Genomic DNA, 141,575 nt, shown 5'->3' with positions numbered 1-141,575 from the left:
CGCCCGATGTTGTTCTTGATGTGAATCCTCTGGTATGGGCCATCATGGCCACGGGTTACATCGGGGCATACCAATCTCTTCCCTAGTGTCAGAGCTTTAACTCAGGCCCATACGCTTGGACCTAGAGTGGTTGGTGATGGTATGGGTCTCCATTGGGCGAGGCGGAACCTGTGGCCTTAGGGTTAGGCGAGGCAGAGTCCTCACCCAGTGGCCGGGCGAGACGGAGCACAAACCCAAGGGTCGAGCGAGGCGAAGCGTTGGGTCGGGCGAGGCGGAGTCCTCCCCTAGAGGTCGGGCAAGGCAGAGCATAAACCCAAGGGTCAGGCAAAGTGGAGCCCATGGCCTCAAGGTCAAGCGAGGCAGAGCCCACAGCCTTGGGGTCGGGCGAGGTGGAGAGCAGACCCAAGGGTCGGGCGAGGCAGAGCGTAGACCCAAGGGTCGGGCAAGGCGGAGCGTAAACCCAAGGGTCGAGCGAGACAGAGCCCGTGGCCTCATGGTCGGGCGAGGCGGAGTCCTCCCCTAGAGGTTGGGCGAGGCGAAGTGCAGACCCAAGGGTCGAGCAAGGCGAAGCGCAGACCCAAGGGTTGGGTGAGGTAGAGCGAAGGCCTAAGGGTTGGGTGAGGCGGAGCGCAGACCCAAGGGTCAGGCGAGGCGGAACGCAGACCCAAAGGTCAAAAGAAGCAAAACTTGCACACGGGGAGGGGGGTCGGTTGGAGCTGTAGTCGTGCTCTTGACTACTCAGATGAGTCAATGTTGATGGTCATTAGCTCCTCCTCTTTGGGTACCCGAGTATTGGTCCCCGACAGTAGCCCCGAGCCTACGAAGGAGTAGAAAATTCCTTCGGAGGTTTTTTCTGAGTGGGAGGACTTTGATGGCCTTGGCCTTCTTTTGTCACCCACGATGTGACCTGAGGACGATGATTCTCTTTCGTCGAGATCGGACCCCTTGGGGGTATAGCCGTGAGGTTTGGAGGGTCGGAAAAGGTCCTTCCCTGATTTTGACCCTTTCAGGGGTCTGTCATTCTACGACCGTGTGTTCGGTCTCCTTGCAAGCCTAACTTTCCTCAAGCCCCCGCGCATAGCGAGGGTCTAGTCGAGGGTTGGGTCATCTTTGTGATCATCGCCCCATGTGCGGTTTCTGCAATCGGAGGGGTTGAGCTAACGTCACTTGCCTTGATGGTTCGAGTGACGCGCTCGGCAAGCTCGCTAACGGGCATGTTCGAGTAGAATCTGGGTCCGTCGTTCATGACGGGGCCGGCATAGCCCTCATGTGGCATTCCATTGCTCCTTAACCCGCCTCCTGGTAGATGCTCGGGTCATTCCAGAGAGCGACTCAGGTGGCCCGCTGGCCTCTCCTTGATGGAGATTCTATGGGCTTGGCTCGAGGTCAAGATCAAACGTGAAGGTTGAGATGACCCTCTCTGCTTCTAAGCGGATCGGGCAAAGGCCACTAGGGCTCATCTGTATTTTCTCCCCTGGCTTTGGTCGACGCGAGGCGGCCTTAAGCCCTTCATGGGTCGGCCTTCAAACCCTAGTCAGTTGGATTCTCGAGTTAGGGTCAGGCGGCTCAAGCCCTCGAGACTCGTTGGGCTTGGTAGGGGTCGATTGAGTTTCATGCATCACCCCATCCATGGTTTTCACAACCGGAGGGGTTGAGCTAATGACACTTGCCTCGATGGCTCGAGTGTTGTGCTCGATGAGCTCGCTAACAGGCATGTCCGAGTGGAATCTGGGTCCGTCGTTCGCTAACGGGGTTGGCATAGCCCTCATGTGGCATTCCACTGCTCCTTAACCCATCTCCCAGCAGATGCCCATTTCGCTCTGGAGAGCGACTCAGGTGGCCCACTGGCCTCTCCTCGATGGAGATTCTATGGGCTTGGCTTGAGGTTAGGATCGAACGAGAAAGGTTAAGATGTCCCTGTCCGTTTTTGAGCGGGGTCAGGCAAGGGCTGCTAGGGCTCATCTCCATTTTTATCCCCTAGCTCTATTTGATGCGAGGCAGCCTCGAGCCCTTCGTGGGCCAGCCTTCAAACCTCGGTCGGTCGCCGCTCATGTCAAATGAGACGACTACCGCTTTGTGATGCGACGTGAAGCGTTGTGATGCAATAATTGCATATGCAATACTTGGATGTATGAGATGAATGTATGGATGAATGTATGAATGAATGTATGAATGCATGCATGAGAATGGATGAATGAATGCTCATGTATTGGAAAAGTAAAGTGGGGGTTGGTAAAGTTACCTCGATGGCTCGAGTGATGGCTTTGGGGAGCTCTTACCAGATATGTCCGTGTGGGGTCCGAGTCCGTCATTCATGATAGAGTTGGTGTGACCTACATGGGACACCCCGCTGCTCCCTACCCGTCTCTCAGCAATGGCTAGAGCCGTCCAATCGACTTTGGGAGACCTACTGGATAAAGCTCAGGGTGCGGGGACAAAAACTCTGATCACGCTGGTGAGCAAAAGCGTCGTAGCCGCTGGGGCATAGATTTCTTGTGGTCTGACCAGTTTTACTCAGAGTTTGTTTCCACACACCTTGCTTCTAGTTTTTAACATGAGAAGGGGTCGGGCATAAAGAATTTCTAGCGAATAGATACTCTTGCCAGCCCTCGAGTGAGGCCTGACCCCTTGCTATTGCTAGGGTCGAGGGCTCGATAGCAAAATTGATAAGAGAAAACATGCGCAAATTAAGGGTGACCTGTTGGCATAGGACCTACCTTGATGGCATGAGTGACGGGTTCGGGGAGCTCTTACCACACATGTTTGAGGGGAATTCGGGTCCGTCATTCGTGACGGGGTCGGCATAACCCACATGCGGCATCCTACTACTCCCTACCCATCTCTCATCCGATCAACTTGTGTTACCCGCTAGGATAGGACTTACCTATAGAGATAGGGGATGAGAACATCCTGCCCAAAAACTTAGTTAGGCAGATAAGCCAGGCGACGAACTTATAATAAATGGACAAGCTCTTAGATTTTGTTATGACCAAACAATTTTTTATCCCTTCTCCCCCTTTTGTATAAAAAGGTTGGTGCGTTTTTACCCTTTCTGTCATTAAGGCCATAAAGCTCGGGGTATGGGTGAACAAATTCTGATCACATTGATGAGCAAAGACACCGTAGCCGTCGCGTCGGGGCATAGGTTTCTCATAGTCCGATCAGTTTTACTCAGAGTTTGTGTCCGTATCCCTAGCTTCTAGGTCTCAACGTGAGAGGAGGTTGGGCATAGAGAATGTTTACCGGATAGGTACGCTCTTATTAGCCCATGAGTGAAGCCCGACCCCTTGCCATTTGAAAGCTCTAGTTTGGTTTTGGTGAATTGATGAAACCCTGAGTGCTAACCTAGTTTATCAAAGTGATCATGAGATAGGCAGCACATTCCAAGTGGTGAAGCAAATGAAGATCATGACATGATGATGGTGATGCCATGGTGATGATCAAGTGCTTGGACTTGAAAAAGAAGAAAGAGAAAAACAAAAGGCTTAAGGCAAAGGTATAAGTGGTAGGAGCCATTTTGTTTTGGTGATCAAGACACTTAGCGAGTGTGATCACATTTAGGTTCGATAGCCATACTATTAAGAGGGGTGAAACTTGTATCCAAATATGGTTATCAAAGTGCCACTAGATGCTCTAACTCATTGCATATGCATTTAGGATCTAGTGGAGTGCTAACACCCTTAAAATGTTTGTAAAAATATGCTAACACACATGCACAAAGGTGATACACATTGTGTTTAGCACTTGGAGCAAGGGTTCAAAACTTCACCGGCGGACAGTCCGACGGTGCCACCAGCGCCCTGTACTGAAAAGACATGGTTTCACATAGTGCACTAGACGCTGGTCACATGGTGACTAGACTCTAGGGAGCAGCGTCTGGTAAATTATAAAAGAAGATGGTACTCTTAGCCTATGACCGAACACAGGCGACCGAACTCTAGCTAAACACTGTTCAGCGTCTGGTCATGCTGATGTGGTGGCACATAGAGAAGAGGTGAAGGACCGGACGCTGATGTTGTGTTCGATCGTGACCGACCGAACATGTTTGGTCATAGTTGAGTAGCTCTAGGAGCTCTCTGGAAGTGACCGGACGCTGAGGTCCTGCGTCCGGTCATGATCAAACTAACATGTCCGATCGTGAATGGAACCTCTCTAGAAACGACTAGACTCAGCAGAGGAGCATCCGGTCGTGGCACTGTGCTGCGTCTGGTCATCACTTAACCGTTGAGATTGGGCGCTCAACATTTGAAGCGAGGGATGACATGGCAGCCATCCGTTGACCGGACGCTGGTAGGGTGCGTCCGGTCGATCTAACCGGTGCGTCCGGTCGCCCTGACTTTTCAGGGACAAGAGAGCCAACGGCGTTATTCATGGGGGCTCTCTATTTAAGCCTCATGGCCGGCTCAAGCTCACTCTCTTAGCCATTTACATTGACATAGCAACCTTGTGAGCTTAGCCAAAGCCCTCCCACTCATCTCCATCATTGATTCATCATCTTTGTGAGATTGAGAGTGAATCCAAGTGCACTGCTTGAGTGTTTGCATCTAGAGGCACTTGGTGTTCGTGTTTCGCTGTGGGATTCACTTGTTACTCTTGGTGGTTGCTACCACCTAGATGGCTTGGAGCAGCAAGGATCATCGAGCGGAGGTTGGTGATTGTCTCTAGCTCCGATCGTGGTGATTGTGAGGGGTTCTTGACCTTTCCCCGGTGGAGAGCCAAAAGGAACTCTAGTGGATTGCTCATGGCTTGTGTGATTCTCATCTTGTGTTGGTTGTGCGGCACCCTATTGAGGGTTTGGCATATGATACCAATTAGCGCGTGAACCTCCAAGTGAGTGAATTGCCACAACGAGGACTAGCTTGCCGACAAGCAAGTGAACCTCGGTAAAAAATCATTGTGTCATCATTTGATTCTAAGGTGATTGGTCTTCATTGGTTCATTCCTCGACCCGTGGTATAACCATCTTGCTCTCTCTCTCTCTCTCTCTCTCTACATTACCACAAACTAGTTGTCAAGGTCTTTAGTGTAGCTAGTTGTGAGAGCTTGTTAGTTTAGTTAGTGTGGCTCTTTAGTTAGCCTTTGAGAGCACATTAACTTAGTGTAGTGACATAGCCATTGTGTGAATAGAGATTATACAAACTAGAATTGTGGTAGGTGGCTTGCATTTTTAGTAGGCTAATGCAACACTCGCTTCGCCTCATATTTGTCTAATCGAGTTGCTAAGTGTTGTTGTAGAAATTTTTAATAGGCTATTCACCCCCTCTAGCCATTAGGACCTTTCAAGTGGTATTAGAGACGAGGTCACCGTGATTTGAGGCTTAACAACCTTCGGTGTCAAAATGGCTCAAATCAACAACACCAAGAAGCCACCTCAATTTGATGACACAAATTATCCATATTGGAAGTCAAAGATGACCACACATATCAAGTCAATCAATAGAAGGGTGTGGAAAGTGGTAGAAATCAAAATTGAGATTGTCGATCCAGAGAATACCATCATGGTCGAAGAAGTGCTTCTCCAAAACAATGATATTGCTCTAAGTGCCATTCATTATGCAATTAATGAGAGAACATTTGAGCAAATCAAGAACATTGAGATGACTCATGATGCTTGGAAGAAGTTAGAAGAATCATTCGAGGGCACCAAGGCAATGAAGGGTGCAAAGGCATACATTCTCAAGGAGAAATTTGCTAGCTTCAAGATAAAGGAAGTTGAGAGTGTGCCGGACATGTTCCATCGGATGGAAGTGCTTGTCAATGATCTCAAAGAACTTGGTGAAAAGGTGGAGGACAAGGACTTCTCTCATAAGTTCTTGAATTGCTTACCCACAAGATTTGGCATGTTGGTCACCTTGCTAGTGAGGACCGGTTTGGACACAATGACACCAAACCAAATCTTTAGAGACATCATGACCGATGATGCTTATAGAGATGATGATGAGAAGGAAGAAAAGAGGGAGAAGAAGGATGACAAGAAGAAGAATGTGGCATTCAAGGCCACATCATCCAAGGGCAAGGCAAAGCAAGAATCATCAAGTGAAGATGAAGACTTGAGCTTTGATGAGATGGATGATGAGAAGATGGCTCTCTTTGTCAGGAGATTTGGCAAGTTCATGATTATGAAGGGCTACCATGCTAGAAGAAAGAAGTCTTCATCCAAGAATAAGGAAGAGTCAAGAAGGTGCTTCAATTGTGGAAGCAAAGATCATCTTGTTGCTCAATGCCCATACAATAGTGACAAAGATGATGACAAGAAGAACAAGAAGAAGGACAAGAAGGAAAAGAAAGAGAAGAAGGACAAGATGACCTTTAAGAAGAAGAAGAAGGGTGGTTCATATGTGGTCACTTGGGATAGTGATGCTTCCTCAAGTGATGATGATAATAGTGATGATGACAAGATCACCAAGAAGAAGGCACTTGCAAGTATTGCTATCAATGAGAAGCCTTCTCTCATGCTTCATGGCTAAGGCCACTAAGGTACAAACTTGTGATGATGGAAGTGATGAGGAACATGATAATGAAAATGAAAATAAAAGTAATAGTGATGATGATGAACCAACTAAGGATGAACTACTTGACATGCTAGATGATGCTAAAGAACACTTTGACATTAAGAGAAGGGAATACAAAAGCTTGCATAAGGAAGTAAAAGCCCTTGAGCAAGCCCTTGATGAGCTCAAAGCAACTCATGAGAGGCTAGAGGAAGCCCATGAGAAGCTTGGCAAGGCTCACAAGAAGCTTGAAAAAACTCATTCCACTTTGCTTAATGAACAAAATGAGAAGAAGCATGTTGAGACATGTGATGTAGGCTTAATTTATGATATTATTGATGAATCATTATATAAGCCTATCATTATTGCTCCCACTAACCCTTCTTGTAGCACTTCTACTTCCACCTCATCTAGTAGTGATGGTTTCACTTGTGATGCCTCACTAATGGTTGAGAATGAGACCCTCAATGAGGTTAATAAGCTCACTCACACCTTGGCTAAGGCCTATGGTGGTGAGGACCGCTTGCTTATGTGCTTGTGTAGCCAAAGAGCTTCTCTCTACAAAGAGGAATTGGGCTATACCCCAAAAAATGGCAAGGCGGCCTTTGCTCCTCACAAGACTAGTTTTGTGAAGAACAATGGTCGGTTTTGCACTAGTTGCAAGCAAGTTGGTCATAAAGAGCATGAATACAAGAACAAGAGCAAAAATGCTAATGTATCCTCAATTAAGATTTATTCTTTCTATGTGCTTACTAAGAACAAATGGTGTGAAAGCTAAGTTCATCGATACACCATGGATGAGCTCAAAGAAGAAAACCATTTGGGTGCCAAATAGCTTGGTCACTAACCTTCAAGGACCCAAGCAAGGTTGGGTACCTAAAAAGAATCGATCTTCTTTTGTAGGTCAATTACAAAGCTGGAGGAAGGCATTGTGTTCTTGATAGTGGGTGCACTCAATACATGACTGGTGATGCAAGAATGTTCAACTCAATCAATACCAATGGCAATGATTGTTATGATAGTGTCCCATTTGGAGATAATGGCAAAGGCAAGGTCAAGGGGCTTGGTAATATTGCAATATCCAATGACATGAGCATTTCCAATGTGTTGCTAGTATAAAGCTTGAACTTCAACTTGCTATCCGTGGCTCAATTGTGTGATCTTGGATTCAAATGCATATTTGAGGTAGATGATGTAGAGATCATAAGTGTAGATGGCTCTAACTTGATCTTCAAAGGTTTTAGATATGAGAATCTATACTTGGTTGATTTCAATGCTAGTGAATCTAAATTATCTACATGTTTGTTCACTAAGTCTAGCATGGGTCGGTTATGGCATAGAAGGCTTGGTCATGTTGGAATGAAACAAATTGAGTAGATTGATTAAGCATGACTTGGTTAGAGGCTTGAAAGATGATGTTTGAGAAGGATAAGCTTTGTAGCTCTTGTCAAGCTGGCAAATAAGTTGGAAACACCCATCCTAAGAAAAGCATGATGAGCACTAGTAAAGCATTTAAGTTATTGCACATGGATTTATTTGGACCAACACAATACACTAGCATTGGTGGAAACAAATATGACTTTGTGATAGTGGATGATTATACTAGATACACTTGGGTATTCTTTCTAGTGGACAAAAGTGATGTTTTTGCAACATTCAAATCATTTGTCAAGGGCATTCACAATGAGTTTGAAACAACCGTCAAGAGAGTTAGAAGTGACAATGGTAGTGAGTCCAAGAACACTAGAATTGATGAGTTATGTGATGAATTTGAAATTAGACATCAATTCTCGGCCAAGTACACTCCATAATCAAATGGCCTTATTGAGAGGAAGAATAGAACACTCATTGATATGGCAAGGTCTATGCTTAGTGAGTATAATATGAGTCATTCTTTTTGGGCCGAAGCTATCAACACAGCTTGCTATTGTAGCAACCGCCTTTATTGTCACCCATTGAAAGAGAAGACACCATATGAGCTCTTGAATGGTTGAAAGCCCAACATTGCATATTTTTGGGTCTTTGGTTGCAAATGCTATATCTTGAAGAAAGGCAATAGATTGGGCAAGTTTGATAAGAAATGTGATGAAGGATTCATACTTGGATACTCAACTACTAGCAAAACATATAGAGTTTGGAATTTGGATAGTGGTACTCTTGAGGAAGTTTATGATGTTGAATTTGATGAAACCAAGGGTTCACAAGAAGAGAATGAGAACTTGGAATATGTTAGAGGCATTCAACTTTCAAATGCCATGAAGAACATGGATGTTGGTGAATTGAGGCCTAGGCAAGTAAACGATAATGAAGATGATCAAGTGCAAGTGCTCTCTAACTCAAATGTGCAAGATGATACAAATCAAGCTAGTACAAGTGGCTCTCATGACAATGAACAAAATCAAGTGGCTAGTACATCATCTCAATCTAATGATCAAGCAAGTGTAAGCAATCAAGTTCCAATACTCTAGCCAACCAATATTGCAAGGGATCATCCATTGGACACTATAATTGAAGATATTTCTAAAGGTGTACAAACAAGATCAAGATTGGCTTCATTTTGTGAGCATTTCTCATTTGTGTCATCCATTGAACCAAAGAATATATATGAAGCATTGAAGGATGTTGATTGGTTGAGTGCTATGCATGAAGAATTGAATAACTTCACAAGAAATCAAGTATGGGAATTGGTTGAGAGACCAAAGGGACACAATGTGATTGGAACCAAATGGGTCTTTAGAAATAAGTAAGATCAAGATAGGATAGTAGTAAGGAACAAAGCAAGATTGGTAGCACAAGGATATACACAAGTTGAAGGTCTTGACTTTGGAGAAACATATGCCCCTGTTACTAGATTGGAAGCAATTAGAATCTTGCTAGCCTATGCTTGTGCCCACAACATCAAACTCTATCAAATAGATGTCAAGAGTGCATTTCTCAATGGTAACATCAATGAAGAAGTATATGTTGAGCAACCTCCTGGTTTTGAAGATGACAAGAAGCCTGACCATGTGTACAAGTTGAAGAAGATATTGTATGGATTGAAACAAACACCTAGAGCATGGTATGAGAGATTGACGGACTTCCTACTCTCTAAAGGGTTCATGATGGGCAAGGTTGACACCACTTATTTCACCAAGAAGATTGGCAAAGACTTATTTGTGTTGCAAATCTATGTTGATGACATCATATTTGGATCAACCAATCAAGACTTTTATAAAGAGTTTGGAAAGATGATGGCTAATGAGTTTGAAATGTCCATGATTGGAGAGTTAAGTTACTTCCTTGGTCTTTAAATCAAGCAATTGGAGGATGGTATATTTGTAAGTCAAGGCAAGTATATCAAGTACATGATCAAGAAGTTTGGCATGAGTGATAGCAAAGCCATTAGCACACCAATAGGAACAAATGGCAACTTAGATAGTGATGCAAGTGGCAATATAGTGAATCAAAATTGTATCGGTCTATGATTGGAAGCCTACTCTATGTGACTATATCAAGGCTGGATGCCATGTTTAGTGTATGCATGTGTGCAAGATTTCAAGCCTCACCAAGAGAAAGTCATTTGAAGGCTACAAAGAGAATATTGAGGTACTTGAAGCATACACAAAATATTGGTTTATGGTATCCCAAAGGAACAAAGTTTGAGCTAGTTGGTTACTCTGACTTGGATTATGTGGGATGCAAGGTTGAAAGGAAGAGCACCTCGGTCACATGTCAATTGCTAGGAATATCACTTGTTTCATGGCCATGAAAGAAGCAAAATAGTGTTGCATATCTATCGGCGAAGCCAAATATATATCCATCGGTAGTTGTTGTGCACAAATTCTTTGGATGAAGGCCACCTTGAATGACTTTAAAATCAAGTTCAAGAAAGTGCCATTGCTATGTGACAATGAGAGTGCAATCAAGCTCACCCACAATCTAGTTCAAAATGCAAGAACAAAGCACATTGATGTCCGCCATCATTTCATTGGAAATCATTAACAAAAAGGGGACATTTGCATTGAGAGTGTGGGCACCGAAGATCAACTAGCCTACATATTCACCAAGCCACTAGATGAGAAAAGGTTTTGCAAGCTAAGGAATGAGTTGAACATATTGGATTTCTCAAATATGTGTTGATGCACCCCCCACTTATATGACATGTCTCTCCTTCGAGCAATCCAAGGTAAAAGTTGATTGGCATGGCATACATCCTTGCTAAGGACATGTTTAGTGCATCTAGACATCTTTCACATTTACTAGACTCATTCAAGAAAATCAAATGAATTTGATGATTGTATGGTACCACTATTGCTTCTACGCTTGATTTGGTCTAGTGGTATCATATGACCTATTTGTGGGCTTGTAAACCTAGTGTTTGATCTAGAAAATGAGCTATAAATGTTTAACTCAATATGGTATAAGATAACCCTTATTTGGAGGAGTGAAGAAGCTTGTCCTTGGATCAAACCGGGTTAAATATCTTTGTCAAGTATTCTAGATTGGACCAAATTTTGGGAAATGATAGTCACCCCATTGATTGACATTGATAATCTCAACCTATCTATATTTTGAACCTTTGTGGTCATTGATGACAAAGGGGGAGAAATAGTGTACAAAGATAGTGAAAAGACAACAAAGGGGGAGAGAAATAAAGATATAAGTGATAGGGGGAGAATTTGAGGGGAGAGATATGACAAAGGAAAGGGATCAATTAAAATTTTGAGCACACAAGTAGGGGGAGCAAGCTCATAAACTTGTATGGTGCATTTGAATGTGCATTTCATATATTTGCTTGCATAACACAAGTTTTAAATTTTAATATTCATGCTTGTGTGGTGTATGCTAGTTGTAGGTTTGGATGATGAAATAAAAAACTAGCATGTATAGGTTAAAGTAACAAGACTCATGCTCACATTATAAAAACTAGATCCTTACTTCTAATGTTGATCTCATGGGGTATTCTAGTTTTTGTGTATGTCTAGTTACTAATGGTGCTAAGGATGGTATATTGCTGCACTCCGATTGGTATCACACTTCAAAGGTCCATCTTTTATATCCATCTTTTATACCTTAGCATCATTTGGTAGACATTGTCTCCTATATTTCCTATCTAAGCATATGTGCAAGCTACAATCTAAACTCTTAGCACATATGTAGGGGGAGCAATTGCTACCATACGGGGTTCATGAAACTTGTCCATATCCTTTGACACATGGTAAATATGCTTGGGCAAGCAACATGGATTCAATAAAATTTCAATTCATATCTTTGTAAAAGGGTTGTCATCAATTACCAAAAAGAGGGAGATTGAAAGCTCTAGTTTGGTTTTGGTGAATTGATGAAACCCTAAATGCTAACCTAGTTTATCAAAGTGATCATGAGATAGGTAGAACATTCCAAGTGGTGAAGCAAATGAAGATCATGACATGATGATGGTGATGCCATGGTGATGATCAAGTGCTTGGACTTAAAAAGAAGAAAGAGAAAAACAAAAGGCTCAAGGCAAAGGTATAAGTGGTAGGAGCCATTTCGTTTCGGTGATCAAGACACTTAGCGAGTGTGATCACATTTAGGTTTGATAGTTGTACTATTAAGAGGGGTGAAACTCATATCAAAATATAGTTATCAAAGTGCCACTAGATGCTCTAACTCATTGCATATACATTTAGGATCTAGTAGAGTGCTAACACCCTTGAAAATGTTTGTAAAAATATGCTAACACACATGCACAAAGGTGATACACATTGTGTTTAGCACTTGAGAGCAAGGGTTCGAAATTTCATCGGCGGACAGTCCAATGGAGCCACCGGCGCCCTATACTGAAAAGACAGGGTTTCACAGAGTGCACCAGATGCTGCTCATGTGGTGATCAGACTCTAGGGAGCAACGCCCGATCAATTATAAAAGAAGACGGCACTCTCGGCCTATGACCAGACATAGGCAATCAGACTCTGGCTAAACACTATTTAGCGTCCGATCATGCTGATGTGGCGGCGCGCAAAGAAGAGGTGAGGGACCAGACGTTGATGCTGCGTCCGATCATGACCGACCGTACACGTTTGGTCTTAGTTGAGCAGCTCTAGGATCTCTCTGGAAGTGATCGAACACAGGGGTCCTATGTCCGGTCGTGATCAAACTGATGCGTCCGGTCGTGAATGGAACCTCTCTGGAAATGACTAGACTCGACAGAGGTGCGTCCGGTCATGGCACTGTGATGCGTCTGGTCATTACTTAACTGTTGAGATTGGGCACTCAGCATTTGAAGCGAGGGATGACATAGTAGCCATCCGTTGACCAGATGCTGGCAGGGTGCGTCAGGTCGATCTGACTGGTGTGTCCGGTCGCCCTAACTTTTCAGGGAACAGAGAGCCAATGGCTCTATTCATGGGGGCTCTCTATTTAAGCCCCATGGTAGGCTCAAGCTCACTCTCTTGGCCATTTACATTGACATAGCAACCTTATGAGCTTAGCCAAAGCCCTCCCACTCATCTCCATCATTGATTCATCATCTTTGTGAGATTGGGAGTGAATTCAAGTGCACTGCTTGAGTGTTTGCATCTAGAGACACTTGGTGTTCGTGTTTCGCTATAGGATTCACTTGTTACTCTTGGTGGTTGCCACCACCTAGATGGCTTAGAGCGGTGAGGATTGTCGAGCGGAGGTTGGTGATTATCTCCGGCTCTGATCGTGGTGATTGTGAGGAGTTCTTGACCTTTCCCCGGTGGAGAGCTAAAAAGGTACTCTAGTGGATTGCTCATGGCTTGTGTGATCCTCATCTTGTGTTGGTTGTGTGGCACCCTATTGAGGGTTTGGCGCGTGATGCCAATTAACGCATGAACCTCCAAGTGAGTGAATCGCCACAACGAGGACTAGCTTACCGGCAAGCAAGTGAACCTCGGTAAAAAAATCATTGTGTCATCATTTGATTCTAAGGTGATTGGTCTTCATTGGTAATCATTCTTATGATTGGTTTTTTTTTCATTCCTCAACCCAGCGGTATAACCATCTTGCTCTCTCTCTTTACATTACCGCAAACTAGTTGTCAAGCTCTTTAGTGTAGCTAGTCATGAGAGCTTATTAGTTCGGTTATTGTGGCTCTTTAGTTAGCCTTTGAGAGGACACTAACTTAGTGTAGTGATATAGCCATTGTGTGAATAGAGATTATACAAACTAGAATTGTGGTAGGTGGCTTGCATTTTTAGTAGGCTAACGCAACACTCGCTTCGCCTCATATTTATCTAACCGAGTTGCTAAGTGTTGTTGTAGAAATTTTTAATAGGCAATTCACCCCCCTCTAGCCATTAGGACCTTTCACCATTGCTGGGGTCAGGTGTCACTAAAGATCGGGGAGGCGATAGCGAAACTGATAAGAGAAAGTGTGCGTTTATTAAGGGTAAAAGTGACATAGCTGCTCGATGTTCCATGCATTGAAGAAGACCTCACTGTCGATGGCCTTAAGCTTGTAGGTGCCTAGCCGGAGCACCTCCATGACGACGTACGGTCCCTCCTATGGTGGAGAGAGATTATGGCGGTCCTTGTTGCTCTAGACGAGGTGGAGCACCAGGTCTCTAACATTGAAGGCCCGACCCCGCACTCAACGGCTGTGGTACTAGCGCAATGCTTGCTGGTACTTGGCTGAACGAAGGAGGGCGACATTGCGCGCTTCATCCAGCTAGTCCATGGCATCCTCGAGGGATGCCTCGGCTCCCTGTTCGTCGTATGCCCTAACCCTTGGTGCTCAATAGTCGAGGTCGGTCAGAAGGATAGCCTTGGAACCATAGACCATGAAAAATGGTGTATAGCCGGTGGCCCAGCTAGGGGTCGTCCTTAGGCTCTAGAGCACCGTGGGAAGCTCCACGACCCATCGTCCACCAAACTTGTTCAATCGGTTGAAGATCCTAGACTTGAGGCCTTGCAGGACCATGCCGTTTGCGTGCTCGACCTGCCCGTTTGTGCGGGGGTGCGCCACGGCGGCCCAATCGACGTGGATGTGCTATTCATCATAGAATCGAAGGAACTTCTTTCCAGTGAACTACGTGCCATTGTCCATGATGATGGAGTTTGGGAGTCCAAAGCGATGGATGATGTCAAGGAAGAACAACACGTATTGCTCGGACTTGATCGCGGAGATCGGTTGAGCCTCTACCCACTTTGTAAACTTGTCTACGGTGACCAGCAAGTGTGTATAGACCCCAAGTACCCTCTTAAGAGGTCCAACCAGATCGAGCCCCTAGACCGCGAACGACCACGTGATGGGGATCTTCTAGAGCGCTTGGGCCAGTAGGTGGGTCTACCGAGCGTAGTATTGGCACCCTTCGTAGGTGCGCACAATCTGTTCGGCGTCGGCTACTGTGGTCAGCTAGTAGAAGCCTTGTCGAAATACATTTCTGACTAGAGTTCTAGGCGCGACATGGTGACCACAGACCCCACCGTAGATATCGCTCAGCAACTGCTTCCCCTATTCGACCAAGATACAGCGTTGCAGGATCCTGGTATGGCTTCACTTGTAGAGTTCACCCTCAATAAGGATAAAGGACTTGACGCAACACGCGAGCCACTGAGCCTCCATTTTGCCCTTCGGCAGCGCCTCATGGAGGACGTAGTCGAGGTAAGGCATCCTCTAGTCGGTCAGAGGGTCGGGCTCTATCGCTGGATTCTCGTCTAGCTCATGACCTCGGGGTTAGATGGAGCCGATGGCTGGTTAGCCCCCGAGCCTAGTGTAGGTGTCCCACCACTGGCTTGTTCCGGCTTCTCATAGTGGACCGAGGGTTTGTGTTGATTGCTAGCGAAGATGCCCGTTGGCACCGGCTCTCGGTCGGAAGCCGCTTTCGACAGTGCATCGGCCGCCTTGTTGAGATGTCTCAGTATGTGATTGAGCTTGAGACCATTGAACTTGTCCTCTAGCTAGTGGACTTCTCGGCAATATGCTGCCATCTTGGCGTTGTGGTAGCTCGACTCCTTAATGACATGGTCAATGACTAGCTGGCAGTCACCTCGGACGTCAAGCCATCGAATACCCAACTCGATGATGATGCGCAGGCCATTGATGAGCGCCTCATATTTGGCCATATTGTTGGAGGAGGGGAAATGGATGCGAACCATGTCCCTCATGCATACCCTGAGGGGCAAAATGAAGACTAGCCCTGTGCCGATGTCTTTCTTCATCAGCGATCCATCGAAGTACATCATCTAGTACTTTTGGTCAATGACTGCTGGCGGCATTTGGACCTCGGTCCGTTCTGTAATGAAATCAGCCAGCACTTAGGACTTGATGGTTGTTTGGAAGGCATACGAAATGCCTTGACCCATCAGCTCGAGTGCCCACTTCGCGATTCACCCCATGGCATCTTGGTTTTGAATGACCTCACTAAGGGGGAAGGATGTCATGACCATCACCGGATGTGACTCAAAGTAGTGACGCGGCTTCCTCTTGGCAATGAGCGTATAGAAACTTCTGGATTTGGGGGTAGCGGGTCTTGGAATTGGATAGGACCTCGCTAATGAAGAACATGGGATGCTACACTTTGAGGGCGTGTCCCTCTTCTTCTTGCTCTACCACCATGGCGGTGTTGACCACTTGCGTGGTGGCCGTGATGTAGAGCAGAAGCTGTTCCCCATCGGTCGGAGGGACCAAGATCGGGGCCTTCGTCATAAGCCGCTTGACCGTGTCAAGCGCCTCCTGGGCCTCAGGCGTCCATTCGAAATGGCCAGCCTTCTTTAGAAGCCGATAGAGGGGGAGGCCCCGTTCACCAAGGCACGAGATGAAGCGGCTGAGCATAGTGAGGCACCCTATAACTCATTGTACCCCCTTTATATTCTGAATCGGGCCCATCTTTGCCACGCTCAAAGATGATAAAGCCCATCAGCATACCCCTCGGGACCCCAAAAACACATTTCTTAGGGTTGAACTTAATGTCGTTTGCTCAGAGTTTTACGAAGGTCTGCTCAAGGTCGGCTATGACCTGGTCAGCCTGTTTGGACTTGATCACGATGTCATCTATGTAGGCCTCAATGGTTCGCCCGATGAGGTCTCCAAAACACTTGAGCATACAATGCTGGTACATAGCCCCTGCATTCTTTAGATCGAATGTCATTATGACGTAGCAGAACGATCCAAACAGGGTGATGAAAGATGTCGTGAGCTTATCGGACTCTTTCAACATGATTTGATGGTACCCAGAGTATGCATCAAGGAAGCAAATGGTTTCACACCCTAAGGTAGAGTCGACTACTTGGTCTATGCGTGGCAAAGGAAACAGATCCTTTAGACACGCCTTGTTGAGACCCGTGTAGTCAACACACATTCTCCATTTCCCACTCTTCTTTCAAACAAGGACATGATTGGCTAACCACTCTAGGTGGTATACTTCCCTAATGAACCCTACCGCCAACATCTTCACGATCTCCTCACCGATGGCCCTATGTTTCCCCTCGTTGAAGCGACGCAGGTGCTGTTTCACCGACTTGGAGCCTGGCTTGATCTTCAAGGCATGCTTGGTGACTTCTCTCGGAATGCCTGACATGTCCGAGGGTTTCCACGCAAAGATATCTCTATTGGCGCGGTGGAAGCCGACGAGCACGCTTTCCTATTCTGAGGAAAGCGTGGTGCCAATGCACACACTTCACCCTTAGAGCCGCTAGGGTCTATGAGGACCTCCTTGGCGCCCTCCACTGGCTTGAAAGACCCGGTTGACCGCTTGGAGTCGGGTGCTTCTTCGGCGACCTCCATCCCGATGTCCGCAAGCTCCTTGGAGGCGACGATTACCGTGGCATGTTCGTAGCACTCGACCTCGCATTCGTAGGCAAGCTGGAAGGAGGTGCCGATGGCATGACCCCGCACTATCCCGGCATCTTTAGCTTTAGATAGGTGTAGTTAGAGATGGCCATGAACTTCGCATAGTATGGACATCCTAGGATGGCTGGAACCTAACCACCTCGAAGGTGAGGGTCTCCATCCTATAATTGGATGGATCCCCAAAGGTGACGGGCAGATCAATCTGCCCAAGTGACATGGCCTACTTTCTAGGCATGATGCTATGGAAAGGCGATCCAATCGGTCGGACGCGCGATCGATCGATGCCCATGGCATCAAGCGTTTTGGCATACATGATGTTGAGATCGCTGCCTCCATCCATCAGTACCTTAGTGAGCTGCTTCATGCCGATGATCGGGTCGACCATGAGCGGATATCTCCCTGGTTGTGGGACGCCCTCTGGGTGGTCGATCCGATCAAAGGTTATGGTGGACTTCGACCATTGGAGGAAGGTAGGCATGGCTGGCTCAGCCGTATAGACCTTGCGGCACGCGAGCTTCTGGTGGTGCTTGGAGTCGTAGGCCGCTGACCCTCTGAGGATCATTAGGCAACCATCCAGCGTCGAAAAGCCGCCATCCCTACCATCGGCGTCATCCGTGGTCGGCTCAGGGTCCTTCCCATGCCCTCCCTTGTTGAAGCCTCTGGACAAGAACCACTTCATGAGGCCACAGTCCTTGTATAGATGCTTCACGGGGAAAGCATGGGTTGGGCATGACCCTCCGAGCAGCTTCTTAAAGTGGTTCAGGGTACCCTTAGTGGGCTTTTGACCCCCCTTGCTGTTGGCGGCGGCCATGAGCAAGCCCTCGCACCACTGCTTGTTCTTCTTCTTGCCGGAACGGTTGGAGGCGCCTTCGTTGGTGTCCTCGTCCTGCTTTGTCTTACCCTTGAGACGTCGAAGATCGCTCCGATCGCCTTCTCGCCCGAGGCATGGCTGGTGGCGATGTTGAGGAGCTCCTTGGTGGTTCGTGGACCCTTACATCCTAGCTTGTGAACTAGGGACTCATAGGTGGTCCCAGACATGAAGGCTCCTATGACGTCGGCGTCGGTGACGTTGGGAAGCTCGTTGCACTGCAAGGAGAAGCGTTGTATGTATCCACGAAGGGTTTCTCTGACCTTTTGTCTGTAGTTTTTGAGATCTCATGGGTTCCCAGGATGCTTGTACATGCCCTTGAAGTTTTCCACGAAGATCTCTTTCAGGTCCGCCCAATTTTGGATTATGTTGGGCGGAAGGTGTTTCAACCATGTTCGCGCCGAATCGGTCAGGAACAATGGAAGGTTGCGGATAATGAAATTGTCATTATCTGCTCCACCGACTTGGCAAGCAAGCCGATAATCCCTGAGCCACAATCCGGGGTTCATTTTCTAGGAGTATTTCAGGATGTTGGTTGGTGGTCGGTACCCTGGCGGGAAGGTGACGTTGAGGATGTGTCGGCCGAAGGCCTAAGGTCTCGGTAGGTGAAAGGTCCTTGTGTGATTTTGGTAATTGAGTGACAACCTAGGTGGACTAATTGTGTTTATATGAGATACATAGGTGATTAGTCCACAGGTACATATGTGTGAGCAACATATGCCATGAATGTGAAAATGGCTTAGAGATGTTGCAAAGCTCACACATGTGATGATGAAGGAGCTTAAATGCACGTGAGACATGACATTGAGTCATGTGATCAAGGTGGAGAAGATCAAGACAAGACTTGGCTTGATGGACCGGTTGCAAGTGTGAAGGGCAAATCGAAGGCTTTGGAGTGATGGACCGTGTGGCGGTGAAGCTTGAGCAAGACTTGGCGCCGATGGACGATGGCAATGGTGAAGAGCAAGTAAAGTCAAGATCGATGAACCAATATGATCATGTGATGATATGAAGTGGATCATATCATTGTTGATCGTGTTGGTGCATGTGTTGCATCGACATTGGAGGAGATGGAATGAAATGCGCAAGGCAAAGGTATAACCTAGGGCATTTCATTTCACCGGTCAAAGGTGTGTAGAGAAGTTTATGACCGGGTTTAGGATAGATGGCCGTACTATCAAGAGGGGCAAACTTGTTTGCATATCGGTCATCTAGTGCCACTCGAGTGATCTAACTTTGCATCGTCACTAGGATCGAGTGGCGTGGCAAGTTAAGTAGCTAATCCTTTGAAAAATGATTATGAAAATGCTAACACACATACACATGATGGTGTACACTTGGTGGTGTTGGCACATTTGTAAAGGAGAAGAAGTTGTTGATGAAAACGAGTAAGTCGTGCTGGTTATAGAGTGACCGGACGCGTCCGGTATGGTGACCGGACACGTCCAGTATTTGGCGGCATACTCAGCGATCGGACGCGTCCAGTCGCCACACTGGACGCGTCCGGTGTGAGTCAGAGAAAGCAGTGATCGGCAGTGCAGTCGATCGGACGCTGGCAGCGTCCGATCCAGTGTGACCGAACGCGTCTAGTCATCGGTGGGTGCTTACTGGACTCGATCGGACGCTGAGGCTCAGCGTACAGTCAGTTTCTAACTGACGCGTCCGGTCGGCCCTGGAGGCTTACTGGACTCGACCGAACACAACAGTCGAGCGTCCGGTCGTTTCGTGCTGAGCGTCCGGTCGTCTTGTCAGAGAGCCGTTGGAGGCAATAGTGGGACACGTGGCAGTCAGACAGCTACCAGACACGTCCGGTATAGCGACCGGACACGTCCGGTATTCGCGATCGGTGCGTCCGGTGCAGCGTCCGGTCGACCCAAAAAACGCCCAGTGAAGGGGTAACGGCTCTATTCTATTTGTTCGTGGGGTTATAAATAGAAGCCATGGTCGGCCTTGGGCCGGTAAGGAGAGCACACTAGAGCCTTGGTGGCTTGTGTAGTAGTGCTTGGGAGCCCTCCATCTCACACATACTTGATAGCGATCATCCGATTGTGTGAGTGAGCGATTCTAGTGCGATTGCATCGTGAGGTTGCATCGAGTGGCACTAGGTGATCGAGTTGCAAGCCGGTGATGCTTGTTACTCTTGGAGGTTGTCACCTCCTAGATGGCTTGGTGGTGGTCTCCGTCGAAGCTCGCAAGAAGCTTGTGCGGTGCTCCGAAGAAGTGCTTTGTGAGGAGCATTGTGCTCGCCCAGCGGGAGCCGCGAAGAGCAACTTTAGTAAAGCGTGTCATTGAGCTACCCTCACTTCCAGGGTAGGTTCTTGCGGCGCCCGACGTGCAGGCTTGGTGAGTGATGCTAATTAGCCGCTGAACCACCAAGTGAGCGGTCGACACAACGGGGACTAGCGTGTTGGCAAACACGTGAACCTCGGGAGAGAAATCATCGTGTCAACCTTGTTCTTCCCGTTGGTTTGCATCCCCGTTACACAAGCTTGCGATTACTTTCATATACATTGTGCTTGTGTAGTTGCTCTTGTAATTAGTTAGCTTGTGTAGCTTGCTAGTTACCTTCTTGCTTGTGTGGCATAGAAGTAGCTCCCTTGCGTGGCTAATTTGGTTTGTGTAACCTTGTTAGTCACATTGCTTAGTTTGTGTAGCTAAGTAATTGCGCTCTCTAATTTGGCATTGGTTGCCTTGTTATTGAGCATTGCTAGTGAGCTTAGGTGGCTTTGTGCTTTTGCTTACTAGCATGTGTAGGAGCTCTCTTGTTGCTTAAAGTACTAGTGGCATAGGTTTGTGTGACCTTGCTCCTAGAATTGGTTAGGAGAGCTCTAGCTAGCCTGGCACCTTTGTTGCTTAATTAGTATCTTTGGACGGTGCTAGAGAATATAGATAGAGGGGTGTAGTCTTGGCTAGACCGATAGTTTTAATTCCGCACTTGTTTCGGTTAGCCAACATCATTAAGTTTTAAAAAGGACTATTCACCCCCCTCTAGTCGCCATCTCGACCATTTCAGTAGGCCAGGGCTTGGGCTTCAGTCCTCGTCGTTGTCGTAGCGTCCGCCATGACGAGGGTGGTAGCCACGGCTAGCTCCCTCCCTCAGATCATCGTGGGCACGCCTGCGGGCATCGAGGGTGTCACGCGTGTCACGGTTGCTGCCGAGACGCTCATGTACCGGGACCATGGTGCACAGCCTGCCACCTTGTGCCGCCTGGTGGACTGACGCGTCCTTGTCGGGTCGCTCTGAGGGTGTACGATGGCTGGCGTCGAGTTCATGTCGCCGAGACAGTGAGCTCTTGGCCTGCTGTGCCGCCACACGCTTGAGTAGCGTGTAAATCTCGTGATGGGCCCAATGGTCTTTGGGAGTTGCGGGCCCTGGAAGCCCCTAGAGCAAGGCCGCCACAACGGTGATGTTCTGGCTGGCCCGGGCGAAGTGCAGGAGTGCTTCATCGTCATCGATGATCCTTCGGTTCACATCGCGGGCCATGGTGCTTGCACGCCCACCGTCTCTGTGGCACTCGATCTCTCGATCGAGCTCCGCGCGTTCCTGCTTGAGTTGGAGTCACGCTTCCTCGAGCTCTTGGTGTCGGGCCTTCAGCTGCTCCACCCGCAGGTGAGGCGGGGCCCTTGCATCCCCCTCGACCTCATCGTCGAGGTCGTTCGTTGGGGTAGACTCTTCCTCGTGGATTCTTTGGACACGTCCCTCAGAGGTACCCGCCATGAAACACTCACGAGAGGGGTGATGGCTCTCCCTGCTGGAGTCAGAGCTGGAGGGCGACTCCAGTTCTCCTATGAGGAGGTCGTGGAAAGACTCCGCGACATATTCGGCCATCCCCATGAACTCATCGTTCGCGGGGGATGGAGGCGTGCGTTGCGCCACAGGGTGGTCAACGGAATCTGTGGTGTTGCAGAGACCAAACGGGAGTGCAGTCGTGACGCTCCAGGGTAGGTATTTTGGGGAGAGGGGTTGTCTCCTGGCAAACTATGCCATGACATTGGTGAACGAGAAGGTGAGGTGGCGCAGGTCCTCCTGGGACGGTCGGGGTCCCAGGAAGGCGCTGAGATGGCGCTCTAACCTTCCGTAATCAAAGCCGAGGAGCTGGTCGCTCCCGGGGGCGCGGGCCTTCGGTGCGTGCAGCTGCAGCTCCTCCAGCGCCTCAACGATCGTGCCGAGGCCGGCTGAGTGGAGAGGTTGGACAGTGGCGGGAGCCTGCGCCAACTCTCCTTCCGTTGTGACGATGAAGTCCAGGTCCCCGAAGCGCACGTGCGCGTCCAGGACCCAGCTGATGTTGCGACTAGCCATCCGAGTCCTGGTATGGATGTCGAGACCCACAAAAGGCCCCTACCTGCGCGCGCCAACTGTGGATGTTTCAAGTTGCCACCGACAAGTAAATTTCTAATATTGCGCGTCTGGCTCGGATGGTGTGCTTAGAGGACACGAGGTTTATACTGGTTTGGACAGAATATCCCTACGTCCAGTTCATTGCTGCTGCTTATGTTGCTAACACTAAAAGTTCATAGTAGGGGTTACAAATGGGCGAGAGAGGGACATATCCCAAGTCTCTGGTGAAAGGAGTGAACAGTGCTGAGAGAGCTCGGTTGCTACTCAGACGTGTGTTCGGGGTTCGATGGGTTCATGATGGTTCGATCGGATCTAGCCTGAATCAATGTGATGTGTTGTGATGCCCCTTATGGGACGCCCTACTTTCCCTTTCATAGGTCAAAGGAAACCATGGGCTACAGCAGAGGAAAAAGAAGAATGAGAGAGAGAGAGAAAGCTGAAGGCCTTCAGGATTGTCGGGTCCTTCTCCTTCATGCGGGTCCCGCCAACCCTATAGATGTCAACAGGGACGGCTTCGCGTCGCGGTCCTGTCCGTCACTAGCGTCTTGCGTAGGCGTCATATGCCGGTCATGGCGCTCCACTCTGTCTTGGCGAAGTCGTGGTGAACTGACGCGCCCGTCAGTGTTCGTACGGGGGTTAGGCAGAACAGCACCGGTATGCCCGACGTTGTTCTTGATGTGAATCCTCCGGTATGGTCCGTCAAGACGACGAGTTACATCGGGGGCATGCCGGTCTCTTCTCTGGTGTCAGAGCTTTGACTCAGCCCCATACGCTTGGACCCGGAGTGGTTGGCGGCGGTATGGGTCTCTGTCGGGTGAGGCAGAGCCCGCGACCTCAGGGTCGGGCGATGTGGAGTCCTCCCCCAGAGGCCGGGCGAGGCGGTGCGCAAACCCAAGAGTCGGACGAGGCGGAGCGCAGACCCAAGGGTCGGGCGAGGCGGAGCGTAAGCCTGAGGGTCGGGCGAGGCAGAGCCCGCGACCTCAGGGTCGGGCGAGGCGGAGCGCAGACTCAAGAGTCGGGCGAGGCGGAGCGCAGACCTAAGGGTCGGGCGAGGCGGAGCGCATACCCAAGGGTCGGACGAGGCGGAGCCCGTGGCCTCGGGATCGGACGAGGCGAAGTCCTACCCCAGAGGCCGGGCGAGGCGAAGCGCAGGCCCAAGGGTCGGACGGGGCGGAGCGCAGACCCAAGGGTCGGGCGAGGCGGAACGCAGATCCAGAGGCCGGAAGAAGCGGAGCTTGCGCGCTGGGGGGTCAGTTGGAGCTGTAGTCGCGCTCTTGACTGCTCGGATCAGTCAATGTTGATGGTCATTAGCTCCTCCTCCTCAGGTACTCTGGTATTGGTCTCGACAGAAAGCCACATGTTTGAGCGAATGTTTTATTTTCTATGAAATGGCTAGCGAGCCACAGTATTCAAAAGGAAAGGAAACTTCCTAATCCTCCGTTCAAAATGTATTTTCTTTTTTTTTTGCGAACACGCTTGGATCGCGTGTATTTCGTTAAGAGGGAAGCAAACTGCACAGCGTGGCTAACTCAGGACGAGGTGCCCCAAATCAACGACGCGCACAAAGGAGAAAAGGAAAAATAAGCCCAGTACTCCAATTGTATGGTGACCAAGCCCATGTTTCCGCTGAAAGCGGCAGTCTATATATTCTCCAGCAAGTTCATGTACTCCTATGCCATAACAATGCATTTTCCCCCTCCACCAGCATCGTCAAGTGATTATTCTTTGTCAGTTGTCACTCAGCCTGTTCGCTTGTTGGTTTCAGCCAGTCCAAACCAGTCAGTCAATAGTATTTTCCTCTCACAACGAACCAGTACCAGCCAGCCCAAACCAGCCCAGAAACCGACCAGCGAACAGGCCCACTAACATAACATAAAGCGAAGCACTTTGAAGCCGCCGATCCAACCTCCATCCAGTCCACGCCAAGCACGCCCTTTTTTTTCCCCACACCAAACAGCTCAGCCTGTCCGTCCCTTTCGCTACCTCGATCCAGCGATCGAGTTTTAATTAAACCCCTCGAGATCGCGCCTGGCAGTGGCAGGTCAGCAGTAACATACTCGCTTTGCCAATGGCCACTGGCCGCCACACCCACCGCTTCGAAGCCGACAAACCATCAGTGCTAATCCCGCGATCAGCCCAGCACCTTGACCACGCCTACGTGTCCCGGCTCGCCGGCGTATTATAATAGTGGCCCGGAGCGGCGCCGTGCCGTGGCCCGGGGTGGGAGCCCATGTGCGCGGCAGCGGATGGAAGGGATCCTAGTGCCGGTCCTGTGTTTTATAGGGCCTGGAGCGGCGCACGCAATCATCAGGGGCCCATAATACATCCATCTTAATAATAAATAATACTATATGATTATATATTAAAGGTTACAAATAAACATTTGAAATATATAACAATATTTTATGAAATAATTTATTTGTACTTAGAATCATTCGAAATCTTGTTTGATGTTGCATATAAATAGACATGTTTAATTTAGGACAAAAGAAAAATGATTTACTGTTTCTATTTCAAATTATAAGAAAATTTTGTTTTAGATTCATAGCCTTTGCTACGCACCTAGATATATGATATGTTTAGAAAACATCTTATAATTTGAGACGGAGGCAAGCGAACGCTAGACGAGTTGGTCTGGCTGTGCGCTTTGCACCCTGCCGGCCAGAGTTCGAACCCCCTCGGGAGCGGATTTGTTGGCCGAAGGAGACGCAATTTATTTGCGCGTTGAAAAAAAATCCCCTCGTCTGCCCCACGTCAAAGCATAGGTCTAAGGCCAGTCCAGTCTCACGGGAGCTGCGGTACCGTTGTGTATGGGTAGGACAGAGGTTCGAAGGGTTTTCTCGACCTGCGCGAGAAGGTCTTTTTCTAAAGCACGATGCCATGTCTTTTTCTAAAGTACAATGCATGGGGCCTGTCTTACCCCGCGGGTCGAGTTTTTTTAATTTGGGATGAAGGAAGTATAGTTTACATTGCAACCGAGGAAGTACATATTAAATCACCTTAAAATTCCTTTTAATATTTATTTATGCTAAATTAGCATCGATCTAATAATAAACACTTGAACTTTAACATTCATTATTTATGCAAAGTTGATCATCCATTTAGCACAACAGGAGGAATTAGCGATTCAGGATGGCCATTGGATCCAAAAATCTGGAGAAGAGGATGTGCGGGCGTGCAAGATTCCAAGACTGCACCAGCGCGCGTTCTACTTTTTTGAGCAAAGCGTCATCGTTCTACTGGCTGGTTAGCTGCTGCTCAAAGCTCTACTACGTCCAACACACGGCTGCTGGGGCCCTTTGGCATCGAAGGCCTGGAGCGGCCGCCCCGCTCGCCCTGCCCCAGGGCCGGGCCTGGATCCTTAGCTAGCCGACATGGGGCGAAAGCACGCACGCCATTGAAAAGCGGCCCTAATCAGCTAATCTTATCATCATCGGGGTCTAGTCCTAATCCTACTTGTTTACTGTTCGCCCGCCGCATCCTTTGCGCCGACGAGGGAGTTTAGCGGCGAGTGACCACATGGCTTGGGCTTTGCGCCTGGGAGATTTGGGCGCGTGCGTGCGTGGGCGTGGGCTCTTCTGCCACAGTCGGCAGCAGATGGGGAGGAGTTACTTGGCGTACGGTCGAATCAACCTGAATCCAAGCACGTCCGACCAAATGGATCATCGGCAAGCCGCAAGTTTACAACTAGGAGGAGCCTGTATCTAGGAGTTGAAAGATGTGCATAATCTAGTAAGCATTGACGTGACCTGTGATTATGTCTGTGCATAATAATGTTGGTCACCTTCACCTCAGATGTGTTTCTTGCAAAAACAGCACCAGCCCTCGCCCCTCGGACCGCCTCTCGTTGCCAGTTTTCAGTTCCAATCTATCTGGCCCAAGTGATAAGCACATTTCGTGGCCCAGCAGAAGGACAACCCAGTATAGCTGTCAAGTCCGTGAGATCGGCCACGTCGAACATGTTCGGCTGAGGCTGAAAAGGATCGTATACTATCGTGGATTATTACTGCTGATTGATTTAATATGAGAGAAAAATACCGTTCTATCTAGAAATTTATGATCATTTACGACCAAGCGAACATGCCGTTAATAATTACCCAAGGATGGGATGGGAAGAAGTACTTTGCATTTTGAATTACATGTGCCTTTGAATTTTTTTGTGAGTTTATTTAAAATCGGCCCGCCACAACTTCAGCCCGCGCGGGAGCCCAAACCGAGTAGTAGTAATGAAGCCCGCGGCACCGTAACCCTAAAACCCATTCACGTTTTACGGTCTCACACCAGCCGCCGCCGCTCTTCCGCGGTTCCGCTTCTGCTCCGCATTCTCCGCTCTCTGCTTTTCCTCTCCCGGCGGTGCCGCACTCCAGAGCTAGGCCACGGAGGTCCGTCGGTGTCGTCGCGCAAGATGCTAACTCATGCGGCCACGCCCTCGTGCTGCAGGTGCATGTCCCACGTGCCGCAGTATTGTCTTCGCATCTGGTGGTCAGACGGCAGCGGCACACTCCATGGGCGAGGTAGCGCAGGTACGCCGCAGGTAGCGCAGGTGCGCCAGGTCTGTGTCCCCTCCCCCGGACAATCTGATTATTTTTTTTGGCTTATGGGCTCAGAATGTGTTTGTCCCGTCTAACTCGGTTTGACTCGTGTGAGACGGTTTTAGAACTAGCAAGGATCTGTGACGGTTTTAGAGCTAGCAAGGATCTGTGACAGCATTTCAGATATCCGGTGGAGATGTGCAGGTCCTGGAGGTAGTTTATAGTTCTCAAATCTGTTCTGCTCTCTTGCAGTATCTTTCTTCAGATGGATGGAACCAACGCTCACTTGAAATTGTTAGGCAAACGAGTTTTAGGTGATGCTCAAGTAAGAGAAGTTGACTGCAAAACCAGGTTATTGAATCCAGTTCTATTATTCTACTGTGCTAAAATAATTTTCTTCACGTGTTTCTCTATACGGCTATACCTAATTATAATGCTTAGCTATATCACAGTTCCTCTGCTACCTGACAGCTGACACCATCTACCACTAATTCCATATAGCATGGCTGTTGACCTTGTGACCTCGATCATTATAGTGTCAAAGTGTCTTTAGTTCACAGTTCAGGCTGAATCCAGTGAGTTTTTAGTGTTAGTTTCTTTGTCAATATCTTGGTACATAACTATCTAGGTTAATTTTGTACTGCTTATTACATCAATCTGCTTGCTCTTCACTAATTCTTAGCAACTGCATACATTATTACAAACTTCAGGCTGTTCTGCTTTTATTTCTAACTATTTCTAACAAGAGTGCGGCAATCCCTACAGGCACCGAGAGTGAGAAGGGCAACCATGCCCTAGGTACTGCTCTGTTCCTGTTTCTTGCATGTCATTGCTCTGTCTGGTAATAAAAAATGGCTTCACATGTGCTTGTGGCCTTATGCAATCGCAAGATGATTGTTTAATTCATCTCTGCATTTATGTAGGAATCACTTCTCTTTTGTCTATGTGTGTGTGTATGCAAGAGTGGGTGTCGGTGTTTTGGACTGGCGGGCCCTCAACCGGCTAGTTAAAGTGTAGTGCGTGCCCCTAATCCCGGATGGTGATGCAAAGAGACACAAGGTTTATACTGGTTCAGGCAATAGGTGCCCTACGTCCAGTCTGATAGAGCGATCTTGTATTCCTTGCACCGAGGTGCTTGTAGTAGGGGCTTACAAGCTGAGCGAGAGAGGGAGCTAGCCCCAGGTCTCTGCGTGAAGCGGCGGGGGTTGCTTGAGATGTTGATCTCTTGCAGTGAGGAAGAGTGTGTGTTACAGAGCGTTGTGCGTTGCTTGCACGTGTGGTGTCTGTCCCTAGAAGTGGCCCCGGTCACTCCCTTTTATAGTCGAAGGGAGGCACGGGGGCGGTACATGGATTTGCTACGTGGCGTTTTGTGAGCAGAGGCGGCATGTCCGAGCCCTGTAGCTTGTCACTGTGGCGGCATGGTCGGTGGAGCAGTCTTGTCCTTGGTGCACTGGAGCGACGCGCCGGTCACGCCCGATCCTGTGCGACGTGGGAGCTCCTGTGATGGCTTGACGCAGGGCATGGCGCATACTGTGGACGACGTGCCGGTCGCTGTATGTTGGCAATCGTAGAGAGCCGAGGCCCAGTCGGTGTAGAGACTGAACCATCGTGGGGGGCTCGGCGGGTGCGAGTCCCGAGGCTACAGGAGCCCGGAAGCGGATAGCCGGGGCTCGGAGGGAGCAGTTGTCTTGTACGTTGATTCCGAGGCTACAGGGACCCGGACTTGACTCTCCACGCCGCGCTGTCCTTGGAGCATGTGGGGTTAGGCAGCACAGTGCAGCACGGGTGTCAGTCGTGGGCACAGCGCCGAGTACAGCGACCGGTAACCCTCGCCTCGTCCTGTCCCGGACGGCATGGCGTCGATGTAACTCCCATCTCGTCGGCCACTCCGCTGTATCGAGTCGTCGTTCGGCTGACGTCGCGGGAGTGGTTGGACGCGTTGGTTGGATGTGACGTCCTCTTCCGAGACCTCGTGGCGCGGGGCCTCGGGCGAGGCGGAGAATCGGCACCTCGTCTGAGGCCTTACGCGCGGGGCCTCGGGCGAGGCGGAGAATCGGTACCTCGTCCGAGGTCTTACGGGCGGGGCCTCGGGCGAGGCGGAGAATCGGCACCTCGTCCGGGGCCTTACGCGTGGGGCCTCGGGCGAGGCGGAGAATCGGTACCTCGTCCGAGGCCTTACGCGCGGGGCCTCGGGCGAGTCGGAGAATTGGTACCTCGTCAGAGGCCTTACGCGCGGGGCCTCGGGCGAGGCGGAGAATCGGTACCTCGTCCGAGGCCTCATGGTTTCGTTCCGGGCCGAACCCGCTTTGGGTGAGCCCAGATATCGTTCGAGGTGGGCCGGGCGGTCCAGCCGAGCCTCGGATAAGGTGGGGGTTTGCCGGTGGTTGTCTCTTAGTTTCGATTTTTACAAGGTCTAAGCGATTTTTTCGGCTCTTGCTTAGGGGACCTTTTTTTATGGTACCCGACAGTGGGCCTTATCTGTGTGTGTTTATGGTTCATGTCCCTAAGCTCTTAGTACCATACAGAGGTTTACCTAGATCTGAAATATTTGATACTAGGAAAACCTTTGTTTGTAAACATGTCCTGCAATAGTGCTTTTGTTGTTGCATATAGTACCATCAGTGCCAGTATAGCAATAATATTTCTTCTCTTGGTTTTCTAATTTCTATGCCAGTTATTTCTTATAAATATATGGGTAAACTGTGATGCAGTCTTACTGTATTTGCAGTACCAGACTGAAGCAACGATTAGCTTAACAATGCACTCGCTATTTGAAATCTTGTAGTAGCCGGTGTGTGAAACTAGAGAACTGTGATACAAGGAGGGTTGTCTTTAACAAATGGGAAATATTAACATACAAAAACATAAGAATTGTGTGAGATTATGTAGTTCCAATGAGACACCCTGCAAGTGTTTTTTTTCTGATTGAATCAAGCCTGCAAATCATGTGGTCTGCTTATATAGAGTTTATTTGTCAAGTAACTAGACATCGTGTCATCTTTGTAGAAAACATACATGTCTAAAACAATTTGTGGTCTTTTTTTTAGGTTTGGTCTTTGAGAACCAATCTACGCTGGCCACTGCTATAAATTTCTATGGGAAGGTTGTCATCTTCTGTTTACATTTCTTGTCTGGTTTAGACTATGGAAATTTTCATAAAATTCAGCAAGCTGAAGGGTATGATAGTTTTTTAGGGGCAATCTAAGGAGGCATTGCAATGCATTAGAAGCACCATTGACTGAATTTGATGGGGTTATCTGAGGAGCTATGGTGCCAATGATCTGTTTGGGAGCTGCAACCCCTCTCGTTTTGCATTACTACACTCTGGTATAAGAATCTATCACTGTTATTCAAATTCTAGCTCATACACTATTGCCTTGATACTTATTTAATCATGTTATTTTTTCTTCTGAGAAACCATCTCATATTATCTCAGTCATTGCTATCACATGAAAGATCATTCTAGTATAATTTTTTATATGATGTTGTCAAGAACCTTTTTGCTTAGAATACAAGGTCAAAATTGATACGTTACCCTTTCTTTCTCATTGAGCAGGAAGATGAACCTTGAACCTTGAGAAGAGCGCTCAGACTATTGGCAAGATGAACTGAATAAAAAAATTCTGCAATGCCAAAGATCCTGTTTTGATATGTGCTAAGAGTCATCTGTATATTTGTTTAGTTCTATTATGCAGCTCCAACCTTGCAATTACATTGTTGAACAATGAAGCCCTTTTGACTTCATTATTGTACACACTTGAATGTGGATGATCAAAGTTAATAATATCATTGCCCTTTTGTACCATTGGATTTTGTAATTTTGTGAATTCTAGTGTCGCAAATTAGCAAATAAAAATGGATGCAATATAAAATGGTAGCGAATAGATTCCGTTGTAATAAATCTAATGTCGATGCAATAGTTTATTTTGCATCAAACATAATGTTGATGCAATAGTTTATGTTGCAACGAACCTAATGTCGATGTAATAGTTTGTGTTGCAACGAATCTAATGTCGATGCAATAGGTTTTCTTGCACCGAATCTAATGTCGATGCAATATGGTCTATTACACCGAATGTTAGCCGTTGCAATAGAAATTCTTATTGCATCAAATTTATTAGATGTATTACATCTACATAATTTTGATGCAATAACATTTTTGTATATGTCTATCTTGATGCAAGAGACATCCATGGCCGATGTCATAACAACCTTGCATCAAAACGATTTTGATGCAATAACCCTTTTGCATCTCTCTATTTTGATGCAAGAGACAACGGATGGCCAATGCAATAGCAAACTCTCGCATCGGTTACAGCAAACCGATGCCAAAAGACTATTGCATCTAGAGCTTTTGCATCGGCTCGCATCAAACGCGAAATTGATGTGATACCAAGCTATCGCATCAATTTTGGTCCTATTACATTAAAAATTTACCGGTACAACAGGGTCAAAAATTAGTAGTGACAATGTCCTACGATTACAGTAAATACAACTCCACGACACCATAAAAATTTAGAACTCAAGAGTGGTTCTCAGCGACTACCCTAAAGCTGAGCAGTAATCTGGGACTGGCAGAGCAACGCCTGCAAGTCCTCTGTTTTGTGACCACGCCTTCAGTCTTCCAAGCATCAGATAACTTGAACTTTGCCTCTTCAATGGTGCTTCAGATCATTATACCAATTTATACATGATCACAAAGACAAAATGCTGTTGCTCCCATCACTCTGCTACTGACGGCATCTGCAGAAGCTATGGAAGCCGTATACGTACACAGACAGAATCACAGGTTTCGGTCGGGAATAAGAGGAATTTGGGCAGGAGTCTGCTTTCGTCTACTCAACTGCATCCACAGACGCGCCTTCTCCCTCGTCCCTCCTGCCGCCGCCTTGCACCACCAATCAACGTCGACGCCGAGTGCTTCCATGACTTCCTTTTTCGCGACCATGTGTATTTCATTAAGCAGAAACAGACTTCGGGGATACAGAGAAACACCTCAAAGTCCATTCCATGACTTCCTGGATGCCTGCGACTGCGACCGGAGCCTCTGGCTTCTAGAGGTGCGGCGTCGGCTCAACTGTTTTTTCGCCCGCCCGAGTGCGGTTTTGGGGACGTTGGGTCATATGGGACGCGTGTGAATGTGTGATCGACGCGTGTCAGCAGAGCAATCCGGTGTCGCACGTCTTCTATGGTGCGTAGAATTTTCTTTCTAGTGCCACCGCCCACCGCCGCCGCCACGCCTAGACTGCTCGTCCGCTCTAAACTGTGGTTCTGTGGGCTTGCCGTTCACTTCTTCAGCGGCAGCGTGACAACGAGAGCAATCAAAAGCCGAAAGCAATGGCGGCGGCGGGGAAGACCGTGTGCGTGACCGGCGACGGCGGCTTCATCGCGTCGTGGCTGGTGAAGCTCCTGCTCTCCCGAGGCCAATACGCGGTCCGCGGCACCATGCGCGACCCTGGGCATGTTTAGTTGGCGAAATTTTTTAAGGAGATGGTATCGTAGCATTTTCGTTGTTATTTGATAATTAGGTCCCGTTTGGCAGGGCTTTTCCATCGGCTTCAGAAGTCGTTTGGAGCCGTTTTCTACCAAACGGGATAAAGTAAAATAGCTTCACTTGTGAAGCCCCTAAAAACATGATCTCACAGTGATTTGGGGTGGGATGGAGAAAAAAAAAGTGGTTTCTCCCTGCTCCTCCTCCAGGCCCCTAAAAACATGTTCTCACAGGAAAGCCATTTTGTCAAACGGTTTATCAAAACCGCTTCAGCTCCACCGGTGGAACTGTTCGTGGAGCTGAAGCCAACAAAAAAAAATGGCTTCACTAGTGAAGCGAAGCCCTGCCAAACGGGACCTTAGTGTCCAATCATAGTCTAATTAGGCTTAAAATATTCGTCTCGTGAATTTCGTCTAAACTGTGTAATTAATTTTATTTTTTATTTATATTTAATGCTTCATATATGCGTCCAAAGATTCGATGTGACGAAAAATCTTAAAAAATTTTACAAAATTTTAGGAATTAAACATGCACCTGGTAAGGCTCTCGGACCTCCCTCGTGGATCCGTCGCGATCCCTGCTGGTTTCTTAGCTTCGCAGCGGCGATTCTTGTGTACATGAACACATGGGGTTGGGGTATACTTTGTCCGTCCCGAAATAAGCGCTCGTATCCAACGAATTTCAAGTTTAACAAAAAAAAATATACAAAAACGTTTTAACGTTGAGCTCTTTTACGGTGGTTGGTAGAGTACCACGATACTTCTAGGTATTTTCGTTTTTTCTATTTTCTAGTCATTTAATTGAGAAAGATTATTTACAAAATTTGATTTTTTATTATTAAGGATATACTAGTTATTATTTGCAACATCCTCTACCGACCGATTTTGCCGTCGCCCGCGGCATCGCCGCGCTGACGCTGCTAGACGTGTCAAAAAAAAATCGACCCGTGGGGATAAGATAGCTCTCGAACATTGCGTTTAAGAAGAATACCTTCTCATATAGGTTGAGAAAACTCTCGAACCTCTAACTCATCCATACACAGCGACATCACAACTCCCGTAAGACTAGACTAGCCTTAGACCTGTGATTTGACGTGACACAGACGAGAGAATTTTTTTTTAACACGCTGATAAACTACGCCTACTCCAACCAACAAATCCGTCCCAAGGTTCAAACTCTGGTTACAAGCGCACAGGCAGACCAACTGCTCTAGCGCGTTTGCTTCACTAGACGTCAGGGGCGATTCCGGACTGGCTGGGCTCGCTGCCGCAGATCGGTGAACTGACGCGCGCTCTCCAGCAACGAGTTCGCCGGAACAATCCCGGTGCAGCTCATCAACTGCTCAATCTCTTAAAGCTCTCATTCGACAATGGTCAAGAACGGCAAGGTAAAGCTCTCGCTCGATAACGGTCAAGAACAGCAAGGGCCGGGCTGCGGCGGCGGCTGCCTGCGCAGAACGACGGGATCATGGCGAGGTCAAGAATCTAGTGGCCTGCAAGCTCGGCCTAGCGTTCCTTCTGCTCGTGTGTTCCCTTAGCTTCCGTTCAGCTCCCAGCAGTGCTAGTACGGCGTAGTCTACACCGAATTCCGAGAGTGCGAACTCGCCTTGCCTTGCCGGAGTTGAACAAGAGGCACAGCTCTTCCTTACAGACTTGCAGGAGCCAGGAGAGGGGCGTGGCCAGCACAGCATCAGCACCGGTGCCCGCGTGCAGGAACGCCAAGCTTATTGTTGGAGCTGCGCACGAGGCCACCGCTCCTCGGCTGGCCTGTGCCGTGGCCTCCGGGGATGCGTGAGCAGTCCGGCGGAGACAGCCGCAGGTCCACAATGATCCGGATGGCAAATTCCAGTTTTACCCTCAAGGAAGATTCGGAAATGACTTAACAAAATAATAAAAAACTAGATGTGGTCCACCTATTTTAGTACTGGTCCTAGTAATTTTGGTACTGTCCCTAATTATTTAGTACTTCTCAGTACTTGTACATATACCTCCTATTTTTCTACCGTTTGATTTCTCCCGATGGATGGTCTATTTTTTTTTCCAACCATTCTAAAAGTTCTCTTTAAATGATACCAAATCCTGTTATATATTTTCATAGTATAAACCTATATATTTTCACAGTGAACCTTGTTAGAGATATAGATGTCAATATATTATTTTTTTATAAATCTAGTTAAATTTAAAATTGGTTGGCTTCTCGAAATACGAGACGTATATTTATTTTAAAAAAAACCTCGACCTGCGGGGGTTATGACGGCCCCCGGGTTTCCCTTTAAGAAGAAGATCTTCTCACACAGATCGAGAAAACCCCCGAACCCCCGCCTCCATCCTGACGCAGCGGTATCCGTTGCCCTGTGAGAACCGGGCCGGGCCATAACTGTGCTTTGGCACATGGAGACGGGCGAGGGGATTTTTTTAACCTCAGCCTGAAATTCGCTCCCACGGGGAGTCGAACTCAGGACCTGAGGAGTGCCGCTGGGTCACCTAACCGTTTGAGCTATGCGACAGAGGGAATATTTGCGTAGATAGAATTCATTTTTTTCTTGTATTGAACAGAGACAAGGGAATGTGCAATCATCTTGGAATTTAAAAGAAGCACATTAAGATCCAGATTCTTTTCTAACTATATTGTCCTGACTCCTGAGGCGTCCTTAGGAGCTGCAAGGTCTAGCCTAAGCAGGGGCGGATCCAACGGTGGGGCGGGGAGCCCCCTATCCATACCGGAGCCGTGGAACCTCCTGTGGAGCCTCCATGAATTTTTAGACAAAGTTCTATAGTGTAGGGGGCTGAGACTTAAGATTGAGCAGCAGTGTTGTTCAACCCCCCTGAAATATTTTCTGGATCCGCCGCTGAGCCTAAGTACTTCATGTTATTAAAAATATACTTGGATACAGGAGGAACTGGGTGTCATCTTGAAATTAGTAACTATTCGTTACGATCAACATGGAAAGGTACGGCAAAATAACTGATGTAGAAAAAGAAGTTTACTTCTGTTTGGTGAAAATATTGTAAAACAGAAGTCACATTGTTTCTAACCTGAAAATGAGATACAACCTCAAATAAATGCAGGGAGAGTTCAAAAGTTTCTATAGTAATATACATGTTTTATATCAAGTACACACCGGGGATACCTACACTTCGTTCTTTGCATTCAAAAGAAGTTAAAAGTTCAAATAAGGAAGTTGAACAAACAGAAAAAAATAAAGGAAAAGAACACTCACAGCTGACTCAAGAAAATTCATGGCCTGATTAAATAAAAGCTGAATGAGTATCTTTTTTTTTTCTTATGACGGACCAAGAAATTTGTTATATATATGATGAAGATATATCTTGTTTGTGCTCTAGGTGCTAGCAAGAATGCTCATCTCAAGGTGCTGGGAGGAGCTGGGGAAAGGTTGCAGCTTCTCAAGGCTGATTTGTTGGACTACAGCAGTGTTGCATCAGCAATTGCTGGATGTGAGGGTGGCTTCCATGTAGCTAGCCCTGTCCCTTCCGGTCGGTCCTCCAACCCTGAGGTGAATTTGTCAAGGACATCTATTTCATATTTTGTTTCCTAAAGTTTTGAGGTCAAATAAGGAGGTATAGATGGTTTGATGCGGTTATTTCATAGACTGCTACCGATGCTATTGCTGGCAAGGCTTTGCTTGCTAGGCTTTTAATTATAACTTAGACATATGGAATTTTCTTAAGCATTTTCATAAACAGAAAAATTTCAGAATTCTCTCAAATTATCAATATTCTTACGAGACATGCTGGATTCATTGACTATGTAGAAACAGGTGTGAGATGGGTAACATTTTGACCATTCCTTCAGGGTATTTGTGTTTAACTATGACTCAATAAATGGCAATAGACGCCTTGTTCGTTTGGTCTTGTTTGGCTGATAAGCCATGACTAAAAGTACTGTTGGCTGATTTGGTGTGAGAGAAAAATACTGTTCGTTGGCTGAAAAAGTACGGCTTATAAGCCAAACAAGCTCAAACAAACAAGACAAAAAAAAAACCTTTCTGATGCCATGCCCATGTCACCTGTTATATATTGTTCGTTTTTGTTTGTCCAGTGTTACTACTATGTAATTATACAAAGAAATTGTTTTTTTTTTGCGAAGAAGAAATTGGTTAATTTATTAATGAACATGTAATAACATGATAGTTGTCCCTTTGTGCCTTTTACTAAATATTTCTGATTTACAGGTGGAGGTCATGCCTTAATTATTATTATTGTCATGCATCGTCACCATTTCATTTCCACGTCAGTTTAATATGTTATTACAGTTGACTCCAATCTCCATGACGACATCACTCATCAGTTCTTCAGGATTCCAGCAGCCTTGTACGAGTCGATGGTGTCCCTCAGAGTTTCCTCCACCGCCCTGAACTTCCACCCCAGCGCCTGCAGCCACTTGGAGCTGACTCCCTTCTCGTCTTCCATCTGAACAAACCTGCAAATGGTCGTCGGCAAATCGTGAGTTACAGAGGGATTTTAACTTGATGCGAGCCATCAGGTTCTCACTTCCTGGGGTAGTGCAGCTTCAGGTCTGGGTGCAGGCTGCTGACGAGGCCAACCATTTCAGACACCTTCATGGAGTGCGCGCTACAGATGTATCGCCGGCCAGACGCCTCCGGCGTCTCGTACGTCAGGACGAGAGCGTCCGCGACGTCGCGCACGTCCACCATGTTCCTCCTCTTCTCATCGGTGTTTTCTCCTGCGCAGTAGTCCTTAGTGGCTCTGCAGTAGTCCTCGTCCGACCAACAGTCTTCGTCGACGACGGCGCCATCGGGGATGTTGGGGTTCGCGATCACCGCGGCGACCGACGACACCACCACGACGCGGCGGACGTTGGCCGCGTGGCTAACCTCGAGCACGTTCTGCGTCCCGGTCACCGCCGGAGCCAGGACCTCCACCTGCACGCAAGTCACACTTATATATTTATATATGCATGGATTAGACCAGAGCAGATGAAAGAATCTGCGATTATTCTTCTTTGGATATGAGGATTTGAAGTGCTGTTACATCGGGGTTCGTGGGCTCGACGGCCTGAACGGGGCTGGCTACGTGGAAGACGCCGTCGCAGCCAGCAACGGCGGCAGCGACGCTGGCACGGTCCAGCAGATCGGCCTTGAACAGCAGCAGGCGCTCCCCGGCGCCGTCCAGCGCCATCAGGTGCGCGTTCTTGGGATCACCTGCATCACAAATTGTTTGATCTGATCCGATCAATCTCACTGCAGAAAATCGAGATCGATCGGTCGGCAGAGGTTGCGCGCGGCGCCCTGTATCGATCAAGGGGACCAGATCGGTAGAGCAGGAGCTTACTCGGGTCGCGAACAGTGCCGCGCACGAGGTAGTCGCCTCGGGAGAGGAGGAGCTGCACGAGCCACGAGGCGACGAAGCCCCCGGCGCCCGTCACGCACACCGTCTTCATCGTCCTCGTCTTGCCCGCATCGCCGTCGCCGTCCATGGCTGGCCTCTCTCCACTCTCCTCGCCAGCCACCGCGCGCTAGTCCAGCACACGGTGGCTGCACCTGCCGTCACGCGTTGCCGCACGTGGCTTATGAGCACTGACAAGTGTACCGTGGTTCCAGTTCAGAGCCTGACACTCGTGCAGCATGGAGGCCAACGGACCGGCCGAAGTCTGAGCGTCAAAACAAAAATTCTCTGACACGCCCACGCCTCCCAAGCGATTTTTTTTATATTTAACACTTTTTTATAAAATAATTTTAAATTTAACACTGTTTAAATTTTTTTTTCAAAACTAACACTTTTGGCCACGCCCAAAACAAAAATTCTCTGACACGCCCACGACCCCCACACGATTTTTTAAAATCTAACACTATTTAATATTTTTTCTTTAAGACTAACACTTTTGGCCGCGCCTATTGCCATGGCGCGGCGAAACGCCTGTGCCGCGTCATGCATGGTGGCGCGGCGAGAGTGGTGATGTGGCGATGACCGGGGCGCTGACCGGTGACGTGGCAGGGTCTGTCGCGCCACCGATCTTGGCGTGGCTCTGACGCGCCATAGCGCACGGCGCGGCAGTCCTAGGTACATATCGCCTGCGAGCCGCCGCCCTCCCTCTGTATGGCTGCTTGCCCGCCTTGCATGCCCGCCTCGCCGCCGCACGCCGCCTGCCGCACCTGCGGCCGCCCGCCGCGCCCGCACACCGCCCGCCGCGTCGGCCGCGCCACGCACGCCGGCACATCCCTCCCGCCGTGCCGACAGCGCCACGAACGCCGCCCGCCGCGCCCGCACGCCACCACGACGACGCCCGCACGACCACGACGACGACGCACGTCGGCAACGAGTAAGATTGATTAAAGCCCTAATTAAGTGCTAATTTCGGTTTAGGCGTTCCTGTAATTAGGTTAATTAAGATCTTGCCTAAGTATAAGTTCTAACAATTGGTATCCGAGAAGCCGCTTAGCCTAATTCTTGAACCCTAAGACCTAATTAGTGTTTGGTTAAGATCTAAATAGCCTCGGATTTGTCTGATTCAAAGTTCTTTAAGACAAATCAGAATATAGGGTTTCGCTTAAGCACCGAGAAGGAGGGGAGTCGAATCAACTTCAACACTAAGCTCTAGTTTTTTCCCAAATCCGAACCCTAGGAATGCAAATTACCCAAATCCGGTAACAATCCCCAACCCTAAGATCAGTAAGACGCTTTTCACTTATCTTAAGAACTAAGATGGCGCCGTCGGGCTCCTTCATGAGTTGGCGATGGCCACAAAAGGGAGCCACGTCGCCGCCCTGCTATGTGCGTGCGTGGTCTCCGCGCCAGGGACGCCCGCCGCGCCAGGGACACCCGCGGGCATAGAAGACGAGGGCAGCAGGTCCATACATAGAAGTTGCTTATTTTTCTAGTGAAGTTGTTTAATATGTCTGTTAATGTTACTTTGAATATATACATGTGCTTTCATATTGTGTTTGTATTGCATAACAAGTAGTTCAAATTTTGCAATGCTACATAATGTTAATTTGAATACTCTAACCCTTTGTTTATCAATTTATAACAGGATGACCCCTCCCACGCAGCACCCGTTATACCCCTTTTTGAGGTGGAGTACGACGAGCCACACCGAGCACACTTCTTGACTGATACCGGCGCAGAGGTGCTCTTGCCTCCTTTGAGGACTCACACGGAAACTAGGGCGTACTAGTGGGACGAGCGTTACGCGCCGTACATACGGCGTGCCGGCTTCCTCGAGCTTGTCCGTGTTGTCAACTACGGTCTTCCGCCCCTTGATCCAGCACTACTTACTGCAGCTATAGACATATGCGAGTGCCTTTATTGTACGTAAACATTCTTATAACAAATTTGAGGTAACTAATAGTCGTTCTATTCTTATAACAGGTGGAGGTCTGAGACCCACACGTTCCACTTACCTTGCGGCGAGATGACCTTGACCATGCAAGACATGAATGCTATCTTTGGCCTTCGGTTGGGGGGACTTCCAGTGATAGGTATAGTTGACAACGATCACTGGAGGGAGCTGGTGGCTCAGTTCACTGGCTTTCTTCCACCGGACGACGATATTTCCAAGAAAAATAAGTGAGCAATTAAAGCCTATTTAATACTTGCATTGCTTTCCTGCAGCCATCGGGTCTCATTTTCTTTGGTAAATTTCAAGAAAAGTTCCGGTGTTTCATTGTGGTGGATCATAGAGCACTTTGATTACTTGGACCCATAGGCTGATGAGGCTCAGATCGATAGGTTCGCTAGAGTGTGGCTCTTGCACTTCCTTGGTGCTTTCCTATTCCCAGACGCCTCAGGCAACACCATCAGCTAGATCTTTTTTGACATACTACGCCAGCCATGGGATAACATATGGCCTGTTCGCTGGTTGGTTTCTAGGTTGGTTTGGACTGGCTGGTGCTGGTTTGTTGTGAGAGGAAAACACTATTGGCTGGCTGGTTTGGGCTGGCTGAAACCAACAAGCGAACGAGGTGATAGTGGCATACAGCTAGGGTAGAGCAGTCCTGGCATGGACGTATCGATAGCTATGTGTTGCCTACCGTCGCACCTCAGGGTATGAAAACCTTGGGGTTGCTCCTACCTACTCTAGGTTTGGTGTTGGGAACGATGGCCCATTGGAAGGCCCCTTGTTACTGGTTTACCGATAAGTACTTCGATTCACTATATTCTTCGAGGCAGTTACATATGATGGAATTATTAATGGCTAATTCATTATTGTGTTCAATGCAATATTGGAACGGGTAGGATACACTCTCTATAGCTCTGTATATCTGGACGCAAGCAGAGTTAGTTAGAGAGAATGCGAGGTGCAAGTACAAGGAGTACACGGACTATCTCGACGTCCTGACACAGCACCAGGTTACACTCTCTTTACTATCATACATGTGTCTTGTTCGATGTATACTATATCACAACCTAACTCAATTATGAAATGTTCAGGTGCATTGGTGTCCTTGGGATGCTCCGGAGCTCCAGTATTATCTGAGTCCTGTCACTAGGTATGAGTCAGACGAGTATCGCTGCAACGTCCCTCTTATTTTCTTCCACGTGGTCGAGATTCACTTACCCATCAGGGTTTGCAGGCAGTTTGGAAGAATGACAGGCTACCCACCACCGCTTTACTCCACCAACCAAGAATTGCACGGGTGCGTTATCGATTAATAACAAAGCTACAATTCAAAGGTGTGTATGGTACAACTAACAATCGTTTTGTTGCAGGTATGACCGTAGGAAGAGGTACAAGATCAAGGATTGACGCATGACACACAACGCGTACATCCAGTTGTGGTAGACCAGGGACCAACAAACGATTGATGCGGGTCCCCTACACAACCAACACACCTTCGACGAGTACCTACGGTGGCTTCACAGGTCTACGATGACACATATCAAGCCCCCATACACTGAGGAGACGATTAACGAGGACAACGAGGAAGATGTGATCGAAGATGTGTACGATGTTGCCACTACGGACGACACACAACTACAGAGAGCTCCGCTTCAAAGATACGTGGTAAGATACTCGAATGGTACAATTTGTTATCCATTTGGTATTAAGTATGCGTATTAAAACTGTCCAACCGCGTTTATATACCCAGGCGACACAATTGTGAAGGCTGTCCAACGAAGCATCGTTTCGGCTTCACGAGTCTAGAGGGCAAAGGCCAGACATTCTTGAGGCTTTTGTGGAGGTAAACATAAACTTGTCCATTCTGAAAATGTTTCTTTAGTATATATGTGTTTGGGAAATGAACTAACTTTAACGTCTATTTATGCAGAAGGTGAAGAAGAGCTGCAGGAAGCTAGCTCAGAAGCTGAGCTGCATGGACACTCCTTGGGTGGAACCCGATTAACCCGGCGCGGTCGGGTGGCACGTCTTCTGGCTCTTTGAGGACACCAGCCGACTCTTCTCAGGCGGTGACAGGTGCCGCTTCCGTAGTGTGTATACCACCACATCATAGCGCTGGGAAGGACCCTACAAACGAGGAGGAGGAGGACGACGACGACGACCCCCCCGGGATTCCGCATATAGCACACCAGGGGGACGATTGGCAGTAGGACGAGATCGGCATATCTCAGCTAGGTGGTGCCCTGCTTGGTACCCAAGGAGCCTCACATGTAGTAATAAAGGTAGTTTCTTTAAATACGTAGGCTCCATGAACTAACGAGCATACATATTATAAGTAATCGTGCATATCATATACTTGCAGGGTACGAGCCGTACGCACCGGCAACGCGACCACACCGATGTTGGCTACACTCCCAATGTGTTGCCTACAAATCTTAAGAGACAGAGGCGTCCGAGGGATCCTTACACTCCTAGGACTTAGTTGGTTATGTCGAACTTATATTATCGTCTGAAACCTATGTCGAACAAATGTTACGTGCTAACTTGTCAACTTACGTACGGACTCTATTTATTTGCTTCATATTCGTTTCAATGCGTCGCGACAGCACTGCCGGCGAGATTAACTAGCAACTAGTTCGGGAACCGGCAGTCCCAGCATATCTCACCGCTGGTGGCCAACGTCTTGACCCCGATCCTCCTGAGCTTGGTCATCGCTGCCACGAAATCACCGAAGAAGGCACCCTGGTTGGACATGTAGTAGTCGACCGTGCTACATGACCTCATGTCGGAGTAGAGCACCTGGCTGGAACCTAGGAGGCCCTTGTCGACCTACAGGTTCTGGTAGAAGGCATTGTCGAAGCCCACCGGCGAGGGGTCGAGGAAGGCGAAGGCGTTGGGGTCGGAGCTGCAGGTGTCGTTCAACTGCGAAGCAAAGCCAGGGTCCATGGTCGCGTCGCTACCGATCCTCACTGACAGCAGCTCCCGTTCAATTGCAATTGAGGCTGGTCTTCTGTCTGCGTCCAGGTCCTGCCGCGCCGTGGGCCTTGGCACGTCAGTGCCGTGCCGTGGGCTATGGCGCGTCAGTGCCGCGCCAAGATCGGTGGAGCAGCAGACCCTGCCACGTCACCGGTTAGCGCTCCGATCGTCGCCACGTCACCCCTCTTGCCGCACCACCATGCATGGCGCGACACATGTGTTTCGCTGCGCCATGGCAATATGCGCGGCCAAAAGTGTTAGTTTAAAAAAAATAATATTAGATTTAGAATTAGTTTACAAAAAATATTAAAAAAAGCTCAGTCCACGGTTGGCCCATGCTACGGCCCACATCAACTCATCTTTGCCCCACAGATTCTCACGTGCAAGCTGTCAAGATGCCATACATATATCATAGGCTCATAGCCTAATTTTAAAAACCCGAAACAAATCAGTTTTAGGCCATGTTTGGTTTGTGCCCCCCTAAATTTTAGTCATCTAAATTTAGTCCTTAGTGACTAAAAGGGACTAAAATACCTTTAGTACAAATCAGTCACAAAGGACTAAAAGGTCAAAAGTACAGAGGTTGCCCCTCATCAATGCACTCCAAGTCCCCCTTTAACCAAATAGAAGGGTATTTTGGTATTTGTATAATAGCTTTAATGCCCTTTAGTCCTCTTTAGTCCCTGAAACCAAACAGGGTAGGGCTAAAGTTTAGTCCTTGGTTTAGGTGACTAAAGTTTAGGAGGTCCAAACCAAACAGGGCCTCAGTAGAAGAAAAAGACTAAGGCCCCGTTCGCTTCGCTGAAAAACAAGTCGAAACACTGTTCCAGCTGATTTGTTGTGAGAGAAAAACACTGGCTGAAAAAAGCTGAAAAAGACAGATTATAAGAGAAGCGAACATGGCTTAAAAGGATTTGAACCTGGTACATTGGATGATGAATCTACATTTCAAATCAAGAAGATAGACTATATTTTAGGGAAAGAGTGTGTGTATGTGCTTTCATAAGGACATGTACTAAATCTTAGAAGACATAATAAGCATTAGTTATCACTCCGTTCAAAATTGTAAGATATTCTAACTTTTTAGATACATAGTTTTGCTTATGTCTAGATATATACAGAGTAAAAATTATGTATCTAAAAAAATCACAGCAACTTACAATTTGGAAGAAGGGAGTATTTAATACCTTGTCTTATAAAAATACTTATATATATTATGGGATTGTTCAACATAACAGGCATAATAGATACTCTGTAGACTCTATCTAGTTGCGATAATGGCCCCATTCGGCTTGCTAAAACTTGGTTGAATTGACTGAAAAGCACTGTTCTGGCTAAATTGTTGTGAGAGAAAAGCACTGTTCTGGCTAAAAAAATAAGCTGAATAGTGCGGATTATAAGGTAAGCCGAACGGGGCCAATCTTATTTATATATTTATATTTTTCATCTATATTTTTTCCTTTGCACGGCACCATTGTGTATTTTCAGTATTTATTTAATTGAAACCTTAGCTTAAACTTGGCTTTTGTATTAGCCCATATCTAATGACAACGGTTTATTTTTCGGTGCACACGTTCGGTGTATTTAATTGAAGCCTATTATATAAGCTCTTATTGCATCACAACGCTCAATATTTTGAATTCGTTATATCACAGAATTATAGTTGTATTGTTTTATAAATATGGAATGTTAAAAAATAACTTAGAAATATTAATACGACATAATGTTTAAATCAAAATATATAAACTTACCTTTTAGAAAATAACTTCAAATATTTATTATCAGAGTAATAATATACCTTAAAGTGGGTTGTTGGAATATTTTCGCACGCTTGATAAATTATTAAAATAATTATTTATCCTAATATAAACTCTCCCCATCCTAAAAAGAATGTAAATCTTGTTTTACAAGGATTCAACCAATCTTAAGTTTGGCTAAATTTATAGAAGATATAGATCTTTAATTAAGTTTATTGTGAAAATATATTTCATGATTAATCTAATGATACTTATTACGTATCATAAACATCAATAGTTTTTGGGAAGCGAGATTTACATTCTTTTTGGGATGAAGGGAGCACATATTTACTTTGTCTACAAGGCGGAACATATCATTATGCTTACTTTTAAATTAACCTAGTTGTAGAAGGTTGTAATTTAGAAATATATATAGCATACTTTATGGATTATTAAATTATTTGTCACAGTAAATGATATTAGTATTCACATGTAGATTTGAGAGATATTTTTGTTTCTACATTATAGCGCCTGAGGTGAATAATTGAGATACAAATTAAATGTTTTATTTTTTATTATCTTTCATAATGGCAGGGATGAATAATTTATAAAGCAAATATTAGGGAGTTATTTCAAATGATATTTCAAGGTGGAAGAGGTGGATAGTTTAGATAAGGAGTTATTTTGAATTATCTTTATAGGTGGATATTTTAAATTATTTTTCATAGTGGCAGAGTTTGGTAACTTTATATATAAATTTAGGGGATATTTTGAATTGTCTTTCATAATGAAAGAGGTCGGTAATTTTTATAAAATAGAATAGATCTAATGGTTATTATTGATGATGATGCTGATTATAGCATATACTACATTAAAGGCTAAAATGTTTCTAACTATTGTTATAATTTCTAGGATATATCTTTGTTTTCTAGTGCATCTGATGAGAATTATCGTTAAGTATCCATTAAAGCCTCTAATTAGCGATGGTAAGATAAGATATCATACATTTTGTGTTTGTGAGCGTCATGTTTCATGTCTTTTAGCTCAGAGCCACCATTTCTTATGTTTCAAAAGTAAGATATTAAATTAGGAAACTAAAACACCGTTAACTATGGCGCCATAATACACGGAAAAATGTGCCCCTTTCGATTTTTATTACATTACCCGTCTCAGTTCTCAAGTCAAGGAAGTTGGAATGTTGCACAAGACAACAGCTTTGATTTTCAAAATGCGAAGGTTATACAGAACAGGGCACTGTGTTTTCTTCAATCCAGGACACCTGCCGCCGTGAAGGATTCAACGCTGTCCCTGAGGGTCTCCTCGAACGTCCTGAATTTCCAGCCCAGCGCCTTCAGCTTCTTGGAGCTGAATAAAGGCTCATCGCTCACTTGCACGAACCTGCCATGCATTTGCCTTGGATCAAAACGCAACCTATGTACTAGCAGCTTGCGGTTTTATGCACTGATGGCTTGATTGCTAGTACAAGCCTATAAGATAACCTTGCAGTATGTTTCTGCTTACTTGGTAGCATGATTGTAGGCAGGGTGCCAGTTCTTCAGCAGCGCTATGACATCAGACACCTGCCTTGCATTTGCATCGCAGATGTACCGTCCAGACGCCTCCGGAGTCTCGTACACCAGGAGCAGAGCATCGGCGACGTCGCGAACATCCACGAAGTTCCTCAGCTTCAGTTTCACCTCATGATCTCCTGCAGAAAGCGGTTACAGTTACAGGACTCGTCTGGATGTACTCAAAGCGGCTAAGATTTCAGTTCAGAGTTTCAGACTTGGAGAGCACAGCAAAGTGAGGCGGGGATTCTTATTAGTAGTACCTTTCAAGCAATCGACTATGATGGAGCTGCTTGCGTTCACTGTCGACTGCAGCAAGGGCCCGATCACCAGGGATGGGCAGACTGACACCACATCTAGTCCGGTTCTCTTCGCGTAATCAAATGCCTCCAGCTCTGCCAGTGTCTTGGAAAGACAGTACCAGTTCTGGCAGCGGAACGACAGCAGACAAAAGTGTTTCTCATAATTAGGTATGCAAATCTAAAGGTAATACGACTTGACAGCATCGCTATCCACAGCAATGTCATGGGTGTTTGTGAAATCTATTTATACTTTGTCTGTTAGCTGTTTACAATCGGTCCTAAGTAGTTAGCTGTTTACAATCGATCCTAGGTATACATGAGCGAAACACCCGGTGCAAATCATCGATTTTCCTCGAGTTGAGGGGATGAGAGGAACAGGGTGCATGTGAAGCTTTTGCTGTCACCTGAGTGGTTCTGCAGAATTCGACATCAGACCAACAAGCTTCGTCCATGACCTCGTCCTGGGGCCAGCCAGGGTTCACCATTACGGCGGACACGGACGACACCACGACAACCCTCTTGACCTTGGCCTCGGAGCACGCCTTGAGGACGTTCATGGTGCCCTTCACGGCCGGAGCGAGCAGCTCTACCTGCAGCAACAAAGATTGAACAGACGCATGAGAAAGCCGAGGGAAGAAAGAGGGCAGCAGCGGGAAGGGCGAGCTGAGGTGTGTTGCCTCGGGGTCACCGACTGGGTAGGTGCTGGGGACTGGGGACGCGACGTGGAAGACGCCATCGCAGCCGGCGATGGCCGCCGCCACGCTGCCGTAGTCCAGCAAGTCGGCCCTGAACAGGCGCAGACGGTCCGCGGCGCCGTCCATCGCCGCCAGGTGCGCGTTCTTGGCGTCGCCTGCGCACCACGCACAGATCGTCCAACATGTAATCATGTACGCACGCACACGCCAGTTCACCGGGAACAAGAAGACAAGCAGTGATTTCGTACCCGGATCACGGACGGTGCCATGGACCACGTATCGGCCGCTGGCGAGGAGGCGCTCGACGAGCCACGAGGCCACGAAACCTCCCGCGCCGGTCACGCCCACCGCCGTCCTCGTCCTCCCAGCTGCGCCTGCGCCTTCCATTGGTACCGATCACGACGACCTACGGGGGCTCGTCTTGTTTCCTTAGAGTCTTAGACTGATTCGGGTGTCGAGAGGATTATTATTTATTACAGTACTTGTTGTTATTAAATATACGGTCGGCCGTATTGACCTCGTGCAAATTGTGGCGGTTGACAATTTGGCGCTAGTCGGCGTCCCTTGATTCCTGAACTACGAGGATATAGCACAATGGTTGATTTCACACACACACAAAAAAAAAAAAAAAAGCTCACTGGTTGGGCAGAGAACTCGGGGGGATCCTATGTGCATGCAGTACTTTGTGCTGGGTTTCGGCAAAACTCAGCTTCACTTGCTCCTTCCATTCTAAATTACAAGTCACTTTAACTTTTTTGACACATTTATTTTGCTATGAATTTAGATAAATAATATGTACAGATACAGAACAAAATAGATGGGCCAAAAAAAATCAAAGAGACTTATAATTTAGAACGGAGTGAGTAGTTATTTTTTTATTTCAGTTCTATAAAGTAACTTCACCGGTGAAGCTAAAACTGTTTTAAAAAACGTCTGATAAAACAGCTTCTTAGGGAAGATAGTAGAGAGAGCTAAGGAAAAGCTAATATTTTCGGCTTCACTTGGGAAATTGTGCATGTGAGAGAAGCTGGAAAAACAACTTAGAAGCTGTTTCATCAGATCCTATTTGATAGGAGAAGCTAAAAAACAGCTTTGTGAGGGTGGAGAAGCCCTACCAAACAGGCTCTTCATTTTGCACACCTGTTTGGTTGAGCACCTGGCACACAGTACCGTGCTACCCGTGCGATGGTACGAGCTCCAAATTTTTACGGAAAAATACTATAAGTAGGTATGAAAACGGATCAGATCAGTAATGCCTCTCTCATATTCTAATATGTTTTTCTTTGTCAGATTCGGATCAGAGCAGATAATACATGAATGCGGATGTGGATTTCTTCGAATGTCAGAACTGGTACAAATATAGAGCGGAGTCAAATTGGATACAGATTTAAATAGTCGAATAATTTATATATACATGTCAAGAGTTAATTTTGTAAAGAGCCAATAACAGATAGTAGAAAATAATCATACATTGATTTCAAGTTGTGGCTATCGCACCGACTGCAATTAGCATTAATAGGCTATCCTCACTCATAAATGATAAGTTATTAGTCAATATGTAATAACAGCCAACAAGATCTCAATTCAAAATCTATAACGTCAAACAACGACATCACAAAACAAGAGTTCTCAACTAAAAACTTTTTTAAATCCTCAATTCCTCTAGGTTTTTGTCTAGGAAGATAAATTATCGGATATTCTATTCTAAACGTCGGATAATCCATATAGAATTTACGGATAATCTATATTTGCCGGATTTTGCCGATTCCATATCCTATCCCACTTCCGCACATAATCGGATTTGGATGACCCATATCCGCATGGATATTAAAAGTTCTCCATATTATTAAAATTCAGATTTGAATCCGAGGGAAACCCGTAACTATAATTCATCTGATAATCAATATTCTATACTCCAATTAACATTTTTTTGTTGCGAGTCCATGACAACGGTAGGTGCTGAATCTAGGAATGGCTACACTACTTCATTTGTCCGTTTGTCTAACCTACTTCGGAAGGGCTAGTGCCCGATGTCCGACCGTAGGAGGTGTCCGGACTTTGCTCTCCGTTCGAATGCATCGCGCCCATCGCGCACGCATAATAGGGCGGTAATAGGCAGGAGCGCGCCTGCCTGACCCCACATGCGGATGCGCACCGCGGAGGCGTCTTCCGGCCTCGTCAGGCGCTCGCATGGTGACCCACGGCGGTGCCCTAGAAGCAGTAGCAGGCAGCTGCTGCAGGCCGGCCACCGGGGCCATTGCAACATGTGCTCCCCAGTTGAAACACTTGCAATATACGACTAAAAAAGATGAAACACTTGAAACATACGATTGAAACATGCGTGTATAGCCATAGCAACATATGCAACATCCAGATATACTTTTGCAACATCTAGATGAAACACTTGTAACATACATATGAAACACTTGAAACATGCATGTTATGCAACATCCGCATATACTTCTGCAACATCGAGATGAAACACTTGAAATATACATCTTAAAACAACTGAACCATACATTTGAAACATGCGTATATTGTCATTGCAACATATGCAACATCCCAGAATCTACTTTTGCAACATCGAGATGAAACAATTGAAACATGAGTCTGAAACGCCTGCGTTGCCGGCCAACCTGGTCATTCCCTAGCTGCCTAGCGGAGACGATGACTTAGTGAGATTCAATTGTTTCATCTGGAGTATTTGTAGTGGAATATAGGACTTGAGATTCCCTAGCTGCATAGCCGAGACGGTTACTTAGTGAGATTCAATTGTATCAAACTGCAAACAACACAATGTCATGGAGAGTCGGAGGGACGTTGGAGAGTGCATACTGATAAGTGCCAAACTGTCGTAGTGCCATAGATGATAGATCCATCGAAAACTTGAGATGATTGGTCCTTGGAGGCTAGCACTCAACGAGTAAGTAGCCTAATTCCTAAACATATGTAGGTAATTAATCGACCATTTATCTTGTATTACCGTTAAAAATATTTCTTTCTAGTAACTACTCAATACCATAGGTTAGTGCTATATAGGAGTATTATATATGATTAGTAACTTATTTCTATTTTTCTAGACCGTCGGTGCCGGCACGACCCTAGTCGAAGGCATTCGATTTTAGGCGTCTTGTGCTTCCATGCAATGCAGGCGAGCGGCCGGCAGCAGAGCATTGCACGGGCGGTGCCCGGCAGCAGGGTGTGGGTACTTTTCTTCAATATTTTAATCAATTTTTACCGTTGGTTTTGAGCTGGCGATGATGAAGATGATCATCATCGTCAAAGCACAAAGTCAGCGGTGATGATGATTCTATAGTAGTACATGACTTCCTTGATTCATGATATTCAAATTAAAGACTCCAACAATAACATACATTCATATAAATTTGATATACTACTTATTATTGCTATTGCCCAAATGCCGCTTATTACATGAAAAAACTTTGATCCCTTTTGATGCTTACATTACTCATCCCAATTATCGATCAAAGACAATGATGTACTGTATGAGGCAACGACTTTGATTTTCAAATGCGACAGGGAATGAAGTAGTGTTTCCTCAATCCAAGACACCTGCTGCCTTGAAGGATTCAACGCTGTCCCTGAGAGTCTCCTCAAACGGCCTGAATTTCCAGCCAAGCGCCTGCAACTTCTTGGAACTGAATGGAGGCTCGTGGCTCACTTGGACGAACCTGCCATTGGTTGGGGAACAAAATATGTATATGCAATACGTCAGATTGCATTGACCATGCCATTTCAAATTCACCCACCATGCCCCAAGAGAAATCAAAACTTCAATGGAACCGCATGAGCAACAACATAAGATAAGTACTAAGGATCACTGTCACTATTATGGCATTCTAATTGCTGTTTGGGATTTTGCAGAGTGTGCGTGCCGCACACGGAACCACAACAACTTGGGCTGGGCAGGGTGTGCTTACATGAGAAGCACTTATGACATTCTACTGAACCGGCCCTGAAGATCGATTTTGACCGTTAGTAACTGAAGATCGATTTTGACCGTTAGTAAAAATCATTCCTTTACTTGTGTCAGAGCTCTTCTCCATGAGAGGTCACATGATAATGGCCATGTTCGCTTGTCTTAAGAGCCGTATTATTTCAGCTAATGAATAGTGTTTTTCTCTCACCACAAATCAGCGAACAGTATTTTCAGCCATGGCTTTTCAGCAAAGCGAACAGGGCCAACATCCTTACATGCTCCTTTTTCCAATTTAGCAGTTTGATATAAGACTCCATGCTCTTAGCTAGGATTACTAATTTCACAAAGCACAGCACAGCATATAGCATAATGGGTTATGTCCTGCCTTTCCAAGCAACAAAGAACACTAGTACGACATTCTAAGTACACTTGGATACTTATAATCAAAAGTACCACAATTACCTTGACGTCATGTGCAACATTAACTAGTTTTTCGCACACTTGGATACTAATAATCAGAACTAAACGAAACTGAGTTTAGACAAACTTAGATTAACTTATATGTATGATCGGAGTTCGGAAGAAGCAACACGATTGCTGATAATCAAGAACAGGCTTACTTGGTGGCATATTGATAAGTCGGGTACCAGCTCTTGAGTAGCTTTATGACATCAGATACCAGCCTTGGGTGCGAATTGCAGATATACCTCCCAGATGCCTCCGGACTCTCGTACACTAGGAGAAGAGCATCAGCGACATCGCGAACATCCACAAAGTGTCTCAGTTTCATTTTCACCAAGCGATCTCCTGTAAAGACATAACACAAACCACATTTCAGGTCTCAAATTAATCCAACAGGATGTGCTACAAATTGTGCAAGAATTCATCAAAGGAAAGAAAAAAGTAGTAAACCTTTGAGGAAATCAACCACGACCGAACTGCTCGCGTTCAGTGTGGGTTGCAGCAAGGGCCCAATCACCAGTGATGGGCAGACTGACACCACATCGATCCCAGTTCTCTTGGCGTAATCAAATGCCTCCCGCTCTGCCAGTGTCTTGGAAAGGCAATACCAGTTCTGGAAGAGTGAAGAAATTGGGAGAGAACAAAATTAGAATGTGTGTGAAAAATCACATGTTTTGCAGGTTTTAAAAGGAAAAGTTAAGAACCCTTCCAATCAGAATCATATGCATTCCTTGCTGTCCGAATGACCTATAATCCAGCTGGCCCGTTGGAGTGCTTGATTAGGCACAATTAATACAAGTGACTATTTGTCTCTGATTCTCTGGCTGAAGTCACTGACATTACAGTACAATAGCTGAATATGCACTTTTCCCTACAAAAGTTTTAACCAAAATCGATCTAGCTAGCACCAAAGCACAAGCAGCATCCCTATCATTGTCACTCCACAGTCGACATCCAGTGATTATATGTACTTTTCTGTACGAAGGTTTCTTTCCGCGAACACATAGGAAAACTATGTGTCATTATGTCAAAGGAGAGAAATAGCTTTGGTTACGACCTACTATAGACACAACAAAACAATCAGTTAATAAGACATGCGTGTGTGTGCCACGCGTAAGGGTTTGTTTGACAGAGAGGGATTGTATATGGGCCAGTTTGTTTCAGGACCTCACTTTGCCACGCCACACATGCGACTGCAACAAAAGTAAGGCTGTTTATTTGATTAACAAATTAGTTGTGGTGTGCCACAAGTTTCTCAACTCATTCACGTATCAATTCTCGCTACAATTGTGGCGTCCATTTTCTTTGGCTCATCTGCGGCGGCGGTACAACCAACGTGGCATGTGCTGGTGGTAGAGATGGCAGTGGGCCCCGATCGCCTATTCCGCGTGGAGAATTCTCCTTTTAGGAGACAGGGACGAGACCAATTTAATCTCCACTCGAATTGAAAGAGAAATAATTTAGTTCCTGTCGGGTTTACGGAGACAGGGATGGAAAACCATCCCCTGTTCCCGTTCCCCATATGCATGCCCAACGAACTCAGTCTTAGTTGGTGGAGAACCAAATAGGGCCTAAGTTCATCAATCAGCTCATATTTGTTCATGAAACATGGGTAACACAATATTAATATCAAATTTCCCAGAGGGCACGCATGCAAAGGGGTTCAAGTTGGTTTGTGACCTCAGTGGTTCTGCAGAGGTCGACGTCAGACCAGCAACCTTCGTCCATGACCTTGCACTCGCCCCACTCAGGTTTTATCATCACAGCCGAGAGAGACGACACCACGACGACCCTCTTGACTACCTCGGCCTCGGAGCACGCCCTGAGGACATTCATGGTGCCCGTCACGGCAGGAGCCAGAATCTCGACCTGCAACAACGTCAACATATGGAGACGTACGTACGGTGACCGTCTGTCTCCGATGGAGATCACACGAATTGAAAAGGCATGCATTGCATTGTCGAGGCAGAGGGGAGAATTAAAGGGCGCGAGAGTGCTGGTGCCTCGGGGTCAGTGAGGGCATAGTCGGGGACGGGGAAGGCCACGTGGAAGACGCCGCCGCAGCCTGCGATGGCCGACGCCACGCTACCGTAGTCGAGCAGGTCGGCCTTCAACAGCCGCAGCCGCTCCGCGGCGCCGTCCAGCCCCAGCAGGTGCGCGTTCTTGGCGTCGCCTGCGCACGAATCGATCGTCATACACACACTCACTCAGTCGCTCAAGCTCCTCAGGACGGTGCCGTGGATCCTTTATCTATCAACAAGTTACCGGGATCGCGGACGGTGCCGTGGACCATGTATTGGCCGCCGGCGAGGAGGCGCTCGACGAGCCATGAGGCCACGAACCCGCCCGCGCCGGTCACGCACACCGTCTTCATCGTCGTTCCCCCGCCTGCTGCCTCCATTGCTACGGTAGGACGATAGCCTTGCTTTGCTTGTATATATATATCAGGAAAATAATTAATTTACCTTTCCTTAGTAGTCGTATTTATCTATTTATTATATTTCTATATCTTGTATGGTATTGAGCTAGGAATGCGCTGGAGCTACTTTAGGAATTCCATTCCACAACAAAAAATTGCTGCTTTTCTTTAGTTATATTATATTTTAATACGATGCTACAGTACAAAAACGTTGCTTGCAGATACTGCGCTCGTGCCATCTTGTACAGTTGTATACTTCATACTTGTATGACAAGCATAGCGCATGCTGGGTGCATGCGTATATACAACAAAAGGGGAACCTGTTCCTGTGGGCGGCCTGTGTTTTTTTTTTGCACATGTCCCTGAGCCTGAGCACGCCAGATTACGAGAAAGCAATTATATCCGCAGTATTGAGTGGGACTTCACACTTCAGTACATCCTTGCTGATATTAATTATTCACTGGCATGCATGATATGCATCCATCCAAGAAAATAAAGTGAGAGCAAGGATAGTTCGGAAACCATCCCTTTGCTGGCTATATTGTTAGAGATATTTTCCTTTTCGTATGTACCTGTTGTACAGCTCATTGGATACATTACTTCCTAACATATAGATTCTTTAGTTGTTGCATTAGCAGACAAGGGAACCTCTTAATATCGGCCTCGCGTACATATGGTGGGTTTACCTATTGCAACCAGGCAAAATTTTTTTCCTGGCCCTGTCAGGGAAAATGGCTAATACCTTCAAAGAACGCCGTCCGTGACGGTTACCGTCAGAGATACGCCGTCAGGGATAAACTTACGGGAAAGTCCATCTTCCTGATAGAAAACCGTCATCAATTGATTCACGACGGTTATAACCGTCAGGGAAGGACTTCGGCGTCCGTTTTTCCTTTCCACTCCCATACCTGATCAAAAGACTGCACCTACAATCCAATTAGAACAAATTACATGTTGGTCCAATCACTCGAATCATCTGCTCCCTTGATGGAATCTACCTGCAAGAAGATACAGACTGGAATTTTGATGGGAAAGGAAGGGGAAGCAAACAAGGCCGAGCACCACTACCCTAAAATCTCGTGGCATGCATATCTACAAGCTTCTTTTTGTGTATGATTTGGAGAGATGAGGATGATTTGGTAGGGAGAGGGAGATCAGAGGAGAGGTAGGGGTTGCCAGCGTACTATTGTAAGTACCTGCGACAGCGTGGCGGTCCTGGTGGCAGCATCGAGAAGTGAGAGCGGAGAGTGGCGATTGGCAGCGCCGGCGGCCCAACGAGTATAGCGGCGGCTGTCAAAGGAGTTGGGCATGGGGACGCGCTTGTGTTCGGCATTAGACCATCGGCGGTGGAGGTCTTGGCGCCGGCGCCCGACGGTGAGGAATGAGAGGGGGCTAGTGCTTTTGTGAGGACGGAGGTACCATAGAGATGAACAGATTTGGGGGAGATCGAGAGAAGTTGTGGCCTCTAGGGCAGAGGAGAGGATAAGGTTGGCGGAATTCTTTTTATCTGGCGCGCTTTGTACTTGAGCAGTCCACGCCTTTTTTAGCCCTTCTCTCTGATACGTGGGCCAGAAAGGGAATTGGAGCGCGCGCTGAGTTCTCAGAACCCTCATGCTCTGCTTCTTTGTCGTCAGCCTAGAGGTCTACAGCACCGTTGTCGATGAGGTATTGCTCCAGGTGGATGCGGAGTATGAGGCTAAAACCCCCGCATCACGCCGCCAAAGATGTCTTGCGCGGCGTCGCCGTCTGCTGCGGTTGCCCCATGGGCCCGAATTCTACTAGCCATGGTGCTCCTCTCCATGTCACGCCAGTCCAGATTTGGAGCCTACTACATGTATGATAGCACGGTGCCATGGTGAAGAAGCTTGGTCAGGGGAGCGAACGATGATACTGCCATCTCCACCCTCCACCACGTCACATGTGGTTTCTCATTTGAACCACATGTGAAAATTGTTTAGCAATATATTTGTGGTGAGATGGTAAATAAGATTAATCCAAAGGGGAAAGTTATAGTTAGAACTTACACGCTTATATTTTTGCAGAAAAAGTCCCATAACTTACAACATTGGGGCTTGGCCTAGACGCGAAAATCATTATTTATGCACTTCTTTTTGGCCGATTTGTACAAACGACTCTTCACTAACCACCAATGTGTTTTTTAGCGGTGGTGGTGTTTGTGAGGTTATTTCTTTATTTTTCAAAAAAAGCTTCGATTACAGTAGCTTAGAGCCCGTTTGGATCCTTCACTCGGTACTATGTAATCTTACCGAGCGAGGATAAGGAGAAAGCTGCTTGTTTGGATTTCTTGCCAGGGTGTCACAGGACCGATGCAAGCAAGGATTTCCTTGCTAGCAGGGAGAGCCAAATGGCCCTTCTGACCTGGCAAGGTTCTACGAGGTAAGGCTAGTGAGGCGAGTCAAGGCTGGAAAAGGAAACAAGTAATGTGTTAAAGGCTTGCCACGAGGTAAAAGTTAGGCGAGTTGTGGTGGTGTCTATTAGAATATGAAGCATCTTGAAGATGAAACGTTCAGTCATGTTTCAGTTTCGTACCTTAATTGTAATCTATATATACTTGTACCAATGAATGGAAACTCAAGGACTTTTACTCTTCCTATTCCTATGTTCTCACATGGTATCAGCTAGACCCGATCCTCCCTCTTCTTGACCCTTCCTCTACCTTCGCCCCTCTGCTATGCACGATGACGCCAAGGCGGCTGCTGCTGCCATGGTCGCCGCGATCGTGGCTGCCCTCCCTCCCTCCTCCTGCTACCCCAAGCATGACCTCGGCACTCGCCACCATCAACATCAAGAACCACATCCCCTTCGCCCTCGAGCTTGATCCCCCAAACTACTCCACATGGCGAAAGTTGTTCCTCACCCTCGTCGGCAAGTTCGGCGCTTCGTCTCACATCGATGGCACGCCGGGGCCTGAAGAGCCCGATGCAGCCTGGCTAGCAATCGACAGCTCCATGCACTCGCTGATCTACTCCTCATCGTCGCCTCGCATGTTGTGTCTAATCATGGAGACCGGTGCTTCTGCTCACACGGTTTGGACCAAGGCGGGAATCTCTTCCTCGACAAAAAGGCCTCTCGGGCTATGACCCTTGAGGCGAACCTCGTGAAGTGGTGTCCTTCGCGCCGCATGAACCTGACGGTGCAGCGGTCCACGATGCTCGCGGCCCCTCCATGTTGAGCGTGTCTACGGCGCCCCCCTACAACGACATTGGGCACCACTGTTGCTGGTCCCGCACACCAACCTAGGCCTCCTACTGGCGGTCCAACTATTGCTGGTTTGACACACCCGCCTGGGCCTCTTGCTGGGGGTCCGACATCGGGACCTAGCGGCCTTCCAAGGTCCCTGATCACCTAGGTCTACTCGCGCCGGTAGCCCTCGCCCTCCACCTTGGCTGCGACATCGTCCTCTACCTCAGGTGTCATACCAGCTGCACAACGCTCATCAAATGCGCCAATTGTTTGTTCCCCCCATTGTTAATCAGCATGCCATGCAAACTCGGGGCAAGTCAGGAATCAACCAACCTCGCCAAATCTTCAATTTGGCCGTGGTTCCAGCAGACATCAGCGTGCTTCTCAAAACATATCAAGTTGCTCTCTCTGATCCCAATTGGAAACTTGCCATGGAAGAGGAATATGGAGCTCTTATTGCCAATCAAACATGGCATCCTATGCCACCACCACCGCATGCTAACATTGTTTTAGGCAAATGGCTTTATCATCATAAGTTCAATGCTGATGGATCTCTCGCTCGATATAAAGCTCGTTGGGTAGTGCGTGGTTTCTCTCAACAACAAGGCCTTGACTATGATGAAACGTTCATTCCTATTGTCAAGCCCGCAACAATACGCACGGTGTTATCTCTCGCCGTCTCCAATGATTGGCCTATTCATCAATTGGATGTCAAAAATACATTCCTCCATGGCACTCTCAGTGAAACTATTTATTGTTAGCAACCCCCTGGATTTGTTGATCCGACTCTTCCTGATTACGTATGCAAGCTCAACAAAGCCCTATATGGCCTCAAGCAAGCTCCACAGGCTTGGTATAGCCGTTTCCAAGCATTCATCACATCTGTTGGTTTTTGGGCTTCTCAGTGCGATACTTCGCTCTTCATCTTCGCTCATGGAATGGATGTGGCCTATCTTCTTCTATATGTGGATAACATCATATTAACTGCCTTGTCATCATCTCTTCTTTAGCGCATCAATGGCTCCCTATAGCATGAGTTTGCTATGACTGATCTAGGTCATCTACATTACTTCTCGGGGGGTTTTGCTCAACGATCATCAACAGGTTTGTTCCTTTCACAAGCCAAGTATGCCGCTAAAATTTTGGAGAAGGCCAATATGTCAAATTGCAACCCATGCTCCACTCCAATTGAGGTCCAGTCCAAGCTGGACCACTGGTTGCTGATCCTACTGTATATCATAGTGTCGTAGGTGCCTTGTGTCGGGGACCAATACTAGGGTACTCAAAGAGGAGGAGCTAATAACCATCCACATTGATACATTTGAGTAGTCAGGAGCATGACTACAGCTCCAACCGACCCTCAGGTGCGTAAGCTCCACCTCGCCTGACCTCTGAGGCTGCGGACTCTGCCTCACCCGACCTCTAAGGGCTGGTTCTGCCTCGCCTGGCCTCTGGGGAAGGACTCGGCCTCACCCGACCTCCGAGGGCTGGTTTCGCCTTGCCTGGCCTTTAGGGGAGGACTTCGCCTCGCCCGACCCTGAGGCTGCGGGCTCTGTCTCGTCCGACCCTTGGGTCTACACTCTGCCTCGCCCAGCCTCTAGTGGAGGACTCTGCCTCACCCAACCCCGAGGTTGTGGGCTCCGCCTTGCCCAACCCTTGGGTCTGCAATCCGCCTTGCCCGACCCTTGGGTTTACGCTTTGCCTCGCCTGACCTTTGGGGGAGGACACCACCTCGCCTGACCCCGAGGCCACGGGCTCCGCCTCGCCCGACCCTTAGGTCTACGCTCTGCTTCACCTGACCTCTAGGGGTAGGGTCCACCTCACCTAACACTGAGGCTGGGGGATCCGTCATGCCTTGATATAACCTATGGCCATGGCGGGCCATACCCAGGGATTCACATCAGGAACATCATCGGGCATACCGGTGCTGTTTTGCCTAACCCTCGTATGGGCGCCGATAGGTGCATCAGTTCACCACGACGTCCGTCAAGACGGAGTGGAGCGCCACGACCGAGAGACAACGCCTGCGCATGGCGCCAGTGATGAACAGGGCCGTGACGTGGAGCTATCCCTATTAATGTCTATAAGGTTGATGGGACTCACATGAAGGAAAAGAAGGATCCGGTGATCCTGGAGGACTTCCTCTCCTTCTCATTCTCCTCTTTTCTCTTGACTATAACCCGTGCTTTCTCTTGGTCTATAAAAGGGAAAGTAGGGCATCCCATGAAGAGGAGCTGGATTCGCATCGCAAGACATCGCAACACATAGCTCGATTTGGACTGGAACCCATCGAACCCTGAATCGATCAGAACACACAAGCACACAGCCGGGAAGTGACCGAGCTCTCGGCACCCGTTCGATCCTCTCACCAGAGACTTGGGACCTGTCCCTCTTTTGACCGTTTGTAACCCCTACTATGAACTTTCAGTGCTAGTAACACGAGTAGCAGCAATGAACTGGACATAGAGACATTCTGTCCGAACCAGTATAAACCTCGTGTTCTCTTAGCACACCATCCGAGCTAGACGCGCAATATTAGAAATTTACTAGTTAGTGGCAACTTAAAACACTGATAGTTGGTGCGCCAGGTAGGGGCCTTTTGCGTGTCTCGACATCCACACTAGGCCTCGGATGGCTAGTCACCACCGCAGCTGGGTCCCGGGCGCACACGTGCGCTTCGGGGACCTAGATTTCATCGTCACGATGGAGGGAGAGTTGGCGATGGCTCCCACCACCGTTCGACCCCCCACTCCGCCGGCCTCAACATAATCGCTGAGACACTTCAGGAGCTGCAACTACACACAGCGGAGGCTCATGCCCTCGGAAGTAACCAACTCCTCGACTTTGACTCGGGAGGTTAGAGTGCTAGTTCGGCGCCTTCTTAGGACCCCGACCATCCTGAGAGGACCTGTGCCATCTCGCCTTCTTGTTCACCAATGTCATGGCATAGCTTACTGGAGGGGAGCCGCTCCCTCCAGAATACCCCATCCAGAGCGCCCCGATAGCGCTCCCGTTCGATCTCCGCAACGCTGCAGAGACCGTTGGCCACCTTGTGGCGCAATGCGCGCCTCATTTTCCCCGCAAACGACAAGTTCGTAGGGATGACCAAATATGTCACAAAGTCTTTCCATGACCTCCTCGCAGAAGAAATGGAGTCGCCCTCTGCCTCTGACTCTAGCAGGGGGAGCCATCACCCCTCTCATAAATGTTTTATGGCATATACCCCCGAGGGACACGTCGAAAGCATCCACGAGGAGGAGGCTACCTCGACAAATGACCTCAATGATGAGGTTGAGGGGGATACAGGGGCTGCACCCCGCTTGTGGATGGAGCAACTAAAGGCCCAGCACCTAGAGCTCGAGGAAGCATGGCTCCAGCTCGAGCAGGAATGCACGGAGCTCGATCGGGAGATCGAGCACCACGGAGACGGTAGGCGCACGCGTGCCATGGCTTGTGACGTGAACCAGGGGATCATCACGGATGATGAAGCCCTCCCACACTTTGCTCAGGCGAGCTAGAACATCGCTGCTATGGTGGCCTTGCTCCGTGGGCTTCTAGGGCCCGCAATGTTGAAGGATCATCGGGCCCACCATGAGATTCGCACGCTGCTCGAGCATGCGGCGGTGCAACAGGCCAAGAGCTCGCTATCTCGGCATCGCGAGCTCGACGCCAGCCAGCGTATGCCCTCAGAGTGACCCGACAAGGACGCGCTAGTCCACCAGGCACCACAAGGCGGTAGGTAGTGCACCGTGGTCCCAGTGCAAGAGTGTCTTGGCCGTAACCATGACGCACGCGACACCCTTGACGCCCATAGATGTACCCGTGATGATCCAACAGAGGGAGCTAGCCATGGCTATCACCCTCGTCGTGGTGGACGCTACGACAGCAGCGAGGACCAACCAACATTCTGAAATACTTCGGGGAAACAAACCCTGGACTATGGCTTGAGGATTATCGGCTTACCTATCAAGCCGGTGGAGTGGATAATGATGATTTCATTATCCGCAACCTTCCATTGTTCTTGGTCGATTCGGCGAGAACATGGTTGGAACACCTTCCGCCCAACAAAATCCAAAGTTGGGTGGACCTAAAAGAGATCTTCATGGGGAACTTCCAGAGCATGTACAAGCACCCTAGGAACCCATGGGATCTCAAGGACTATCAACAAAAGGCTAGAGAAATCCTTCGTGGGTACATCCGGTGCTTCTCCCAGCAGTGCAACGAGCTACCTAATGTCGCTGACACTTACGTTATTGGAGCTTTCCTATCTAGGACCACTTGCAAGTCCTTGGTTCACAAGCTGGGATGTAAGGGCCTACGAACCACCAAGGAGCTCCTCGACATCACCACTTGCCATGCCTCAGGTGAGGAGGCGGTCAGAGCGATCTTTGACCACCTAAAAGGCAAGGCAAAGTGGGATGAGGATGCCAGCGAAGGCACCACCAACCATCCCATCAAGAAGAAGAACAAGCAGCGGCGTGAGGGCTCGCTCGTGGCTGCCGCCAACCACAAGGGGGGCCAAAAGCCCATGGAGGGTACTCTGGATCACTTCAAGAAGCTACTCGAAGGGCCATGCCTGAACCATTTCTTCCCCATCAAGCATCTATACAAGGACTATGGCCTCATGAAGTGGTTCTTGTCTGGAGGCTTCAATAGGGGGAGCATAGGAAGGACCCCAAGCCGACTGTGGACAATGTTGAGGGGACGGATGGTGGCTTTCCGTTGTCAGATGGCTGCCTCATGATCTTCGGAGGGTCGGCGACCTATGACTCCAAGCGTCGCTAGAAGCTCACGTGCCGTGAGGTCTATACGGCCGAGCCAGCCATGCCTACCTTCCTTTGGTGGTTAGAGTCCGCCATAACCTTTGATCGGACCGACCACCTAGAGAGCGTCCCGTAACTAGGGAGGTATCCACTCATGGTCGGCCCAATCATCATCATGAAGCGGCTCTCTAAGGTACTAGTGGATGGAGGCAGCAGCCTCAACATCATGTACGCCGAGACGCTCGACACCATGGGCATCAGTCGATCCCACATCCGACCGATCGGAGCACCTTTCCACGGCATCATGCCTAGAAAGCAGGCCATGCCACTTGGGTAGATTGATCTGCCCATCACCTTCAGGGATCCATCCAATTATAGGATGGAGACCCTCACCTTCGAGGTGGTTGGGTTCCATGGAGCCTACCACGCCATCCTAGGACATCCATGCTACGCAAAGTTCATGGCCATCCCCAACTACACCTACCTGAAGCTGAAGATGATGGGCACAGGTGGGGTCATCACCGTCGGCACCTCATTTCAGCACGCCTATGAGTGCAAGGTCGAATGTTGCGATCATGCCACGATAATCATCGCCTCCAAGGAGCTTGTGGCCATCAGGAAGGAGGTCACTGAAGAAACACCCGACCACTAGTGGTCGATCGGGTCTTTCAAGCCGGTGGAGGGCGGTAAGAAGGTCCTCATAGACCCTAGTGGCTCCAAAAACAAAGTGGTGCGCATTGGCACCGCCTTTTCCTTCGAATAGGAAAGCATGCTCGTCGACTTCCTCCACGCCAACAAAGACATCTTTGCATGGAAACCCTTGGACATGCCAGGCATTCCAAGAGAAGTCATCGAGCATACCTTGAAGATCAAGCTAGGCTCCAAGCCGATGAAGCAGTGCCTGCGTCGCTTCGACGAGGGGAAACACAGAGCCATCAGCGAGGAGATTGCAAAACTTTTGGCAGCTGGGTTCATCAAGAAAGTGTACCTCCCCGAGTGGTTAGCCAATCCCGTTCTTGTACGAAAGAAGAGTGGGAAATGGAGAATGTGTGTTGACTACATGGGTCTCAACAAAGCGTGTTCGAAGGATTCGTTTCCTTTGCCACGCATAGACCAAGTAGTCGACTCTACCTCAGAGTGTGAAACTCTTTGCTTCCTTGATGCGTACTCCGGGTACCATCAAATCACGATGAAAGAGTCCGACCAGCTCGCGACATCTTTCATCACCCCCTTTGGATCGTTCTGCTACGTCACAATGCCGTTTGGTCTAAAGAACGCTGGGGCTACATACCAACGTTGTATGCTCAAGTGTTTTGGAGATCTCATCGGGCAAACTATTGAGGCCTACGTGGACGACATCGTGGTCAAGTCCAAATGGGCTGACAAGGTCATAGTCGACCTTGAGCAGACCTTTACAAAACTTTGAGTAAACAACATTAAGCTCAACCCCGAGAAGTGCATTTTTGTGGTCCTGAGGGGTATGCTGCTGGGTTTCATCGTCTCCGAGCGTGGCATCGAAGGCAACCCAGAGAAGATCTTGGCCATCACAAGGATGAGCCTGATTCAGAACATAAAGGGGGGTACAACAAGTTATGTGGTGCCTCGCCATGCTCAGCCATTTCATCTCGCGCCTCGGCAAATGAGGCCTCCCCCTCTATTGGTTTATGAAGAAACCATTTTGAATGGACGCCTGAGGCCTAGGAGGCGCTTGACATGGTCAAGTAGCTTCTGACGAAGGCCCTGATCTTGGTTCCTCCGACCGATGGAGAACTGTTTCTGCTCTACATTGCGGCCACCATGCAGGTGGTCAGCACCGCTTTGGTGGTGGAGCGAATAGAAGAGGGGCACACCCTCAAAGTACATCGCCTAGTGTACTTCATTAGCGAGTTCCTGTCCAAATCCAAGACACTACCCCCAAATCTAGAAGCTCCTGTATGCTGTCCTCATCGCCAAGAGGAAGCTGCACCACTACTTTGAGTCACATCCAGTGATGGTCGTGACGTCCTTCCCCCTTAGCGAGGTCTTCCAAAACCTAGATGCCACAGGAAGGATCACAAAGTGGGCACTCGAGTTGATGGGTCAAGGCATTGCATATGCCTCCCGGACGGCCATCAAGTCCCAAGTGCTAACTAATTTCATTACAGAGTGGACCGAGGTCCAAATGCCACCAGTGGTCATTGACCAAGAGTACTGGACGATGTACTTCGATGGATTGCTAATGAAGAAAGGCATCGGCACAGGGTTGGTCTTCATTTCACCCCATGGGGTACGCATGAGGTACATGGTTTGCATCCATTTCCCCTCCTCCAATAATGTGGCTAAATATGAGGCGCTCGTCAACGGTCTGCGCATCGTCGTCGACCAAGTCATGAAGGAGTCGAGCTGCCACAATGCCAAGATGGCTGCATACTGTAGAGAAGTCTGCCAGCTAGAGGACAAATTTGATGACCTCGAGCTCAATCACATCCCGAGGCATCTCAACGAGGTGGCCGATGGGCTGGCGAAGGTGGCTTCCGACTAAGAACCAGTGTCGATAGGTGTCTTTGCTAGTGATCAACACAAACCCTCGGTCCATTATGAGGAGCTGGAACAAGCCGATGATGGGCCACCTACCCTAGGCTCGAGGGCTAACCAGCCGTTGGCTCCATCTAGCCCTGAGGTCATGAAGCTTGACGAGGATCCAACGACGGAACTTGACCGTCTGACTGACTAGAGAATGCCTTACCTCGACTACCTTCTCTGCGAGGCGCTATCGACAGACAAGATAGAGGCTCAGTGGCTCACACGATGCGCCAAGTCTTTTGTCCTTGTTGAGGGTGAACTCTACAAGCGAAGCCACACCAGCATCCTACAGCGTTGCATCCCCATCGAGCAGGGGAAGCAGTTGCTGGGCGATATCCACGGTGGGATCTATGGTCACCATGCCGCACCTAGAACCCCGGTTAGAAAAGCATTCCATCAAGGCTTCTACTGGCCGACCGTAGTAGCTGATACCAAACAGATTGTGCGCACCTATGAAGGGTGTCAGTACTATGCTTGGTAGACCCACCTGCCGGCCTAAGCACTCTAGACGATCCCCATCACGTGGCCGTTCGTGGTCTAGGGGCTCGATCTGGTTGGACCGCTCAAAAGAGCGCCTAGGGGCTATGCCCACTTGCTTGTCACCATAGACAAGTTTACAAAGTGGATAGAGGCCTGACCGATCTTCGTGATCAAGTCCGAGCAAGCCATGTTGTTCTTCCTTGATATCGTCCATCACTTTGGAGTATCAAACTCCATTGTCATGGATAATGACACGTAGTTCACCGGGAAGAAGTTCCTCCAATTCTACGATGAATATCACGTCCGCGTTGATTGGGCCACCGTAGCGCACCCCCGCACGAACGGGTAGGTCGAGCGCGCAAACAGCATGGTCCTATAGGGCCTCAAGCTAAGGATCCTCAACTGGTTGAACAAGTTTGGTGGACAAAGGGTCACCGAGCTTCCCATGGTGCTCTAGAGCCTGAGGACGACCCCTAGTCAGGCCACTGGCTACACACCATTCTTCATGGTTTATGGTTCTAGGGCTGTCCTCCCGACCGACCTTGACTATGGAGTGCCAAGGGTCAGAACATACGACGAACAGGGAGCCGAGGCATCCCTCGAGGATGCCATGGACCAACTAGATGAAGCACGCAACATTGCCCTCATCTGCTCTGCCAAGTACCAATAGGCGTTATGACGGTACCGCAACCATCGAGTGTGGGGTCATTCCTTCAACGTCGAAGACTTGGTCCTCCGCCTCGTCCAGTGCAGCAAGGATCGCCACACGATCTCCCCACTGTGGGAGCAACCGTACGTTGTCGTGGAGGTGCTCCGACCAGGCGCCTACAAGCTCAAGACCATCGACGGCGAGGTCTTCGCCAATGCCTAGAACATTGAGCAACTACATCACTTTTACCCTTAATAAACACACTCTCTTAGCAGTCTTGCTATCAAACTCCTCGACCTTTAGTGACACCCGACCCCAGCAATGGTGGGGAGTCGGGCCTCACTCAGGGGCTAATAAGAGCGTACCTATCTAGTAGACATTCTCTACGCCTGACCTTCTCTCATGTTAAGACCCAGAAGCGAGGTTTAAAAAAACAAACGCTGAGTAAAACTGGTTGGACTACAAGAAACCTATGCCTTGACAGCTACGACACCTTTGCTCACTAGCGTGATCGGATTTTTTTCACACCCCGAGCTTTTTTGGCCTTAGCTGCCGAAAAAGTCGGTGCACGTCTAAAAGTATATCCACTTGGCAAACATTCTCCGTGCCCAATCCCCTCTCACATTGAGACCTAGAAGCTAGGGATACGAAAACAAACTCTGAGTAAAACTGGTCGGACTACGAGAAACCGATGCCTCGACAGCTACGACGTCTTTGCTCACCAGTGTGATCAGAATTTGTTCACCCGCACCCTGAGCTTTATGGCCTTAACGATGGAAAGGGTTCAAGCGCACCAAATATAAAAGGGGGAGAAGGGCTAAAAACTATTTGGCCATAGCAAAATCTAAGAGCTTGTCCATTTATTATGAGTTCGTCGCCTGGCTTATCTGCCTAACTAAGTTTTTGGGCAAGATGTTATCATCCCCAATCTCTGTAGGTAAGTCCTATCCCAGCAGGTAACACAAGTCGATCAGATGTCTTGGCTGCTGCCGAGAGACAGGTAGGGAGCAGCAGGATGCCCCACGCGGGCTATGCTGACTCCATCACGAACGACAAACTCGGATTCCGCTCGAACATATCTGGTAAGAGCTCCCTAAACCCATCACTCATGCCATCGAGGTAAGTCCAATGCCAGCGGGCCACCCAAGTTGATCGAACGATTCAGGCCGCTGCCAAGAGACGGGTCACCCTTACTTTATGTGCATTAATTTTGTTATCGAGCCCCCGACCCCAGCAACGATAAGGGGTCGGGTCTCGCTCGGGGGCTAGCAAGAGTGTCTATTTGGTAGACATTCTCGATGCCCGACCCCTTTCTCGTGCTAAAACCTAGAGGCAAGGTGTATAGAAACAAACTTTGAGTAAAACTGGTCGGACTGCTAGAAACCTACGCCCCAGTGGCTACGATGTTTCTACTCACCAGCGTGTTTAGTGTTTTTGTCCCTGCACCGCAAGCTTTAGCCTTTGCCTTCCCTAGAAGGATTTGGAGGGACCCACCGGTAGAATCTCCATCGAGGAGAGGCTGGTAGGTCACCCAGGTCGGTCGGATGGCTCGGGCCACTACTGAGAGACGGGTATAGAGAAGTGGGATGCCCCATGTAGGTTACACTAGCTCCATCATGAACATTAAACCCAAACCCCACACAGACATACTAGGTAAGAGCTCCCTGAACCCATTACTCGAGCCATCAAGGTAACTTTACCAATCCCCACTTTTCTTTTAAATTGCATGATAATTCATTCATCCATTCTCATGCATGCATTCATACAGTCATCCATACATTCATCCCATACATCCAAGCATTGCATATGCAATTGCTGCATCACAACGCTTCGCGTCATGTCACGAAGCGGTAGTCATCACATTTGATATGAGCGGCGACCGACTGAGGTTCGAAGGCTGGCCCACGAAGGGCTCGAGGCCACCTTGCGTCAAATAGAGCCAAGGGAGAAAAAATAGATGAGCCCCAGCGGCCTTACACGACCCCGCTCAGAAGCGGATAGGGACACCTAGACCTTTCTCGTTCGATCCTAACCTCAAGCCAAGCCCATAGAATCTCCATCGAGGGGAGGCCAGCAGGCCACCTGAGTCACTCTCCGGAGCGACACGAGCATCTACCGGGAGGCGGGTTAAGGAGCAATGGAATGCCACATGAGGGCTATGCTGAACCCATCAGCAAATGACGGACCTAGATTCTGCTCGAACATACTCATTAGCGAGCTCGCCAAGCGTGACACTCGAGCCATCGAGGCAAGTGTCGTTAGCTTAGCCCCTCCAGTTGGAGAAACTGAGGATGGGGTGATGCATAAAACACGGCCAACTCCTACCAAGCCCCACGGGGCTCGGGGGCCTGAGCTGCCTGACCCTAAATCGGAAGTCTAATTGACCGGGGTTTGAAGGTCGGCCCACGAAGGGCCTAAGGCCATCTTGTGTTGAACAGAGCTAGGGAGAAAACACAGATAAGCCCCATTGGCCTTCGCCTAACCCGCTTAGAAGAAGACAGAGTCATCTCAACCTTCTTGTTCGATCCTAACCTCGAGTCAAGCCCACAGAATCCCCATTGAGGGGAGGCCATCGAGCCACCTAAGTCACCCTCTAGAATGGCTCAGGCATCTGCCAGGAGGTGGGTTAAGGAACAGTGAAATGCCACATGAGGGCTATGCCGACCCTGTCATGAACGACGGACCTAGATTCCACTCGAACATGCCCGATAGCGAGCTCATCGAGTGTGTCACTCAAGCCATCAAGGCGGGTGACGTTAGCTCAACCCCTCTGGTTATAGAAACCGAGGATGGGGTGATGATCACAAAGATGAGCCAACCCTCGACCGAACCCCTGCTATGCGTGGGGGCTCAAGGAAAGTTGGACTCATAAGGAGACCAAACGCGCGGTCATAGAATGATGGCTCAGATTCTAGGGAGGGGGTACGCATGAAAACAAGAGATGCTTTCTCCTACTAGTTTCACTATCCTCTCCTTGATCTTTAGTGACACCTGACCCCTACAACATCAAGGGGTCAAGTCTCACTCGAGGGATAATAAGGGTATACATACACCCTTTCTAAAACAGTCGCTGCACCCAACACCCTTCCTCACGTTAAACCTAGTAGCAAGGTCTACGGAAATGAACGACTGAGCAAGGCTAGTTGGACTACGAGAAACCTATGCCCTAGTGGCTACAACACTCTTGCTTACCATTATGATCAGAGTTTCCCTCCTACACCTCAGGCTCTATGGTCTTAACAAATGGAAGGGTCAGAACGCACCAAAACAAAAGAACAGACTTGGTCAAATGAAACAAAATGACAAGTTTGTTTAAGCATTACACAATGGTCAGCACCTATCCTTTGATTACAATAGTGATCAACCTATTGATTTAACTAACCCCTCCAGGGAGAACTATGCTTTCGATCCTGTCTACCAGGTCCTGCGAAAGGGGAGCCACCACCGCTTCCATCTCCTCTAGCTCATGGACTTCATAGCTAGGCACAAAGCTATGGCTCATTGTCTCTAGGTCGATGTTGTCCCCATATTGAGAACAAGCAATCACGAAGTCTTGGTTGACCCCGACGCAAAGCACATTCCTCTCGAGCTGGCGCACCCAAGCTATGATCTCAATGGCATGGCCCATGAGCGAGCTGGTCCCCTCCAACCGCACCACCTCAAGGTCATTGCAGACCACTCTGAGGGTAGTGCTTAGGATACCGAGCTCGTCGCCCTCCGCCTAAAGATTCCTCCTTGTCTTGGCGAGGTCCACAGCCAGCTCGGTAGAGACGCTCTCGGCCTCTAGCTTCTAGGTCATTAGGTTTCCGAGCTTGGCCTAGAGGGAGCCAACCTTCTGCTGCGCATCATCGCGCTCTTAGTAGGCCTAGTCCAGCTCCTAGAGGGCCCGGTCGTGCTCCTCGCAAGCCTCACCATGCTCTGAGTGGAGCCTCTCCGTGGTTTGGAGCAACTCATCCCACTCCTTGCGTAGCTGGGCAATCGCCACAGCATCCAGACTCGCCCTCTTCTCTTGGGTCATGAGCTTCTCCATGCCCCCAGCTTCAGCTCCCTTTCCTTCTCAACCTCGGCCAAAAGGTCAAGGATCTGCTAGCTGGTCTCAACATCCTTCTGGAGTAGCTCGTCCCACTCCTTCCTGACCTTAGCGGCCTCCTCGTCGTCCTTCCACAATCTCGCCAACAGGGCCTCGAACGCCCTCTCGGCCTCTTCAGTGTGCCGATGGGCCTCTGCCACCCATGACCAAAGACTATCTGCCTCCTTGGCGAGGGGAGTTAGCTTGGCCACCCTCTACTGGGCGGCAACAAGTTGAGCAATCACCTCCCCGCGCAGCGATGCCTCCTCGATGAGGCGGTCCCTGGTTTCCTTCTACTCATGAAGGGACCAAGACTTCCCCTAGATGTGAACGATAAGGGACTAAAAGGAGACGATGGTCAGAATACAAAAAATATATAAAGAAACAGGCAAGAAGTAGGGTCAAGCGAATTCCCAATCGAAGGGAACGACAATGTCGCGCAAGGCACCTATGGCGTGATCTAGGGCTTTGAGCACGGACACGATCCCCACGTCAAGGCTCTCCTGCTCCATGCTCTCTGCAGCGTCATCAAGAGTGAGGAGCGTCGATAATAGATCCTTTGGACTCGCCCACTAGAGCAGGGGCTCACCCCATGCAGGTGAGTCGCTACCCACCGATGTCAGGGCCAGGAATGGCTCCCCACAGGCTCTAATCACTGTTGACCCTTCTTGTCATGACGTCCCCATCGGGAGACTCCCTCTAGCGATGGAAGGGGTCAGCGGTACGGTCACTGATTCCTCTCCTAGCACCATGACCTCCGAGGACCCCTCGGCCGTGTACCCCTTAGTTCGGTGCATGCTAGATGCTGTCACCTAGGCCGCTGATGGCATGGGTCACACCGGTTCCTTAGGCGCCACCATGATAGCGCTCGGCTGTGACCCACCTATCATAGCCACCGCCACCTTTGACTACATCGGTGGGGTCCTGACCGGCTACGTCGCGCTCACCACGGTCGGTGCCACAAGCGCAGTCGGCAACCCCATCTGCCCCATCGTTGGCAGCGGTATCACCACCATCACCAGCTATTTCACGACCTCCAAAGGCATCCCTTGAACCCTCGCATCTACCTGTCCCACCGAGGGCACATGCGCCACCGTGGGCAGCACCTGACTGACCGGCGATGTAGTCATGTTGGCACTGCTCCCACCCAAAATAGGCGCGACACCAGCTAATGGCTGCCACCTCGCTTGAAGGGCGATGCTCTTATTTGGTGCCAACGCTAAAGGATTACGTGGCCTCCCGACGCCGCAAGAGATGAAAAGCATAAGTCATGATGAAATCCGACCAAAACAGGAAAAAACAAAGGAGTTGATGACTCACCTCAACGCCGTTGGGTGGCAGATACGTTTGGGGGGCGAACCTCCTGACCTCTACTTTGCCTCATCGGGGTGAGGCCATTTCAAGCCCACCCCTTGCTCCTGGGCAGAGGGGCTCGCTCCCCTTGGATCTTAGGGCGCGATGGCGGAGTCACCCGCCTCCATTGGCACCTCAGGCACGGCAGCGGAGCCACCCGCCCTTGTTGGCTCTTAGGGAAGGCCGACGGTATGGCCTGTCTCTGCAGGCTCCCCAGATGTGCCCTCCCCTCCATGGAATGGGAAGGGTCCTGACTCCTGCAAGGACGAACCGATACCTGTCAGCACATCCTTGTTCTCTAGGTCATCCCACTCAATGTTGTCGACTACCTCATCGTCATCTCAATCATCATCATCATCATCGCTGTCGGTGTCCTCCCCTCGCTCCCGTGGTTGCAGCTTCTGCTGCTTCTTCTTCCTCTTGTCCTCCTTTGCCTTCCTCAACCGCTCGCCCTTGGCGTGATTCGCCACCCTCATGGACAAATCCCTTGGCAATGGCGCTTGGTGATCTATGAAGATGAGGTCCCTCTATAACACCCCAGGTGTTTGTCACCAGTTAAGCACTGGGTTTGAGCTCAAACATGACATGTTGATTGCTAATGAAGGTGAAAGATCAAATCTACAAGAGTAGGCTCCAACTTAAACTTGGACAACACACCTTTGCTTACATGTGGACCCTTGTTAAGATTATGCAAGAGTAATGTTAAACATGCTTATTTCATGTACATTTCATCAATATGCATCCACCTTGACCAGTGGAAAAGTTTCATGAAGTCTGGAGCTAAAAAGTCGCATGAAACGATGAGTTACATTCTTTCTTGGATTGCTTTATTAAGTGAATGGAATTATAGGTCATCAACCAAACCTTGATATCTTTCCCAAATGACTCTAATTGAACTCTACAACAAAAGTCATGAAGGGTTCGTGTCGAGCAAAGGTCAAGAAAATGCCTCAATCGGTCTAAAACTCTAATTTAAGCTTTACCACGATGCTACTTTGACTTGGTTTGAACTATGGCTTAGATTGTTTGCATGGCGGTGGGACCTAAATAAAAGTTGTAGTTCATATTAGGTAGAACAAGCTTTGTTTAAAGGTCAAGACCTAGTTTAGTCTCTAACTTCGTCTAACTGAGCCCTCAATTTGGAATCCATGGCTGTTTTGGGAGCTCGAAAATTTGCTAAGTCAGGGTTAACTGAAAACTGAATTTTTAGTTTCATGAGCCCTACTTTGTAGCTCTCTATCTTCCAATATAATCTGAGTTAGATCGAAAACCTTTAAGCAAAGTTGTAGTCCTCATATAGCTCTACAACACTGTGCCATTGGTTTAGTTTTTCATTGCTCGGTTTAGGAGATAGAGAGGCGAGAAAATGGAGGTTCAGTCGGTTTTTCAAGCATTTTTTAGCTATCCTGGAGCACTTGGACGTGGCCGAGCTGTACTGATGCTTGCCGCCGTGCGGCCATCATGCTGCGCCCCACTCGCCTCGTGCGTGCACTTGTGCAGAAGAGTTGAAGTGGACGCCGAGCTTTCCCTCACTTGCTCCCTACCCTTTCTCTAGCACTCTCTCTCGCTCTGAGCTCGCTTGGAGCTGTAGCTATGGCCATGGCCGCCGGTGGTGCTCCCATGGCCATGGTGCGCTCGCCCGCGAGCCCCGCTGCTAGCTGCGGTGCGTGGCTGCTCCTCTTGGCGCAGCCTGCTCTCGGCGGTACTCGCATCGTCCCCTCCTTGGTACCTATATTTGAGCAGGTTAGTTACAATTGGTTTGGCATCAGGTGCCATTGGTCGCCTTATACTTGGTTACGTCTGCATTTTCATTCATCACCTGGTAGGTAATTTACCTTATGGTCTGCACTTAGACGTGTTGCCTGCAAGTTGCATTGCATGAGCAGATTATGCGGCTTCCCTTCCTTCCTCTTTGTTGTGGCGTGAGTGAGCTCTCCATGCTTGTGTGCGCTTGGGAAAGACCTTTCTCTCCTGTGTTGTGACCAGCAGGGCCATGGGCTGCAGCTGGCCGTGCTGTTGGCCAGGCGTGGCCACGGCCAAGCTCGATCGGCCCCTCCTCACCGCTGTCGACTCTCACTGGTCAAGCCCGATCGGCCCAAGCTATGCTCTGCTCCTTTCCCGAGTTGAAGAGAAGGCGAAGGACTGCGGGCAAGAATTAGAAGAAGTGGGAGGATCTAAGCGTGAATCTGTGACTCAGATGAATAGTGCCAGAAAGGATCTGTTTGTTTGAGTTTAATTTGTGGAAACTGTAGGGTCCCCGGTGCAAGCTCTACATTCCTAGAAAGGATCTGTTTGTTTGAGTTTAATTTGTGGAAACTGCAGGGTCCTCGATGCAAGATCTACATTCCTTTTCTTTGGTTTATGCAAATTTGGTTGATCAACTTTGCAAATTCGTAGTAATTAGTAGAAAAATTGTAAAATAGTAAATGAGGAGTTTTTGGAATCCTTATGAAATTATATATGCATTAGATCTATAATAATGCATATTTTAGTTTAAAGTTTTTGCTATAAAAATCAATTTATACAGTTAGGTTTTTAATACTAGTTATGTCTTGTCTTTTTCATAACTGTAGTTGTTTTACTCAAATAAATGCGAAAGTTTTATGGTAGGCTAATGATTCTATGTGTATGCTGTGGTAAAAATTTTAGGAGTTTATGATTGATAGGTTAAGATCTATAAAAATAACAAATGCCCTATGTTGCTTTGCTCCTGTTCTAAATAGGCCTACATGTTTGGATTAATTGGCTCAGTTAAATTATGAATCATGCCTTTATGAAAATAAATGAGTTGTAGTAATTTTCTTAAGCTTGATGCATAGAACTACCTTGTCTAGAAATATACTTTGAACCCTATGTAGGTCTAGGATCGAATGTATGCTTAGCGATGCTTAGACCGATAGAAGTGGGGTGATTTCCTATCACCTGCGAGATATAGGTGGATACCAAAGCATGGTTGGCTATATTTGTTATCGTGGAAATAACCATGAGTTAATAATGAATGGAGACCGGGCAGGATATTGATAGAGAAGCAACAAGACATGGAGGTCTTGGGTGTGGATCTATCCCTATTTGTGTCGGTTAAGGACCAATTCGATGTACGTCCTCATGTCATGTTGAATGCATGTATATCACATAGTTGGCCAGATAACTCGTTTCGACCGCGAAGCCGAGTTGCTCAACTCAAGTCAGAAGCTGGGAAGTAAAAGTGCGCACTCTGACGGTAGTAAGGATGTGTGGGGAGCCATTGGCATAAGTCCAAAGGGTAGATTGACATCCTAGCAGAGTGGATTCCTTGAGAGTGTGGCGCTGCTTGGACCCACAAATTTGTTCCTGAGCTGTACCAAAGGTGACCCGAGGCGACCACTGATTAGGTTGCTTGGGTGTGTGTTAGGAATAATTCCCCAGCTCGACAGGAATCGATTCAAATCACTGTCTCTCCTGGATAGTGAGGACTTGACTGAGTAGTGGCAACATAGAGTAACTTAATGGAAACTTGATGGTTATGATGATGATACTCACATTACTACACCGGTTGTGGTTACTATTGCCTGTTACTAAATGATATTCCACGTGTTTGGCACAGGTTAGTTGCTAATCTAGAGATGAATAGTTATAATTAACTTGGTTACCGAATTATAAAATGTATAGCTCAACTATTGGCTTTTATGCAAAATTTTATCAAGCTAGCTCCACCTATAAAGCCTGGCATACTCTTTGGTGTAACTTTATTTCTGGTTTATGACGGGTAAGTCTAGCTGAGTACATTCGAGTACTCAGGGTTTATCCCACCATGTTGTAGGTGAAGTTCTTGGCCTGCTAAAGATGGTGGCTAACCGTCGGTGGGCTTGGTGACTCTATATTTATTTCTTATCTATATGCTTTTATCCGAGGATGTCACTTATGCTAGCAATGTATTTGGAACTTATATTAATATAATCATTTGAAAGCTATGTTGTTTTCACTAATCGGTTTTGAAACCCAAACTTGTATTATTATTTGTGAACTCATTATAAACATTAATTCTACTGCAACTCTGTGTATGTGATGTATATTTGCTTAATCATACGATCTTGGTTGTGATGCTAATTTACTGAGGTCCTTCATGACACTCGGCGGACTACCGGGTTTATATAAGTGAAAGTATGCGCATGTCAATGTGTTAGCGGGGACAACTGTACTTGATCTTGTATAAATTGGGTGGTTCTGTCATAGCTGACATCAGAGCAAGATTAAGTATAATACTGTCATGTACATAGTTTTAAAAGCCAAGTCTTGGTTTTAAAAAGCCTATTGTGACTAAAACTTTAGCTACAGGCAAATTTGTCAAAACTAATTTGCAAAACTATGCTAGTGACATCCTTCTTTATGCCCAGTTAAGGACTATTAGGTGGCTATCTAAGTACTAACTTAGGAGTTTTTACTTTCGTTGTCTATACGGCGTGCTATTGTATGGATGCCATTCACTTGAATGGTAATGTATGGATCACTATACCTCTACGCCCAGGTAAGAAGGTAAGTTGACGAGTGGCATGACCGCAAGTGTGAGCGTGCGGTCGGGGAGAGCTAGCTTTGATACGACTATATACGCAAGCTTGCATGTGTGTATGGTGCGTATTTAATTGTGGGTAGCAAATTTAATGATCGGATAGCTTTGATATGGAAGTATATATATATGGGTATATATATGGAAGTATTTAGCTTGCAACCTAGAGTCTAGACTTTCAATTCTGCATATATAATTGTGGGGTTGGGCTAAAATGAAATCCTTCTATAGGTATGCTAACCATGAATACATAGATTGAATGTAGCTGACGACTAGCTATATATCGAGAGAGTACGTGTTATGCCACCAACATAGAACGTGATTGCCACCTTAGGCTGGCAATTTTGTGAGGATGAATAGGATGATCATGCATCATGATTGTGCTTGCGCATAAATATGCTTCCCTCACTTTGTTCTAATACTAAGTAACTTGTGATCCTTGTGGTGTTACTATCTTCCCTGTGTGAAGCTAGGTAAAATGCCTTGTTCCATGTTGCTTGAATAGTTGTGCTTGAAGATAGTGTATGATTAGCTTTGCCGTGTATGTTTGCTTCCAAAGGAAATAGATGACAAGTTAGTAGTTAGCAAAAACTTCACCCCTTCGAAAACTAAGTTACTAAGTATAAGTAAAACTTGTTTGGAAGAGATATTCACCTACTTAGTAAAAAGGAAATAAAAGATAGCAGTACCCTACCACCATGTTTTGCATGATATGGGTAGTGGTGTTGCTGTAGGTGACTGCTTGTTATGTACGAGCTTTGTGCTTAGTAATAGTCGCTTAAGCTAATTGGGTTGAGTGTTTCAAAATGCTCGCTTAAGACCATGATGTAGGTGTGGATGCTCATTATCTAGGTAGTGCCGTAGCTGTCACCCTTTTGTCCTCGGTAAGCATACGAGTGTGGAAGAGCGCTTTCCTAGAACAGCGTCCAAGTTTTGATAATCTCATGGTTGTCGTCTCCAATTGAGTTCTCTCTTAGGAGCCTGAGCCTATACACGTGGTTGCTAGCCCTTGAACATTGCGCTATGAAGACCTTTATCCATGCCTTTGATTGACCTTAGGCCCAAGCTCAGTTCCCTTGAATGCTTGCATGTGTCGTGGTTGTCCCACTCCTATGTGGGAGGACCTTGCTCAAAAATCCTTGTCGAACCTCATTGCTCCTTCCCCTATAGACGATCTGGTGCAACGCTAATTGCTATCTACCCTGGCTTTGGAACCTTTTCCTCGTAGATCATGTCATTGCCTTATCAACTAAATCCCTAGTCAGTGCATTGGCTCTGTCCCTTGAATCTCATTTATTTTATCTCTAATTCTTTCAAGTCTATGGATGTTTACCAATCTTGATCTCATGTTGCTGCTCGGTAGGACCAAATCTCATGTTAATCTTTACTTGGTAATCACCACGGTGGACACAAGGCGTATATGGAAATTAAGCAAGAGTCCCCTGCTCAGTTGTCTTTGACAATTAGGCTATGTTCTCTTGTGCTATGTTTTGATCTTCAGATCGCGTCCTTGTTGCATCCTAACCTTATGACTACCTTTGTTTGCTATCCTTCCTTCTCATTGTGCTAGCTCCTATGCAACCAAATTTGTGCCACGTGAGAATTCTTATGGATTGTATGTTCAGTAATGGTGCCACGATTAGCGATCTATGGTGCCACGATGAAACCGACAGCCTCCTGTGGGCACGCACACAAGGTTGTGCTGCTCGGCACGTGCTTGTATCGAGGTTCCTAGTCATGATCCATTGCGAAACTACACCGATGTGTTATTTTCACGTAAGCTCTTCCTTAGTTATCTCTCATTATCTTGTCAGAAGATCTATACGTCAAACCAGATACAATAGGACTTCCTTCTGAAGTTGTCCAAAGGATAACCTTTGAAGAACAGGTCACTAACATGAAGATAAACAGACTACAAGAGATGGTAGACAAGTGCCTCTACTTGACTGTCCCTATAATGACATCGGTCATCTAGTGAGCAACTTATGTCATTCCCATTGGATCAGAAAGGTGCACCACACTTAAGGTTGAACAAGTTATCCATCGGATGATAAATGGACTAGTATATTATGTGCTGTAATAGGTCACCTGGTGCTCATGAGCTTCTTATCCAAGTTCTAAATCTTTAGGTGCATAAGGATCATGCCGACAAAAACCGATCTTCGGTGTCACCCCTTTTCTGCTGACTTCCATGGTAACTGTTTGTTTACACATAAACTACAATTGTTGCCATCAAAAAGAAGTTTTGAAGCTTTTATATGTTGAGAGACAACTACTTAGTTACTAATAGAAAAGTTAGTCTCCAGCTAGGTAACGACTCTTTGGTAGCTCCGAAGGTTATGTCTCACCAAACAATGTTAGACAAAGAAACAGCAAAGCCGATCAGCGATGCCAGTACTGCTTTCTTCTCTTGGCCCTATGTCATCAAGTCAATTCCATCTTGGACAATCATATGGGTAGTGCAAGATGCTGTATCAGCTAAGTAAAGAGCTAGAGAAAGCACGTCCCTAGTTTCGGTTAGCATCATTATGTATATGGTGTTATCAAAGAATTTGTTTAGGACTCTATTGGATGAAGCATAGGAGGATAGTTGGAAATAGTCCCTTATCTTGTAGGACTACCCCTCTACATGTAGTATGCATTGTGCCCTATAAAACAGCCCACAGGTCTAGTGCTTATGTATCTTGGAGCTGGTGCCTACATCAACGGTTGAGGTTGTTTCCTAAGAGGCATGTAAGGAAAACCCTAGCCTCCATCCTCAGCGAGAAAGCTACCACTATCATAAAAAGAGTTAAAGACTGTGAACACACTTCCCAATGTGTAAATCAAAGGAAAAGAAGAACGGGAAATCTATCGTGATTTCATGGCACTAAACCATTTATCTTTGAGCCGGTGATTAGAGTCTCAAACATGGTTGGGTTGCCACAACACTTGACAATCTCATTCCTCGCTTAAGGTACTTTGATGTCTTAAGTTGGTTTGAGGATTGGTTGAGTAAAGCATAAGATTTGAGAGATGTTTTGACAGTTCGGGCGCAAAATTTCAGAACAAAGCAGTTTTGGTAGATGATTTGTTTGGATGGTCAAACAGTGTCCGTTTGAGCTGAATTTGGGTCAGTAGTTAAAGGACTCTTGGATCGAAATGCCTACCAAAATTTGTGCACCATGGAGTAGTAGTTTGTAGGATATGAACTGATTACCGAGAGGTACATAATCTATGATTTCTCTGCTGACTACTAGCATCCCTCATATTAGTAGGTTGTGTTGTAGTTCAGGTCATGTTGGCAATGCGATGATTGTTAATCCTTTAGATGCCCTAGAAAAGATTCCTTGCACCCTTTGTGCCTTGCTTTTGCCCTCTCATATCAACAATGCTTGAGAAGTCAAGTGTAACACCCTAGGTGTTTGGCTTCCACTAAATCGCATTTCATTTCATAAACATGTGCAATATCCATGTCATCATGTCATTATCACTGAAACATACATATGCAACATTTTAAATTGTATGTGTTTCATGCTTGATTGCTTAGAATGGTAGTAGGGAAACATGTGAATGTAACATGAAACTCTCATACTTGGAAACATGGCAATATGGTAGTAATGTGACAAGTATAGGATAACAACAAGGTCATGCAACATGTGAAACGTTGTATTGAAACATATGTATGAATTGCTTGTTTTACTTTCTTTATCACATGTGATCAGTAGAAGTGGTATAACAAGTTTGTAAAGTGGTTGATCATGGTCTATTACACACTAACTATACTTAGGTTACTTGTTGGGACATTGTTTATGTAGACCAAAATGACCAAAATGCCCTCAAGTGCAAGTTTGACTTGAATTGACCCATGTAGTGTCATCGTTTGACTGATTCAAAAGTCCAACCTAGAGACTTTGCATGGCTGTGCACTCTTTACAAAAGTTGTAGCTAATTTATCAAGGAACAAAAGTTGTTTTATGACCAACTCATGAAAATGGCTAGAACATGCTCAAACATGGCCCACAAGTCAGAAGTACATGCTGATTTCATACTTAGCAAATTTTTCTAAGTCCTAAAGTGAAGTACAGTTTCGTGTACCCATGTTTGGAGCCATGTATCTCCCTAACCGAGCCAAACCAGCTTGAGCTCCAGTGGAAAGAGTTGTAGTTCACGTGTAGATGAGCAACTTTGTTAACCATGGCATGGTCTAGATCACCACGGATTAGGAGTTGATGATCGTCGAACACGAGCTGTCAGTCATCGTCGATGAACACTGAATCGCGTTTGTTTTCAGAAAACGGTCAGTCGCCGTGGCCGACCGGCTCAGAGGCTTGACGCCGCGTGTCCGCCACTCATCGCCGGCCTTCTGTCGCGCAGGCCACGCGCCGTGGCCGTCCTGGCGTCGCAGCTGCGTCTTGAAGCCACCCCAGCGCCTGTCCACCGAGTTGCTGCTTCATTGCATTTCCTCCGCGCGCAGCGTCGGGTCCGCAGCCGCCCGCCATTGCTCCGCCTTCGCCCTGCTTGCTCGCCACTGCAAAAACACGATGGCCATCCCGCTCATAGACTCGCCGTGATCCCCTCTGCCACCCCCACCCCTCAGCCAGGTCGATCGTGCATTGGTAAGGGCGTATTCGCCGTTCTCCCCCACCGCAGCCATGGCGGGAGTTCACCAGAGTTGGCGCTCCACGCGGCCAGCTGTCCTCGCGCCGTCCCATCCCCTCCTCTGCCTGCAGCTAGGTCCGGTGAGCACCACCGAAGCCCGTAGCGCCAACCGTTAGGGCTGCGGCGCCGTATCATCGCCGGAGCCGGCCGTGCCGTGGCCGAGCGCCGCCGTGTCAGTCGCCGACCCCTCTAGCCACTACCCTAGCACCGATTGAGGTCACCACTAGATGCGCTTGATCAAGGCGAACGTCGTAACGTAGATGGTCTCGCCGGAGGAGCCACCGGCGGTGAACTACGCCGCCGTCCGCTCCTTTCCCCTGCTCCTCTCGCTGACGAGCGGGTCCGCCTTGTCAGCCGCTGAGGCTCAGGCGGGAGTCCAGCTCGGGCCGCGCCGTCGGCTTGGGCCGCGCCTGTACGCTCGTGGGCCGCCGTTCCTTGGGCCAGCCCACCAGTAGCTGTTAGGTTTCCTTAATTATTTGGTTTGTTTTGTTTTCACAGATTTGTGTGCATGATTCAAAAATCTGTATTTCTTAGTATATAGATCCAAATGCTATGGTTCTAATTTTGTTGAGTTCCTAGTATTGTCTAGTATTTAACAAAAATAGTATATGAGCACATGTTTTAGAAAAATTGGATGAATTAAATAGGAGTTTGAAATGTGTTTTTAGAAGCATGCAAACTTGTTTGAATTTTATCTTGAGTTTCTGTGGTCCAAAAATTATGAAATTTTGTGGGTCCTCTATTTTGGTTTAGTAGAGTCTCTGGTTAAAATTTCAGAGCTAGTGCATGTGTAGTTTTTAAGTTATAGAATTTCTTTTATTAATGGGTGGATCTTGTGTGAATTTTCATAATTTTTCTATAGATTCGGTGAAGGTAAAATTTGGTGGGTACTATTCTTATGCTAGAATGATGCTAGGAAAAATGTGAAATCTGTTGCTTGATACTTTTCATTAGGATTTCTTAATTATGCCATTTGAAGCCATTATGCCTTATCATTTTTGTGTAGACTGTTATACTTACTCAATGGCTTTGAAATTTTTATGGTAGTCTATGTGAAGCATGAGATAGCTACTGTAATTTTTGTAGATTTTTATGAATAGTTTTACTATATATTGCTTAAATCACCTAATTAACTAAATAAAGTGAAAAAGGATATTAAATAATTTATTTAGAAGTTGGCACTATACTTTCTGATGTTTCTTAGGTATGAAAAACAAGTGGGTAAACTTGGTTTGATCAAAGTATGCTTTTGCACAATCATTAAATAATTAAGTTAGTAACCCTGTCATTTGGACAGATTCTAGGTTTGCTGGAAATTGATTTGGTTAACATTAGAATCATGTTGTGATGTTTACAAATGAATTGTAGAGAATTTCATAAGCTTTCCAGAATGTCCTCATACAAGTCAATTGGATTTATAGAACTCAGGTTATGATTGAATTAAGGAACTACTTGTGTGCATATGAACCTTTAAATGTTGATTTATGTATGCCGTCACTATTTCTAAGTTTGTGGTAATATTCCTAGGTGTTAGGCCTTTAACTGAAGATGAGCATCTTTATCTTAGGTTATGCAAGTTAGGTAAGTTAATCTTGTTCTTTCAGTTAAGTTAGAAATATGCTTAAAGTGATTTGAATAGGGCTAGTCTTACTCGGTAAACGAGTGTCCAATAATGCGTTCGTAAACACTTACTACGATCCATTCATCATGAGCATCATGTCATACCTTATGCATCCATGGTATTTATCTTTTGCATCGGCATGCAATAGGTGTACCGGAAGGAGTGACCCTGCTGGAATTCGAGGAACCGAGCGAGCAGCAGCAGCCGACACCGGAGGTTCAAGAGGAGCAGCCTTCAGGAGAAGTGCCAGACGAGGTCGGCGTTGAGTGCCCAGATCACCGTCCTTGCAACTTTGTGAAAGGCAAGCCCCGGAGCATATTAAGCCTCCTAATTTCCGAAATGCAGTTACAGTATTATTGTTCATATATATATTGTTGCATTAAGTTTAGGTGTTGGATGCAAACAATTGCTGCATTGGTTACCCAATTCCTTGTCCAGATATTGTTATCCTAAATCCTATGTAGCTCAGGCTCGAGTAGTGCTTAGTCCTGCTTAAACGCGGTAGAAGTCGGGTGATTTCCTATCACCTGCGAGATATAGGAAGATACATGTGGCACGGTTGGCTATAATTGCTATCGTGGAAAAGAACCAGTCTTAATTTGAAATGAAGACCGGACGGAGGCTTGCCGGTTTGCAGTGACTCCATCTGTGTCGCTTAAGGACTGATTCTTGGAGCCTTTCCTGTTCATGTTGAACGCATGCCTCTCTCTTAGTTGGCCGGGTCTGGAGACCGACCACGAAGCCGAGTAGCTCACCTCAGGCCGGGAGTCGATAAGTATAAAGTGCGCCTCGGAAGGGAGCCGTAGGCGTGAGTCCAAGGGCAGGTGATTTAAAAGTCCTGATCGTCCTGGCAGAAGGGTAATCCCTGAGAGTGCTGGCGCTGATCCAACCCATGAATTTGGTTCCTAAGATGTACCAAAGGTAACCCACGGCTACCCTTGCTAAGTATGCCAGGGTGAGAGTTAGGAATACCCCCTCAGCTGAGTTGTAATTTGATTTGAATCGCCGTCTCTCCCGGTTAGTGAGAACTTGACGGGCTTATCTCCAATGTAGATGCACTTAATAACTTAATGGTTCGAAAATGATGATATGATGATGACAGCCTTATGATACCTGCTATGGTTAATATTGTTTGCTTCTAATAAGTGAGTGCTCTAGTACAGGTGCTAATCTAGTGGATAGGTAAATAATGATAAGCTTAATGCTAAGTTTAAATTGGTTACTATAATCATAAGCTCTTTTATGCAACTGTGTCAAGCTAGCCCACCTGAAAAGCCTTGCATGATCCTTGGTGTCTTTTATTTCTGGTTTTGTCGGGTAAGTCTAGCTGAGTACCTTCTCGTACTCAGGGTTTATCTCCCACCTGTTGCAGATGACCAGTTCTACTTTGGTTGCTGCAAGTACTGCCTTCTCCCAGCTGGGGATGAAGACTAGACCGTTGGGCACGGTCTCTACTAGTTCTCGTACCTGATAATGCTTTTGTGGGACATGACTCAGACTTGGCAACGTAATTGAAAACTATGATGTTTGTACCAAACTATGTTGCTTCCGCACACTCAAACTTGGTTTGTAATATTCTATTTCAACTCTGATGGATGTAATCCGAATGCTACTTGTGAAATGTTGTAATGGATGATGTGTTGTGTTGAATCACTATGATCTTGGTTTGTATGTCGAGAGTTGATTGAAATCCTTCGTGATTTCCGGACTACCGGGATTATGGGAGCTTAAGTACATGAATTTGATCACTCCGGTGATTGTTTTTGTACTTACGTTCTTATGATTTGGTCGGTTCTGTTACAGCTGGCATCAGAGCAAGATTTGACACTAAACACGTCATTTGTGTATTTAAAACAAAAGTATTGTGAAAATCCTAAATTAAATATTAAGTATTGCCAGTGGTCATATCCTTTATGCCCAAATAAGGACTCTTAGGTGGCTTATTAAAGTACTAACTTGGGGGCTCCTGCTTGTTTCTGTTTCGTCGTCCATACGGCGTGCTATTGTATGGATGCCATCCGCTTGGGTGGTAATGTATGGATCCAAATACCTCTACGCTCTGGTAAGTGGAGAGTTGTGAGAGCATGACCGTCCAACCGTCGGTCTAGGGGAGAGTAGTTGTGGTTGCTCGCATACTTACATGTTTGACCATGTATCTATGAGAGTACTTAAATGTGGGTATCTCTGACGGGTAGCTGTGATACTAGAATATATGCATCAGGGGATGTATGTATGAAAGTATTTAGTTTACTGCTTGTTTTCTATGCTTTTTGGGAAATTATTGGGCTGAAATGAATTTTTCTGCAGGTACACTAACAACGTATCGTTGTAGATCGACTAGCTACCGTGTATGAGAGAACGTATGTATGCCACCGTATATTTCGCTAGCCTTTAAATTTTTCTAGGTTTGTGAGGACGTACGGATCGTGCATGCATCATGTTCAAGCATACATGGCATTCTGCATTATTCCCTCCCTTAAAATTTGATTGTCCCGACTAATTAAATTTCGTATCCCTTAAATGATTCTCCCCTTACGTTGTAACTTTTTGCTACAGATGGCGCGCACGAAACTCACTGCTCGCAAGTCCGCTAGAGGCAGGGCGCCTCATCACCGTTTAGCTCCTCGTGAGCCCCGGCCGAAGCCTACTGAGGTGGAAAGGCTAAGGACAGAGCTGGCTCGGGTGACTGCTGAGAGGAATGCGGCTCAGCACCGTTTGGAGCAAGTAACACAGGAAAGGGACCAAGAGACCCTTGAGGTTCAGAGGTTGACAGTGGCTCACCGCAACTGTGAACGCATGTTGATTCACGTGATGAACCAATGGAATGAAGCCTGGCACGAAGAGAATGTGTTGAGAGCGCGACAGATGGAGCTAGAGCAGCAAGTGGCAGTTGCTGAAGAATACAATGACAATCTCCATGAGGAGGTCCACCTGTTACACAATCAACTTCACCCTCTCCTGCCACCTGATGATGAGGATGAGATGGGTTCTGGTGTCATCATGGCTGAAGGTGATGATGACATGGAGGTCAATGGACCTGAGGACGTTCCACCCGCTGAGGAGGAAGATGAGGAGTTAGAGCCTGCTAGTGATGAAGATGGAGGAGAGATCTTCGACACTGACTCCGAGGACGATGCGTAGTTTAGCTTACTACTTAGCTAATGCGCTAGATCTAGTCTTTTGTTGATCCTCATGCATGGACAAGTTAATCGTTGGGATGTAATATCGAACCCTATGTTACCTTGATGTAAGTTTGGAACCACTGGTTTGGATGTAACCTATCGAAAGTATTATGCTCCACGCATGTGAGTTTTTGATGAATTTCGCCTTTGCGGTCTATGGATCTCGTTGTTGGTTAAGTTCATCGCATTTATGTGTCAATTGATGCGCTTGATGAGTTGTGTGATTGTGATGAATGATTGTGCCTCTGTTGATTATTTAAATGCACTCTCTCCGTTGGAATCAGTTTAGCATAATTATACAATTCATCTACAAAAGTTTCCACATCGTCAGTGCTCATTGACTATACATTTTGCAGATGGCTCATAACCTTCGTCGCGGTCGTGGCATGGGAAATGAGGAACAACCACCTCCGCCACCGCCCACACCAGCTGAGCTAATGCAGACAGTTGTGGAAAGTCAGCGCATGCTAGCTGAGGCTATGCGCCAGATGGCTAACCGTGAGGATCGGCATGTCCGCCAGGGACCCGAGCCGAACCAGTACAGTAGCTTTAAGGACTTCATGGACACAAAGCCTCCTATCTTTCGTGAGGCAGAAGAACCCTTACAAGCGGATGAATGGTTGAGCACGATAGAGCAAAGGTTTGGATTGCTCCATTTGACTGAAGGCACGAAGGCTTCGTATGCAGGACACCAGCTCCAAGGCCCTGCAGGCATATGGTGGACCCATCATAGGACCACCTTCCCTGCTAACGTTGAGATCGTTTGGAACCAGTTCCAAGCAGCCTTCAGGGGACACTTTATCCCTCCTGGTCTCATGGCCATTAAGCATACTGAGTTTATGAAGCTCACCCAAGGCAACAAGAGTCTCAATGAGTATCTCCAGGCATTCAACAACCTGGCAAGATATGCTCCTGAGTTCGTCGATACTGACGCCAAGAGAATAGCTAGCTTCAAGAGGGGACTTTCCCCAAAACTAATGAAGTTAATGGGCAACTGCAAGTGTGTCACCTTCAATGAGTTTATCAGTGACACCCTAACTCAAGAGAATAATGACAAGATTTATGCTGCTTCTAAGAACCGTAAAAGGAACTTTGAGGCTGGTGCTTCCCAGTCCAAGGCTCCAATGGTATCTAAGACCCTGTACCGTTCACCCAATGCTAATGTCCGGTACCGCCCACCTTAGAAGAAGAACCAAGGTAAAACTGGTTTCCGCAAGGGGTATACAATTTCCTTGCCGAAGAATACCTCTGGGCAGGGTAGATCCAATGTTCCACTAGCAAACAGGCCGTGCTGGAACTGTAACCAACATGGTCATTGGGCAAATAGATGTCCCCATCCCCCCAAGAATGCTCAAGGAAACGTCCGTCAGGGGCGTGTTCACTATACTACAGTGGAGGAAATTCCTGCTGGTGAAGTGGTCACCGCTGGTAAGTTTCTTGTTAATGATCACCCTACAGTTGTGCTCTTTGATTCGGGTGCTTCGCACTCCTTTGTGAGTTCTACTTTTGCATCTGAGCATAATATGAATGTGATTACAATTGTCAAGGGTGGGTATTGTATTAGTGCTGCTGGAAATAATATCCTGACTAACCAAGTAGTTAAAGATGTAAAGCTTGAGATTGGAGATCGAGAGTTTCGTACGGATCTTGTAGTTCTACCGGGGGTAGGAATTGATATAATCCTAGGAATGAAGTGGATGAGCGGGAATGGAGTGTTGATCGATACCTCAACCCGTGTGGTAATGTTGAGGGATCCTATGGATAAGAAGGGTTTTCTAGTGCAGTTACCTCGTGATATCTCTATCCACAATACCGCCAATGCTACCCTAGCCAAAGCCATTAAGGATCTACCGGTTGTCTGTGAGTTTCTAGATGTCTTTCCTGATGACTTGCCTGGATTACCTCCGGACCGTGATATAGAATTCAAGATAGAACTCATTCCGGGTACGGCTCCTATTTCTCGAAGGCCCTATAGAATGTCGCCCAATGAGTTGGCTGAGCTGAAGAGTCAGTTGAATGAGCTATTGAAGAAAGGATTGATTCGGCCTAGTTCTTCTCCTTGGGGTTGTCCAGCTATATTTGTGAAGAAGAAGGACGAATCTCTACGCATGTGCGTGGATTATCGCCCCCTTAATGCTGTTACTATCAAGAACAAATACCCTCTTCCTCGCATCGATATTCTGTTTGATCAGCTCTCTAAAGCTAAGGTATTCTCCAAGATCGATTTGAGGTCTGGCTACCTCAGATCAAAATTCGTCCTGAAGATATATCAAAGACAGCTTTCTCTACTCGTTATGGCTTGTTCGAATACCTCGTCATGTCATTTGGGTTGACAAATGCTCCGGCACACTTTATGTACCTGATGAATTCTGTATTCATGCCGGAATTGGACAAATTTGTCGTCGTGTTCATTGATGATATCCTGGTATATTCTCAGAATGAAGAAGAGCATGCTGAACATCTGAGAATTGTTTTAACTCGGTTACGTGACAACCAGCTTTATGCTAAGTTCAGCAAGTGCGAGTTCTGGTTGAACAAGATACCTTTTCTAGGTCATGTTTTATCTGGTGATGGAATTTCGGTTGACCCTACTAAGGTGCAAGAAGTCCTTGAGTGGAAGGCACCTACTACGGTCACAGAAGTCCGAAATTTCCTGGGATTGGCTGGCTATTATCACCGCTTTATCCCAGATTTCTCAAAGATCGCCAAGCCCATGACTCGACTACTGCAAAAGGATGAGAAGTTTGTGTGGACTCCGAAGTGTGAAGAGGCTTTCCACACTTTGCGGACTTTACTAACCTCTGCTCCTGTATTGGCACAACCTGACATCGAGAAGCCTTTTGATGTCTACTGTGACGCATGTGGCACCGATTTGGGGTGTGTTCTTATGCAGGAAGGCCGAGTAATTGCTTATGCTTCGCGCCAGCTCCGAAAGCATGAAGTCAACTATCCTACCCATGACTTAGAGCTAGCCGCAGTTGTTCATGCCCTGAAGATTTGGAGACATTACTTGCTGGGTAATGTGTGCAACATCTATACTGACCATAAAAGCCTCAAGTACATTTTTACTCAACCCGAGTTGAATATGTGTCAACGACGATGGTTAGAATTGATCAAAGACTACAACCTTCAAGTGCACTACCATCCTGGTAAGGCAAATGTGGTTGCTGATGCCTTAAGCAGAAAGGCCCATTGCAATTCCTTGGTTAGTGAAGACTTTCATCTGGCACACCTCCTTCATCCTGTAGTACTCCACAATATCACTGTGGATTGCTCTCTTAGAAGTCGAATTATCGAACTCTAGAAGACGGATGTGGGTGTGTTTCACATCAAGCGGAAAATGAAAGAGAAAGAGACCAAGCACTTTAGGGTCGATAACAAAGGAATTCTCTGGTTTAATGATAGACTTGTGGTACCCAAAGATAAAGAACTTAGAAATCAAATTATGGCTGAAGCCCATTCTTCTAAGTTGTCCATCCATCCTGGTAGCAGTAAAATGTATCAAGATCTCAAGCTGTATTATTGGTGGACCAAGATGAAGAAAGAAATCGCAGCCTACGTGGCAAGGTGTGATAACTGTTGCAGAGTCAAGGCTATTCACATAAGGCCCGGACTGTTGCAGCCACTCTCTATTCCTGGCTGGAAGTGGGAAGAGATTAGCATGGATTTTATTGTTGGATTACCCACTACCAAAAAGGGTTGTGATTCCATCTGGGTTATCGTAGATCGTCTAACTAAATCTGCTCACTTTATTCCGGTCAAGTCTACCTATCATCCTCACAATTATGCTGAGATTTATTTTCAACAAGTGGTACGTCTCCATGGTGTACCCAAATCCATTGTTTCTGATAGAGGACCTCAGTTCACGGCTCGCTTTTGGGAGTGCTTACATCAGAATCTTGGCACTCATTTAATCCGCAGTTCTGCCTATCATCCGCAAACATCAGGACAGACTGAGCGTGTTAATCAAATTCTTGAGGACATGCTTAGAGCTTGTCTTATCTCTTGCAAAGGCTCTTGGGAAGACTGGTTACCTCTCGCTGAATTCTTGTATAACAACAGTTATCAAGAAAGTATCAAAATGGCTCCTTTTGAAGCTCTTTATGGCCGCAAGTGTAGCACTCCTTTGAACTGGGTGGAACCCGGAGAAAGAAGGTTCTATGGTATTGACTTTGTAAAAGAAGCCGAAGAGCAAGTCCGGACTATACAGAAGAATATGACTGCCGCTCAGGCTAGACAAAAGAGCTACGCTGATAAGAGAAGGAAACCTATTGAGTTTGAAGTAGGTGATCATGTTTATCTAAAGGTATCGCCTATGAAAGGAGTCAAGCGCTTTGGAATTAAAAGGAAGCTTGAGCCTCGATATGTTGGACCCTACCGCATTATCGAGAAAAGTGGAAGAGTAGCATATAAGCTCAATCTACCCCATGAGATGGGAGCTATATTCCCGGTATTCCATGTGTCCCAGTTGAAGAAGTGTCTTCGTATTCCTGAGGAAAGAATCGCAACAAGGAAAGTCAACTTGAAATCTGATCTTTCTTATGAGGAAAAGCCCGTGCAAGTTCTGGATACACAAGAAAGAGTGACTCGTACACGAGTGGTTAAGTTATACAAGGTAGTTTGGAGTAATCATAGTGAACGGGATGCAACTTGGGAACGGGAAGATTATTTAAAGGAAAACCATCCAACTTTCTATACTAAATGGTACGCTTTCCAAATCTCGGGACGAGATTTTTCTAAGGGGGGAGGGCTGTAACACCCTAGGTGTTTGGCTTCCACTAAATCGCATTTCATTTCATAAACATGTGCAATATCCATGTCATCATGTCATTATCACTGAAACATACATATGCAACATTTTAAATTGTATGTGTTTCATGCTTGATTGCTTAGAATGGTAGTAGGGAAACATGTGAATGTAACATGAAACTCTCATACTTGGAAACATGGCAATATGGTAGTAATGTGACAAGTATAGGATAACAACAAGGTCATGCAACATGTGAAACATTGTATTGAAACATATGTATGAATTGCTTGTTTTACTTTCTTTATCACATGTGATCAGTAGAAGTGGTATAACAAGTTTGTAAAGTGGTTGATCATGGTCTATTACACACTAACTATACTTAGGTTACTTGTTGGGACATTGTTTATGTAGACCAAAATGAACAAAATGCCCTCAAGTGCAAGTTTGACTTGAATTGACCCATGTAGTGTCATCGTTTGACTGATTCAAAAGTCCAACCTAGAGACTTTGCATGGCTGTCCACTCTTTACAAAAGTTGTAGCTAATTTATCAAGGAACAAAAGTTGTTTTATGACCAACTCATGAAAATTGCTAGAACATGCTCAAACATGGCCCACAAGTCAGAAGTACATGCTGATTTCATACTTAGCAAATTTTTCTAAGTCCTAAAGTGAAGTACAGTTTCGTGTACCCATGTTTGGAGCCATGTATCTCCCTAACCGAGCCAAACCAGCTTGAGCTCTAGTGGAAAGAGTTGTAGTTCACGTGTAGATGAGCAACTTTGTTAACCATGGCATGGTCTAGATCACCACGGATTAGGAGTTGATGATCGTCGAACACGTGCTGTCAGTCATCGTCGATGAACACTAAATCGCGTTTGTTTTCAGAAAACGGTCAGTCGCCGTGGCCGACCGGCTCAGAGGCTTGACGCCGCATGTCCGCCACTCGTCGCCGGCCTTCTGTCGCACAGGCCACGCGCCGTGGCTGTCCTGGCGTCGCAGCCGTGTCTTGAAGCCACCCCAGCGCCTGCCCACCGAGTCGCTGCTTCATTGCATTTCCTCCGCGCGCAGCGTCGGGTCCGCAGCCGCCCGCCATTGCTCCGCCTTCGCCCCGCTTGCTCGCCACTGCAAAAACGCGATGGCCATCCCGCTCATAGACTCGCCGTGATCCCCTCTGCCACCCCCACCCCTCAGCCAGGTCGATCGTGCATTGGTAAGGGCGTCACCTGCGAGATATAGGAAGATACATGTGGCACGGTTGGCTATAATTGCTATCGTGGAAAAGAACCAGTCTTAATTTGAAATGAAGACCGGACGAAGGCTTGCCGGTTTGCAGTGACTCCGTCTGTGTCGCTTAAGGACTGATTCTTGGAGCCTTTCCTGTTCATGTTGAACGCATGCCTCTCTCTTAGTTGGCCGGGTCTGGAGACCGACCACGAAGCCGAGTAGCTCACCTCAGGCCGGGAGTCGATAAGTATAAAGTGCGCCTCGGAAGGGAGCCGTAGGCGTGAGTCCAAGGGCAGGTGATTTAAAAGTCCTGATCGTCCTGGCAGAAGGGTAATCCCTGAGAGTGCTGGCGCTGATCGAACCCGCGAATTTGGTTCCTGAGATGTACCAAAGGTAACCCACGGCTACCCTTGCTAAGTATGCCAGGGTGAGAGTTAGGAATACCCCCTCAGCTGAGTTGTAATTCGATTCGAATCGCCGTCTCTCCCGGTTAGTGAGAACTTGACGGGCTTATCTCCAATGTAGATGCACTTAATAACTTAATGGTTCGGAAATGATGATATGATGATGACAGCCTTATGATACCTGCTATGGTTAATATTGTTTGCTTCTAATAAGTGAGTGCTCTAGTACAGGTGCTAATCTAGTGGATAGGTAAATAATGATAAGCTTAATGCTAAGTTTAAATTGGTTACTATAATCATAAGCTCTTTTATGCAACTGTGTCAAGCTAGCCCACCTGAAAAGCCTTGCATGATCCTTGGTGTCTTTTATTTCTGGTTTTGTCAGGTAAGTCTAGCTGAGTACCTTCTCGTACTCAGGGTTTATCTCCCACCTGTTGCAGATGACCAGTTCTACTTTGGTTGCTGCAAGTACTGCCTTCTCCCAGCTGGGGATGAAGACTAGACCGTTGGGCACGGTCTCTACTAGTTCTCATACCTGATAATGCTTTTGTGGGACATGACTCAGACTTGGCAACGTAATTGAAAACTATGATGTTTGTACCAAACTATGTTGCTTCCGCACACTCAAACTTGGTTTGTAATATTCTATTTCAACTCTGATGGATGTAATCCGAATGCTACTTGTGAAATGTTGTAACGGATGATGTGTTGTGTTGAATCACTACGATCTTGGTTTGTATGTCGAGAGTTGGTTGAAATCCTTCGTGATTTCCGGACTACCGGGATTATGGGAGCTTAAGTACAGGAATTTGATCACTCCGGTGATTGTTTTTGTACTTACGTTCTTATGATTTGGTCGGTTCTGTTACATCAAGGTGTTCCACAAGTCAATTTATGCCATTACGAGTCGAAAACAATTTGAAAAGTGTCAAGCAACAGATTTCAGACTTTGATTTTTAGTTGTTTTTTGACATTAGAAAGGAAGCCTCAATGTCAAAAGTAGTCCAACCAGGCTAATTTTGCGATAGTGCAAGTCAACCCAACTTACTGCGCCACTGCACCATGAAGGCAAATTGTGCTCAACCTGCTTAGTAGTGTACTGTTTTTCCAGTCGGTGTATACTTACAACTTTCGTTGACCTCCAGACCTTGCTGTCATCCTTCTTTAGCAATGTTTTCCAAGGCGGACTTGTCCTTGGTACTTTCCATGTGTTTTTACCCATGAGGTTGCCTCAGATTCAACCCAGATAACTGTTGCCACTTGGATACGAGGATTCCCTTAAATAATGATCGTCAAAAATGCTTTGTCAACAGAGTCGGCTATCACATTCACCGCTCACTCAACGGACTCAGATAATAAAGTGTTATCATTAGAGAAGGAGAACTGCACACATGGAACATCATGTTGTTTTCTATCGATTGGCATCTGAGTAATTGAACGGTTACGACTAGCATAGATATTGGTTGTTGGTTACTTGGTTTCTTATAGCCTTGGAGGATGTTTACCCCATCTGTGATCTCATCCCTTATGAAAGGTTGTACTCAAGCTACTTTGGTAGAGGACTGCTTTTTGAACTTTGTGAATGAACATGGAACCATTGTAATGAGTAGCTTTCAGAAGCTTGCAGTCTAGTGCAAAGTTCACATGGTCCATGCTATATTCACTAGGGAAATAGATATTGTGGGTAATTAGTTTAAGCTCCATAGTACTCTCCGCATCCCGAGAACAAAGTATTGTGCTATCTTAGATTCCTCCCAAAGTAACAATGCTTCATGGAAGCCAATGAAGGAAATTCTTCAGACAAAAACTTACTACGAAGAACAAGTATTAGAAAGTGTCTTGACCAAATTAGCCTATCTGATACTCTAAAGTTAAGTAGCCTAATGCTATCACTGATGTTGGATAATGGATGACACGCTTCTCTTCCCTTAGAAGTCTTTCGCATCGAATCTCGGGGTGAGATTCTCGTAAGGGGGAGGGCTGTAACACCCTAGGTGTTTGTCACTAGTTAAGCAATGGGTTTGAGCTCAAACATGACATGTTGAGTGGTGATGATGGTGAAAGATCAAATCTACAAGAGTGAGCTCCAACTTAAGCTTGGACAACACACCTTTGCTTACATGTATACCCTTGTTAAGATTATGCAAGAGTAATGTCAAACATGCTTATTTCATGTACATTACATCAACATGCATCCACCTTGACCAGTGGAAAAGTTTCATGAAGTCTAGAGCTAAAAAGTCGCATGAAACGATGAGTTACATTCTTTCTTTGATTGCTTTATTAAGTGAATGGAATTATAGGTCATCAACCAAACCTTGATACCTTGCCCAAATGACTCTAATTGAACTCTACAACAAAAGTCATGAAGGGTTCGTGTCGAGCAAAGGTCAAGAAAATGCCTCAATCGGTCTAAAACTCTAATTTAAGCTTTACCGCGATGATAGTTTGACTTGGTTTGAATTATGGCTAGATTGTTTGCATGGTGGTGGGACCTAAATAAAAGTTGTAGTTCATATTAGGTATAACAAGCTTTGTTTAAAGGTCAAGACCTAGTTTAGTCTCTAACTTCGTCTAACCGAGCCCTCAAGTTGGAATCCATGGCTGTTTTGGGAGCTCGAAAATTTGCTAAGTCTGGGTTAACTGAAAACTGAATTTTCAATTTCATGAGCCCTACTTTGCAGCTCTCTATCTTCCAATATAATCTGAGTTAGATCAAAAACCTTTAAGTAAAGTTGTAGTCCTCATATAGCTCTACAACACTGTGCAATTGGTTTAGTTTTTCATCGCTCGGTTTAGGAGATAGAGATGCAAGAAAATGGAGGTTCAGTCAGTTTTCAGGCATTTTTGAGCTATCCTGGAGCACTTGGACATGGCCGACCTATATTGATGCTTATCGCCGTGTGGCCATCATGCTGAAGCTGTGCCCCCACTCGCCTCGGGCGTGCACTTATGCAGAAGAGTTGAAGTGGACGCCGAGTTTTCCCTCACTCGCTCCCTACCCTCTCTCTAGCACTCTCTCTCATTCTGAGCTCGCTCGGAGCTACAGCTATGGCCATGGCCACCGGTGGTGCTCCCATGGTCGTAGTGCGATTGCCTGCGAGCCCCGCCGCTAGCCATGGCATGTGGCTGCCCCTTCTGGCGTAGCCTTCTCCCTACGGTCCTCACATCATCCCCTCCTCGGTACTTGTATTTGAGCAGGTTACTTACAACCAGTTTGGCATCAGGTGCCATTGGTCGCCTTATACTTGGTTACTGTCGGGGACCTAATACCAAGGTACCAAATGAGGTGGAACCAAGGACCATCGAATGTTGATGCTTCTGGTCAGACAAGAATGCTACTACGCTTCTTGCCCGAACGACGGAAGATTGGCTCCGCCTCGACCGACCCTCGAGGGCTGGCTCTGCCTCGTCTGACCCCCGAGGGTTGGCTCTGCCTCATTCGACCCCCGAGGGCTAGCTCCACCTGACTCGGTGTCCGGGGGCGGGCTCTGCCTCGCTCGATGACTAAGGACAGGCTCCATCCCGTCCGATGGCTGAGGGCTGGCTCCGCCTCAACTGATGACTGCACCCTACGCCTTCATCCTGACAAGCACAGGGTACGACATGACATTTGAGTCAACCACCATACCAAGGACCATGCCCTGCACGCCTGTAGGAAGGTATCGTTAGGATACAATGGGACGAGCGCTTTAAGCCATTTCTGACCTAACAGTGCTCAAATAGTGTTGTAGGCGCCAACTTTTGTCCCATAGTGTTGTAGGCGCCGCCATCAGCCCTCGGGTGTGGATACTAACATGGGCATACGACAACCACTATGGTCCAGGAAGAGACTCGCGCCATCTATAGTGATGGACGTACTGTCGCCGTGCCATCCGCTCCTCACAGGGCCACAGGCCAACACCCTTGTCCGACACGTCGCCCGATGGGGCGGGACGGGACGTGGCCACTTGCTGATCCGGTAAGGGCATGGCGTAGCTAGGACACGGGCACCCGGCGAATGTGCCAATCCTTGACACCGTCTGGCCGTGTCAGCAAGGCTGGCTCAGCAGAAAAGGAGGGCTCAACACCTTCGGAGGGACTTCTTGGCCCCTGGTTTTTCTCCTTTCTCCCATCTATAACCCCTGCTCCCCCCTTGGTCTATAAAAGGGAGGGTAGGGCCCCCCACTAAGAGGATCAACTCTTGACACATAAGTCAAACACACACAGCTGAGCAGTGACCTAGGCTCTTGGCATCCTTTCGACCCTTCCATCAGAGACCTAGGACCAGTCCCTCTCTCGACCATTTGTATCCCCTACTACGAACCATTTTTGGTGCTAATAATACAAGCAACAATAGACTGGATGTAGGGACATTCAGCCTGAACCAGTATAAACCTTGTGGCGGTATTAACCCCTATACCCTTACGGCTAGGCTTGGGCCGGCCCGGATTAGGGGGTCTGGTCCACTAGAAGACGACACGCGGCCCGAGCAACCTGTTCAGAATCCCGCGCAAGGAGTCAAGATAGATTTGGAGATCAAGCAAGATCCTAGTCAGTTAGAATAGGAATCCTTATCCGGCCACCTATGGCAATTGTAACTGGCTAGGATTAGTTTCTAGATCTGTAACCCTGGCCCCCGGACTATATAAGGCGGGTAGGGGACCCCTCTAAAAACATCTCTCATTGACATACAGCAATACAATCAGACGCAGGACATGTATTACGCCTTTGCGGTGGCCAAACCTAGATAAAATCTTGTGTCTGTCTTGCATCACCATCTTGTTTGTAGCTTACGCATCTGTCTACTGATAATCTACTACCTTGGGCATACCCCTAGGTAGATTGCTGACCATATTTCGTCGATAGTGGTGCGCCAGGTAGGGGGTATGCGTACTACTCTCCTGGCGAACAAGATGGTCATCATCCTCGGTTCCATGGCTACACCGAATGGCCTCACGTTCACCATCGGCCAGATCTTCTAGACCACCGGCTCCGACGACTTCATCGCCATGACCCCGAAGGAGGTGCGGGTTCAATCTGTGCCGACCACTGCTTCAACTGCATCGGCTACGGCTCCAACCACGGAGGATCTGGCTCCAACCATAGTGGATCCGGCTCCGACCATGGTGGATCTGGCTTCGACCACGCCAGCGTCGTCTTCAGCCACGCCGACAACCCGTCGTCCGCTTCCTCGCTACAAAAGGAGGCAGATCGACAACACCGACTTGCTCGACTCCATCGATCGGGTCGGCACCAAACTTGCCAAAATCCTGGCTCTGGTAAGTTCGATTCAAAGTCAACCTAATGAGCAGGTAACTATGACCCACAACAGATCTACCCAACTAGCTCGGGCCAGTCATCCTGCATGACTCAGGTACGGATCTCGTGGTCACATCTACTCCTGAAGGGCGCTCTGTTCGTTGCCTGGCCAGCCCCTGCTACGGGTCTCTGGCTCTCTGAGCATGAAGCCTCGATGGAGAACCACCAGGTCCAGCCCTACGGCCTGCGCAACTTCATCAACATGGTCCGAATTGAGGATTATCAAGAAGGACAGGTCCACACAGTCCAAGAGGGTGGCTCAAGCTCCTCGTCCGGCATCGCATCTAATGCCTCCGTTCACACCGAGCTCTAGCATCATGACGATGAACGCATTGAATATGATCTAGATATCCTAGACCATGCCCTAGGATTCCTGTGATTCCCATCCTTCCCACCAAGGCGAGGGGACTTGATCAATGTCGTCAGTAATGACGAACCACCGGCAGTCGGTGAAACAGAACAAGAAAGGCTAGCACGCAAAGCACGCAATATTGACCGGTTTAATCACCGACAAATTGAAGCCGAGGCAGAAGAGGAGGCCCGACGCATAAGGGTCCAGCCATGCGACCTTAGCAATGCCTTTGACAGGGTGGGGGACAAGAAGGTCTTCAGGACTCCAAGCGCCAACATAGCTATTGCTATGGCAATAATGCAACGACTACCCAACACCCCGGAAATACAGGCAGTTCATGATGATATACAAGCTTACCTGACGGCTGCTATGGCCCAGACCACAAAGATTGTAAATCAAGCCCGAGCTCCATCCATCTCAGTCAAATCAAGACACAGCTACCAGTACTCAAGTCGCTCACAGCCACCCAACCAATGTGGCTCGCGCAACAACGACCTATCAGACAACCGTCAAGGCAGGAACGGTGGCCATGATGGTGGTCGGGACGACAACTGCCGTCGGGATGACAACCGCCATGACTTTCGGGATGACAACCACCGAGACAACCACGATAATCGCCGTGATAACCATGGCCGCAGGGTTAATCAGGATGGCAACCAAGATCGCCGTGATGGCAATAACGATCTCCTCCATTACCTCAGAGGACGTGATCTGCGCAATCGCATCAACCAAAGAGCCAATGATCGTGCATCCCACGAAAGCTATCGCCGTATGGAATATGATACTGCCCATGGCCCTCCGGGTTTGAAGCAGTTTACTCCACACCTTTGCCAAGTCATATGGCCCAAGAACTTCAAGCTCGAAAAACTTCAGAAGTACGACGGCAAGGAGAACCCCGAATTATGGGTCATGCTCTACAAAACTGCATGCAGATTAGCCATGGCTGACAAGCACATCATGTCTAACTACTTCCCAGTCGCTGTCGACCATGCAGGTCACCAATGGCTGGTCAGCTTGCCGGTGAACTACTTTGATTCTTGGCAAGAGCTCAAGCAAGCTTTCATCGACAACTTCATTGCTACTTGCGAGCAACCCGACAACAAATATGATCTACAGTGGATTCAAGACCGGAAAGATGAGCCACTACGCGAGTACGTCCGGTGTTTCTTGGAGATGCACATCAAGGTCCCATCAATCTCTGACAACAAGGCAATCGAGGCTTTCATTACTGGTCTCCGCTTCCATGATGCCCTACGAGACAAGCTCCTTCGCAAGAGACCTGAATCAGTCATAGCGCTCCTGGCCACTGCCAAGAAATATGCGGATGCCGACGATGCTAAAAAGATAATCATCGAAGAAGCAGCAAGGGTTCCACGCTTCGACCACCCCCACACCGCGACAACTACCGCGGCAACCGTGGTCGGAACGATAATTTTGATTGCCACAACCAGCGCAATGACCCCCGTAACCACCGTGACCAGCGTAATCAGTGGTGTAATCGCCATGACGATTACAGGGGCAAGCGTGCTCGGGAAGATGACGGTGAGGTCAACACCGTTAAGAAACGTGGCGGACGTCGCAACTATGAAGAAGACTACGCCAAAGCATTGAAAGAACCCTGCCAGCTCCACCCCAAGTCAAACCATACCATGGAGAATTGCCGCGTTCTCAAGTCTATCTACACGCATCAACAGGCTCCGAATACGTCCGACAAGCCTAACGACATAGGGGAACAGCGCAACGAAGACAACGATGATGAAGATGTAGATCCCTATCACAAGTACGTCAAGCCAACCGATCGTGTCCACACCATCATTGGAGGCAAAGTGTCCATCGAGACCAAACAAGAACGCAAGCTGCTCGCCCGCGCCTGCTTGAACGTGGCCAACACCAACAACCTCATCGCTGATCCACGACTCCCTCCTTGGTCTCACTGCGAGATCTCCTTCAGCAGAAAGGACCAATGGGCTGCAATACCTGAGCCAGGATGTTTTCCCCTGGTCCTCGATCCTTGTATCAACAAGGTTTAGTTTGATAGAGTGCTAATTGACGGTGGTAGTTCCATCGATATACTATTCAAGAACTGTCTGCTAGCCCTGAAGATAACCTAGGCAGATCTCAAACCATACGAGGCATAGTTCTAGGGTGTCCTCCCTGGACAGAGCTCTACACCTCTCAGGCAGATCACGCTACCCGTGTAGTTTGGTACCCCGGACCACTTCCGCACTGACTACGTCAACTTCGTGGTCGCTGACTTCGACGGCACCTACCATGCTATCCTTGGTCGACCATCGCTCACCAAATTCATGGCCATACCTCACTACAGGTATTTGGTGCTCAAGATGCCTACCAAGAAAGGGGTTCTAACTCTTAGGGGCAACGTATACGCAGCTTATACCTGTGAGGATGACAGCTTCAAAATAGCAGAGGCTCACGACCTCTCTATTCGCATGGCTGAGACCATGCTCGACGCCAAGAAGACCTCAGCCGACCACCTGGAGATTCCAGAGCTCGAGTCTCCACGCAAGAACATCAAGTCCAAGGAGCACAAGGAGATCTAGCTGGTCGACTGGTGATCCTAGCAAAATGGCCCTTATCAGGGCCAACATGGATCCTAAATAGGAAGATGCACTCGTCAGGTTCTTGAGGAGAAACATGAGTGTGTTCGCATTGGAAACCTGCTGACATGCCCGGTGTACCTTAGAACTTGATCGAGCACTCCTTGAATGTCAACAGCAAGGCCAAACCTATCAAGCAGAAGCTATGATGGTTCGCTCACGACAAGAAGGAGGCGATTAGGGTAGAAGTTACATAGCTTTTGGTAGCCGGATTTATCAAAGAAGTGTATCATCCGGAGTGGTTAGCCAACCCGGTTCTTGTACGCAAAAAGAATAATGAATGGAGAATGTGCGTTGATTACACTGATCTCAACAAACACTGCCCTAAAGACCCCTTCGGCTTACCTCGCATAGACTGAGGTCATAGATTCAACCGCCGGTTGCTGAGCTGCTTTCCTTTCTCGATTGCTACTCTGGTTATCACCAGATCGCTCTCAAAAAGGATGACCAGATCAAGACATCTTTTATCATGCCTTTCGGCGCCTACTACTACACGACCATGTCATTCGGGCTCAAGAACACCGGGGCTACCTACCAACGCGCCATACAGGCTTGCCTCAAAGACGAGATAAAAGACGACCTCGTCGAGGCTTATGTTGATGATGTAGTTGTCAAAACCAAGGAAGCATATACCCTTGTTGACAACCTGGAACGCACCTTTGCAGCCCTTAATACATTCCAATGGAAATTAAACCCAAAGAAGTGCATCTTTGGTGTTCCTTCTGGTATACTGCTTGGCAACATCGTCAGTCACGATGGCATACGCCCTAACCCGGAGAAAGTCAAGGCTGTCTTAGACATGAAGCCACCCAAAAAGGTGAAGGATATCCAGAAGCTTACTAGATGCATGGCTGCTCTCAGTCGTTTCATATCAAGATTAGGAGAAAAAGGACTACCGTTTTTCAAGCTGCTCAAAGCATCCGAGAAGTTTAAGTGGTTGGAGGAAGCAGACGTTGCCTTCACATAGCTGAAACAATACCTTACATCACCTTCGGTCCTCACTGCTCCCAGAGAAGATGAAACTCTCCTACTTTACATTGCGGCAACTAATCGGGTGGTCTCCACTGCCATGGTGGTCGAGCGCGACGAGCCTGGCCACGCTTACAAGGTACAGTGACCAATCTATTTCATCAGTGAGGTACTCAATGAATCCAAGACCAGATACCCACAGATTTAGAAACTCATCTACGCCATACTGATAACATCCCGAAAGTTGAAACATTACTTCGACGGATATCGTGTGGTGGTTATGACCGAGTACCCTCTAGGAGACATCATTCGCAACAAGGATGCGAACGGGTGCATCATCAAATGGGCAATGGAGCTATGCCGTTTCTCCTTGAAATTTGCAAGCCGTACTACAATCAAGTCTCAGGACACTCGTCGATTTCATCGTTGAGTGGACAGACTTAAGCACACCTGCCTCTCAGGGGCCCGATGAGTATTGGAAGATGTACTTCGACGGCTCTCTCAACATCGATGGCGCAGGAGCAGGAGTCCTTTTCGTGTCACCATCCAAGGAGCAGCTCTGGTATGTCCTCAGGATTTATTTCCCAGCATCGAATAACGCCGCCGAGTACGAGGCATGCCTACATGGTTTGCGCATTGCAATCGAGCTCGGTGTCAAACGTTTCTATGTCTACAGAGACTCGGCTCTGGTCATCAACCAACTCAACAAGGACTAGGACACGACTAGCAAAAAGATGGATGCATACTGCAAATCAATCAGAAAGCTAGAAGGCAAGTTCTACGGCATCGAGTACGCACACGTGGTCTGGGACAAAAATCAAGCAGCAGATGCGCTGTCAAAGTTAGGATCATCCTGAGCCAAAGTCCCACACGACGTATTCATTCAAGACTTGCTCACGCCTTCCATCGAAGAGGAAGATCCCATGGTCGACAAGCCTCCAGACTAGCTATTGGTGGCTACGGTTCCGGCGTCAAGCACCACCGAGCCACCTCCGACCACTAATCAACCCGACTGGAGAGTACCTTTTATCAAATTTCTAACAGATGGCAGTGGTTACACAGATCGGACAAAAAACAAACGCCTGATGCGTCGTAGTAAGCAGTATCTGCTCGTCGATGGCAAATTATGGTGCAGGAACGCAAAGGAGGAAATCTTGATGAAGTGTATAACCCAGGAGGATGGTGAGCAACTCCTGGACCAAATCCACTCTGGCTCCTATGGCAACCACGTGGCTTCGAGAATGCTAGTTGGCAAGGCTTTCTGAGCAGGGTTCTATTGGCCGTTAGCTGTAACTGATGCAGAGAAGCTAGTCTGCCATTGTGAGAGTTGTTAGTTCTTTGCCAAGAGAATCCACATACCAGCACATGAGATCCAGACAATACCAGCCTCTTGGCTCTTTGCATGCTGGGGACTGGATATGATCGGGCCCTTCAAACTGGCTCCTGGGAAATTTACATGTGTCTTTGTGCTGATCGACAAATTTTCTAAGTGGATAGAGTACATGCCTCTGGTACAGGCATCTTCAAAAAGGCTGTCACGTTCATCGACCAGGTTGTCCACCGCTTCAGCATACCCAACAGCATCATCACTGATCTGGGTACTCAGTTCACTGGGAACGTTTTTTGGGACTTCTATGATGAAAGGAGCATAGTAGTAAAATACGTCTCGGTGGCCCACCCTAGAGCTAATGGATAGGTCGAGCGGGCAAATGGTATGATCTTGGACGCACTTAAGAAGAGGATGTACAGAGAAAATAACAAGGCCCCCAGAATATGGCTCAAAGAGTTACCAGCCGTGGTCTGGGGCCTCAGAACCCAGCCCAGTCGCAATACCGGCGTATCACCATACTTGATGGTTTATGGTGCTGAGGCAGTGCTCCCAGCAGATATAGCTTTCAGATTAGCACGGGTAGAGAACTTCGACGAAGACAAGGCCAATGAAGCACGGGAGCTAGAAGTGAATAGTGCAGAAGAGAAGCGGCTCGATTCCTGCGTACGTACAACCAAATACCTTACTATTTTGCGTAGGTACTACAACAAGAATGTTAAAGAGCAGTTCTTCGTGGTCGGGGACCTGGTCCTGAAGTGGAAGACGAATTAGGCTGGTGTCCACAAACTCGCAACTCCATGGGAAGGGCCCTTCATGATCAAGGAAGTCACACGACCAACGTCTTACAGGTTAGCTCACCTGGACGGTACAGACGTACCCAATTCATGGCACATCGACAAGCTTAGGCGTTTCTATGCTTAACTACTAAGATATGTACTCCTCTTGTACTTTTGATTTAATTCAATAAAGCTATTATGATTTCTTCGACCACTCTAATGTGTCACTTTTGAAGTCTATTGTTATCCTAACTCAACCAGTCAAAACCGACCACCATTCTTTCTCGGGTTTTCAGAGTAGGCCTTGTCTCCGGTTCCTCCCAACGCGTGCATGGGATCTGCTCTCTACGCTATGGGTGACCGGTAGGTTCCCTCTGGTTTGACTTGTCTATGTCTACGTATGCACAAGCTACGTACCTCACACTCCGACCACAGGGCAAACCAGGGCCATACAAACCCGTCAGGATGATGTGTCGACTAAACTGGTACAACTAAACAGAACGCTAACATGTTCTCACTTAGTTACACCAACATGAGAATCAAGCTTAAATATGTTTCCCACAAAACAAACAAGCTTATGCTGATATACAGTTACGTTATTACAAGCTTACCCGAAAAGGTCTAAGTTTACAATAACACAACTATATCTTCTTCTACAGCTATAGCCTATCCTATTGGCTGGTCGAGTCACGCGGCACCTAGCTGCTCGCTGGGCCTGACATCGTGCTCGAGTCCCGGGGACTCTTGTACTGGTCGAGCTGAAGAAGATGGCCCCACCGATGCCTGGCTGGTCGAGACCGCAGGCTTCGCCGATTGGCTCAAAACTGATGGCGTTTCCAGCTGGCTTGTTGATGGCGTATCCTATACAGGTGCTGTCCCGCCTCCACATAGGTTAATGTCGCCAATTATTTTTGCCGACAAGTCTAGCTGGGTCATCCGAAGCTCCTCAGCCTTGTCTGGATCTACCTCCTTTGGGTATCCTGCCTCCAGGCACTTGAGATCGATCAGGGGGTAGTGAGCACGTACCATGCTTAGCACATGTGTGCCTGTGTACTCACCCGCCTCCTTCACGAACTCTTGGAACCATCCCCATGCCTTTCGGCGTCTATCGACCAGTCTGAGCTGTGGCGTCCTTGGCACGTCCTCTATAAGCGCTGGGTCGATAAGGTTGAGGACCGGCAAAATGCCCGTTGCCACCTCCTGGCACCGGTTTTTCCATGTGTCCCTGATCCTCAGAGATTTCTTGGCACCGCGCCTTCCTAGCCGTCATGATCTTTCATCACGGCTTCCAGATGCTTCTTGGCATTGACTTTTAAAACTGTAAACCGCACAAGACATTAAAACGTCATACCATGACAAGATAAGGTGGGCAACAAAAGTGAGCAAAGGGGTCTAGAACACTTACTTTTCAGTTCCTCTTTCATCTTGGTCGTGTGGTCCTAGAGTTGCGACTGGTCGTGCGCCAGTTTCCTATTGTCCTCCTTCAGGCGATCACACTCTACGACCGCATGACTATTCTCCTCATGGAGACGGACTACTTCGGCTTCTAAGCCTGCACTATGGCTGTTACTACCAACAATGCAACAACACTTGTCATGCAATCAGTTGTGATAAAGTAACTGCTTACTTGTTCTTTCCTGCTCTTTGTTGCTGAGCTGGACGACCAGGTTCTAGTTCTGCGCCTCTTGCTCCATCCTCTCATGGTTGGTGGCTTCAAGTTGGTGGCACAAGCGTTCCACTTTGGCCACCAGTTCTTTATTGCTTGCTGTGATCCCCTCAATCTGGTCGAAGCATTTCTTGCGGTACCTTGCGGTCTTCATTAAGTCCTGCATGCAAAAAGCTAAGTAAGATAGTATGACTAGATGGCAAGATCAGGTGGTCAAGCACAGCATACCTGGACTTCCGTCACCAGTCGTTTTGCCGCCCATTCAACTTTCATGGTCTCTTCAACCTCTGGGATTTCCTCATGAACAACCCATTGGACGTTCCACCAGCGTGACACATATACATGTTGTCGTCTGTCCTATGGACAGCCCAGGACCTCTTCTACTTTGTCCTCTTCGGCCTCTTCTTCAGGTATCGGTGCTAGTCTGAAGTTAGCAGCTTCTGCGATCACTATGGCCTTCCCACGGGCTGTAGCATCGACAAACATGCTTTGTGCTCTCGCCTCTGTCCGCAGCTCCTCGGTCTGACCCGTTACCCTTGGTGCTGAGGTATCGCCCCCCGCAGGGTTGGTGCTCGGTGCATTTGTGTTTGGCTCGGCTCTTCCTTCGACCCCCTACTCGGGGACTGTTGCCTGACTGCTGGTGGGCTGAGGCTTTGATGGATTTTCTACTATGGGTACCTCCATGGACGGCTGTTGCGTAGTCTTCTCTGCAATTGCTGCCGGAGCCACGCTGCTCCTGGCTAGTTGATCTGGATTTTCGGTGGATGCCGACCTAGTACATCCAAGATAAGTTCAGAAGGCAACCATAGTCAATAAAAATTGCAAGCTTACATCAAAGTTACAAATACTTACATGTTGGAAGCGCGGAATGATGTGGCAAAGGCACGTCTCTTTGGCTATGCTTGCTCCACATGCTGTGCGGGTGACACCTGGTCTCCCTCTACATCCAGCACTGACGTCGGGGCTTGGTGCTCGACCCCTTCGCCGCTTGTCCTCCGCGCTGTAGTGGTCGGCGATGCGGGTCCCACCGGCATGGAGGAGCCACCTTGCTCCGTCGACTCTAGTTGCCTCCTCCTCTTTCGAGGGACGAGTCAAAAGATGTCTGCATCTTCTGTGTCATCGTCCGACAGAGTAAAGATCACCTGACGACGCTTGCTGGCCACCGGCCGCTTACCAGCAGCTTTGGCTGCTGCCTGCTCCCCAACTCTGAGCATGGCCCAGTCGACGTCTTCGATCCCGGCGCTGGTCTAGGCGGTTGGGCCGGCAACTTGTGGTCAATCTACACCAGGGGGTGGAGACACAAACACTGTTGCTCTATCCTGACCATTAATCTAGGAAACACAAAGGAGATAACACAGTAAGTTTCTGTTACAACATAAAACTATGGGTACAAGGCAGGATGATTTACCTTTGGGGGAGGTCGGGCGAGCTTGAAAGCATGCTCGATGTCGTTCAATCTAACATAATTTGGATCAGCTAAGTTAAATAGCTCTCCAATTCTAGCTTTGACTTTGATCTTGTCAAGCGCCTCTTGCCTTGTCCTCGTTGGGTCTGCGCTACCTTGGTACTCGTAGCCTGGATGTACCCTCCTCTGGCAGGGCTAGATCCTTTGGCTGATGGAGTTCCTGACCACACTTGGACCATCTAGTTTCTTCCATGGGATCATCCCAAGTAGTTCTGGGATCTGTTCCAGGTGCTCGGGCTTCTTCGACCAGCTGGTCCTCTTCTCTAGAATGAACCCCACGTCGCATAGTGTGATCATGTTCGGCTCTTCGCAGATGTAGAACCACTTCTTATACCAGTCGTCAAGCGATGTGTTCCATGGGCAGTGTAGGTACTGGGCCTTCATCCCGTCAGAAAGGTTGAGGTACACACCTCCGGCTATCTTCGAGCCGCCGCTTCCTTTCTTCCGCAGATAGAAAAGATGGCGAAAGAAGTCGAAATCAGGCTAGAAGCCGCCATATGCTTCGCAAAGATGAATGAAGGTGGAGACAAGAAGAATCGAGTTGGGATGCAGATTGCAAATCCCAATCTCGTAATACAGACAGAGCCCCTGAAGGAAAGGGTGCACTAGAACCCCAAAACCCCGCTTGAAGAAATCTTCGAAAACCACAATCTCACCTGGTTGTGGATCGGGGTACCCCTCGCCCTCCGGCGTGCGCCATCCTACAAGTTCCTTGTTGTGGAGTACTCCCATGATGACGAGGTCTTCGATGGTCTGCTTGTTGCTTCTCGACTTCCACCACTCCTTCGCCATGACTCCGGCTTTCTTCTGGGCGATCACTTTTCGCCATGAATCCGGCCTTGCTGATGAAAGTGGATACAGTGGAGGAGTGATTGGTGATGATTTCGGAGGTATTAGGGTTGGCAAGAGGAAGAAGAAGGCTGCGGCGGCGAATGGTAATGGGGTTCGGTAAAAAGTAACTTACCAATTCTATACTATATTTAACCAAGAGTTCCGCCGTTTCGTCTGCCTGAGATTCTTGGGAGACGTGCGCACGCGCCGCAGACGGTTGTTTTCACAACCTCAAGATCTATGCCAATATATGCGCCTCTTCATTATCAATATATGCGCCTCTTCGTTATCAGTGTATGTGCCTCTTCGTTACCAGTGTGAGAGGCCTACACTGACGCACCTCCTTACAGGTGCCAAGTGACTATTTGCTTAAAAGGACAAGAAGGTAGTATGACATGCTATACCCATCTACTTTTTTGACCAGACGTGTCAGATTGGACTTGACAGAGTAAGAAGATAAATAAATACACCAAATAATAGTACAAGTGGCATTTGGTTCTTCGCCACACGTCTTGTGCTCAGGGATGGTCCAGACCACTATCGTGCTCGGGGACTGCCTAGACCACTACCGTGCTCGGGGACTGCCCAGACCACTACCGTGCTCGGGGACTGTCTAGACCACTACCGTACTCAGGGACTGCTCCGACCACTACCGTGCTAGAGGACTTTTCAGACCACTACCGTGCTCGGGGACTGCTCCGACCACTACCATGCTCGGGGACTGTTCCGACCACTGCTCGGAGACCGTTCTCCTTGGCTACATGTGATTTGTACTCACATACAGTCGAGAGGCATTTATTTGGACCTTGCTACAAGGCTTATACTTCGCCTTCCAGCAAGCTTCGGGGACTACATCGGTACGATGCACCTGCCGGTGCATTTCGTATTGCTTGTACGACGATTGGATTCTTAACTTCAGTGGAAATTATTTTTAGACCCTGGCACCACGTGCCTACGTCACCTACTACCAGGATCGGGGACTAAGTGGGCACACTTCACCTTGCGGTGAATATGTTTATCTTATCGACCCCTACGCTTTGACTGATTGCCAGAATTAGTATTGTCCAAGGGTCACTTACATTTCTTTTTAGAAATACAAGTGGGCACACTTGATAAGGAAAGAAATCTTTTTCTTTTTTCTTTAAGAGCACCATGCATTCTTCGGACAACCAGAATCTTCAGCTATAATCATGGTCTACTGCTTTCTGTTCTGACCAGAATGCTGGCACATTCGATTGGTCAATGTTTCAATCAGTTGGAGATGACATGAAGACGGATTGCATTAGCTGAAGGAGATCGAATGGCGTGTCGCAGCATAATACATGGTGCTCGGGGACTAGCTGTGGGGGTATTAACCCCTATACCCTTACGGCTAGGCTTGGGCCGGCCTGGATCAGGGGGTCTGGTCCACTAGAAGATGACACGTGGCCTGGGCAACCTGTTCAGAATCCCGCGCAAGGAGTCAAGGCAGATTTGGAGATTAAGCAAGATCCTGGTCGGTTAGAATAGGAATCCTTATCCGGCCACCTATGGCAATTGTAACTGGCTAGGATTAGTTTCCAGATCTGTAACCCTGCCCCCAGACTATATAAGGTGGGTTGGGGACCCCTCTAAAAAACATCTCTCATTGACATACAGCAATACAATCAGACATAGGACGTAGGTATTACGCCTTTACGGTGGCTGAACCTGGATAAAATCTTGTGTCTACCTTGCATCACCATCTTGTTTGTAGCTTGCACATCTGTCTGCCGATAATCTACTACCTTGGGCATACCCCTAGGTAGACTACCGACCATATTTCATTGACAAACCTTGTGTCCTTTAGCTCACCATCCGGGCCTAATGCGCATAAATACAAATTTACTAGCCGGTGTTTGTTCAAAACACCGACAGTTACGTCTGCATTTTCCTTCATGATCTAGTAGGTAATTTACCTTATGGTCTGCACTTAGACGTGTTGCCTGCAAGTTGCATTGCATGAGCAGATTATGTGGCTTCCCTTCCTTCCTCTTTGTTGTGGCGTGAGTGAGCTCTCCACGCTTGTGTGCGCTTGGGAAAGACCTTTTTCTCCTGTGCCGTGGCCAGGAGGGCCATGGGCTGTAACTGGCCATGCCGTTGGCTAGGCGAAGCCGCGGCCAAGCCCGGCTGGCCCCTCCCCGCCGTAGCCGGCTCTCGCTGGCTGAGCTCGACCGGCCCAAGATGTGCTCTGCTCCTTTCCCGGGTTGAAGAGAAGGCAAAGGACTGTGGGCAAGAATTAGAAGAAGTGGGAGGGTCTAAGTGTGAATCCATGACTTAGATGAATAGTGTTAGAAAGGATCTCTTTGTTTGAGTTTAATTTGTGGAAACTACAGGATCCCCGATGCAAGATCTACATTCTTGGAAAGGATCTGCTTGTTCGAGTTTAATTTGTGGAAACTGCAGGGTCCCCGATGCAAGATCTACATTCCTTTTCTTTGGTTTATGCAAATTTGGCTCATCAAATTTGCAAATTCGTAGTAATTAGTACAAAAATTGTAAAATAGTAAATGAGGACTTTTTTGAATCCTTATGAAATTATATATGCAGTATATCTATAATATGACATGTTTTAGTTTAAAGTTTTTGCTGTAAAAATCAATTTATCTAGTTAGGTTTTTAATACTAGTTATGTCTTATGTTTTTCATAACTATAGTTGTTTTAATCAAATAAATATGAAAGTTTTATGGTAGGCTAATGATGCTATGTGTATGCTGTGGTAAAAATTTCAGGAGTTTATGATTGATAGGTTAAGATCTATAAAAATAACAAATGCCATGTGTTGCTTTGCTCCTGTTCTAAATAGGCCTGCATGTTTGTATTAATTGGCTCAGTTAAGTTATGAATCATGTCTTTATAAAAATAAATGAGTTGTAGTAAATTTCTTAAGCTTTTCAAAAAGCTAAAGAGCATAATTTTTGGTTAAGTAGATTTTTAGTTATAGTTGCTTAAATTTCTGTGGCTGTTTCTGCCTAAACCCAGACAGGGTTGCCTTATTAGTACTGTGGGGCCTTTTAATAGTAGAATTAGCTCTAGGTGTTTATAATAAAGTCTAGAACCACATTTATTAGACATGTGGAACTCTAGTTATAGATGTTTAAAGTTGCATATCAGATTCTATCTATGTTTTGAATAAAGATGCATTTATTGGATTAATTGACCTTGTTAACTATAGAATTATCTTAAGACAAGAATAAGAAAGTTGTAGGTAACTTAATAATATTTTCAAAAATTTATGATTCATATTTGTTGGAGGTCTAGAACTCTAGTCATGCTTCTCTAAAGTTCCTATCAGTTTTCTATTTATAGTTGTACCACTGCTGTTTGGGCTGCATGTGCAGTTTTGCTTGTGCAATTATTTTCGTGGTGTAAATGATGTTTACTGTGGTTGTAGTGAATACCAAAGTTGTAGCTAATTTCATAATCTTGCTTTTGTTAAAATTTCATGACCATAGACCTGATAATTTAGGAGTTATGAATTTGACAAATTATCTATCATGTTTGGTCTATGCTTTGTGCAGATTTGAAGGATTTCATTGTTTGACCTAGTTAAGTATGAAATCATGTCTTAGTGATAATATAAGAGTTATAGTTCTTTCCTTAATCTTTCCAAATTATCCTAAATCACCCCTTTTGGTGTTGTAGAGCTCTAGTTATAAGCTTGTGAAGTTGCATGGCAGAATCTGTCCAAGTCTGGATAGAGGTGCTCAATTATGCTTGATTGACCTTGTTGATGGTGGAATCACCTGGTGATGATAATAAACATATTTTAGACAATTTAATAATCTTTCTAGAAAGTTAAGGGTTATGCTTGTTTGATGTCTGTAACTCTAGTTATGCATTTTTGAAATTACTACTACTTTTCTGTCCTAGTTCTGTGCAGATCTAAAATATTGGCATGTTTGACCTGGTTGGTGATAATAACAATGTTGTAGACAATTTCATTAGCTTTCTAGAAAGTCTAGGGTCACCCTTGTTGGATGCTTATATCTCCAGTTATGGTTAAAACAAATGACTGTTGTGCTGCTGTCTAGATTTTTGTACATGTGCTAGGTGATTGCTTTAGCTTGCTCTTGTTTTGGCTAAACATGTCGGTTAGTTCTTGATCGATGCATGGGTACAATATCTGAACTTAAGTTCACTTGTGTGCCATGCCTAATATGCTTGCTATCCCTCTATAATAGGTTGCGTGATGTTTAGTTAAATAACTCTAGGTGCCTATGTCTTGCATGATCTTGTGTTTGCCTTGAATGCTATTATGTGATGCATCTCATATTACCATTCTTCATATTCATGTACTTGCATCTTGCATCTCATCTAGGTATGCTAGATGAACCACGTGAACAATGTGATGTTGGAGCCGAACCTGAAGACAGTGTATGGTGGACCTATCCCGAAGATGGAAGGACTAAGCAAGTGTCGAGATGGGAGATACTCACCTAGCGAGTGTCGTCTAACAAACACTAACCTAGTGTTGGATCCTAGGCAAGCCTCGGAGCATTCTAAGCTCCTATGTTTTTACAAATATCACTTGAGTCATTTATGCTTGATGTATTAGGTTATAAGAGTTGATTGGAACCACTTGATGCATAGAACTACCTTGTCCAGAAATATACCTTGAATCCTATGTAGGTCTAGGATTGAATGTATGCTTAGCGATGCTTAGACTAGTAGAAGTCAGATGATTTCCTGTCACCTGCGAGATATAGGTGGATACCAAAGCACAGTTGGCAATATTTGCTATCGTGGAAATAACTATGTGTTAATAATGAATGGAGACCAGGCGGGATGTCGATAGAGAAGCAACAAGACATAGAGGTCTTGGGTGTGGATCTATCCCCATCTGTGTTGGTTAAGGACCGATTCGCTATACATCCTCATGTCATGTTGAACGTATGCCTATCACTTAGTTGGTCGGATAACTCATTCCGACCATGAAGCCGAGTAGCTCAACTCAGGTCGGAAGCTGGGAAGTGAAACTGCGTACTCTGGCGGTAGCAAGGATGTGCGGAGAGCCATTGGCGTAAGTGTAAAGGGCAGATTGATGTCCTGGCAGAGTGGATTCCCTAAGAGTGCGGCGCTGCTCGGACCCACAAATTTGTTCCTGGGCTGTACCAAAGGTGACCCGAGGCGACCACTGATCAGTTTGCTTGGGTGTGTCTTAGGAAACTTGATGGTTATGATGATGATACTCACATTACTACACCGGCTATGGTTACTATTGCCTGTTACTAAATGATATTCCACATGTTTGGCACATGTTAGTTGCTAATCTAGAGATGAATAGTTATAATTAACTTGGTTACCGAATTGTAAAATGTATAGCTCAACTATTGGCTTTTATGCAAAATTTTGTTAAGCTAGCTCCACCTATAAAGCCTTGCATACTCTTTGGTGTCACTTTATTTCTGGTTTATGATGGGTAAGTCTAGCTGAGTACATTAGAGTACTCAAGGTTTATCCCACCATGTTGTAGGTGAAGTTCTCGGCCTGCTGAGGATGGTGGCTAACCGCTGGTGGGCTCGGTGACTCTATATTTATTTCTCATCTATATGCTTTTATCCGAGGATGTCACTTATGCTAGCGATGTATTTGGAACTTATACTAATGTAATAATTTGAAAGCTATGTTGTTTTCACTAATCAGTTTTGAAACCCAAACTTGTATTATTATTTGTGAACTCATTGTAAACATTAATTCCGCTGCAACTCTGTGTATGAGATGTGTATTTGCTTAATCATACGATCTTGGTTGTGATGTTGATTAACCGAGGTCCTTCGTGACACTCGGTGGACTACCGGGTTTATATAAGTGAAAGTATGCGCGTGTCAACGTGTTAGCGGGGACAGCCATACTTGATCTTGTATAAATTGGGCGGTTCTGTCACACCCTCGGCTGGTCCCATCCCTCTCAAAGTTAGTATCAAGAGCTCAGGAAATCAATTGAAGAGGAGGTATGAGGACAGGAAACTTACGAAGACGACATGGCATGGTTCTGACCGCATCAGAGGATGTCCCAACACCGGGTAGACAAAATCAAGGGGGCGCTTGTGTCATCCCGCGAAGGCTCCATCGCCTCCTTAATGTGTTGCATGACCTCGGAGTGGGGGAGCGCTCCCTCAGCAAGCGTCGTTCCATCGAATGACGGCTCGGGCGCCATCGCGTATAGTGGGAGCGCACGCATCATCAATGGCGCCACCCTCCTTGCGTGGTAGGCCCTGATGATGCCTGACCCCTTCAAGTTGCTCTCCTTTAGGATGTGGATGGTAGTGATGTGGTCCTAGATCTTCTTCTTGTCCTTCTCCGGAATGCCCCACTTCCTCCATGACTCTGGGGCCTCTTCGATCAAGCGTTCGGTGAACTCTGATAGAGGGGCGGCATCGTTCTTTGGGTAGAACCATTACGAATGCCACCCCTTGTTGGACGTTGACAGCCGCATCGGTGGGTACTCACCGACCCGATTGTTCTAGAGTTGGGTGTCGGCGCACCCCATCGGCATGTGTAGCTCCTGCCTGCCGCTCTTCTCCCCCTTCTTCTAGAGGGTGATGGCAAAGAAGTACCTCCATAGATCAAAGTGGGAGCTAATCCCTAGGAATCCCTCGCACATGGCGACAAACGCTGCCATGTGCTAGATCCCGTTGGGGTTGAGATGCTGTAGCTTGATCTTGTAGTAGTGCAACAGCCCCTGGAGAAATCTATGGGTAGGGGTCGCGAACCCATGCTCATGGAAGTGGGTGAACAACACTATGTAGCCGTCGGGCAGTGATGGTAGATCCTCCTCGTCGGGCAGCAGCCACTCCTCGGCCGAGGTCCACACGCGGAGAAGACCATGATGGACGAGGCTCTCCATGCACTAGAAGGTGATGTCAGAACGGCACCATAGATCCATTGGAGGTGGGGATGGTTGGATGCGGGCTCGACGACGGTGGGGATGCGGATACGGGGAACCCTAGGCGATTGGTGGCGGCGGTCGTGGCTACAGAGGTAAGGATATAAGGTATGGAACCCAGGGGGTGAACCCTTTGGTTTTATAGGGGCGATGGGTGTGAGGAAACCAATCGCCCGCCTAGATCTCTATGTCTGCCATGATTTGCCACAATGTCTCTTCGTGGGACATGCGCACTCAATCTCTCTCCGTTGCTTCAAAAAACTCACTGGATATTTCACCTCTCTGGATAGGCCACGACTTATCACGAGTAAGAGGAATACTGATCTAAAAGTGCCTCTATAGCCCGACTAGGCCCAGGAGTTCATAGGTCGGCCCATCGATAGGTTCAACAACCGCTCCAGGTACCTTTAGGGTGAGAGGTGCAAAGTGATGGGCCCCGCTAGCGGCCGGTACCTGGGCGCATGAGCGCCACGGGTACCCGGCCCATGATCGAGACTAGGTCGGTTATGATCCATGGTTTTTCTTCAAAGAAAGGTGCTTAGCCCTCGGGGCCTGTCGAACGGACCCGAGAACTATATGGATTGACCGCTGAGAATCTAGGGTCAGTCGCCAAGCTAACCCAAACCAGATCCCCACGAATGGGATGCCAGTGGGCCCACTCAAACTATCCCATTAATAGCTCACCTGGTGCCATGATTCGTCCTTAGAAGAAAATCATGGCATGGCTTGACCCCTCTGTTTTTATTGGAAAAAATGCTTGAGGGAAGACAATCGCAAAAGATGAACCGATCCTCGATCGGGCCCCTACTATGGAGGGGGCTCGAGGAAATGGAATCACTGACCCTAGGTCACGCTGTGGGCAACAAAAGAAGGCCAAGGCCTTCAGAGTCCCCCCATTCAGAAAAGCCTCCGAAGGAGTATTCTACTCCTCCGCAGGCTCGGGGGCTACAGTTGGGGACCAATACTAGGGTACCCAAAGAGGAGGAGCTAATAACCATCCACATCAATACATCCGAGCAGTCAAGAGCACAACTACAACTCCAACTGACCCTAGGTGTGCAAGCTCCGCCTCGCCCGACCTCTGAGGCTGTGGTCTCCACCTCGCCCGACCTTTGAGGGCTGGTTCTGCCTCGCCAGGCCTCTAGGGGAGGACTCCGCCTCACCCGACTTCTGAGGGCTAGTTCCGCCTCGCTCGTCCTTTGGGGGAGGACTCCGCCTCGCCCAACCCCAATGTCATGGGCTCCGCCTCGCCTGACCTCTGAGGCTGCGGGCTCCACCTCGCCCGACCTCTGAGGGCTGGTTCTGCCTCACCCAGCCTCTGGGGGAGGACTCCGCCTCACCCAACCTCTAAGGGCTGGTTCCACCTCGCCCAGCCTCCAGAGGAGGACTCCGCCTCGCTTGACCCCAATGCCATGGGCTCCGCCTCACTCGACCTCTAAGGCTACGGGCTCCACCTCGTCTGACCTCTGAGGGCTAGTTCTGCCTCGCCTGGCTTCTGGGGGAGGACTCTGCCTCGCCTGACCTCTGAGGGCTGGTTCCGCCTCGCCTAGCCTCCAGGGGAGGACTCCGCCTCGCCCGACCCCAATGCCACGGGCTCCGCCTTGCCCGACCTCTGAGGCTGTAGGCTCCGCCTCGCCTGACCTCTAAGGGCTGGTTCAGCCTCGTCTGGCCTCTAGGGGAGGACTCTGCCTCGCCCAACCTCTAAGGGCTGGTTCTGCCTCGCTCGGCCTCCGGGGGAGGACTCTGCCTCGCCCGACCCCAATGCCACGGGCTCCTCCTCGCCTGACCTCTGAGGCTACAGGCTCCACCTCGCTCGACCTCTAAGGGCTGGTTCTGCCTCGCCGGCCTCTGGGGGAGGACTTCGCCTCACCCGACCTCTGAGGGCTGGTTTCGCCTCGCCTGGCCTCCGGGGGAGGACTCCACCTCGCCCGACCCCAATACCACGGGCTTAGCCTCGCCTGACCCTTGGGGCTGCACTCCGCCTCACCCGACCCTTGGGTCTATGCTTCGCCTCACCTGGCCTCTGGGGAGGACTCTGCCTTGCCCGACCCCATGGCCGCGGGCTTTGCCTTGCCCGACCCTTGGGTCTAGGCTCCACTTTGCCCGACCTCTAGGGGCGGGCTCCACCTCGCCCGACACCGAGGCTAGGGGATCTGTCTCACCCGATGGAGACCCATACCACCGCCAACCACTCTAGGTCCAAGCGAATTGTCCCAGGTCAAATCTCTGACACCATGGAGGTGACCGACAAGCCCTGATATAACCCATGGCCATGATGGGCCATACCTGGGGATTCACATCAGGAACAGTGTCGGGTGTACCGGTGTTGTTCTGCCTAACCCTCGTACGGGCACTGACAGGCGCGTCAGTTCACCACGACATCCGTTAGGATGGAGTGGAGCGCTAGGACTAGGAGACGACGCCTACGCATGGCGCTAGTGACGAACAGGGCCACGATGTGGAGCTGTCCCTGTTGACGTCTATAGGGTCGATGGGACTCGCGTGAAGGAAAAGAAGGACCCGGTGATCCTAGAGGACTTCCTCTCCTTCTCATTCTCCTCTTTTCTCTCGACTGTAACCCATGCTTTCCCTTGGCCTATAAAAGGGAAAGCAGAGCATCCCATGAAGAGGACCCGGACTCGCATCGCAAGACATCACAACACATAGCATCGATTCGGACAGGAACCCATTGAACCCCGAACCGATCAGAACACATAAGCACACAGCCGGGAAGCGACCGAGCTCTCGGCATCCGTTCACTCCTCTCACCAGAGACTTAGGATTTATCCCTCTCTCAACCATTTGTAACCCCTACTATGAACTTTCAGTGATAGTAACATGAGCAGCAGCAACGAACTGGACGTAGGGACATTCTGCCTAAACCAGTATAAACCTCGTGTCCTCTTAGCACACCATCTGAGCCAGATGTGCAATATTAAAAATGTACTAGTCGGTGGCAACTCGAAACACCGACACCTTGCAATACTTAACTCTCACTCGCCCCGACATTGCACATGCAGTTCAGCAAGCCTGCTTACATATGCATGATCCTCGTGAGTCTCACTTTGCTCTCATAAAGCGGATTCTGCGGTATATCAAAGGCACCCTGCAGTTTGGTCTCTCCTTGTCACGTAGCCGATCTCATGATTTGGTGGTATATTCAGATGCCGATTGGGCAGGCTGCCCGGACACTCGGTGCTCTATTTCAGGCTATTGTGTATTTCTCCGCGATAATCTTATATCCTGGTCCTTCAAGCGCCAACATACTGTGTCGCGATCAAGTGCTGAAGCTGAATATAGAGGTGTTGCAAATGTCGTGGTTGAGGCTTGATGGCTTTGTCAATTATTGGGAGAACTTCAACCACCACTGACACGCATCACTCTTGTTTATTGAGACAACATAAGTGTCGTGTATCTGTCAACTAATCATGTTCATCACCAGAGGACCAAACATGTGGAGATTGATCTACATTTTGTTCGGGAGCGCGTGGCTCTTGTTTCTATCCGGGTTCTTCATGTTCCTACATCTCTTCAGTATGCCGATATATTCACTAAAGGGCTGCCCACGTCTGTCTTCATCAACTTCCGCTCCAGCCTCAACATTCGCTCCTCTCCCGGTAGAAACTGCGGGGGCTATTAGAATATGAAGCATCTTGAAGATGAAACGTTCAGTCCACGTTTTAGTTTCGTAGCTTAATTGTAATCTATATATACTTGTACCAACGACTGGAAACTCAAGGATTCATGTGCAGCTGTGTTCGCTAATCCTAATTGGCCTAAGGTAAGGTCTTTGATGAAGACTGTTGGTCAGATGAGGATTACTGCAGGAAGAATGAGGTGATACAGTTGCTAGGAGGTAATAGCAAAAACAAATCATAGCCGTTGATTTTTAGAGATTTATAAAGTAATCAAATAACTAAAATAACAAGAAAAAGAAAAAATCACAATGAATCCCTAGATATCGGGTACATGGCATGCACCACCCAACAACCATGCACTCTTTCCATTTATCCACAATACACTCGGATGGAAAGTAGGCCAATTATTGTACAAATATCAAGTTTACTATGTCACGTTACCTTTTTTAAATGACATGTAATATGTAACGTGTTACATTCTTTTTCGTTATTTTCAGGTATCATATCACATTAATTTTTTTGTCACGCATTATTGTACAATATATTATGCATGTTTCTTTTTTCTATTATGTTGTCACGTTCCAATAATAATAATCATGCACATATCATGTCAAATTTCTTGTATTTGCATTCAAAGTACTGTGCAATGTCTCATTTGCTTTTATTTACGTTGCATTTGAAAAAAAAACGTACAAGCTATTTTTTTGTCCAATTGTATTTTAATGTAGCTAGCTAATACGTACACGTACATTTGAACAAATTAGTAGGTTATACATCAGGTTATCCAGCGTGCACATGTACACGCACATTAGAATATGTTACATTATATTAGTTGTCATATTATATATATTTATGCTAATCAAATTATGTCATGTCTAAAGTTACAAAATAAAAATATTTACGACATCTTATAGATCACATATGCATCAATTAGATCTAGAAAAAGATTTTGATGTATAAAACTTTCCTATTTTACAAAATAGAAAATTAAATAAAAATATATTCCACATATTACCTCTAGGAAGTAATAGATGATCCTAACCATCCCATCTAACTAAATGGACGTCTCACGGTCATTTGGAGACATACATAGAAAGTAAAGAATTATCTTGTCCAATTGCTGTTGGCTTCTTGCATGGCAGTTCAAACTTCTCTAACTTTCTTTTAAGCCAAATTGGAGGCTGAAGATTAGCACAGCTTTATATCCAGAATGCATTCTTAATTTGCAGTGAACCACCATAGTCAATATGGTTTGGAACCCATTATTTGCTATTTTCGTATGGTGAAATCTACTGTTCATGAAAGACATAGTAATTTTTCTCATTGCACTTCCAAAAGGGAAGCAATTGTTAACAATTGGTTAGCTCTATATCACGTCCTTGTACTAACCACAAATATTGTTGCTGAATTGTTGTTTTGTGTTTCTTTATCATAAACTTCCTGGTTTGGCTTTCCTAAATAGATATTTCATCATCCTGCAGGATTGGTATTTCCTTTCCAAAACACTGGCAGAACGTGAGGCTTTGGCTTATGCAGCAAAAACAGGATTGAACATTGTAACTATTTGCCCGTCATATGTATTTTGACCCTTGATGCAGCCTATAGTAAATTCGAGCATTAAAGTCATCCTTAATTATTTCAAAGGTAGGGTAGTTGCATATTATCTTAGTTTTCTACTGGTTTGCATTCAGTTATACAATTAAAATGACAATCTTGTCAATAGTGTCTCTATTGCTTGTTTCTGATTATTCATAAAGCATACTAATCAATTGCTACAAAGTACTTTATCTACTTAAGAACAAGCTTTCAGTTAACCTACTTAATTTAGCCATTTAGTAATTTTTTTAAGTACATACATTTCTTCTGTAGGAGATCCCGAGACGGTTGAAAATAGACTCAGAAATATGGTGGATATTCGTGATGTTGCTGATGCTCTTCTTCTGGCTTACGAAAAATCAGAAGCATCTGGACGATACATCTGCAGTTCACATCCATTAAAAGTTTCTGATATGATAAACATATTGAAGACCTTATATCCAACTTACCATTATCCCAAAAAGTAAGTCTCACCCTCTGAAATAGTTCCATTGTCTATAAGCATTCAGTTTTGTTCCCCTTTTAACTTATGGAATGGCCTTACAAGAGAAGGACGATGCTAAAATGTAGCTGATTTAACAAACAAATAAATTCTACCGTTTTTCATGTTATGATACTTCTTGAATTCCTTGTGTAACCACACCATTAGCATTAGGTAACTTGGTAAGTTGAGATGGCTACTGAACAAAGCCTTTATTTGATGTGAGCACGACATTCATATCGACTAAATTAAATACTTCCATGCATGCATATAATTTTGGGAGATCATTACATTTTAGCTATGTATGTAAGTATTGATGAACTGAGGAATTCTTGTTCATAATATATTGTTCTTCCGTAGTTTTGCACTCTCTTGACTTGGTTGGAACTTATCTCTTCGTATCTCGATGTTTTGTAGTTTTGTGGAAGTGGATGATGACTCTGTATTCAGTTCTGAGAAATTGCAGAAGCTAGGGTGGACTTTCAGGCCTATAAGGAAACCCTCCGTGACACTGTTGAATCCTACAAAGCATTTGGCATCCTGAATTGAACATCCAACTGGGACTGTTCCATCTTGTTGTTACTCCGTCCGTCCTAGAAAGGATGTAAATATCGCTTTTCGAGGTAAGATCAGTGTAGGTGTAAAATTACGTATTTGTCCCTCCTCTGTCATTCTAGAAATGGTTGTCTTCTAGAATGTTCTTCTCATGGATGGTAGTTTTAGTCATGTAGGGATATTTTTAATTGATGGGTCTCATTGAAAAAGGTGATCTCTAACTCTAGAATTACATTCTTTTTGAGACGAGGTTTGAAATACAGGATTACATTCTTTTTGGGAGGAAGTACCTCCAAACTCTATATAAATAATGTAGACAGTGAAACAACAGTTCCACAGCTGCAATCTCCATCTGGTTCAATAACGACATCGAGACAGAACAAATCTGAATTTTTAATATTATATCTAGGTTCCGGACTACTCTCTCGGTCTCGTAATACTTAGACCTTTTTAGTCTTCTGCACTTATCCCGAATTAGTTGTCATTCTCACTTCCTGATATACTTTTTTTTGTTTTTTCACTACAAATCTATCTCTATCTTTCTCCTTCTCATTTTCGTGCACCGCACTTTCTTGGCTTCTCCTTAATTCTCGTTTCTAGAGCTAAAAGGTTATCTATTATGGAACGGAGGGACCCTTGTAGATCTAGTCTTAAAGTTTTCCAATAACACACCTCATCCTCATAAAATTGTCCTATTAAGGAAGATGATGCTATTTTATTGCTCCAGCAATACTCTAATAGTGCTCTCTTTTTTTTGGCCACAAAAAAACTCCAATCTTCAGTTAAATAAAGAGGGAGTTGTATCTCCCCCAATAGCTTGGGGCTTGACCCTACAGTAACTGGCACCTTGTTCCTTTGCCCAACACTGTTGTGGTTGTGGGAGTGTTGTCTGCTTCGTCCTCATGGTCATGGAAGCACCGCTCGCTTTGTCACCTTGTTCATTTGCTCAACACCATCACGATCATGGGAGTGTCGTCTGCTTCGCCCTCGCGGTCATGGGAGCACTGCTCGCTTTGCCCTAGCGGTGTGTTGGCGAGGCTAGCACAGATCCCATCACGAGCGCGGGACACAAGGTCGGGGACACGAGACCTTGTGGTGGTTATCGGCATCGACGTTTGTTGCGGCCTTGTTCTCCGCATGCACACACTCAAGAGGTCGAGGTGGGAGCATCCGCGCAAGATGAAGCCAGTGCCGAGCAGCAGAACCGAGTAGGCCGACGCCAATGGTCCATGGAGGACGCCCACGCACATCACCGTTGTGGCCACGAAGAGGTAGCCGAGCCACCGAGCCTGCTCGCACATGCTCGACTCCATAGAAAAGGGGGAGTTTTGGGCAGATCGGATGGATCTCGACGCGGTCGTCGTCGATGGGTTGTAGAGAGATATTGAGAGGGGGAGGCTACTGAAGTGCGGGCGATATTTTTGAGGGATATATTGAAAAACTACTGCAATAACTCCTGCAATAATCCCAAAACTAGTAGTGGGACTACCCCAATATCTACTTATTTATAGTGAAGAATTGGGGGGCCGTTGAAGATGCTCTTAGTAGTTTAGGCTTGCACCCTTTGTGAATTTGTCTGTGATTGGGTCTTTCTTCTTCTCGTTGTTGTCTTGTGGTGGTACTACACTACCGGATTCAGCTTCTTTGCTGAGTGCCTCAGGCACTCGGCAAAGGCCGATATACACTCGGCAAAGCCTTTGCCGAGTGTTACACTCGGCAAAGCCTTTGCCGAGTGTTACACTCGGCAAAGGGTGCTCGGTAAACAGTTTATCGACAAAGACCTCTTTGCCGAGTGCACTTTATCGGGCACTCAGCAAAGCCTTTGCCGAGTGCTAATATGACACTCGGCAAAGAAAAGTCGTCGTGATGGTGGCTTTGCCGAGTGTCAAGGTCAAGCACTAGGTAAAGGTCGCCGCTTTGCCGAGCGCCGTTGACTCAGACACTCGGCAAAGGGTGGCCACTGTGCCGAGTGCCACCGGCAAGACACTCGGCAAACAGGCGACCTTTGCTGAGTGCCTTGCCCATGGCACTCGGCAAATCTGTGATGTTTGCCGAGTGCAATGGCCTTTGCACTCGGTAAAGCATGTTCCCAGGTAGTGACTTTGCCGAGTGTCATGGCCATTGCACTCGGCAAAGTGACTGAAAACAACCTTTTTTATTTGTTTTTTACATCCCATCCAAACAAACAGAAGATATATATAACAAACATCACCAACATCACATATATATCATCAACAACACATATATATCACCAACACCACATATATATCACAAACGTCACATGTCTCACAATATATCACAAATAAGTTCACAATTAATCTAAGTGCTCCATCACTACAACCACAATTACAAATAGAAGTACCATTAACAACCACAAGTATCATCACCAAGATGGCCAATGAGACTGATTTGGTGAAGGATTCGCTGAAGCATGAGGATCGTTCGATGCCGCCGATTGATTCTGCACAAAGGAGAAGAGATTGCATGTGTGAGACAAGATAAATATATACCATACATGAATAAAACTTTCATACTCTACTAGGTTTGACCACAAGCATGAACATACAAACTAAAACATTTATACTCATAGGAGTAGAATAGTGAGGAGGTGGAGCGAATAGCGAAGGTGGCGGAACTACACCCATAGCGGCGCCAAGACTTTGCATGTATTGAAGAATGTCCGCCATCCTCCGCTGCTCGGCCTCCACCCTCTCTATCTTCGCCTGCATCTGCTCCCGTATCCTCCTCTCTTGTTCTAGCTGGGCCTACAATATATTCACCCTAATGTTACAATAATGCAAAGGAAAGGTATGAAAAAACCAATGAATGACGACTAAACTAGGAATAACCTCGAGTGCCTCCACCCGGTGGTGCGAAGTGTCCTACCGAGGTCGTATGGCCAGGCTCATGCTCGTGCTTCTTGCTCGAATCTGGGAGAGACTGGGAGCACCGGCCGAGTCGATTGCGCCATCGCCAATCCAATATTGCCCATGGTTCTTGCCTCCTCCCACCCTCATGATGACTTCTCCATCAAGGTCCTCGGTGCTCGGATCGTACTCTGGCCCATGGACCTCCCTTGCCATCGATGTGTACTCACTGAGGTGGTTGTGGATGGTCGCATTGCTGTACGCCTTGGGCCCGTCCTCCGAGTTGTAGTCGATGTCTGGCCACCATGTGACGCCGACTACGAGAAAAATAGCAAGATGATTAGAAATCATGCAGAATTGAGCGTTAGAATAAATAAATGAATTCGCGTACCCATGTTTCTGCGTATCCGCTGAGGCTGCGGCTGCCTTGATGGTGTGCTACACCTGGCATCATCAAACACCACTCCCGGCACAAGTTGTGTGTCTCCTCCCACTCGCGTGAGCACCACCTGTCCACCATTTGTACCCAGCACTGGGGATGCACGACGCACCAATAAGGAATCATCTATAGGCCATCAAGTACATGACATATCAGAAGATGAAATTAAGCCTACTTAATCTCAAAAGGAACCAGTATTAATGTTCTGTATTTACCTGTAGGTACTGGTCCTGGGTCAGCGTCATGGTTCTTGCGTCCCTTTTGGTGACCTTCGTTCCAAGGATGGTCTCGTGGTAAGTTATGACGGCCTAGATGCACGGCTCATAATGCATGTCCACGATGAGTTTTTTGCAGCATTTGGTAGCCACCGCATCCGCCCTAGCCTCATGTCTGTCCTGGCATCTAAAGAAATCCTGCATACAAACATGATGTATCCATTCATTATTTCAAGAATGTCCAATGAATGCATGTATTGAGCAATGTAGTGTGAGGAAGACTTACCCACAACTCTTGCTTCACCCGCTCCGCCTTGTTGTTGAATACCCTGCGGTCCTGATCTGCAGCATCGGGGCGGCGGCGTAGTGGTCAAACGAGTAGGCCAGCCTCATCACTCCGGCGTACTCAACCAGGCCAGGGAAGTGCTCCTTGCACAGAAGACCGAGGATGCCATTGACTTGGCGTGTGTGAGCACCTCCACTCGCCACAATCATCCAGTTCCTGCCCAAGTGATTAAGAAAAATTATTAGTTTCTATTTTGATTTTCAACATATCATATAAAGTAGTGATAACATCTAAAGTTACTTACTTTTCCCCCTTGGGTCGAATCAGCGGTCGTCTCTCATGAGGTATCGATCACTGAGGGAGGCTCATGGGACCTCGCAAGTAGATGCTCGATGAACTAGAGGAAGCGGAACCCCCTGTTGTCGCCTCATCCTCATCGTCCTCCTACACGTCCTCCTACGCCTCCTCGGCGTCCTCCTAGGGCACCTGCTCCTCCTCCTCCTCATGCGATGGGGCGGCAGGCGACGGCTCCCTCCTGTGGCTCCTCCTCCTCCTACTCTCCCCTGATGCAACGGTCATTGTCCTTCCGTACAAGGATGCTAGCTTCCTCATCCCACCGCAAACCATCTTTGTTCAATCACCTGCAATTAAAAAGAGTAAACCAATAAGCACAGATAAACAAGAAGTACTTAGAAAGAGATGCAAAATAAATAAAATGTAATTATAAAATAACATAGTATTACATGTATTAGAAATAATCTTCATGATCGGGATTAGCTGGATCATAAGTCTCATCATCATTATCAATCATGTTGAAATAATCAACACTATCCGAATGAGCAATGTTTCCATTGTCATTGTCTAAATGTAATCGCTCAAGCATTTGTAAGTCCTTCATATTTTGCACCTCATCTCCAGCGTCCTCTTCAATAACCGTTTCATTGTCTACTTCCATTCCGATCGCTTCGGTTAAGTCTATCTCAAACCTCCCTTCTAGTCCCTCTTCTTGAAAGAACTCTCCATCATATGTGTTTGGGTCTAAGTTGTAATCTTCATCATTTGGGACAGGCACTTTACCATGTGGCGATACCCTGTGCACAATATCCCAACCCTTAGGATGCCTTTTAGTTTGACACGCATATGGGAGATAATAAACTTGCGTGGCCTGTTGGGCCACAATATAGACATTGTCTCCTGGTAAGACGGAATCCTGTCGAATTTCGACTAGCCCAAGATTAGAATATGTCTGTCTCGTTACTTTAGGATCAAACCAAGGGCATTTGGATATGACGGGATTAAAAGGTTTGGAACCATAAAACTTGAGTTCGTATATTTCTTCAATTCTTCCATAATACTCGACCTCATCAACGTCGGGCGTAAAAACTTTAGAACTTGTGGTTCTTCGATTGGGCCGACTCTGCTCTTCCATAATACTCTTCGATTGGACCTCATCAACGCTAGGGAGGTTGTCACCATAGTATGTTGTTGTGAAGTTCGCCACCTCCTCCAGAATGTATGCCTCTGCAATGGAAGCCTCGATTTTGCATTTATTTCTACATTTCTTTCGAAGAACCTTTAGACATCTCTCGATTGGATAGCACCAACAGCCCTGCATGGGCCCCCCATTCGTGCCTCATACGGGAGGTGCAAAATCAAATGCTGCATAGGATTGAAGAAGCCGGGTGGAAAGATCTTCTCCAACTTATAGAGCAACATAGGTGTCATTCTTTCTAAGTCAGCAATCATGGTCCGAGATAACTCCTTGGCACAAAGCTAATGAAAGAAATAGCTCAACTCTGCCAGCAATAGCCAGACATGCTCAGGGACATAGCCTCGAACCATCGCCAGAAGAAGCCGCTCAATCCATATGTGGTAGTCATGACTCTTCATCCCTAAGACTCTCATAGTAGATAAGTTCACTCCCCTCCTCAGATTAGCTGCATACCCATCAGGGAACATTAACATCTGGATCCATTCTAGTACTTCCCTCCTTCGGGGCTTGCTCAAGACAAAATCAGCCTTAGGCCTTCTCCATGTCTTGCCGCGACTAGGAGGCTTCATATGTTGGTTTGGTCTATCACATAATGTTGCCAGATCCACTCTAGCCTTAACGTTGTCCTTTGACTTGTCAGGAATGTACATGATTGTTGCCCAAAGTGCCTCGGCGATATTCTTTTTAGTGTGCATTACATCAATTTTGTGTGGAAGGAGAAGGTCATCAAAATAGGAGAGCCGAGTCAAGCCTGACTTATGAGTCCACATATGTTGCTCACCATATCCCACAAAACCACCTTCTGGATTGACCATGAGACCATATATCTATTCACGAACCATGGCACCAGTCATTATCAGTGGTGCAGGGTCTGTCACTACGACACCTTTCGTAAAGTTCTTGATGTCTCGTCTAAATGCATGGTCAAGAGGGAGGAATTGCCGATGTTTGTCGAACGATGAATACTTGCCACCCTTCTACAACCAAATGAACCTCAGACCTTCCTTGCATACTGGGCATGGGAACTTCCTGTGAACACACTAGGCGCAGAATATCACATACGCTAGGAAGTCATGCAGGGAGTAGTGGTACCAAACATGCATTTTGAAGTTTTTTTGTAGCTCAGTCGTATGTCCATACCCCTTTCTCCCAAGCACGAACTAATTCATCAATCACAGGCTCCATGAACACACCCATATTATTCCCCAGGTGTCCAGTAATTATCAACGACAAGAATACATTATGTCATTGAAAGCATACGTCGGGGGGGAGATTGAGGGGGATAACAAACACGGGCCAACATGTGTATGGGGCAGCCATCATTCCATAAGGATTGAACCCATCTATTGCCAGTGCAACACGTATATTATGAGCCTCTTTAGCTTTCTCATGATGAATGCCATCAAACTGGGTCCATGCTTCACCATCGGATGCATGTACCATCCTGTCAGGATTGTATCATTTGCCATTTTTATGCCATGTCATCTGTTTCGTGGATTCCTCAGTCATGTATAGCCATTGGATCCTCGGTATGAACGGAAGGTGCCATAGGATTGTCACGGGAATGTCAAGCTGCCTCTTCTAGCCATCACCAGAATCTACCTCCAGGAACCTAGAGGATTTACACTTTGGACAATACTTTGCTTCCACGTATTCTTTCCTAAATAGGACGCACCCCTTCGGGCAAGCATGTATCTGCTCATACAGCATCTTAAGTGCACAAAGAAGTTTCTATGACTCGTGCATGCTCTTTGGCAGAAGGTGACCCTCCGGAAGTAGGCTGTCAATAACTATCAACATACCATCGAAGGCGTCTTGGCTCAAGCTATACTAGGACTTTAACGCCATTATGCGTCCAATGGCATCCAGTTGAGAAACCTTTGTCTAGCCGTGAAGGGGTTTCTATGCCGCAGCAAACATGTCGTAGAGCGCCTTTGCGGTTGCCTCTGGCTCCTCCTCCGTACGTCCTTCAGCGAACTGTGCCTCGTGATAGTCATTTAACATGTCTGCTACCCCAGCATCATCATCATAATCCTCGACGTGTGGTCTCACCACCTCCTCTCTTATACGATCGGCTTCACCATGGTAGACCCACCAGGTATAGTCTGCCGTGAATCCATTCTTCCAAAGATGTTCCCCCATGACCTTCTTCGTTTGTCTTTTCCTGTTTGCATATTTGCTGCAGGGACAACAAATTTTACTCGCTCCTTTAGCAGCCACGCCAAATGTCCATTCCAAGAAAGCATCGATCTTGTCGATCCATTCATTGGTGACCTGACCCTAACTTGCGCGGCCCATGTGCATCCACTCATGGTCCTCCATCCTCTAACATATATAGCGGCGAGTAATATAAACATCAATTGCATCTACACGACATTCCTACTATCTAATAGGTGAGGATAGGTCCTAATCCCACCTGTGGATCTGTAGATGAGGTTAATTTCCATGCTCTACTCCTATCCGAGACATAATTTCGGTAGCACCTCCCCGCTGTTCTCCAAATACACGTCCTGCCAGGGAGAGTGTGTATCCAGAGAACAACAGGGAGATGATGCTGAAACTCTATCTCGGATCGGAGCAGACCATGGAAACTAACCCCACCTACGCATTCACGGGCTGTCCAAAAAACGTGGACAATTCAAAACAGATACGGTTTTAGATATGGAAATATCTGCATATTTCCAACCGTATCTCTTTCGAACGGGAGACGCCTAACTGGGTTACATGATCTATGACCATGATATGGAAAGAGGGGTTATACCTAGGGTGGCGGTGGAGTCAGGCTAGCGAGGCCGTGGCGGGTCGGTGCAGTGGCGAGGCGACGCGGTGCAGGCAGACCCACAATGGCGAGGAAGGCGATCAGGGTCGCCGAGGTACTTCGGCTCTGCTCCGACGGGCTCTTCTCTACAAAAAAAAGAAACATAAAACTGTCAATATAAAATTTCGGCAGCACCTCCCCTACACAGTGAGGTTTCCAAAACCTGCAAGAAAACCAACGGCACGATGGCCGACATGCACATATATATGAACGGCATGATGGCCGACATGCACAAGATTATATCCAGCCACATATATATAACAATGTCACAACCACTACTACGACTTCTACGACTACCACCACTGCTACTCTACCACTACTACTACCGCAACTACTAGTAATACTACGACGACGACGACGGTAGGGCATACCTAGTGGGTGTCATAGGGCGGCGGTGGTGAAGGGGTCAGGGTGCCGGTGGACAAGGCGACGGCTGGGGAAGCACCGAGGACATGGCAACGGCGGCCGGGGCACCCCCTCCTCCTCCTTCCTCCTTCTTCCTCCTCCTCCTTCTCTTCCTCCTTCTTCCTCCTCTCCTCCTCTCCTCCTCCTCTCTTTCTCCCCCTCCTCAGGTGGCGGCGGCGCTGGAGTGGGTGGGCCTGCGTGCGTGTGTGCTTGTGTGCGGTGTGTGTGGGCCGGCTAGGCCAGTGGGGTTAAATCCCCCCTTTGCCGAGTGCCCCAGATCTGGCACTCGGTAAAGTATTTTTTTTTAAATTCTTTACCGAGTGCCATCCGGCCTGGCACTCGACAAAGAGTTTTTTTTAAAAAAATTCCCTTTGCTGAGTGACTTCTCCTGACACTCGGCAAAGCGGTGATTTGTCGAGTGTCATTTTTTGACACTCGGCAAACCATATTTTTTCACTTTTAACCTCTAAACTTTTTCTGCAGTCCTCATACAATACCTGGTACTCCATGTTCCAATGTGGCACATTTCTCGGACTTTTTCTATATTTCTTTAATTTATTTCATTTAATTGAATTTTCTTGGATAATTAAAATTATAAGTGCTAGTCATTCGAATAATGAAAAAAAATGAATGGAAAATGATATTCATGTTATTTAGTATAATGTGAGGCCGTATCTAGGAACAGACCACCAATTTCGAACATCTTGTTCATGAAACATGACCACGAACTTGCGGTCGAGTTGTTTTTAAATTCTATAAAAAGCAAACGAAGATCGAAATCTTGAAACTTGTCGAGATGTCATGATATCATATGTGGAGGCTGTGATAAAAAATTGAGAAGGTTTCGCGCAAGTTTGTCACGTACGATGCTTACCACCTCGTCGGCCTCTTCACGAAATCATAAAACTTCTTCAGAGATTCTTCGGTTCGCAAACATCGTACGTGACAACTTGCGCGAAACCTTCTCAATTTTTTTATCACAGCCTCCACATATGATATCATGACATCTCGACAAGTTTCAAGATTTTTGGTCTTCGTTTGTTTTTTTATAGAATTTAAAAACAACTCGACCATAAGTTCGTGGTCATGTTTCGTGAATAAAATGTTCGGAATTGGTAGTCTGTTCCTGGATACGGCCTCACATTATACTAAATAACATGAATATCATTTTTCTATTTATTTTTTTCATTATTCGAATGACTAGCAGTTATAATTTGAATTATCCAAGAAAATTCAATTAAATGAAATAAATTAAAGAAATATAGAAAAAGTCCGAGAAATGTGCCACATTGAAACATGGAGTACCAGGTATTGTACGAGGACTACAGAAAAAGTTTGGAGGTCAAAAGTGAAAAAAAATATGGTTTGCCGAGTGTCAAAAAATGACACTCGGCACCGCTTTGCCGAGTGTTAGGAGAAAACACTCGGCAAAGGGTTAACGGCGGCTGCCGGCCGTTGACGGCGGCGGCCCTTTGCCGAGTGTTCTGGTTTGCCGAGTGCCCGACACTCGGCAAATCTGATCTTTGCCGAGTGTTACCTCTTTGTCGAGTGCCAGTTGTTTGCCGAGTACTTTCTCTCTGGCACTCGGCAGATAGCCTCTTTATCGAGTACCCGATAAAAAACACTCGGCAAAGTCTGGGACACTCCACGGAGAAACTGTCTTTGCTAGTGTTATCGCTGCCGTTACAGCTGCTAGCGCCTCAGTACGTGTGCTTGCGATGACCTTTGGCTGCTTTGACACCATCTTTGACGCTTCACCTGCGGTGTCGATCTGTTCTTCCCCGCACGGATCTAGCTGCTCCATCTGCTTCGTTGCTGATTCTCATCGTTGAGTGCAACCTTGATGTTCGGTGCGCCTCCTTCTCCATGCTTTGTCCGATAGGATTTGCCTACAACAAAAGTACTCATCGAGCTCTCGAGCTCTTCATGGTCTTTGCATGTTGTGTCGTTCTTCGTTTCAAGTGTGCTCCACCTTGGGCCCTGGCTTCGCTTTCATCTATACTTTGTCATCATCCATATGACAAAAACCTTCGACGACGAAGGCGCGTAGCGTCTCTGGTGAGCTAGTCTCACCTTACCTCCATTGTGGATGCCCTGCCACTCTGACGCGAGACTTCACTGACTTGCTCGGTGACTCCGATCCGACACGGTTGACAAATGACACCATCATACACCACGGGTCTCTGGAAGTTTCTCACTCCGATGGACATCCCTGCGTAAACGTGTTTGTATTTGGGTGTTAGATCATACTTGGTATGCTTGTATTCTATATCTTGTTGCAAGGTGCTTTATTTGCAATATAATTTTCAATTTAAAGAAAACGTTTAGAGGTCCGTCTCGCCATTATAAGGGTTTTGGAGGGTCGCATTGTCATAGAGAAAAACATGAATGAAAGAGGAATTGTCACCTCAGTGACCATGAATGGGCGAATGAAAGGGTAGCTACGCAGAGGAGGGTACCATCATCAACCGTCTTTGTGGTAGGTGATTGGTTTAACGCTACTTTGGCATGGTACGAGCAATAGTAGAGGCGTGAACATTTATAGTGGGGTCGTTGCTAGGGATTGATTGACAGGGCTTATGTGTGCATATTTTTCTTCTCCAACACGCAAAAGGTTTGAGCGTCATTGTATTAAGTAGAGAGAATGTTTGATACACTTATGTGTGCATATGAAATTCTCTTCATACTTTTTTAGGTAACCAGTCATGTCCAAGTTGTATATATTGGTAGCTAGACCAAGGTGTACTAAGGTAACCACTTGGTAGGCTATTTGGATTAAATCCTGGATCAGACAACTCTCACTAAGAATACTTGGCCTTTCATATAGCTCATGGCAAAAAAAATTGGGCTCAACTAAGGATACTTTACCTTAGAGTACTTTAACTTAAGAGAGATCAGGCACAACTAAGAATACTTGTTCTCTTAGGGGCAGTTTGGAATCTACTTAATAAATTAGATTATTTGGCTTGGAATTTTGACATTCCACCACTTTTCAAAGTTCACATATAAGTTTATCTCAAATTCATAAAGTGAGAGATAAAAATTGATGTTATAGATCATCATTCTATGTTTCTACTTTGCAACTTATAACACGCTCTTCAACTCGCTCGTCTACGGTAGAAATACAAAACATAAGTATCTCTCTCGTATAACCAATAATAATATATAAATATAATCCATACACAACAATATTAGTTTAATTAATATATATCTAAATTATAATTATTAAAATAAATTTAATTCTAATGATTCAAACGGACCAGTATTCTCGTAAGGTAACCAATTGATAAGCTGTAATGGCTTACAGGAGGACAGGAGAGAAAGGATATTCTTTCTAACAAGTCATGTGCTCAACTAGGCTGATACTTCGCATTGCCCATAATCAACTACTGTCCTATATATACAAGCACGTGTTCGTTTATACTACTCAATTACGCCCGCACATGCTAGTATAGAACTTTCTTTTGTATAAAAAAATCAGTCCACTTTTCCGAGGGTTCCATTCAGATTGAGCTTTATTTTTTTCTAATATAAAATAAAACTGTTTCTTGCGAAGCTCGTGAAATGAAATAAAAAAACAGTTACAATTACAACATCAGAACGCTCTGGACTGGAGTCGATCGTCGACTACTCGACTTCGACAGTTCTCTTCATCCGCGGCAACGCTAAACTGTTAGCAGCAGGGTGGCGGGGATGGGTAGGGATAGGTAGGAGATAAGAGATTGGAGAGGAACTAGCAGCAGAGTAGGGGAATTGGGAGGAAGAAGATGAACACGAGAGGAGTAGCTAGAACAGATTAGGATATATCTGATTGTTGATTACAATATTTTTCATACCCCTCTCTCCACAGCCGAAGGTAAATATATACCACTTCATACACGGCCCAACCAACCAGTAGAGGCACGCAGGTCCATGTCCGAAGCCCATATCTATTACTAATACTAGCCCATATCCCTATCATTCTCCCCCGCTTAAGCAACAGCTTGCCCCCAAGCTGTTAAAAACTCCCATCTTCAATTGACCGTGGATAAGCACCGAGTGTTCCTGGTAGAGGAATGAGCAATTAGTCTCCTTGAGCGACCAAAGCCATCAAGGGTCCTCAACCAGCAGGTGATAGAAAGGAAGCTCTGTCAGCCATAAACTCTGTCCAGTGAGTATTATCTTATGTTTTGGCATTATCAATGTTAGCAACTTGGTAGCTGGTATGCTGATTTCGGAGCGTAGCAGCCATGTCACCACCAAAATCCCAGTGTAAGGTCCTCACCATAGACCTTTGCACGGACACAAGTGTGGTCTCCAAGCAAGAAACATTCCCAGGAATCAACACAAGACGATACGACTCATGCTGCAGCTCTAGAACTCGAAATGGCTTACTGCAGAAAACAACACATGTTTGGCTCCTGGATCCCATGGTGTCAGTAGGTCATTTGCAATTACCGTGAGCACCAACACTTGAGGCCACTTGATCACCAATCCACGAAGGACAGTAGAGTGCTTGCCTGAACTTGCCGCTTGAGGATATAAATGAAGCACACCAACAGAAATGGAGATGGTGGTGGCCGAGGGGTCCGAATGGGATGAGAGGAAACTATGCCACGGCACCTCACTTTGGTACCCAGAATTCCACCAAGATGAAGGTAGCCATATTGGCAGCGCGAGCAAATTGAAACACCACCCTGCAGTAACTTCATGGACTGTAAGAGGGCCATGGTGTTGGTCGCAACTGAGCTCCATCACACACGATCTCCAGTTGAATTGTGGCCTATGAGCATCCAATCAAGAACAGTCAGTTTGCTGGCAACGAAGCAAGGTTGGAACACAATGCAGCAGACTGTAGGCCAATTTAGTCCAGCTCCGAGTAAACAAGGAGCTGCCAAATGTGTGTCCAACACATGTACTGAGGTCAGATTGTAGTCTAGCTGTAGAGAATTAGTATGCTGAACTCCACACGATATGTCATAGGAGAGATTGTCAGGCACCATCAGAAACATCAGGGTGGTTAGATGGACACCATCAGAACCATTAGTACCACTAACAGAGACTGGCAAATGCAGGTGATAGCACCAAACCACTGAACTGCATGTCCAAACAGATGACATCCATGAGAGTTGCAAGAACCTAAGAGATACTGATTGATGCCAAGCCCCTCCAAGATCTGAGCTAGGACCAGAAGACAAATTTTACTGTAACAAATCTTGCTTAGTCGGCCAACGATCCTTGGCTTTTCCTCCTGCAACTCGAGATTTCTGTCCTGTCACTTCAAGCAAGAAACACTGACAATTGCCACCACATTTCCGCTGTACTTGCTCTGGAATCAGTACACAGCCAGTCGTATTCACTGATAGCACCATCATACATGTCAAAAGCTTCTGATGAGCAGTAGCTGGTACACACCTGATCAGTTGTCGAAGTGATGGAAACCATGGGGGTTTCCAGAGTCGACCCAAGTGACACAAGATAGAATACCTCTCAACCATGTTGAACGACGACCATGGTAGAGGACGCAGCCTAGCCTCACAGCTCACCAAACGGAGTTCTGAAGGTGGAGGCCATGGCCTGTGCTGCCTGTATAGCACTGCATCCGACCTACATCTGAATGGAAGCGAGAAACAGCTCTGCATCAGGATGGGGCAATTCATCAGACACCTGTTAGGCAAGGTGCTGGGAGCCTCCTCCTCCTGAAACAGAAACTTCTCTCCAGTGGCAGTCTCATTGTTGATCACACAGAGATTAGACAGCCGAATAACAAGGTGCAAAACATTTTTCTCGGCCAGCCCACAATAATTGACTGGGTAGTTGTTTCTGGCCAACTCATACCCATCCAGCACAAGCCACCGCTTCGCCACCACAAGGTCCTTGAACTGTTGGATGCACAGCTTGGCTGAGGCAATGGACTCAGATCCCAGCACGCTCATGGGCAAGGGTGGCATACCAGGCACAGCAAGGAAAATAAGAATGGAATGCTGCAGAGAATGAACAGAGTGCACGGTGGTGGTGTACTTGCTTAGCATTTCTTCAAACACCAGTCGAGCGTCCAGAAGGGACTTGCACTCGATCACCAGCTGATCGTTGGTGGCGCAGTACCTCGCGGGGCCCAGCAGCTTCACGTCTAGGTCCGCCTCCTCGCGACCAAGCTCGTCGGCGAAGTCGTTGTCGTGGAGGAGGTACTTGGCGCGGTGCATGGTGGCGTCCGGAGGGTCCGGGCGGCCGGTGGTACAAGTGCCCCCGCGGAGCTTAGCGAGGAACGCCGCGGTGGGGACGCCGTACTCGAAGCGGTGGAGCGCGTCGCCGCGGAGGAAGCAGGTGAGCACGACGCCGCTGTCAGGGGGCTGGAAGCCTTGGTAGATGGTGATGTCCTCCGCGCCCCCGCAGATGCGGAAGTTGGTCTGCGACCCAAACTCGAGACCGGGGTCAACCGGCGCGAGGTCGTCGGCGCCGTCGTCCTCGGCGGGGTATGAGGAGTGCTTCATCGGGTTGATGCGCGCGAGCTGCGGCTGCTGGCGCGGCCAGGGACGCTGCGGCTGAAAGCTCTGGTTTTGTTTTCGGTGAATAGACGAAACCTTACGCCGTAACTTAGTTTATTAACAGATTCCAAGCGGCGAAGCAGATAAAGATCATGATATAATGATGGCGATGCTATGATAATGATCAAATGTTTGGATTTGAATAGAAGAAAGAGAAAAAACAAAAGGCTTAAGGCAAAGGTATAAGTGGTAGAAGCTATTTTATTTTGGTGATTAAGACACTTAGCAAGTGTGATCATATTTAGGTTCGATAGCTGTACTATTAAGAGGAGTGAAACTCGTATCGAAATGTGGTTATTAAAATGCCACTAGATGCTCTAACTCATTGCATATACATTTAGAATCTAGTGGAGTGCTAACACCCTTGAAAACATTTGTGAAAATATGCTAACACATATGCACAAGGTGATACACTTGGTGGTTGACACATTTGAGCAAGGGTAAGACACTTCACCGGCGGAGTGTCCACCCGTAGAGTGCGGACAGTCCAACAGTGCCACTAACGCTCTATACAAAAAGATGGGGGTCATTGTAAGTGACCGGACGCTGATCTCGGTTGGATCGGCGCGTCCGGTCAATAGCAGCAGAGGGTGCGCAGTTTCGGTCTCATGACCGGACGCTGGCGCAAAAACTGACCAGACGCTCAGGGCCTGAGTCCGGTCAATCTGACGTATGATGACGTTGAGTGACCGGACGCTGGGTGAGTCGGATCAAGCATGACCGGATGCGTCCGATCGTGATTTCTTGCTTCTGGATGCTTACTGGAAACGACCGGATGCTGAGGTCTAGCGTCCGGTCACTTCGTAGTAGCGCGTTCGGTCATCACTTGACCGTTGGGATCAGGCGTTTAGTATTTGAAGAGAGAGGACACGTGGCGTGCATCGCACGACCGGAAGCTGGGCTCCTGCGTCCGGTCGATATGACCGGAGCGTCCGGTCACCCCGTGTTGTACCCAGTGAAGGGATACAACGGCTCTATTTCGGAAGGATTTCTATTTAAGCTCTATGACCGGCTCTAGCTCACTCCTTTGGCCATTTGCATTGACATAGCAACCTTGTGAGCTTAATCAAAGCCCTTCCACTCATCCCAATCATAGATTCATCATCTTTGTGAGATTGGAAGAGAATCCAAATGCATTGCTTGAGTGTTTGCGTATAGAGGCACTTGGTATTCGTGTTTCACTGTGGGATTCGCTTGTTACTCTTGGTGGTTGCCGTCACCTAGACAGCTTAGAGTAGCGAGCATCGTCGAGCGGAGGTTGGTGATTGTCTCCGGCTCCGATCGTGGTGATTGTGAGGGGTTCTTGACCTTTTCCCGACGGAGAGCCAAAAGGTACTCTAGTGAATTGCTCGTGGCTTGTGTGATCCTCATCTTGTGTTGGTTGTGTGGCACCCTATTGAGGGTTTAGCGTATGATGCCAAATAGCGCGTGAACCTCCAAGTGAGTGAATCGCCACAACGATGACTAGCTTGCCGGCAAGCAAGTGAACCTCGGTAAAAAAATATTGTGTCATCATTTGATTCCGAGATGATTGGTCTTTATTGGTATTCATTCTTGTGATTGATTGACTCCTTCCTCGACACGGCGGTATAACCATCTTGCTCACTCTCTTTACATTACCGCAAACTAGTTGTCAAGCTCTTTAGTGTAGCTAGTTGTGAGAGCTTGTTAGTTTTGTTAGTGTGGCTCTTTAGTTAGCTTTTGAGAGCGCACTAACTTAGTGTAGTAATATAGCTATTGTGTGGATAGAAACTATATAAACTAGAATTGTGGTAGGTGGCTTGCATTTTTAGTAGGCTAACGCAACACTTGCTTCGCCTCATAATTATCTAACCGGTTTGTTAAGTGTTGTTGTAGAAATTTTTATTAGGCTATTCACCCGACCTTTCAACGGCGCCGCCCTAGGAAGGGCTCCGGTGCGTGGTGGTCCTTGTGTGGGGAGCAAGGCAGAGCAGAGCACGGAGGAAGGCACCGGAACAGCACAGGTGCGAGACGAGAATTCCGCATCGTTGGAGTTGGAGTGGACGCAGCGGAACGAGCTCGGGTGCACGGCGAGGTTGTTGGGGATCTCGTCCTGGTCGGCCGAGAAGAGGGTGGTGTCGACGGGAACGCGGCTCTGCACAGGCGTGTTGGCCTCGGAGTCGAGCTTGGGGACGGAGAAGCCGCTGCCTTTGGTGTTGTTGTCCGCGCCGAGGCTGACGTCGGTGATGGCATCGACGATGGTGGGGTGGTCGTTGATGGTGGGGCCCGTGGCGTGACCCTAGTCGGCGTGGAGGAGCCGCGTGGTCGAGGAGACAACTTCCTTCGTGGATGCCAACTCCTTGCGAAACTCGCAAAGCTCGGCTAGGATCAACCGGAAATGACCCATAGCCCTCAATTGCAATCGGAATCGGTTAGTGAGGGATTTCGGTGGAATTCCAGGATTAGCTCTGAATACCATATGTTAGCAGCAGGGTTGTAGGGATAGGTAGGGAAGCATGAGAGATCAGAGATTGGAGAGGAACTAGCAGCACAGCAGGGGAATTGGGAGGAAGAAGACGAACACGAGAGGAGTAGCTAGAACAGATTATGATATATCTGATTGTTGATTACAATATTCTAATGATAGGGATATGGGCTAGTATTAGTAATAGATATGGGTTCGGACATGGGCCTGCGTGTCTCTATTGGTTGGTTGGGCTTGGCCCGTGTATGGAGTGATATATATTTACCTTTAGCTATGGAGAGAGAGGTACAAAGAATATTGTGATCAATATATCCTAATCTGTTCTGGCTACTTCTGTCGTGTTCATCTTCTTCCTCCCAATTCCCCTGCTCTGCTGCTAGTTCCTCTCCAATCTCTCTCTGATGCTTCCCTACCTATCCCCGCAACCCTGCTGCTAACATAAACCAAAAGGCAATGGCGGCGCCGGCGGCGAAGAGCGTATGCGTGACCGGCGCGGGCGGCTTCATCGCGTCGTGGCTGGTGAAGCTCCTCCTCTCCCGTGGCCAATACACGGTCCGTGGCACCGTGCGCGACCCTGGTAAGGCTCTCAGACCTCCCTCTCATCGATCCGTCGCGCCCCCTGACTTCTTGGCCACTCGGCGGGCGATTCTTGTGCTCCCTCCGTCTAAAAGGATTGCACTTCATTTTTTTTACGAATCAACTAATTTCTAGCTGTTTAAACGTTCTTGAGCGCGGTGCTTCTCGGGAGTCAGCATTCTGCTTTCTGGTTGTTTCTGGTTAGTTGCGTAAGCTCCTGAAGGTTTTTTTGCCATCGACTAATGGAAATGGGAGAAGGTTCCTCGTGTGGAAAAAAACTAATAAATTTTATCAAATATAAAAAGGTACTAATACTTTTTTAGATTTTTCATTCCTGAAGAAACAGGAGTAGCCTCGTACTGGTTAAAAATATATATTTTTAGATTTGATGAGGGACTTATTTTTAGACCGAAGACCTCACGGTCCTGCTGATAAGTGACTTCAATATGGATCATTGATAAGTGACTTAAACAGATACCATTGGTCAAAGGGCTAATGGAAGTCAGCAGCAAGAAAATGTGCTCAGCAAGCCCACAAGGGCAGACCACCCAAAAAGAAGAAATACTGAGGATTTTGACTTGGAATATCAGGGGCAGACCGTTAATGAGAACTTCTTCAATATGATCTACAAGACCTAGCGAGGGCAAAACCATGGTGTGGATTTGGACACCTGCTATTCTGCTAGAGGCAAATCAGGAGGCATGCAGATTGGGATTAACACTAGCCTTCTGGGGGTTGAGGAGAGTCTGATAATTGTTTATGGACCCTGCTCAGCATGAATTTTCTATATACTGTATCCATGAACTCGGAGAGGGAGACATTAGGAATGTGGAATCACATTTTTTTATTTGAGGATACACAGGGGGGGGATAGCTACACATCTTTCCACTGAAAAGAAAAGTTACATTAAGGCTGAAACAAATTGAAAAATAAAGGAAAAGAACACTAGCAGCAGGCTAAAAAAATAGGGCCTGATAAAAAAAAGTTGAACAGATATCCTTTTTTTGTTATGATGGACCAAGATTTTTGTTTTGTTATCATGGACCAAGACATTTGTTATATATATGATAAAGATGTATCTTTTTCTCCGGTTCAAAAAAAAGATATATCTTGTTTGTGCTCTAGGTGCTAGCAAGAATGCTCATCTCAAGGCGCTGGAAGGAGCTGGGGAAAGGTTGCAGCTTCTCAAGGCTGATTTGTTGGACTACAGCAGTGTTGAATCAGCAATTGTTGGCTGTGAGGGTGTATTCCATGTAGCTAGCCCTGTCCCTTCCGGTCGGTCCTCCAACCCTGAGGTGAATTTGTCAAGAACATCTATTTCATATTTTGTCTCCTGAAGTTTTGAGGTTAAATAAGGAGGCGTAGAACACAATTATTTCAAAGGCTGCAACCAATGCTACTCCTGGGTCCTGGCAAGGCTTTGCTTCCAAGGCTTCAAGCTATAATTCTAACCTGACATGGAATTTTCTTTAGCATCTATTTTCATAAACCAGGAAAAAATTCAGAATGTCCTCAAATTATTCTAATTCATATGAGACATGCTGAATTCATTTACTATCTTGAAACAAGCGTGAGATATGCAACATTTGATCATTTCTTAAGGGCATCTGTGTTTAACTGCAACTCAATTAGTGGCAACAGACAATGTTTTATCATTTCTTGCCTGCGCAGCATCATTGTGGCTTAGCTATCTGGTTCTACCTGTAGACATGTAAAAATTGGTTAGTTTATTAATGAGCACGTGATATGTTAATTTATCCTTTTCTTGCCTCTCACCAAATATTTCTGACGTACAGGTGGAGGTCATAGGTCCTGCTGTAGTAGGAACAACCAATGTGTTAAAGGCTTGCTATGAGGCAAAAGTTAAGCGAGTTGTGGTGGTGTCTTCTGTTGCAGCTGTATTCAGTAACCCTAACTGGCCTAAGGACAAGGCCTTTGATGAAGACTGTTGGTCAGATGAGGATTACTGCAGGAAGAATGAGGTGATACAGTTGTCCCTTATTAAAGCAATGGTGTTGCTTGTGCAAATAACGACATAGCATAGAGGAAAAGAATTATCTTGCACTATCACAAGAATTATCTTTTGACATTCTTGAATGAAAGTTTAACTTCTCTGAGTTCCTTTTTGGCCAAATTGGGGGCTGAACTGATTAGTATGTTTTTGTGTCAAGATTGCAGTCTTAATTTACAGTTAATCCTCATAGTCCATATGGTTTGAAACCCCTTATTTCCTATTCATGCATTATAACCTTATTTTCCTTGTTGCACTTCCAAAAGGGAAGCTTAACTCAAAGAAACCATGTAAGGCAGGCCAATAGTCCGCAAGTAAAAACAAGGAGGTCTAGGAGTCATCAATCTATCAACGCACAATGCCTTCTCCTAAAAACTCTTCATAAATTCTTGAATAGAATAGATCTCCCTTGGGTCAGTTTGGTGTGGGAGAATTATTATGGGAATGGGACTCTTCCAATTTTTGCAAATAAAGGATCATTTTGGTGGAGGGATATAGTTAAGCTCCTCAATATTTACAAAGGTTTGGCCTCCCCAATCATTGGAGATGGTCGAACTAGTTTTCTTTGGCAAGATCTGTGGGATGGGTTGGCGCCACAGCTGCAATTTCCTGAATTCTTCTCCTTTGTTATGAACAAAAATATCTTTTCAACAAGCAATCCAACTAGAAAATTTACACAAACTCTTCCACCTGCCTCTCTCGGTGCAAGCTTTTGATCAATATTAAGGTCTCGAGTTGAAGCACAACAATATGGCACTATTGAAGAGTGAGACCAGTGGCATTATATCTAGGGCAACCGTAATTTCTCCTCTTCTCACGCTTATAAAGTATTAGTGGGGCACACAACTTTACACTGGATGCTTATGAAAGACAGACTAAGCACGTTAGGTTTGCTTCAACGTCATAACATGGATTTGCCCTCCTATGATTGTGTTCTTTGCTCTACCCATTCAGTCGAGACGGTTGAACATCTGTTTCTTCACTGCCCCTTTGCTTTGGATTCTTGGAGTCTAGTTTAGCTGCAAGTGCCTCAGTTGATTGATCCACATCTTGTGTTACAAGCTTTCAAGGAGAACCTAGCAGTTCCTTTCTTCACGGAGATCATTGTTTTACTCGCTTGGAGTATTTGGGTAGTGGGAATTACTGCATGTTTAGTCAAATCTCGCTTTCTGTGCAGGCTTGCAAATCCATGTTCATTCATGAGTTCGTTTCGCATCGTGCAAAGATGAGTTATTTCCCCCTTATAAGTGACTGGCTAGATTTTTTTTTTGTGTAAACCTAGCTTCCTTTTCTTTGTTTGTTCAGTTGTTTAACTTTTTTCTAATATATATTTTTATTCAGTAGGGGTTCGCCCCTGCTGTTTCTTAAGGAGTGCTACTCAAGCCACCTAACCAACTCAGCTAGAGGCCCTAGGTGGAATTTATTAAGAAGAAAATAGGCTCCCAAATTCGCCTCAATGAGAACTTGAACCTGGGTGGTTTGGGCATACATCAACACCCTCGACCAACTGAGCTAAGCTCAGCTTCCTTTAAGCTTAACAGTTAATTTGCTGTGTCATATAATGTCCTTGTACTAACCACAGAAAAATGTTGCTATTCTTGTGTTTCTTCTTGCTGATCTGGCTTGCCTAAAAAGATATTTGTTT

The 141,575-nt window shown here is 47.0% G+C and overlaps 4 protein-coding genes, 1 long non-coding RNA gene and 1 pseudogene across 12 annotated transcripts in view; 3 read left to right on the top strand and 3 right to left on the bottom strand.

The window, feature by feature from the left end:
• The first annotated feature begins 26,711 nt into the window (after positions 1-26,711).
• LOC136527808 (uncharacterized) lies at positions 26,712-30,804 on the top strand. 6 transcript variants are annotated; one of them, XR_010776930.1, is made up of 5 exons: positions 26,712-27,361; positions 27,776-27,808; positions 30,058-30,113; positions 30,205-30,337; positions 30,567-30,804. It is a non-coding gene; the product is annotated as an uncharacterized lncRNA (long non-coding RNA). The 6 variants fall into 6 exon arrangements; XR_010776931.1 differs by having other exon boundaries at positions 30,197-30,337; XR_010776933.1 differs by having other exon boundaries at positions 26,712-27,585; positions 30,197-30,337.
• Positions 30,805-32,347: 1,543 nt separating this feature from the next.
• On the top strand, positions 32,348-119,845 carry LOC136526928 (cinnamoyl-CoA reductase 1-like; annotated as a pseudogene).
• LOC136528611 (cinnamoyl-CoA reductase 1-like) lies at positions 36,806-37,958 on the bottom strand. The gene is made up of 4 exons (XM_066521571.1): positions 37,814-37,958; positions 37,514-37,683; positions 37,013-37,404; positions 36,806-36,941 (listed from the first exon to the last, which is right to left on the bottom strand). The coding sequence occupies exons 1-4, from the start codon at positions 37,956-37,958 to the stop codon at positions 36,806-36,808; spliced, it is 843 nt and encodes a 280-aa protein (XP_066377668.1).
• LOC136526925 (cinnamoyl-CoA reductase 1-like) lies at positions 45,671-47,504 on the bottom strand. Of its 3 annotated transcripts, XM_066519494.1 has the most exons (6): positions 47,347-47,504; positions 47,081-47,253; positions 46,808-46,993; positions 46,365-46,527; positions 46,055-46,241; positions 45,671-45,931 (listed from the first exon to the last, which is right to left on the bottom strand). In XM_066519494.1, exons 1-6 carry the CDS (start codon positions 47,483-47,485, stop codon positions 45,799-45,801), a joined length of 981 nt encoding a protein of 326 aa, XP_066375591.1. In that variant the 5' UTR covers positions 47,486-47,504; the 3' UTR covers positions 45,671-45,798. The 3 variants fall into 3 exon arrangements, with proteins under 3 accessions (XP_066375591.1, XP_066375589.1, XP_066375590.1); XM_066519492.1 differs by having other exon boundaries at positions 47,081-47,504; XM_066519493.1 differs by having other exon boundaries at positions 46,808-47,253.
• On the bottom strand, positions 50,658-53,901 carry LOC136526926 (cinnamoyl-CoA reductase 1-like). The gene is made up of 6 exons (XM_066519495.1): positions 53,766-53,901; positions 53,504-53,673; positions 53,181-53,369; positions 51,951-52,113; positions 51,659-51,845; positions 50,658-50,790 (listed from the first exon to the last, which is right to left on the bottom strand). The coding sequence occupies exons 1-6, from the start codon at positions 53,899-53,901 to the stop codon at positions 50,658-50,660; spliced, it is 978 nt and encodes a 325-aa protein (XP_066375592.1).
• Positions 119,846-137,642: 17,797 nt separating the features above from the next.
• Positions 137,643-141,575, top strand: part of LOC136527200 (cinnamoyl-CoA reductase 1-like) — a 5,232-nt gene continuing 1,299 nt past the window's right edge. The window contains exons 1-3 of the mRNA XM_066519825.1: positions 137,643-137,920; positions 139,045-139,214; positions 139,716-139,901. Coding sequence (XP_066375922.1) covers positions 137,797-137,920; positions 139,045-139,214; positions 139,716-139,901 — 480 coding nt within the window. The 5' untranslated portion in view covers positions 137,643-137,796. The remainder of the gene's footprint in view (positions 137,921-139,044; positions 139,215-139,715; positions 139,902-141,575) is intronic.

The sequence above is a fragment of the Miscanthus floridulus genome, chromosome 19 (genome assembly GCF_019320115.1).
Source record: "Miscanthus floridulus cultivar M001 chromosome 19, ASM1932011v1, whole genome shotgun sequence".
Lineage (NCBI taxonomy): Eukaryota > Viridiplantae > Streptophyta > Magnoliopsida > Poales > Poaceae > Miscanthus > Miscanthus floridulus.
Note: the sequence above shows the minus strand (reverse complement) of the source record. Positions and strands in the feature narration are given on the sequence as shown.

Coding starts and splice junctions, on each gene's coding strand:
- LOC136528611 (XM_066521571.1), bottom strand. CDS start 37,958: ATGGACGGCGACGGCGATGCGGGCAAGACGAGGACGATGAAGACGGTG. Junction 37,684..37,813: donor CGGCACTGTTCGCGACCCGA/GTAAGCTCCTGC, acceptor TTTGTGATGCAG/GTGATCCCAAGAACGCGCAC. Junction 37,405..37,513: donor TCGAGCCCACGAACCCCGAT/GTAACAGCACTT, acceptor ACTTGCGTGCAG/GTGGAGGTCCTGGCTCCGGC.
- LOC136526926 (XM_066519495.1), bottom strand. CDS start 53,901: ATGGAGGCAGCAGGCGGGGGAACGACGATGAAGACGGTGTGCGTGACC. Junction 52,114..53,180: donor ACCTCTGCAGAACCACTGAG/GTCACAAACCAA, acceptor TCACTCTTCCAG/AACTGGTATTGCCTTTCCAA. Junction 51,846..51,950: donor CGTGGTTGATTTCCTCAAAG/GTTTACTACTTT, acceptor ATGTCTTTACAG/GAGATCGCTTGGTGAAAATG.
- LOC136526925 (XM_066519492.1), bottom strand. CDS start 47,485: ATGGAAGGCGCAGGCGCAGCTGGGAGGACGAGGACGGCGGTGGGCGTG. Junction 46,528..46,807: donor AATTCTGCAGAACCACTCAG/GTGACAGCAAAA, acceptor TTCCGCTGCCAG/AACTGGTACTGTCTTTCCAA. Junction 46,242..46,364: donor CATAGTCGATTGCTTGAAAG/GTACTACTAATA, acceptor CGCTTTCTGCAG/GAGATCATGAGGTGAAACTG.